Below are 144,179 nucleotides of genomic sequence, written 5' to 3'. Positions count from 1 at the left end.
ACTGGACGAAAACTGACTTTCTCCCATTCATTTCAATGGACGTCCAGGCAGCCGATGTCTGAGTGTATTGGAGTGGTATACGCACTGTGATTAGCTCATCACATTTGAGGGCGGGACTTAGCCATAGGTCAATTGCACCAGCCTCTTGTTGCTGCTTGCTTACGTCATGACTCTGCCACACTTGAAAGTGCTGCCCCTTGAAGCTGATGGTCCTGTCACTTTTTAACCGGGCCTGAATAGTTCAGACTGGAGCTTTGCAAGATGGATTCGCCAGTGAGAAACACAGAAACAGGCAAATCCATCTGCTTTGCAACGTTAAGAGGTCCCCAAAACATGCCTGTAAAGTTTTTTCTGAAAAAATACTTCAGTATTGGATTCTTGCGTGTCTAAAAAACACCCTGTTTCAGCCCTGCTCAGAACGAGCTGCTTCTGTGTTTGTGGCTTTAAATGGTAATGAGCTGTTTGACTCCGCCTCTGACCACGCCCCTATCAGGAAATGGATGTGGCTCAATGCATGTGGCTCTCCTGAACCTCGGAGAGGAAGATCAGGAGGGGAGGGCAGAACTTTCTTCCAAGCGGGGATGGCTAACCGAACCTTGGGGCGGAGCTAACTCCTCACATGACATCATGAGGGGAAAATCTGAGAACACCTAGTTTCATAGTTTTGCTAGAAAAGCCTGAAAAAGTGTGTTTTATATAATATGTGACATTTAACCTTAAGTTTAAGAAATGAGATGAAGATACTCCCATATAAAGATGTGGGTATCTCATGTGAGTTGCCCTTGCAGACACCCTAAGCACAACTTTTAACCATGATAAACAACGACACTGAAGTCCTGATTTCAGTGTGACACTCTGAAAAGACTTGGTCGGGTTCAAAGTTCAAGGTAGTTAAGGCAGTTTCTATAAGACTGATCTCTCTGATTTATGGGTCAGCGGACCAATCTGAGAGTCAACAAAGGGTCAACTGGGCAAAGCTTGAAGAGGTTATATCATCATCTGCAGAAATCTAAATAAACTATATCACTTCAGGCCATTACAGCACTGATATCATGTAGTGTAAATCATAGAATTAGCTTTGTAAGCCTCCAAACATTGCTGTATCTCTCAGCTTGTTAGGAGTTTTTCTGCCCTCTAGTGGTTGAATGTGTCTGAGTCCATCTTTAAAAATACAGTATTTAATGAATGTCAGCTCTTTCCATTGTTTTGTTTGGTGCAACAGAAGTTATTCTTAGCCCCTCACTCTGAGTGTGCTGCAGAACAGTGTTGTTTAACAAGCTTAACAGGATCAGGTGCTGAGTAATCTGCCGGTAATGAGGCTCACAGAGGTGTGTGTGTGTTTGTTTTCGGAGTGTGTACATGCATGGTTGCTTTCGAGTGTGTATCTTTCAGTTATGACCAACCGAGACACCCAGTGCTATATCTGCACCAGCTCTGCCAGAGGAACCACATCCTCCTTCTTCGTTTTCATCGTGCTGCTTCGACAGGCTGAGGATGTCTGTACAAACGTATATTTCTGTGATGTTGCGTGCAAACATGCTAGCATGATGTCTATCTGTGTTGGGCAGGGTTTAACTGAATTAAGATGACTGAGGCTGGTGCTTTTCCCAATCGCCCCAGATTGGGCTTTGGAGTGAAAATCCTCCAGGGAAGCACTAATCCCTGACTGTCGGGAGCAATTTTTATTCCGTAAGCAAAGCTTTCTCACTCTATCTCGCTCCTGCTTGCTCCCTCTCTTGGTCTATGGCTCTATTTATAGCCCTCTTAAGCTGTTCTGCGTGCCACTGTTTACATTCAGAGCCCCCGATCTTTAGATTTAGACCCCCCTCCTCCTCATGTTCTTGGTGGAAGAATTAAAAAGCAGGACGTCTCTACTGACTGGCATCCTCACATAGAGAAGGGGGGCGAGATGGACAGATAGAGAGATTATGAGGACGAGGGTGAGACGGATAGAGGAAGAGGAGGGAAGACGAGGGAGATGTAAAGTGACAAGCAGATCCGAATGTGTATTCCAGGCGTTCAGGCAAGCTGTCTGTGTTTGGAGAGGACAGATTGTGATGGAGACGAGGAAGTGGAGGAAGGAGATGCGGTTTGAAGGGAGAGAGTAGGAGGATTTGTGCTTTGTTTAGATGAGCGGAGGAATGGAGACACAGATGGAGCTGATTCTCGACATGACAAACTGTTAAATGTTCACTGTCATTTGGAGGTTTTGAAATAACAGTCCGTCTTTTCGGTGATGAGCACTTTTCACTTTCTGACAGGGGGGTTTGGTCTGAAAATGTAAACCCTTCCTCATGTCTGTACAGTAAATATTTATGATCGTGTTCTCCCTCTTGCATTGTGTGATGAATGAAACAAACTTTTATTTTTGGCATGCCTTTTATTCTGATAACAGAAGAAGTGTTAGCTCTCTCACAGCCTGTCTTCCACTAACAAGTTTAAAAATGCTAAAACATAGAAACATGCAAATTTAGAGAATACAAATTTTGCCACCAGGGGGCTCTCAATCAAAACGGTAACAAATACTGGTGAGTAGAGATTAGTTAGGGCGAGAGGCAGGGTAGACCCTGGACTGGTCTCCAATCAGTTGCATCAAAACCAGGCTTAAGGAAAATTTAAGAGTTACCAATGAACCTAATGAGCATTTTTCTGGTGGTGGGAAGAAGCCAGGGTACCAGGGGAGAGCATGCAAACACTCCAAGCAACTCAGAGAAAAGGTTATTGAAAACTGTAAGTCAGGGGATGGAGACATAAACATTTCCAAGGCACTGAACATCCCCCGGAGTTCAGTTAAATCCATCATCAAGAATTGTTAGGAATATTAACCTTGCACTGGCGAATCCATCTTGCAAAGCTCCCATCTGAACCTTTTGGGCCTGGTTAGAAAGTGACAGGACCAATCAGCTACGAGGAGCAGTACTTTCAGGCGCAGCAGAGTCGTGACGTAAAGAAGCAGCAGCAAGAGCTGGTGCAGTTATGGAGGAAGAGATTAGCGTGGATGCTACTAAAGCGCCAGTTTTATCAGAACTTGACAACATTTCTTTGTTTAAAGAAGAACAAAAAACAGCAGTGAGCTGTTTTCTTTTCAAAAACGACAAAACTCGAGTACTTACATATCTATAGCTGCCATGTTTCGCATTATTCCTCAGTAGCTGTGCACACGCAGCTCGATAGCTGCTACGTCACTTGTTTTGTTGCTCAGATTGGCCCCTAGAGATGTGACAGACAGAACATTCACCTAATCACACTCCGAGTTTTTTTCAAAGCCTCTGCCTTTTCTCTAACGTTTCCTATTGAAGCTTTCCCAGATGGATGTGTGAAACACATCCATCTGGCATATCAGGTTAAAGGAATATTGGACATGTGTAAATCTGCCTAGATCAGGCTGTCCTCACAAACTGAGAGATCAGGCAAGAAGGAGACTAGAGAGAGGTCACCAAGACACCTTTGACTACTCTGAAGGAGTTACAAGCTTCAGCAGCTGAGAAGGGAGAAGATTTGTTTTCCCGCAAGACAATGACGTGAGGCATACAGAGAAATCTACACGGAAGAGGTTTAAAGACAACAAGGAGAATGTTCTAGAGTGGCCAAGTCAAAGTCCAGACTTCAATCCAAAAAAAAATTTGTGGCTGGAATTTAAAAGGGCTGTTCATGCCTGATCCCTGTGCAACCTCTTTGCAGTTTTGTAAAGAAGAATGGAGTAAAACTGCAGTGTCCAGATGTTTGAGCCTGATTGAGACCTATCCACACAGACTCAGTGCTCTGTTTGCAGCCAAAGGTGACTACTAAATACTAACTTGAAGGGGGTGAATACTTATGCAGTCATTTATTTCACATTAAATATTTTTATTTAATTGACATGACTTTGTAGAAATCTGTTTCTCTTTGACATTAAAGAGTTTTCCTGTATTTTTTTGGCATTAAACCCCCATTATTCTGACCATGATTGATTTATAAAATAAATTAAAGGATAAAACATCCAAGGAGATGAACACCTTTATAAGCACTGTATACAAACTCACTGTGATATGACATGCAGGGGCATAGCACCAGGGGCAAAAGGTACTGATTACCCAGGCCCACGGTAGGGAGGGGCCCTTGAGGAGCCTGCAATGAAAAGTGTTTTTAACTATTTTTTTCGTAGTAATTAGTGTCATTATTGAATCAGGAGTGACTCAATGAATCAGTCAACAGACTGAAGTTTGTATCAAGTAGAGCAAATTAAATACTGGGGGGCCTCTGCTCCTCACTTAAAAAATTCCAAATGGTATAGTCCAGTGCTACGAAATAGCGCAAGTAAATTAAGTCAAACCATAGTAAAAATATTGCTCATAATGGGGAAATTCTGCTTCAAAAATACACTAAAATACATATATCTTTGTCAAAAATGATGCAACATTTAAGGTGTAATATTCTTTCTGGGGGCCCCAAATCCCTACCTACACCCCTGATCACATGTAGTATGACTAGAGTGAATCAAGGCGATCTCAGTCAACCAGAAACATCTGCACAGCTATCATTGTTTATCAGTTGAAGTCAGTGATGTCGACATTGGTTTTGCAACAAACCAGGCAGATAGATAAGTGACGTCTCGACACACAGACCTGATTTGACGCTCGCAGGAAGCCCATCGGTTTGCCCTGAGGAGCTGACCGCTGTCATTTTTAGCTCACGTTTCAAACACAGGAGAAATTTGAGCATTTGTCTTTGACTATTTTTGGCAGTGGATTATTTCTAGTTAGAATTTGGGGCAGGGATTTGTCATATGTGACGTGTGTTGATGCTCAAAAAACATGTCACCTGTCACCTCAGAGATGTTTTCTTTAGTAGATCTGTACTCCACAGAGGAATAAGAACCAGGATTTAAACACATAATTCTTCCTAGTAGGGTCAGCTCAATCTTTTCATTGGATTTTACAGAATATTAAAATAGAATATGAGTAGATTTAACCTTTTAAAATAGTGTTCTAAAAATAGAATGATTATTTGCCATTATAAACCTGACTGTGGTCCTACAGTCTTCCTGTTGGTTTCTGTGGAGGTCAGCTTGCCCCCTACAGCTGACGAGTAGCTGTTTAAGGCGGCAGCTAACATTTAGCTCATTATGTAAATGCTAATCATCAGTTGTAGCACAGACCCCAGGGCTTTAGAGACACTCAGACACAACGCAGGCTGGCAAAGCAGCACGCTGCATTAACTATTCTAGTACATAAACAAAGCCATTTATGGATAGCGAGGCCCGGCTGTGCTAATCTGTCCGTTTGGTTCCCAGCTCGCCGTAAAGCAGCTGTGATGTAAACTAGTTATGTCATTTAATGTGATGGAGCTGCCTCGTCCTCTGTGTATTTTACACTCAGACGAGGCACGCTTCCACTTGTGTTTCCTGCCCGGTGTCAATAACATAATCAGATGTTGAGCTCACAGCTGCTCTACCTGTGAGTGTGTCAGTGTGTGTGTTCAGGATAAACACACTGCTGCGTTATAGCTGTGTGAATGTTTTCAGGAAAAACAGACGGAGAAAAAAAAAGGTGTTTGGACACGTATTTGTTGTTGTGTCTGTTTTTCCAGCACAGTGGATTCAAAATGAAACACAGAAAGAGGTGAAGAGTCTTATCTTCAGGGTTTTCTATGTGAAACCAGATAAGGTTAACAGCTTTAGATCTGTCTTTCCTCCTGGATGATTCTGAAGGCTATGCATGCTCCTGCTGAATCTGAAAATACAACCCCAATTCCAAAAAAGTTGGGGCACTGAGTGAAATGTAAATAAAAACAGAATGCAATGATTGCCAAATTTCATGAACCCATATTTTATTTACAATACAACATAAACAACCTATCAGACATTAGCTGGGTTTCCATTACAGTTTTTCGCAAAATAAAACCGATATTTCTTAAATTTCAATCAAGTACAATTGTGCTTTGAATGCGTTTCCATTAAAAGGAGTTTGGGCATAGGCCTTGCAATTGTCGTGAAATCTCATTTCGCGTGAATCCGCTGCAAGGAAGCTTGACGCTCAAAACCTTTTGCGTGTTGGTACGGTTTTGGTTACATCTACGGTGGTTGCCTTGATAATTTTGAACAAAAGACAAAGGCAACGGATGATAGTTCAGAGGTAAAGTCTGCATGTATGGCAAAAGCCACGTATAAGGGTAGAAGTATGATGTTAAGGAAAGTCTCGTCTTTTCTTCTGTTTACACATACCACGCCATGTTGTCTTGGAGTGACTGGTCATGTGACACTGTACGTCATGTCCCGTGACTTGTTAATGTGGAAAAAGTGTTTCCATTGCACTTTTGCGATATATTTCTATATCAAAACGTCTGAAAAACCTCCTCATGAAAGTGTAAAAACTTTATAGTGATATTTTAGTTTTTTTTCCTCAAAATTCAGGTGTTTCCATCACCAGTTTTTTATTGCGCTATTTCGATTTTACACATTTCCAAGTGTAATGGAAACCCAGCTATCGAAGCTAAGACATTCTACCATTTCATGAAAAATATTAGTTGATTTTGAATTTGATGGCAGAAATGCATCTCAAAAAAGTTGGGACAGGTCAATGGAAGGCTTGAAAGTTAGTGGTACTAGGGCTGGATGCAGTGCAAATTTTGTCGACTAAAACTTGTCGTCGACAGCCTTTTTTTCCATGACAAAAACTAGACTAAAACTAACAAAAAAAGATCTTTGATGACTAAACCTGACAAAAACTAAACTTAGTTTTTGTCAAGATGACTAAAACTAGACGAAAATGTTATGTAGTTTTTGTCGGACATTCAAAATCTGTGACATTTCTCCACTGTGGGTAAATCTGTCAAAATGCAATGCATTTGTAGCTATCCTGTCTCTCAGCTGTACAAAGAAGGGACCCAAGGTCTGGCAGGAGCAGAGAACACACTACCATGATTTAGTACCAGATTTAGGCAAGAAAATAAATGCACAGATGAACAATTTATGGTGATTTATTGAAACAGTTGAAATAAAAACAAGTGTTTTTTTTTTTTTTTTTTGGGCCTTTTCATGCCTTTATTAGATAGTGGAGGACAGTGGATAGATTGGAAACAGGGAAGAGAGTGGGGAGAGAAATGCTGTAAAGGGCCACAGGCCAGGTTTGAACCAGGGCCACCCACGTACATAACCTGACACGCCATCTGGCACACCTTGAATACTTAATGTTTGGAAATGGGAATAGGATTTGAACAAAACACGGGGTGTGATTGGATGAACATTCTGTCTGTCACATCTTTACGGGCCAATCCGAGCAACAAAACACGTGACATAGCCACGACCGAGGTGCACGTGCACATCTACCGTGGAATAATGCGAACCATGGTGACTGTAGACATGTCAGTACATGACTTTCGTTGTTTTTGAAAAGAATACAACTCACTGCTGTTCTTTGTACTTCTTTTAATGAAGAAATTTCATCAATATCAATATATTTCCACAGTCAACTGACAGTAGTATTATAACAAAGTGGAAGTGATTGGGAATGACAGCAACTCAGCCACAAAGTGGTAGGCTATGTAAAATGATGGAGCGGGGTCAGCAGATGCTGAGGCACATAGTGTGCAGAGGTCGCCAGCTTTCCGCAGAGTCAATCGCTACAAGAACGGAACAGTGCATAGAAAGCTTCATGGAATGGGTTTCCATGGCCGAGCAGCTGCATCCAAGCCATACATCACCAAGTGCAATGCAAAGCGTTGGATGCAGTGGTGTAAAGCAGGCTGCTACTGTACTCTAGAGCAGTGGAGGAACTCTGAAAGCTTCAGCATACCAAGAGATTTTGGAAAATTTCATGCTCCCAACTTTATGGGAACAGTTTGGGGATGTCCCCTTCCTGTTCCAACATGACTGTGCCCCAGTGCACAAAGCAAGGTCCATAAAGACATGGATGAGAGAGTTTGGTGTGGGTGAACTTGACTGGCCTGCACAGAGTCCTGATCTCAACCCGACAGAACACCTTTGGGATGAATTAGAGCGGAGACTGAGAGCCAGACCTTCTCATCCAACATCAGTGTGTGACCTCACAAATGCTCTTCTGGAAGAATGGTCAAAAATTCCCACAAACACACTCTTAAACCTTGTCGAAAGCCCTCCCAGAAGAGTTGAAGCTGTCATAGCTGCAAAAGCTGGACCGACGTCATATTAAACCCCATGGGTTAAGAATGGGATGTCACTTAAGTTCATATGCGAGTCAAAGCAGGTGAGCGAATACTTTTGGCAATATAGTGTATCTTATACATTAGTGTGGGCGTTTGAAGTGGAGGGAAGCATAAATTGTAGAAATCTTCACAGGAGCTTCAAGGATTAATAAACAGTTGCAATCTTACAGATATTACAAGTAACAATGGTTGTTTCCTGTTTTGTGGGCCTTATTTCCCTGTGTTCTTTTATGCCAGTGGATACTTAAATCTGGTGCTTGTCTTCATGTAAAGTTTGAGCCGATCATAATGTGGTTAATCGTGTGTTTCATACTGCAGCACCTCCTTACAGCGGGAGTGTGTGTGGGTCTCTGCAGAGCAGCTCAGCTGTCCATTTAGCCGCCGTTCATTAGCTCCCCCTCTGCCAGCTGAGAGCTCTGATCTGCAAACATTGATTGGGATCAATAATTCACGCTGCAGCTTTAATATTTGATGTGTGGAGCTATAATCTGTTGGGAATAAGTGCCAATGTTAAGTGTGAATCACATACACACACACACACACACACACACACACACACCCACCCCCACACACTGAGCTCATGGCGGTGCGATGATGTCCCTGGCTTTCCCTCCTCTCTGTCTCCTGTCTGAGCGGTTTCAGAGAGTCACCGAGCCGCTGCTGAATATTTGATGTGTCAGGTTGATTGTGAAGTCGACCCCGGACCGCGGTCAGCGAGGGTTTCTCTGTCTCTGGGCTCGGCTCTTGCATTGATCAGACCGGCCACCTGCTACTCGCTCATGTGGAAATAATGAAACTATTGAACCACACTCACAGAGCAACGAGAACAAGCGAAAAAACTTTTAACTCATGTCAACATCAGCACGGTGAGGGCTGAAACCTCATTACTGTTGCCTCTGTTTTATTAATTTGTCTGAGAGTGTGTTTGGTTAAAGGAGGGGAAGGCTGTCGTCAGGATGCAGGAGGGGTGTTTAAGGCTGTCTGAGGCACTTTTATGCTCTTTTTAAGCTGCATTACTCTGGTGTTCAGATTTGACACCATTTAGCCCATCATGACTGATATTAATGTTTATCATTAGGCTTGAGATGGACATGCTTTGTCTTTGCATCCGAGCATACAACACCAGCTGCACCATTAATGTAACTGTTGATATACTTGGTTTTGCATTGAAAGGTGTTATTTTATTGCAGCATGACAAAATGCTCACTTGCTACAACCTTCCTTCTTCCCTTTAAACAAGACTGTGATGTGATACTCGGCTCACGTATGAGCACTCTGATACTTTTATCAGAGTACAGACTTCTCAGTACCTGCAGCTTGCATCTAAAGCTGTGGTTTAAGTTTAATTTCTATCCTGCTGAGCTGCGTTACGCTGCATCTGAAAACAGGAAATAACTGGATATGGTTCTTTCAAACTCAAAAGCACTCAAACAGCATATCAAAAGAGGGCCTTTATTGTGAGGGACTTAGAAATAAAGTGATCACCACTGGATTGACTCTAGTAATAGTCTACTAGCAATGGGTGTGCGGTGTCAGATTATTTGTTGCTGCTTCTTGACAGAGCCAGTCTCCTTTAATCATCCTGGACTTTGATAAAGCAAACATTGCATTGAAACAAAACAATAATGCTGGTTACAGACTAGAGTCTGTGATTGCTACATGCAGCTGCTGTGTGTGCCAGCTCTAGCTAGCACCATCATGGCTGTCATACCAGATGTGCATGCACTGTAACCTGGCACGTTCCTGGATTCTGAGCATGCAGACAAAAGTCAGAGTCTTCTGGTCCTTGGTCCTTCCAGTCTTACTATACTCTTGTGAGGCCTGGACTGATGGCCAGAGGTGCCGGCTGGACTCCTTTGTGACGACTTCTCTTCTGAGCATTTTTGGGTATTGTTCTTAGACCATGTACATCTAATGCTGATACAGGAATGGCAGCTGCACTTCTATAGGCACCTGGCACATTTTCTTGGGCCTGACCCAACTCACAACATACTGTCCTGCATACAGACTTGGTGGGCTGGTCCAGACCCCAGGGGTGGCTGTGTGCATTGTGGAAGGGGAAGCTGGAGAAATGGGGCATAGGCAATGGCCATCAGGAGGCCAGAGCAGTACAGGACCAAGGCTAAGGCAGTGAAGTGCCAAACCAACATATGCTCCTATTCTGACCTGTTTCAACTTGTGGCCTCAATCAGAGTTATCAAGAAACACATTACAAACGTGTTCAGCCTACAGGGGCATACAGTATATGTCTACATAAGCAAGGTAAATGTGGCTCTATATCTGTCATTTTCCTGCCTATTTTGGCAGAGAGATATGTGTGGCTCACAGAGAGAATGGGCGAGCCCTCTATTCTGTAGATTCTCCATGCATGAGACGTGCATATCAGGTGTGTGAAACATGGCGCTAACACAAGCCCAAACCAAGGTTATTATAGTTAACTAAAACTAACTAAATAACCAAAACTAAAATTCAAAAATCATTTTAGTTAACTGAAACTAAATAAAAACTAAACTATGCCAAAAAAACGAAATTTAACTAAACCTGTATAGGGCACTTACAAAACTAACTCAAATAAAATAGAGGCAAAATATCCTTAGTTTTAGTCTTTGACACAACCGTACTAGCTGGCACCGACACCCAAGTCTGGGGGGAGTAAAATTGCCTGATCTGATTGGTTAAGACTTCACACAGTGGTAGTTTTATGTCAGGAGTTGTATTCAAACATCAACTTTGAATAAATAAAGTAAGAAGTGAAGAGTAGCCTATATGAATATGTTTTTAAAAATGTATGTTATTTACCCCAAAAAACTAAAACTAACACAAAAACTAATAAAAACTAAACTAAAATGAAGCATTTTTGTGAAATAAAAACTTAACTAAACTAACAAACCAGCAGTCAAAACTTATAAAAACTAAACTTAGATTGAACGCAGAAAGTGAAAAAGACATAAACATAAAAACTAATGAAAAATCCAAAACTATTATAACCTTGGCCCAAACATACTCCACCTGCACCACAATCCTGCACTTTGCTCCCACCAATGGCGAGCGACCTTGCACACAGTGCTGTGCAGCCCTGTGAAGCCTAAGGACTCAAGTGGGGAAATACGAGTTCACATGGGAATAGTATAGATACAGTAGATTTACTGGTTGATTTTTCAATAGTTGTGACTTGATTCCATCATTTTTTTACTTCTGCCATGGATGGGAACATTATGGCGTTAAAAGCTTTATGTTTGCTAAATAGGATGCTTGGTTTTTGAAGTTGATTAGATGCTTTGCAGGTTTTTCCAGCTGTTTGGAATAATACGCTCTATGTGGATTTATGTGGAACTACAGTCATGGACGAAAGTATTGGCACCCCTGGAACAAACACCATTTCTCCCAGAAATTGTTGCAATTACAAATGTTTTTGGTATACACGTTTATTTCCTTTATGTGTATTGGAACAACACAAAAAACAGAAGAAAAAAGACAAAATTGACATAATTTTACACAAAACTCAAAAAAATGGGCCAGACAAAATTACTGGCACCCTCAACTTAATATTTGGTTGCACACCCTTGGAAAAAAATAACTGAAACCATCACTTCCTATATCCATCAACAAGCTTCTTACACCTCTCAACTGGAATTTTGGACCACTCTTCTTTTGCAAACTGCTCCAGGTCTCTCAGCAATTTGGAGATTTGTCAAAGGTGTTCAATGAGATTTATATCTGGACTCATTGCTGGCCACTTCAGAATTCTCCAGCTTTGTCTCCAACCATTTCTTGGTGCTTTTTGACGTATATTTGGGGTCATTGTCCTGCTGGAACACCCATGACCTCTGATGCAGACCCATACTTTCTGACACTAGGCCCTACATTGCAGCCCAAAATTTTTTGGTAGTAGCCAGATTTCATGATTCCTTGCACACAGCCAAGGCACCCAGTGCCAGAGGCAGCAAAACAACCCCAAAACATCTTTGACCCTCCACCATGTTTGACTGTAGGTACTGTGTTCTTTTCTCTGTAGCCCTCATTCCATTTTCTGGAAGCAGTAGAATGGCGTGCTTTTCCAAAACGTTCTACCTTAGTCTTATCTGTCCACAAAATGTTCTCCCAGAAGGATTGAGGCTTACTCAGGTACATTTTTGCAAACTTCAGTCTGGCTTTTTTACGTCTCTTTGTCAGCAGTGGGGTTCTCCTCGGTCTCCTGCCATAGCGCTTCATCTCATCCAGATGACCACGTATGGTCCGAGCTGACACTTTTGCACCCTGAGTCTGCAGGACAGCCTGAATTTGTGTGGAAGTTGACTGAGGATGTTTATCCACCATTCCAACTATCCTGCGTTGCATTCTTTTGTCATTTTTTTTTCTCTTCTGTCCACATCCAGGGAGATTAGCCACAGTTCCATGGGTTATAAACTTCTTGATTATATTACACACAGTGGACTAAGGAATTTCAAGATCTCTGGAGATGGTCTTAAAACCTTGAGATTCTTCATATTTTTCTACAATTTTGTTTCTTAAATCCTCAGACAATTCTGGGCTCTTCTTTCTCTTCTTCATGCTTGGTGTGACACACACAAGCACACAACACAAAGGTTGAGTCAATCTTTATACATTCTAACTGGCTTCAGGTGTGATTTCTAGACTGCCAGCACCTGTTACTGCCACAGGTGAGTTTAAATGAGCATCACGTGCTTGAAATAAAATGATTTACCCACAGTTTTAAAAGGGTGCCAACAATTTTGTCTGGCCCATTTTTTGAGTTTTGTGTAAAATTATGTCAATTTTGTCTTTTTCTTCTTTTTTTTGTGTTGTTCCAATGCACATAAACAAAATGAACATGTGGATACCAAAAACCTTTATAACTGCAACAATTTCCAGGAGAAATTGTGTATTTTCTGGAAAAATTCCAGGGGTGCCAATACTTTCGTCCATGACTGTACAAAGATTGACCAGAAAGAGAGCAATTTTTTCCCCATGGCACTCAACTTGTGGGATTCGGTGCTGGCAGAGTATGTGGAAATTGAAGGTAACTTGTTGGAATGCAGACTGAATAGAAAGATTCTGCAAAGATTTGGTTGCCGAGTGCCAAGTCTGAAGCAGGCTTTGGTTGTTTAGCTGTTGTAATGAAATGTATGTCATGAAATGCTGTGGTTAAGACAAACTGAAACATTTCATTCTAGCACTTAGCCTGCTAATGCCCCATTTATAACAGTCACTAAAAAAGACTTATGGGTCAATTTCTGTAAAAGTCATCCAAAAAATTTGCCATTCCTGATTTAAAAAAAAACAAGTCATAGTTTTTCCCGTGGGCTAGGGTTACTTTAACAGCTATAGGAAATCCAAAAAGATACCCGAAATACCACACCATACGTTTTCCTTCTCATCTTCTCTGAATTTCTTAATCTTCTAGGGGCTGAGTGAGAGCTGTGGGGGGCCTTATGTGGCCCTAGGGTGACCAGTTGATGATGTCTGACTTACTACCTCAGAATAAAATGATTGATTTTCAGGGTCAACAATTCCTGAAACCCAGCATCTGCTTGATCAGGCAATAATCACGCTTTTAACACCTAGTCTGACCTCTGCATAAAACCCAGCAGCGTTAAGTACATCTTTAGCTTTTGACTCACCGGCCCATGTGTTCAGATTCTTGATTTCTCCATGATTATTTTTAATCTTCTTGTGACTCACCTTCTGAGTCAATTCCAAACGTTTAACAGCCAGGACGCTAATAATAACGAGGCGCTGATGCATTATGAGAGGGCTTAAATCATCATTTCTATTTCCAGTTAAGATGTCGATGTAGATTTCATTGCTCAGATTTGCCATGTTTGTTTCTAAGCTGAGTGTACCACCTGTTGTGTGCTGTGTGAATAAGACGACTATATTTTCTCGAGTGCGAGATAAACCCATTTACCTTTTTACTTTAAAGAAATCCTGCAGGATGACCCTAATCCTTCTCCACAGTGACACTCCTAAAAGCAGTCACATATAAGAGTCATTAGGTGGATGACTGCTCTCCATGGGGGATTATAATTGTCATAATGTGCCATATGGTGAAGTGTTATTTAGTCGCTGTGTCTCAGAGGTGTTGGAAGAGTTAAAAGCCTCCTTTTTCTATGAAAAGAAAGCAGGATTTTGTTGGTAACACATCAAGTAGCGTTAAATCTTTCTCTTTTTGTGCCCTCCTTTAAGATTGTATCATTATTTCCGAGCTTTAGAGCCAGATTTTTTTATCATATATTTGGATTCATCTGGAGTTGTATCCATTGAGGATCACATTCATATTTTAATCGTGTTCATGTAAAATTCCCTCTCAAGCTTGCAGAGTGAATTTAAAAAAACATAGACAATCTGGCAGCAGGCTTTTTTTAAACTTTCAAAGACGCAAATGGTGCCAAATGATAGAGTTCTGACACTGTATGCATCCATATGGGTGTGTGCATGTATTTAAATGATATCTGGATTGGAAATGTTTTGCAGCTTCCCTTCGACATCTCTTGCAGAAGGAGATGAGAGGAGCTGACACACAGAATTAAAAATATCTCTCAATAGCACTCCCACGCACACACACTCTCTAACACACACCTCGCTGCTGAACGCTCTCTTTTTGCGTCTCTCTCATCTTCATTTCCCCCTCTTGTGCTTATGGATGCATATGCACAAGCTGGTGGCAGTTGAGCGCTTTAAAAAGATGTTAAAGTGACAGTATGGAGGTGTAAATAGATTTGATTTCTTCTGGATTTGCTTCTCACCTCTTCTTTTTGCTCTTGTGCTTGTGCTAGCATCATATAAAGATGTAAGAATAAATCAGTTTAACCCTGCAGAGCGATTATGCGGACAATGCGGCTCTTGAGGTCTATTAGCAGTAGTATGAATATCAGCGTTTATGTATGAGAGCTGGTTTCTGCCTCAGTCTATTCCTGTCTTCTAGAGGAGGAGCATGGAGCTAATTGTGTTTGTATGAATGGCAGCAAGCAGGTTTATTCATGAATGCAAACAACACTGCAGCAGCAGCAGCAGCAGAGGCAGCTTTTCAAACCCCCGATGGAGGGCTCCTATTCATGAAAATGCTGAAAAATCCCAATCTGCTTAAGGCCATGTCTACATGACAACAATTTCAGCTGAGAACAGTTACCTTTTGTTGTGTTGTGGCTGAGTGTTTACATGACAAAGGCGTTTTGGTGCCTGAAAGTGACAAGTTTGGAAAACTGGTTCCAGAGTGCTGTACAACTTCTGTCACAAGGCAGTCAACATGCACTTCCTCTGAAAACAGAGAATCTATGCACATGCATGTTACATTTCAGGTCAATTCAAAGCTGTCATGTCACATCAAACACTTGTGGAAATGCACACAGGCAAGAAATGCTTGCTACACTGCAGAGGAGTAGACGGTCTTGGTGTTTAAGCCTTTTTCTTGTACAATATATAGACTAAAGGATTCAGCCAGGAGACCATTACCTCATTATTGTTATCTTGGAAGGTTTTCCATTAGCTTCTGGAGAGTTCCTGTGGGAATTTGTGCCCATTCATTCTGTAGAGCAGTGTCACTCAACGCGTGGCTCTTTTGTGATGAATTGTGGCTCTTTAATGTCTTAGTTTGAAATATTATTCCCCAAAAGAACATAAAAAAGGGAAATTTTGACCTCAAAAATTACCCATTACACGTCACATTAACCAGTTTGTTTCCACAATTTAATTTAGGCTTTCACTGTCAACCTTAATTATTTGTCTGTAAATTTCCATTGCCCTTATTTTCTCTTTTTTCCTTTTTTCCTTTTTTTGCTACTTTTGATCACTTTTTCCTGCTGTAGGCTCTTGTTGGTGGTTGTTTTTGCCACTTTTTCACCATTTTTGTCACTCTTATCTCTTATTTGTCATTTTTCATAATTTTTTTTGCTACTTTTATCTGTCTTATTTGCCCTTTTTCACCATTTTTGTCACTTTTATCTCTTATTTGCCCTTTTTCACCATTTTTGTCACTTTTATCTCTCTTGTTTGCCTTTTTTCACCATTTTTTGCCACTTTTTTCTCTCTTATTTGCCCTTTTTCACCATTTTTTGCCACTTTTATCTCTCTTATTTGCCCTTTTCACCATTTCTATCACTTTTCTCTCTCTTATTTGCCCTTTTTCACAATTTTTTGCCACTTTTATCTCTCTTATTTGCCCTTTTTCACCATTTGTGTCACTTTTGTCTCTTATTTGCCCTTATTCACCATTTTTGCCACTTTTCTCTTTCTTATTTGCCCTTTTTTTTTTACCAATTTTTGCCACTTTTATTTCTCTTCTTTGCCCTTTTTCAATACTTTTTTTTTTGCCTCTTTTCACCTATTTAAACTGCATTTTGCTATAAAATACCACTTTTTACTAGTTTTGCCCACATTTTTGCCACTCTTTGCTGCTTCTTTTTGCCCCTTTTTGTCAATTTTCACTCATTTTTTGCAACATTTTTGCCACTTTTGGACCATTTGTTCCACCCATAACTCATTTTTTTTCCCTTTTCACCCATTTTTCAATTTACACCACTTTTCTACTTTTTCTCCCCATTTTTGCCACTTTTCACACAGTTTTTACCACTTTATGCCTATTTTGCTCCTTTTTGCCCATTTTTTTGCCACTTTTGCCACTTTTTGGCCATTGTAAGCATGTTTAACTCATTTTTAATCAATTAATCAATCAATAAATCAAACTTTACTTATATTGCACCTTTCAAACACTTTCAATTGCAATTCAAAGGACTTTCCAGGGTTGCACAAAAGTGACTGACAAAAAGGTATAATGGTAAAAAGGTTCAGAGACTAATGCACACAAAGCAGAAAAGGGAAGAATTTATGAAATAAGAAACATTAAAATTTGCATAAAAATAGTAAATGTGAAAATAAAACAATGAAAAAAAATGTACATTCACAATAATTCAAAGCCTATAAAACTGGACATTAAAACATAGATGATCATAACTAGAGTTGAATAAAAGCCTAAAAACCCTAAAATTAAGATTAGAAATTTTCTATAAAAATAAAATAAAATAGAACAATGATTGTGATAATCTGTATAGTCATAAAAATTAAAAAATACTACATAAAAGCCAGACTCAATAAGTGTGTTTTCAGCTTGCGTTTAAAAATCTCAATATTCTCAGATCCTCTCAGACACCTGGCAGACTGTTTCACCGTCTTGAAGCATAAAAATTGAAGGAAGATGCCACAATGCCACTTCAACCCATTTTTGCCAATTTTCACCACTTTTTGACCATTTTAGCCATGTTTAACTCATTTTAATGCCACTTTAACCCATTTTCCCCACTTTTCACCACTTAGACTGTGGCTCTTGCAATGATATTTTTCAACAATTTGGCTTTTTGGTTAAGCAGGGTTGAGTAACACTGCTGTAGAGCATTTATGAGGTCAGGCACTGATGTTGGACCAGGCGGCCTGGCTCTTAATCTCCATTCCAGTGCATCCCAAAGGAGCTTGATGGCGTTAAAATCATGGATCTATGCGGGCCAGTCATATTCTCCCACATCAAACTCATCAAACCACGTCTTTATAGTCCCTGCTTGTGCACTAGGGCACAGTTTTTGACACTTTTCCCGGCTCTTTCAGTTGTTGTTTGTTTTGGGGGTTTCTCCTTCAATCTCCTCTTTAGCATATAAAATGCACGTTCCATAGGGTTTAAGTCTGGATATTGACTTGGCCAGTCTAAAACCTCCCACTTCCTGCCCCTGATGAACTCCTTTGTTGTTTTGGCAGTATGTTTTGGGTCATTATCTTGCTGCATGATGAAGGATCTCCCAGTCAGTTTGGTTGCATCTTTCTTTAAATTGGCAGACAAAATGTTTCTGTAGACTTCTGAGTTCATTTTTGCTACCATCATGTATTACATCATCAATAAAGATTATTGAGCCCATCCCAGAAGAAGACATGCAAGCCTAAGCCATGACATTACCTCCACTGTGTTTCACAGATGAGCTTGTATGTTTGGGATCATGAGCAGATCCATTCTTTCTCCAAACTTTAGTCTTTCCATCACTTTGGTAAAGGTTCATCTTTGTCTCATCAGTCCATTAAACTGTCTAAGGTCCCAGGTAATTGCTTCAGCCTTGATTTAATTCCAGGCTGTTAATATGAATAAGTTGGTTATTTTTATATTGGACAAATGGGGATTGACTCACTTTGGAGCCAGCCTCAAGTGGCTACTAGAAGAATTGCAGTTTTTTTGACAGTAATACACTTGCTTCATTTTTAGCTCTGCTGTCTCCTTGTCTATTCTATCAACACACACAGACACACACACCATCCCCTCATACACATTCATGGCTGTGTCATCCCGGCTATAAACAGGAAATCACCTGGCTGTGATTACAGCAGACAAATCAAAGCTGAGATCTCGGGGTCACCTGGATTGTTGGAGTTGGACTCGCTTTGACATTTTCAAAGTTTATTATAAATTTATGAATATACTCTCTCACACACAGAAACACACACTCTCAGCTCACATTGCTTGGTTGGAGGGTTTGTGTGGCCGGGTCACCTCTGAAGCTTTCATCTGCACCACCCCGTCCTTCATGTCGGAGCCTCAATTTGGAGAAATGTCAGTGAGCACAATGAGGCGGCAGGGCAGGGCGTTGTGTCATCGCGGCGCAGACAGAAACAAACACATGGGCAGCACTCATCATCTCAAACCAGCTGAAACAAAGTCCAAAAGAAGAGAGAGAAAGAGAGAGAGAGAGAGAGAGATAAAAATATGAAGAGTGGAGCCAGTGTGTCAGATTGGGAAACACCTCAGCAGCATCTCAGTCACAACTGCTAGCCTTACTTGCCTCTGTTGCCATGGCAACCAGGGGGACTGTCAGGCATCCTGGAGGGAGGGATGATCCAAAAAATCTGCAGCTGTCACTTACTTCCAGGAGAGAGAGAAAAAGAGACTTTGCTGTGTAACCTCACCTCATTTCACTCTGCTTCCCGGGGAACGATGCTAAACAGGAAGGATGAGACACTCAGAACGAGTCAATGGGGATATGAGATGGAAAGGAACCCTGCATTTTATGTTCCAAAACAACTTAGAGCAGTTTAGGTGCTGCTTCCTAGGCAGGTTTATTTATACAGCGCCTTAAAACACCAGGGATGCAGCTCTGAGCGTGCACATTTAGAGGAAATTAATTCGAGAGAGAAAAGCAACAACTTGAACAGCAGTTTAAATAAATCAGATACACCTGTAAAGTTAAACAAAGAAAGTAAGCACATTAAAAAGTGATGAGGTAGACAGAGCAGCTGAAAGCCTCCATTAACTATTATTTTGTCAGATCCACAGGGTCCAAACCTGCAGAAATCATTTTCACATCAAGTATTTTGTTTGTTTTGTAGCTGTCAGGTCGAGTTGCCTTTAACAAATATCTGTCTTTTAATGAGAGCAGTATCTCTTGGATGGCTGCTGCTCAAATCTGATTTTTAACCTCTAAATGTGCTTGTGAATGTTTTTATTGTGTTGTACTAACTAATAATCTCCTCTTTGTTTTAGGGGGTTGTCATTGTCAGACTGCTGCAAGACTATAAAGCCAGTCATGGCCTGTTCTTTCAGGACTTTACTGAATGATGCAAAAATTCCTCCTCTATATGTTTGCTATATGAACAAGAGTACTTGGCCACACCTGGTACTTATTCAATCCAGGTTTTTCAGTCAGACCCGCTGCCATAGGTGTATAAAATCAAGCACCTAGCCATGCAGTTTCCATCTGCAAACATTTGAGATACAAATTGGGTTGTGGTACGGTGATGGATGCCAGCTTTGCATCACATCACCAATTCTAATGCCAAGCATCGAATGGAAGTGGTGTAAAGCTGTGGTTGCCAACTGGTGGGTTGGGACCCAAAAGTGGGTCACCGAGCTGATTTCAGTGGGTTGCAAAGGTGTTTGTGAAGCCTATGACCCATGGAGGGCCAAAGCCAAAATACATTATATATTTTATTTTACTGTTTTTTCATGGTAGAGAAAATATTTTAGTCCTTTTCTTGAGATCTAAACCTATATAACTCCTTTTCTGAGGAACACAAAACTGGCTTTCTTGCTGAAATGTTTTAGTATTTAAAATTTAAAGAAAATCCAAAATTTACATCTTATAACAGGAAATGGAATAAAATACAATCCGTGCATGCATATTAGGTGTGGGGGAAAAATTGATACAGCATAGTGTTACGATATTTTGTTTGGCGATATATCGTATCGTCTCGTCCACCAAGTATTGATTTTTTCAAATTAATTGCCAATGGAAAAATAAAATCAATTGTTTGGGCAATTTTTTGTCCAGTGAGGTTGGCAGAGATGACGATGATAGAGCAGGAGAAAGTACAACAAACATGGCAGCACCAGAGGAAAGACATTAGAAATGCAAGCAGGGCATGAATGAGATGGACATGACACATGAGGTTTGCAAGAAGTGCAACATGAAAATAAAATACTGTGGAAATATGACAAACATGAGGGCAAGACTAATGCTAAATCAGCTAAACAGTTGAAAAAATGGTAGAGATTGCAATACTCAATGTATAGCAAAATGTTTAAAACCACAATAATATTGAATTGTGACCCAAGTATCGTGATAATATCATATCGTGGGGCCACTAATGATTCCCACCCCTAATGCATATCAGATCAGAGTCTTTAAAATGGCGCTCTTGTCCTGTCTCATTCTATGGCCACATTATATTCTAAATGAGATACTAATTTCAGCATTTATTGAAAAATATATTTGATTGTTGAAAATTTTAGGAAATTTGAGTTGCGACTGCTCGATCAGGAGTTGGGGGTGGTTCCTGAGGCCGGATCAGTTCAGAACTGCTGTTCTGCAGACCAACAAATCACGCTTCTCTGTTTGGCAGTCAGATTGGCGAGCCTGGGTTTGGTAGATGCCGGGAGAACATTACCTGCCTGACTGATTTGTTCCTACTGTGAAGTTTGTTGGCGAAGGGATGGTTTAAGGTTTAAGGTTTAATTTATTTAACAGGACAGCCTGAAGCGGGATAATGGTATTGTGCTGTTTTTCAGGGTTTGGGTTAGACCCCTTATCTCCAATGACGGCCAATCTTAATGCTTCAACATACCAAGACATTTGGACGATGCTATGCTTCCAACTTCGAGGCAACAGTTGGAGGAAGGCCCTTTTCTATTTCTACATGACTGTTCCACAATGCACAGAGCAAGGACAATAGAGACATGGTGTGATGAGTTTAGTGTGGATGAACTTGACTAGCCCGCATAGAGCCCTGACCTCAACCCCATCAAGCACCTTTGGGATGAACTGAAATGAAGATTGAGAGTCAGGTTGTGTCATCCAACATCAGTGCCTGACCCCATAAATGCTCTACAGAATGATTGGGCACAAACTCCCCACAGAAACACTCAAAAATGTTGTGGAAAGTCTTTCAACAAGGGGGCTCTATATTAAAGTGCATTTATTTGAATGCAATATCATTGCAATCCCTGTCGGGGTCATGGTCAAGTGGCCAAATACTTATGTCCAAGTACTGAGCAACTTCAGATAAACATCAAGCAAGAATGGGTAGGAATTCCACTTTGAACAGTTTTTGTCTTCAGTCCCAGACACTCACAAAGTGGTGCACATGCTCCTGTGCAGACTATTTTGAAACATGTACAAAATGATTTTCAAATCCTTATATTCTGTTTTACTTCACATTACGCTTTACGTTTTACACAGAACTTTTTTGGTGTCTTTACAGCGTTATTATTGACAGATTATTTTTTATCCTGATTTTTCTGAGTTTATCTGAGCTGTTCTCACTTTATTATGTTTCATCTGAGCATAACTAAACTTAGCTCCCCTTTTTGGTTTGAATTTGCAGACAGAGAACTCTACCAGATCCCATATCTAAAGGCAAATAAGTTTATGAAAGCTTCACGGAAAAAAAATGAATATTTAGGGATTTTACACTCTAAATCTGTGTGAGCTCTTTTTACACCTCTACCAGGAACGAGCAGACAAAATCTGATTAGTCCTCCTCAGATGGGGGTCAGATTGTCTTCTTACTGTTGATCTGGACTCAGCGGTGTATTGATTAAAAACAAGCTGGGCGATAGTGGATATTGATCACATTGTAATTGACTGTGTGCATGTAGCGACTTTTTGTTAGGAGGGCCCAAAGTGCTTCACATTGACTTCTTCATTGATGAACCCATCTATTGACTTCCTCAGGGATCTTTGTGATCCGAGACACACAGGCAACAAAAAGCAAGGTCACCTGTCAGGGGGGCCTGCATTTATGTGCTGCAAGCAGAGGAGCTGTTTGAGGATCTGAAAGCTTGTTATTTGGGTGTCCTCTCTGATCAGACAATCAGGCTGTAAGATGGGATCGAGACACAGCTGAGAGGAAGGTGTATGAGTGCTGCCACTGAGGCACTGATGGAAAATGAGCTGGCTGACCATTGGATTTCTGATCATGAAGCTTCCCTGAATTATTTATTTTTCTAACTACAGAAGACAAAAAAGATGCAGACTTGCTGCTCTGACATTCACATCTCCAGTGGAGGCTGCCTGTCCTTTACCAGGACTTGCTTTGACCAGGAAGTCTAACCAAGAAAATGCTATGAAAAATAGAAGTCACATATTTGTCTGCCTCTGCTTGTTAGTTTATGTCTAGTTTTAGTGAAAGAATACTCAAAAAATTTTAGTCTAGTTTTTGTCCATAAAAAGTCTTCACATTTTAGTTTTTACTTTTAGACCAAGCATTTATTCTCTTGCCTGAATCTGGTACCAAATCATGGTAGTGTGTTCTCTGCACCTTGCCGGACCTGGGGTCCCTGCTTTCTACAGCTGAGAGACAGAATAGCTGCATTGTTTTTTGACAGATTTACCCACAGTGGAGAAATATCACAGATTTTGAATGTCCGACGAAAACTACATAAAATTTTAGTCTAGTTTTAGTCATCTTGACAAAAAAACTTCGTTTTTGTCAGTTTTAGTCATCATAGCTCTATTTTTGTTAGTCTGAGTCTAGTTTTTGTCATTTAGTCATAGTTTTAGCCGACGAAATTAACACTGGAGCAAAGAACATTACCACCTTTTTGTTGGAGAAGAGGTTTTTGTGCTTCACATACCAGCCTTCGCATTGGTTTCATCCATGAACAAGCTCTGCTGTCAGTAAACTATAACAGCATCATTCAAGTTCCTTGCAAGAGTTTTTGCGAAAGTTCTGTTCTCAAAACACTTTTTATGGGAGGTTTGCCAGATGATTATGAAATCTCTCCCATCATGGCATGGTCGGGTAAACCTTAAAGGGGACATATGCAAAAATCAATTTTTTAGGCTTTTCAAACAAAAATATGTGCCCCTGGCCTGTCCACAGTTCCTTCACATACCTTTCTTTCTCCAACTTTCAGAAAATGTGTGCTAAAACAAGCCGTTCTCAGATTTTCCCCTCATGATGTCATGTGGGGAGTTAGCCCCACCCCCTGGTTCAGTTGGCCTTCCCCGCTTGAAGGAAAGTTCCACCCTGCTCTCCTGATCCTCCTGTCAGCTGGAGGCACAGGAGCGCCAAATATGTTAAGCTACATCCATCTCCTCAGACATCTCAGTAACATTTAAAGCCACAGACACAGAAAGAGCTCATTCTTAGCAGGGCTGAAACAGAGGGGTTTTAGACATTCAAAAATCCAATACTGGAGTGTTTATTCAGTAACAGACTTCACAGGCATGTTTTGTGGACCTCTGAGACCAATATAAGCTTGTCTTAAAAGCAGAAAATATGTCCCCTTTAAGCCCCACCCCACATGTGCTATCTAACCATGATAAAGGCCTTTTAGATTACCCTTATAGCAGACAAAACACCATTTAGGATGCCCGTCCAGTAGCCAAAACCTAATCAAGCTCCGTAGAGAAAACCCCCTAAGAGGACAAAACGCTATACAGTGCTCTCTATAGTACCCTTCCAGTCAACAAAGCATGATAAAGTACCCTGCATAGCAACCTTCCAGTGGACACAATGTGGTTAGTTAACCTCCAGGCTGCCATCTTGTTGAGCAAACTTTGATTAAAAAAAAAAAAAAAAAAAAAACTTGATATGTCATTACACCAGTGACAACTGGTTCTAGCATGTTGGTCCCTTTCCTAAAGGAGCTGATCCAGTCCCATCTCTGGAACAGATGCAGAGAAGAAGATATAATCCTCTAATAAAACATCTAAATTTAATCAGGATTTCGAAGTTTTTCCAGCATTATTGCATCATCCTGAGTCTGCCGCTGATGCTGGATGATGTGGATATGCATCTGATACCCAGACACTGCTTACTGCTTTTTATTTGGAGCACCTCTTCAAGAAGCAAAATAGACTTAAGGGCAGATTTTCAGACCAAAACAAATGCTCTCTTTAGACACACCTTCATTCCTCAGCCCCTTGTTTCCTGTTTCACCAGGATGTTTCAGAGACGAGAGCATCAGACGAGTTCTGATAAACATCTAACAATTGCTGATGTCTGTTGGTATTTTAGGCAGAAGAAAGTCTTTGCTTGGTTTGGAAAGTTTTAGTTTCCCTTCAACTGTACTCTTTCAATGATAATACATCTTTATACACAGCATTCCTGGCTGGGCAGGGGTGTCTCTCCTTCCACTTATGATGGCAGGGCTAGCGGTCAGTGTAGCTTATTGTAACATGGTACTGTTAAATGTATTACATAACACCATTTCAACCTTAATATCAGTCTGCATTATGCCATTGTAGCTGCACCTATTCTACAGGTCACTGCTAATGTTCTCTATATTTGATTTCACTGTTGCTTTCTGACACTTTAACCTGTTGTCAATGTTGTATTAACCTCTCCTTACTTTTCTTTTTGCAGAATTTACAACATGTATCAACAGGAGCGCTTTAAACTCTAGTTAAGCTCACATCAAATGACCTTCAGATAACAGCAAGAAATGCAGGAGTGCATGCTCAAAATGTGCATATACACACAAATGCATACTCTCATCTGGAACTAACAATGGTGCATAACATTTTAAGATGCGCGTCATCATTCCTGCATTTTCACATTTAATTCAGGAGCAGAGTGCTATTTTTAGAATGGCTGCATTACCATCCCCTCCCTCTCCAAGTGGTCTTTCTCTGTTAAATCTCTGTGTGGAATGAGCACTTTACTGCGCTATAAAAATATATGAGGGGAAGAGATGCGGGAAAGACCAAATTGTTACTATATTGGACCATCCACCGGTGCAGCTGGTCTATTTTTAGCTGGGAACTACATCAGCTCTCACTGCAGACAGCGTGCGTGAGGGGAAATCACCAGTGCTGTTTGCTGCTGTCTTCTACCAGCCCCAGCACCAAAGCACTGACATTTCACTGCTGCAAATTACAGCAGGAGAAGGGCAAACAGCATAGGATCATGTTAACTGCATGTGTGTCTCACATGTGTGAGAGAGCTGAGTGGATTTTATCAGATGATTCTGGCTTTGTGTGACATGCGCTGTTTGTCGAGCCTTGTGGTGTTTTGACAATCATCAAACACCCTGATCCTTTCTGTTGGTGCAGTTAGAGCGCAGGATCACCACAAAGCCTTTCTGTGGCACCGCAGGTGGTCCTAGGGAGAGAGAGTGAGCAAGTGTGTGTGTGTGTGTGGGGGGGGGGGTTTAGAAAGCAATAAAAGATAGAAAGGGGCAAAGATGAGTTGCATATGCTAATTTTTTCCTGTATTATTGTTTTGCTTTTATATTTGATAGAATTTGAAAAAAAAATCAAATTATTGTTTTTATTTGTATCAGGTTATCTTCTATTTTTATTTTGTGTTTTGGATTTTTGTTATTATTATTATTATTATTATTTTTACTTTATCATTATTAATCAATGCTAGTCACAATTGTAAAGTTTTTCATTTTTAAGAAAAAGATCATGATTTTTTCTATAATTTTGTAAATATTTGTTTAAATTGTATTTTGAATATTTGTTTTTCTGTTCTTTTACTGTTTTCACATTTGAAATATATATTTTTTAAATTTTATATATTTTTTCAAATTTATTTTTTGTATTAAATATTTTAATGATATGTGATTTATTTTAAGTTATTATTTTCATTAATTACTTCTATGATCACTTTAAACACAAACGTGTTTTATTTTTAACTTTTACATTTTTTTTATGTTTGAATTAATCATTTAACCTTTATTTTGGTTATTGTCTTTTATTTTGTTCTTACAATCATGAAAAATATTAAAATTGTATTTATGAACTTCTATTTTATCTTTTAACTCATTTTTTTTTTGGAAATTCTGTATTTTTTTTTTTTATCTTTAGCACTGATTTAATTTTATACATTTTTCTTAAAATTTGATATTGTGAATCTTTAAACATATTTCTATTTTTCAATTTTAACTTGAAATTTTTACTTTGATTTGTTGCTTTTAATTCTGGTATTTGGATTTCTGAATTTTAATTTAGTAATTTTAAATTGTTTATATGTTAACTTTTCTTTTTCTCTTATCTTAAGAACACTAACTTTATTTTTTTTAGTGCATGGTAATATTTTAAAATAGATTTTTTACATTTATATTTATTTGTTAGAATTTTTGAAATCTTAATTTTTGATTGTATTTATTTTAATTTCTTTCAAATATATATGTATTTTTGAAACACTTTAAAAATTATATATATATATTTTTTTGTTTTATCTTTCTATCTATACATACATAAATACATATATATATATATATATATATATATATATATATATATATATATATATATACACACACATTTTTTCTACTTGGTTATTTTGTACACTCATATATGTATTTATCTGTCACTTCATATATATATATATATATATATATATATATATATATATAATTATTATTATTATTTTTTTTATGAAATGTTATCCCATTTGAAGAACATCGCTTATTGGTTCCCTCCAGTTAAGCACATCTGAGAGAGAGAGAGAGAGAGAGAGAGAGAGGGAGGCGTGCTGCTGCACATTGGTCGGGCTACTTTTCTGACGACACACCAACAATCGTCAACCTGTGGATAGGGCGCAGCGCGGGGCTCTGCTGTCTCCTCTGACACCCTCTCCCCTCTGACACCGAGCCAACATCCAGGACGCATGAACTGGGAGAGGGTGCCGGGTTCGATTCCCCAGCGAGGAAGGAGAGGAACCCAAAAGTTGAGTGGCTCGTCGTGCGCCATCCCCGCTTTATGAATGGCCGGAACATGGAGGAGCTGCCATTCGAAAGAGTCAAGACCCGGAGGAGGAAGGGTCACTGCCCGGCCGGTGCACCCCTGGGCGCCATCGCCTGCGAGGACGAGTTCAACAGCCACGAGCTGGAGGCTCTCTTCCAGAACTACAACCTGAAGCTGGAGCAGACCGCCACCCTCAAAGCGCTGGCGGTGCTCATCGTGGCTGCGTCGTCGCTGTCCCTGGTGGAGCTGCTGTCCAGCCCGCGTCTCACCTTGTCCAAGGGCTCGTACCCGGTGCACTGCGTGGTATTCCTGTCGCTCTTCATTGTCACCAACGTCAAGTACCTGCAGGTGACGCAGCTGCAGCAGATCGCGAAGCTGGCTCTGCTCTTCAGCTTCACCTTCGCGCTGCTCTGCTGTCCGTTCCCGCTGGCGCTCGGCACGTCGGAGCTGGTGAGCGCCGGAGCCCCGGAGCAAGGCGTGTGGCAGCTCATGCTGGTCACCCTCGTGGCTTACATGCTGCTGCCGGTGCGGACGCTGCTGGCGGTGCTGTTCGGGGTTATGCTGGCTGCATCCCACTTCATTGTCATAGCGACGTCGGTCACGGGGAGGAAACAGAGGCTGTGGAGACCGGTGAGTGCTGCACCAGCATCCTGGACCAATTCTACACACAGTTCACCCCCACTTCACTTAAACCCCCATTCATAACAAGCAGGTCATGGGTCAAGTCCCCAGTCCCTTCGAAAACTATGGTCTAAGGACTCCTGAGTGACAGCTCTGGGTTAGGGGTCTGCAGTTTAACCTGGACGCTCCCAGCTGGTCTCTCCAGTAGCCTTACTGTAGGCAGGTAGTGCAGTACTCTATTGATCCCTGTTTACTTGCAATAATAGCTCACTACTTTTAATGAGGGTTGAAAAATAAGCCCATAACAACAGTCATATCTGATGTGGTGCAAAAAGTTCTTGATGGTAAAGTAAAACAGTAGTAACTCATCACCAATATGTGCCTCATTAAACCAACAATACAGGCTGTGGCAGCAAGTCTGTGTTTGATATAGAGACTAGAGTTGCATAAACACATTTACATACATATGTATTAATGTCAGTGAGGACATATGTACTGAATATGCAGCATTACATAAGATTTATGGGGCATGGGAAAGCATAAAGAGGTAATAGATGCATTTACAATCATAACAGTAACAAGAGCAATGTATTAGGGAAATATGTGATTTACAAAAGGAATAAGGATAAGAGAAAATACATAATATTTCCCATAATACATCTGCGTTCATACACAAGATATATTCAAGTCTCATTCAGCTGCCGCCTGCAGTGCATGAGTGGATTTGTTATAAAGTATGAATGTAGCGGAGCAGAGAAACAGCACTCTTACTCATCGGGCTTTCCCTGAAGAGGTCAGAGTTAAAACGCCTTCAGTGATCGATTTTGGCTGCAGGATACTGGAGTTGTAGAACTGAAAACGAGCGCAAAGTTTCTGCTTCACAGTAATGAGGCAGACGAGGAGCTGTCCAGCAGCTGGTGCTGAAACGGGATCTGCTGAGACACATTCACAAGTCGGTGCTCATTCTAGGGATGTTGGGTTTTTGATGATTTCTGATATTCCGATCTCTCCAAATTCACTTCAGCCGATACCGACATCTTCAGATCTTTTTTGTCTTTTTTTTTTTTTTTTTACAGTGAAGAAAACCAAGTCTCTGCTGCTCTAGAATTTAGACAGGTTAGGTGTGCTGGATGGCAGGATTAGATTTGACAAGACTTCACAGAAACGCATTGCTCTAACATCAGTTCAGACTCATCATTTGCAGATGGGCTGATGTTTGACAACAGAGTTGATTTAGGCCAAAATGGATGCAGCCCCTAATCATATACAGTCATGGACGAAAGTTTTGGCACCCCTGGAATTTTTCCAGAAAATACACCATTTCTCTCGGAAATTGTTGCAATTACAAATGTTTTTGGTTTACATGTGTTTATTTCATTTATGTGCACTGGAACAACACAAAAAATCTAAAGAAAAAAGACAAAATTGACATAATTTTACACAAAACTCAAAAAATGGGCCAGACAAAATTGTTGGCACCCTTTTAAAACTGTGGGTAAATCATTTTATTTCAAGCATGTGATGCTCATTTAAACTCACCTGTGGCAGTAACAGGTGCTGGCAGTCTAGAAATCACACCTGAAGCCAGTTAGAATGTATAAAGATTGACTCAACCTTTGTGTTGTGTGCTTGTGTGTGTCACACCAAGCATGGAGAAGAGACAGAAGAGCCCAGAATTGTCTGAGGGCTTAGGAGGCAAAATTGTGGAAAACTACGAACAATCTCAAAGTTACAAGACCATCTCCAAAGATCTTGAAGTTCCTTTGCCCACTGCGTAATATAATCAGGAAGTTTATAACCCATGGAACTGTGGCTAATCTCCCTGGATGTGGACAGAAGAGAAAAATGGACAAAAGAATGCAATGCAGGATAGTTGGAATGGTGGATAAACATCCTCAATCAACTTCCACACAAATTCAGGCTGTCCTGCAGACTCAGGGTGCAAAAGTGTCAGCTCGGACCATACGTGGTCATCTGAGAGATGCAGCGCTATGGCAGGAGACCGAGGAGAACCCCACTGCTGACAAAGAGACATAAAAAAGCCAGACTGAAGTTTGCAAAAATGTACCTGAGTAAGCCTCAGTCCTTCTGGGAGAACATTTTGTGGACAGATGAGACTTAGGTAGAACTTTTTGGAAAAGCATGCCATTCTACTGCTTACAGAAAATGGAATGAGGGCTACATAGAAAAGAACACAGTACCTACAGTCAAACATGGTGGAGGGTCAAAGATGTTTTGGGGTTGTTTTGCTGCCTCTGGCACTGGGTGCCTTGACTGTGTGCAAGGAATCATGAAATCTGAGACTATCAAAAAATTTTGGGCCACAATGTAGGGCCTAGTGTCCTAGAAAGCTGGGTCTGTGTCAGAGGTCATGGGTGTTCCAGCAGGTCAATGACCCCAAATATACCTCAAAAAGCACCAAGAAATGGTTGAAGACAAAGCGCTGGAGAGTTCTGAAGTGGCCAGCAATGAGTCCTGATCTAAATCCCATTGAACACCTACGGAGAGATCTTAAAATTGCCGTTGCAAGAAGCACCCTTCAAATCTGAGAGACCTGGAGCAGTTTGCAAAAGATGAGTGGTCCAAAATTCCAGTTGAGAGGTGTAAGAAGCTTGTTGATGGTTATAGGAAGTAATTGTTTTCAGTTGTTTTTTCCAAGGGTGTGCAACCAAATATTAAGTTGAAGGTGCCAATAATTTTGTCTGGCCCATTTTTTGAGTTTTGTGTAAAATTCTGTCAATTTTGTCTTTTTTCTTCAGATTTTTTGTGTTGTTCCAATGCACATAAAGGAAATGAACATGTGTATACCAAAAACATTTGTAATTGCAACAATTTCTGGGAGAAATGGTGTATTTTCTGGAAAAATTCCAGGGGTGCCAACACTTTCATCCATGACTATAAGATATGAGATCTCATAAAGGTTAATAAATTGTGCTAACTTTGTACACAACTTAAAGTGCAGAGAATAATTCGTATGGTCAGTTCTGTTTGATTATTTTAGGAAAAAGAAACACTAAGAATACAGTATGTATAACATCTGTTAATCTGGGCAGAGCAGAAGACTGATAGGTTTCAGCAAAGAGCTTACATCATTGTCGATGAATGACTAAGATGCATGTTCATGGATTTTCGCTCATACTTTAAACTTATCTTAGCAACACTGATATACATGCACGTTTATTTTTTTTTTTATTGCAAACAACTCCAAGTCTGTCCTGTACTAGAATTGATTTATTCCACTTGTTGAAACTGCCTGTTTGCTTTATAAAAAACATTAAACAGGACTAATGTTTGATTCTAATTCTACCATGAAAAATAAATTATTTTTAAATGTAGACTCTCAATGATGAAAACCAAAGCAAGTCTTTGTATTACAGCCACATTCATGGAAAATGCACTCCTACTAGTACCATCAAACCAGGTTTCATCTGCCTTTTTAGAGCTTAAAACAACACTGTAAAAACCTGCTGACAAATACTGAGAGGCACTGACTGCTTGATAAAAATGGGGAACATTTTATCAAACATATGCTTGGCAATGAATGACTAATCCTCCTAATTTAACAGCAGTTGTACAGGGTGCTTCTCTGAGACAATTCTGACATAAAAACCCTCAGAACAAGCCCTAAAGTTTGAGTAATATGGAAGAAATATTAAAATACATTTCAGCTGAGTTGGCTCTGTTGGTTAAGAAAGCTAAACTGCTACCGGAAGCTGCCGTTCTGTTGCTGTACCTCTCTGATTCCCAGAGTTGGGCCCATGGCCTTTAGGGAGTATACATAGCAATGTTGGCTAGGCTAAGAAAACTAATTTGTATTATTTGCCACAGTTAATTTGAAAGAGGACCTCCAGGTAAATGTAGTTATGTAATCAAGGCAACTTAAACAAAGACAGGAAATTATGATGAGTCATAAATCGCCCTCGACTTCACCTGTGACTCTTAAAGAGAGATCCGAACATCTCCCACATCCCAGTATGAGAGAGGTTTTTCTGTGTGGATATTTTGTGTTGATTTGTATAGTTAAAGGTGGGAGAGCTTGACATTTTTTGATCTACCAAAGGAAGGCCTGGCAGAAATCCTCTCTACCAACCTTTGCAGCTTACTTCTTATTATGAATTGAGCACTCTGTTTATTAATACTGCACTCCATACAGTGTATTTACCAAACAGTAAACCACTGTTCTAATGTCCATGATGAATACAGCAGCTGCATTCTAGTCATAGTAGCATCGTCCTCCTCTCACAGTGATGTAAAATGAGGACCCCTACTGCTCCTGTGAAAATCTCATCTCACTTAAATAAACTCAGAGACATCTCACTGGACAAATCAAAGTCATCTTCACCCTCTGATATCAAATATTTTACTGTTCTCTTTGGCTGTTTTCATTATCCAGGCAATTTCTTTTTTCCATGGTTAAGCTGATGGCATTACCTGCCAGTTGTTCCAGCTTTTGCCCAGATAGGAAGTGAAGGACTGTTAGTTTTAGAAAGTATAAGTTATTTGCAGAAGGAGTTAAACAGCAGTGGAGAGCACCCATTTGGGGGTGATTTCTCCATAGAAAAACACTTCCAAAGAGGCCTTTGAGCTACTTATGACTATGCCAAGCGTTCAAAGTTTGAAAACAAAACCATACTTAATTCTTAAACTACTGTAGTGAAACAATGAGGCAAAAAAAGAAAAGAAAAGAAAAGAAAACAAACTCTATACGACTTAAAAAAAGCCACCGTTTAAATCCTGGATGAGCAATGTCACACAACGCTCATTTATGGTTCATTTCCACAAAGCGGTCTGGTTTTGCCATGGTTTAGCTCATCAAACTCTGAACTTAGCCATGTTTCCTCAGCTGATGTTCATCCAGCCTCGCTTGTCCTGACAGGAAATCTGACTGTTTTTTAAAATATCCATATCATTTGGATCAGCTCAGTAGAGCTGTGCTTTTTTGCTCTTCATTTGGTTCCATTTTGGCTTTTTAAATGTCGATTAAATAACGACAAAGGGTGGAGGGAAGGAAACCGGCACTCAATTGGAAGCTAGCTAGCTACAGTGGCTAACATTAAAGAGCCGTTCTGTAGCACAGGCTCGTTCTTGAATGGCTCATCATAACTCAGTCACTAACCCCACAAGGTTTATTTGGTTGATAGCATACCACTGTTTCAATTAAAAGTTTGTCTGTGACAAAATGAGGTCTTTTTATATGTTAAAGGGGCTCAGCTAGCCTCTTAACTCAGTGCAAGTCTCCTCTTTTCTCTTGTCTCCCTCATCTAGAAGGTCTGCAGGACAGAGTAGGTTGTGATATTGATCGCTTTGTGTACTCAATGTATGTTGACTTTTTTCTGATGATAATTGCAGCTTACAAGTCCATTTAGAGCTGTAAAGCACTAATTTTCCTCAGGTCCTATTCATTCTCCTACTTCCTGACCCCCAACAGAATCATATGACTGAGAGTACGGACTAAATGCATAACAAAGAACAGTTTGTTGAAAAACTCTCTTAGCTTAGTTTTTAACCTTTATTGGGTTACTCACTTAAAGAAACCAGCTGAACATAAACTCTTGAAAAGTGCGAATACTGTCATGTTAGATGTCAGCGAGTCATTTTGTACATGCACTTCTGTATATTCCTTCATCTTTAACAGTGTTAAACAGTAGTTAACAAAAGAATCACTCTGAAGATGTTTCCTAACTATGAGTTATCATTTCAGGGGACCCCCCACGTAACTAAAGGTGGCTGAACACAGCCATGCACATTGAAGAATAGTCATGTTCCGAAAAGGCCGCCCATAAGGGGGGATAAAAGAAAGAGATTTCTGGGATCCAGCCAAACTGGGGCCCATGGAGTCAGCAAATTCATAGTCTATTTTAAAATTAAACTTTGATATCCTTGTTTTCTGTTTAATCTGAAAAATAAACACTCTTATCAAAGGAACAAATATCTTTTTTGTGCTGCAGTATATAGTCATCTTAAAAATGTAAATGGGTTAAAAATGTCAAAAAAAGATGGTGAATTGGAGTGTAAAATTTGCAGAAATGGGTTAGGAGTGTTAGAAATTGATAAAAGTGGCACAAAAGTTAAAAATGGGCACATAAAATAGTAAAAAGGGATTAAGAAGTGGCAGAAATAGGTTACAAGTGGCAAAAATGTGTGGAAAAATTTGATGAAATAGGATTTAAAAGTGGGAAAAATGGTTTAAACTTGCAAAAACTGACAGAAAAGATAGTGAAATGTAGTGAAAATGGGCAAAAATGTGTGTAAAAAGTGGTAAAATAGAGTAAATCATGGCAATAATGGAACAGCAGAGGCAAGAATAGGTGGAAAGTGGCCAGACTTGTTTAGAATTGGCAAAAAAGGCAGAAAAATGGTGGAAAGGGTTTAAAATTGACAATATGGGTTTAAAGTGGCAAAAATGTGTTAAAATTGGTGGGAAAAAGTGATAAAAATGGTTTAAAATTTGACAAAAGTGGCAAAACTGGGTAAAAATTGATCAAATTGTGCAGAATTTGATGAAAATTGGCAAATAGTAACAAAATTGGGCGGAAAAAAAAATCTTGTAAAAATTATTTGTAGTTTTAAAGCATCTGGCTACCCCCTCTAACTGTCTCGTGACCCCGACGAGGTCCCAACCCCCATGTTGGGAACCACTGATCTGAATAATCAAATTCAAAGTAAACACCATAAAATACTTCCCTTTGACTTCATTCGATAACTAATCAACACACTGTTAACTGTTTTGGAATTGTTTTCAACTTAATAAAATAAATTTAAACAAGCAGTTAAAACTATGATTATCTCTGATAAAAATTTTTACAGCCCTAGAAATAATCAAGAATCAAGAGCTGAAATGTAGGGATTGAAGTAACATAGTAGATTACAGTGAGGTATAAAGTTTTATGTTTCCTAAAGTTATACTGAAGAAATGAAAGTTCAGCAGGTGAAACAATCAATCAAATCCACACTAAAGGCTAATTCTTCCACCTCCTATTGATTTTTAGGCAACTAAAGATATATGGGCAAAGAGAGCGGATTGGAAAAGCATCAGAAAAATAAATGGGATTTAGTGAAACAGGAAGATATTTCTCCCACTTTTCAGTTCAGTTTATCGGGCATTGGCTCTCAGATTTATCTGCCTCATCAGAATCAAACATTGCTGTGATTCAGACCAGTCTCACTGACTTCAGCTGTAAAGCATCAAATGCATTTACATAATGTGTTAAATCAGCGCTTCTTAACCTTCTTGGCTTTTAACTCTTTGAAATGAAGCGATGTCATCTTGCGGCTTCTCATCACAGGATGAAACCACTGAGTAATCATTTATATATTTTTATTTTTGAAGGCCTGAGGAGGAAAGTGTGTTAGTAATGTGCTAAAACATGCCAGAGATTTTAGGAACGTCTGGACTAATAAGCTCAACTTTGTGCAGCAGAGTGGTTTATTTGCAGCAGCCACATATCGGTGGATTGCTTCCTCCATTTAGTTTTTCTTTTCGTTACATAACAAAGTGGAGTGAAGTCTTATTTATGAGGTGGTGGCTGTACAGAGAAAGTGCCATCCATCTGTCTGTGCTGGATTAGAGTGTTTCTTTGACCTTTAGCCACCTCTTTCAGGAATCGACGCCACAAAGTGACCAGAGTTCATCTTATAAATGAAGTGTTGGGCAGGATCAATAGCTCTGATCATTAACCAATAATGCTTTCCAGTCTGTCCTGTTACTGTAAAGCTTCTGCGCTTTAAATCACAACTACAAATCATGTCACAATCAATGCACTGACCTTGATGTCTGCCATTCAATCCGTGCTGTGGATTAATCACGGATTGTGGGGTCTAATCTCAGGATGTATGACTGAACACAGAAGAGCACATATGGACACCGGCGCTCCTCCAGGCTCACTTTCACTGTGTGGTCTCTGCTGCTTTGTTTGACATGTCTGTTCTTGTTTGTGTACAGCTGGTGGCCAACGCCGTGCTCTTCACCAGCGTCAACTTGTCGGGGGTGTTTGTGAGGATTCTCACTGAGCGCACCCAGAGGAAAGTCTTCCTGCAGGCCCGGAATTGCATCGAGGAGAGGCTGAGGTTGGAGGACGAGAACGAGAAACAGGTGGGGTGGGAATTTATGCACGAGCACAAACAAATTAAAATGCACAGATAGGTGCTTAAAACAGAGATAATTACTTTATTCTTAGAGTGCAGTTCATACAAAGATGAGCCAAGAGGGCATGCTGTCAAATTAGACCCCACAATAAAGATTAGAAAAAAGAAAAAACAAAGTCAATATGCCAGAAAAATACATGTTACATATCAACCCTAATGAAAGCCAGGAAAAAATAAATAAGTCTTTCATTTGTTTTGTTTTTTTTTAAGAATGCAAAGGAAGGTTGGTATCCAAAGATTTGATGGTACGGTGTTGCAAAGTTAGAGGACGGCTTTTTGCTTACATGTCTAGAAGGCCCAGTTAGAAAAAGCAATGGGTCAAACATTTGTATGTCTTATGTCAGACCTGTAATGTTAAGAATTGCAAAACAATACCACAGGTTTTTGTTTATAATGTTGCACAAAAATCTGTATTACTCAGTTTGACTCTCCAAATATTCCCTGCTTAAAAAACATTCAAACAAATAAGGACCTTATGCTTATTTTTCATACATAACCAGTTCAGTCCAGCATTACTCAGTGTCCTGAGACCAAAAAGGAGCCACTGCCTCTTTTGTTTTGTTCTTGCTAGCTCTCATTTGAAAACAGTCACACTTTCAGAACAGCTCCAATCAGGTCAGTGGAACTTGTCCTTGCCTCGCCACTCAAAATCAAGAAGGGGCGGGACTTTTTTCAGCTTTATCAGCAGCAATGGCAGAGGAGAAACTAATCTGGCTGGTTTTTCCAAAGTTGAAATTTCCAGGTTGACATATCAGGATGGGATTGTTTAACGTCTCTTGGTGATATTTCTGTAAATAAAGGAAAATGTGAAGTGCACAGAGCTATTTAGAAATTTTATAAGTACCCCCACGGAAGCATAAGTGACCTGTTGTGAAACTAGCAGCAAAAAACTGGCAGCTTTTGACAGCATTCCTTGCAGTTTGAACTAGGAAGGCCACCATTAACAGCTTCCCTGTCTCATTATGAGAACTTCTTCAGTAAAACCAAAACGCTCCTTTTACTATTCAGCAGGGTTGTTACCCGCAATTTCCACATAGGACGACTGTGCCGCGCCAAAACACCACAGGTTTTCTCTGCCCAAAGGCGAGCGACCTCGCCCACTGGAAGCAAGTCTAGAGCACTGCACCACGGCTGAGCCCTGATCAGCTCATAGAGATCATACGAGAACTGCGAGTTCACGCAGTAATACTATGTCAACAACAGATGATTTTACTTTTTGGGGTTAATTTATCATCCTTTCGGATACAGGTCCATGATAATATTGCTTCTGCCATTGGGTGAGTACGTTAGGAAGTTAAAAGGTTAATGTTTACTTAAAGGATCTCTCCGTGACCCTTTGCTCTCGCTGCAGGATGAGACGTAATGTTGATAAAGTGATGATTTGCGACTGGGAGTCCACGCATTGTGTTGTTTTTTGAAAGAACCGGATATTCTACGCTTGTGGCTTCCTGTTTGGAGCTTTCTGATTGACGGAGATTGACATGGTTTGCCAGCAGCCAGTGCTGAAAAAGATTTAATTTTGGGCCTATTCATGCCTTTATTAGACAGAGGAGGACAGTGGATGGACTGGGAAACAGAGATGAGAGTGGGGAGAGACATGCAGCGAGGGGCCACAGACTGGATTCAAAACCAGGCCGCCTGCGTACATGGTACATGCCTTAAACCACTCGACCATCTGCGTGCCCCCACATTTGGATGATTTTTAAAAACAGTGCAGAGATGATATCCATTGCATGGTCTGGGACCCCCCTTGGGGGCACGCCAGAGACTTCAGGAAGGGCAAGAGGCTCTGTCTGTTTCAAGGTTGCCAAAATTAGATTCCCTTTTACTGAAATCATGATAAAATACACATGAATAGTTCATACAAAGGTCCCTTTATAAGAACACCTATGTGTGGGGCAATTTTATAAAGATTTGAACATTGAAAACATTTAACTTTGATGTTTATTTTTGACACCCATTTATCACCTTTTGTTTATGGGGGTCCTCAGCTTCTTTACGAGGCAAGTTTGGGGGGCTCATAGCCAAAAAGTTTGGAAACCACTGATCTAGGAAACCTCTCATACCAGGGTTTGGCATCCTTTCCTATTCAAAGAGCCATTTTTGCCCTTACTCCTTTGCAGAAAAGCTTAAAACTAAAATAGATACAACTGCATACATATTTGATCATTTTTATATATAAGTGCTTTTCTCAGCCAGCCATTGTTACTTATTTTTATCCTTAGTACATATATAATAATAATTATTATTTATTTATTCACCCACATACACTTGTTGCAGTTAATGTCAGACAGAGAGACAGATGAAAGAATTGCAGACTTCATCTCCTCTCTCTGTCATAGGTTCAATAAACAACAGCATCCATGATCACTGGGTCAACAAAACGATCCGTAGGACATACCACAGCAATCACGATAATAGCTTAAACTATCCATGAGAGTAGAAAGAGGTTTTTACAGCCTTTCTCCCTCCTTTACTCTATAAGCGACAGATGTCAGCACCATGGACAGCGACACATTAACACACATGCTAGCTTCAAGAGGAAAAACAAGTAAGAGGCAACAATTTATGGTTCAGTAGTTACTTAACTTACGATTAACTGTGTCACTTCTTGTCGTGTATGATAGCACTTGTCTGGAAGGCATTTTAGCGATCACATTCAGAAAAAACTGTCACACAGACACTTTTCTTTGCTGCTGCAGTAGGTCCTTTGGTTCTTCTTCACTGCTCTAAAAACGGTAGCCTTTGCATGCAGTGCCTTTCAGCAGTGAAGAAGAATTGATTTCCGGTTTATAGTGCTAACATTTAGCATGGCTAAATGAAGCAAAATATAAAACTAAACCAAACGGTATCGGATCGGTGCATGAACTTAAATACTCACCAATACCAATACCTGCATTTTAAGCAGTATCGGACGTATATCCGATACTGGTATTGGAATTGGAGCAACCCTGGGGGGGTTGCTCCAATTCCGAAGGGGGTTTGTAACACTTGAATTTGGATTTTAAATGCATGATCTCTGTTTAATTTGTAATACTGTGATATCAAACTGTTACCGTCAAAGGCAAAAATTACTGTGTCAAGATATTTAGGCTGTTATGCCTGGCCTAAAATATGCTATGTGGCAGAAGAGAAATGATACATGAAGCAGCAGTAGTGGACTTATCTCACATGCATCACAAGCATGTGTTTAATGCAATAAAGAATATGAAAGGCACTAACAATGGACCTTTATTGACAGCGGTTAATGATTTAAGCTGACAATCCTAATTTCAATCTTTCAGTGTTAAATTCTACTTGTTGGACCTCTAAATCATGAAGCATCGTTGGATATTAAAAATGGTAAAACTAAGATGAGAAACAGTAAAAACATACTGCATACTTCCTTTTTCTTCTCATCTTGAGCACATATGTAAGTAAAATGTCCACAGACTTCCATGAAGTTGTTTCTTTTAGAGGTTTCAGGTGCCAATGTATTCTAACAACCTGCCCACAGGCACACAGTAACTATGACAGCAGCTATTTAAGGAAAGAACAATTACTGTGGCACATGCACCGGCACCGCCACACATTCCTCCCCCTCCCTGCACACCTACATGTAAGCGTTTAACAAAGGAGCAATCAGGAAACTTTCACACACAGAAACACTTTGTTATGTGCCGCACCCTCCATGTGCATGAAACCCACCTACACCTGTGGTTAAATAAAGAATTAATTACCCCGTGTATGTAATATGACTCCGTACACGTCTCGGCTTGGTTCTGCTGCAGAGTTGCAAGCGCACACTTTTAGCACCTGTGCTTTGTAGATTAGATGATGATACGCTGTGTTTTCCCCAGCAGTAACAGGCTCCCTTCTGACAGGTAATTACACAAGCAGATTGCTTTCATGGCCTCCATACTCCTCTAAAGGTCACAGTTTATCTGGGTGAGTGAAATGCACATGGGCCTCTGATTGGGATCCATCAACAGGCAGCAAACCAGGACTCCACCAGTAAAAAAAAAACGTCTTAGATTTACATTTCAGACTTCAAGCAGGCCTCTGGTTATCGCCCGGATGTTTTCTCAGGTTTTTGCCTGACTTGGATCCATAGGCTCTATTGATTCCTGAACATGTGTGGGCTATGTGCTGGATGTCTGGGTGGTAAATTGACTTCTCAGCTCAATAGCAATCTAAGACACCAGCAGCAACAGGCAGTTTCCTTTAGACCCGTGTGAAGAGACAGCAAACGACATACCTGACAATGATTGATTTTTACATTAAATAAATCCTCATAGACTAACAGCAAAACATGCTGGTCAATTTAACTGCAGCAAAACAAAGTGTACAACCTCAGTGCATCTTCTGAACCCTAGGTTTTTATCCTTTAGCCTTTAGTTTCAGACACAATCTCCTTAATGTAGGAGATGTGCATAGATGCAGAAGCCCTAAATGCAAGAATTGATCCTGAACCTGGTTAGGGTGTGGGTTAGAACACTCTAAGAAGAGTGCTAAGAGAGGCTATAGGGGACAGTAGGGCTCATTCACCAACCATTCTAAAGGAGAAATTTGTTCTTTAAACCTCCATACAGAGTTTTTAATAGGATTCAGACATTCATTAAAGTTTTCTTAGCGGTGATTTGGTCTATAAGAAAAAAATTTAAGAGCACACCAGAGTGCTATTACGTACATTGCAATAGAAAAATGGGAAATGTTTAATTTTGCACTTACCAGCACTCAGATGTTTGAGATTAAGAATTACACAATGAAATATAATTTTAGTTCTCTTTCACACATTTCTAAAATCAGTTTAACACTTTATATCACAGGTGTCAAATTCGCTCACAGAAGGGGCCGGATTCTGAATTAAGGTCTAACCTGAGGGACTAACAGGGTCCACATTAAACCAAACCCTCAACTTCATTTTCACAGGTAATACACTAAAGGGAAAAAATAAGCACTGATGATGAATGATTTCAAGATTTAAAAAGTTAAAATGATAAGTTAAAAGGCTCAAAATCTGAGATAAAAAGTCAAAATTAATAGTGTAAAAGGTCAAAACACAAAATTAGATGTTAATATCATGCTTTTAAAAGGCAAATGTATAAAAAAGAAAGTCATAATCATGTTTTAAGGCCAAAATACAACTTGAAATTTAAAACCGTGAATGTAAAAACTCAGACTTAAACACTCAGGTGAGCAAAGATGGTGAAACCTGTAGGTGGAGGGGTGAGAGGAATGGCCTTTCTCTGAACCTGAGCGGTGTAGATTGGTGCAGCACCATTCTACATGCTGGGGATGTGCATGGTTAGTCGGTAAAACGGTTAAAATTGTTTATCAAATTAAGAGTCGGCTAAACTAATTACCTATCATTTTTTATAAACATGGGCTTGTAATTTCGGTCTATAATAGCGGCTGCTGTAGCTTCAGTTAATGACCACTGCCTTCTGTCTGGCACGTCTCCTGATGTAAAACATGGGAAGCTCAGCAGTGGCTTAGCGGTTAGTGTGTAGTAAGAACAGTGTGCTATGACAGTTTTTTTTTTTTTTTTTTTTAAAGTGAATGGAAATAAAGTGGTATGTAGGCAGTTGAGGGTTAAACTCACGTGTTACTCACCCTAAGTGAAAAGAGGCCACACATGAAAGCACAATATTCTTTTTTTTTTTTTTTTTTTAAGGTTTTTTTTGGGCATTTTTGTGCCTTTATTTGATAGAGGAAGACAGTGGATAGGATTGGAAACAGGGATGAGAGCAGGGAGAGACATGCGGTAAAGGGCCTCAGGCCAGATTTGAACCTGGGCCGTCCACGTACATGGAGCGTGCCTTAACCATTCAGCCACCTGCACCCCATCAAAGCACAATATTAACCTGCAAAGAGGAACCAAGGCTGGTGGAGCTAGCTTTTAATGTTAGCAACGCTGTAGAGAGTATACCAGGCTAACGTCACACCCCCGCTAACACTATTAACCCTGTGATGAGTTTGACTGTTCTCTAAGGATTTTTCTCTCCTAAGACTAGTCGGTTGAACAAAATTAAGCATTTAGCCGAGTAGGGATATAGACGCTTAGGAACATTCTTTCTAAATGCATGCATTTATGCACACATGCACTACAGCATTCATAAAATTTCTCTTTCTTTGTAGGGAAGTTTCTTTTAATATTCATAAAAGATTAAAAAATATACATTAAAAATAGATTAATGCTGCATCTTACCACATAAAAGATTGTGACCATTTTCTGTTCCTTAAAAGTAAAACACTCTTTTATATCACTTATTTTCAAGTTGAAAAGCTCAAATCCAAGTGAAGTTTCAAGTCACTGGTTTTAAAGTCAAGTTGAGTTTTTAGATCTTTATGAAAGTCATGTGACTCCTCCTGTATTTATTGAGGTTTCATTGGTTGTTTTTCTTTTTTATCCATCTGGGCTGTTTTTGTGAGCATGACAGCTCAAGAACACTTTGACAGATTGTCTTTAAATGTCACTTAAAATGTTAAGACCTAAAGATGAACTGAATCTGTTTTAGAGGAACAAGGTCAAAGACAAAAAGCCTCTCCAGCTCTTCTTCTCGACCCACCTCTGTCCTCTCATGGTCCTTTAACCCTCAGACCCTCCTAGATCTCTTTTAGGGCTTTTTGATTTTATTTTTTTTCCCTTACTTTGGCAGTTATCATGCTAAAATGATGATATCTGACAAAGATGTTCATTTTTTAATGAATTTTTGAAATATCATTATCCACAATGTGTTGACAGAATTTTCCACTGTGTAGACAAAAAACTCACACTCTCCCTCCTAAAGCCCTTTTAGGCCACATTGACTTCCATTAAAACCACTTACTTTCATTCTACTGCCACTGCAATACAGAAATAAGAAATCCTGTTAATTCTTCTGTAATTCTGTCATTCAAAGGAAGAAAAATTTGCACACCAAAAGAATGCCGCCAAATTTCGCCATTTTTCAATGTTTGCAGATAGGCATTATGGGAGATAGTGACCTTGTTTAAACTGATAGGATACATCAGTGACTATAGGCCAGTGGAATTAATTATTTCAACTTAAACTATTTTGGGTGTTTTCTATGGATGTCAGAGTCTAGTGAAAAATTAAACTTATGAAAATGAATTCACATGTGCTATACATGACGAGGACTGGAGTTAAGGACCAAAAAAAAAAAAGAAAAAATTCTTTCATGTTTATTATTTCTAAATATATTCAATGTCCTAAAAGGGTCCCTGCACAAAAAAATCTGCTTTCCATTTTTCAAATAGAATTTTTTTTTGTGTGTGTCAAAAAGTGTGGCATTATGTAAATAAACTGGCATTTATAGGGTTAAAATTTGAAAAATAATTTGCATTTGCTATACATCACAAGGACTGGAGTAGAGGACCAGAAAAAAATCATTCATTTTTAATACTTATAAATATATCCAATGTCCTAAAAGGGCTTTAAGAGGGAGAGTGTGATTTTTTTCCAAGGAGGGCTTGAGGGTTAATCGTATACTTGCAATTAACCGCCATGTGGTGGTTCTAGCTCCTTCATTTTCTCTCATTATTTTCAGCTAAATGTTACTGCTTCTTCAAGCGATATGTGATATTTTTTTCTTCATCCTCTAATTTTCATTTTCACTTAGTGTAAAGATGCTGGACTCCTTCAAAGTGGACTTCTTCTATTCAAAGATGCAGAGATTTTGTGGGATTTTCCCCTCCTCGTTATTCTGCAGGGCAGAATTATTAATGTTAACGTGAGGGAAAGTGAGCGAGCGGTTCATTAATAAACCTCTGTGAGGAGAGCCTTATTCAAACACAGCACAGAGTGAATTAAACCTGCGACACATCAGACGGATGAAAACCACTGATGTGCGATTAAAAACACGTTTAAGGAGGAGAAATGGAGGAGATTAATGAGGCTGCTCATTTAAATATTGAAATAAAGCACCTTCACACTTTAGCTGTGATTTGTCCTCCACCTGATTAACATGTGTATGAGAGAAAAAGCTGACACAGAAGCACATATGTACAAACAACCTGACTCACACCCTCTCATCACAGTGTGTGAAGGCTGTTTGTGGAAGCTGTGCTCCGGTTTGTGTTTGCAGGTAAAGAGCAGCCGTCTGAGTGGATGAAACAGAGTTAGAGGGAGACACAGGAGAGCCCTGGCTGCTTTTATACGCCGGCCTCTCTGCGTCCATTCAGCAGAGATGATTCACTGTGCTTTCACGAGCGTTTGACATCCTGTTACAGTCGTTCTTAATGCTGCTGTAACTGAGACCATTCACACAAACACACAAACAGGAAGGCTGATCTGAGTGGATGATACTGCTGCCGCTGAGGAGATGAGCTGATTAATCCATTCAACATCTATTAACCCTTTAGATCTTACACTCTGGCCTCTGGAATAGGAAGACTTAGCTTACTAATTTACAAGATATTTCTGTATGAGAGCAGATCTGTAGGTGCTGGGCTCTGGGTGTTTGAAGAAACCTGGTTTTCATGAATAGGACAGATAGACTTGTATCATGCTGTAAACTGGATTTCTTACCCATTTTTGCTTGATGTAGATCCAGTGTGATTTTTCTGTTGTATGTTGTACTATGGACATTATTTCCCAAAAATTTTTAAAAGTGGACTCATCAGACCCCAGCACCAACTTCAGGTCTGTCCTCTGATGAGCTTGGGCTCAGAGAAGTCTGCAGGGCCTCTGTTGTGGTTGATACATGGCTTTGGCTGTTCACAGATTCAGCAATAATCTGTTAACTATTGTCCATGAGGCAGACTTTAAAATGCCAGATTTTGGTACCACTCAAGGTGGCAACAACTCTGTAAGAATTTTTGAAAATGCCCATGTCTGTAAATGCTATTTTAGCATTACAGACTCTGCTTAGTGGAAGTTGGGTCATCAGGAAGGGGACTATCGCCTTCTGTAAAATGCACAACATGACTGCAGATGAGTCAGGCAGCCTAAAACTGGTCTAGGTCTTAAGACGTTAGCTTACATTTTTAGATGCAGCAACAAACTGTGTATCAAAATCTGATACTGACCAGTACCAACACATCCAGTACCTACCAGACTGAATTACATCACAGATATCGACACTTCATTTCCACCCCGTTAGACCCCAAATGAAAGGCAAGAAATATGTTGCAGAACTTTTGTGATTTATGTGCACGCTTTATTTCAGCTGAGTATGAATGCCTCTAAATTTTGCTGTCTGGAGTAATGTCTCTGCTCTGCTTGCATTTTCCTACCAACAAGATAATCACATCGATCGACACTCTATTGTTTGTCTCTGACGCAACACCAGAATATGAATTTTGCTCAAGACTCTTACATTAAAAACGTTACACTGACTTCGTTTGCTTATACTATGCTCTACTCGAATCTTCTAAGATATGTTTTTGGGCTTTTATGCTTTTATTTTTATAGTGGAGAACAGAATAGAGTGAAAAACAGGGATGAGAGACTGGGGGAGAGACATGGAAAGGAGCCGGCAGTCTGGACTTGATCCTGGGATGTTCCTGTAGATGGTTCGTGACCCATCCGCTGAGCCATCTGTGCCCCTCTACTGACATATTTTACAGATATTTCTTGTGAATCCTTTATGATACCCAGGCAGCATTTATTTTTCCCAACAACTTTCAACAAACTTTAATTCTCCCAAGACTATTGATTCAAGCACTGATTAGGCACCGGCACCATATGAAATGTATCAATTTAAGTCAACATGAGTCTGGTCTGATCAACGTTCCTGCCCTTTCACTGGGAAGCTTTCTGTTGCCACTGTAACGGGGTTAAATACTGCTACTGCTGTGCACATGGTGATTACTGTTAGCTACCCAAGATGGCAGCACGTATGTGAGTGTGGAAACGTCTGGTCCGATCCCGATTGAGTTTTCGTAGTTACGCTTATCTGTGACCAAGAGGCACTTTACGTTTTGTCCGCCGCCTTTTCAATATTGTAGCGTGGCTATTTATGCTCTACTTAGTTTACTTATTCAAGTCATATGGCTCATAAGACGTTGTGTCTTATCTGTGCTCTGTGCTACGGCGTTCATCCATACGGGGCTGAGCTGTCATTCGGTGAGCTTCCTCCCCTGCAACCACAAGTTGCTCTTCTTGAACTTTGCTGGGATCCGTTCTGGTTCGTGGGTCCTTCATTGAGTGTCCCTACACGGTGGATCGTCGTCAGTCAGCCAGCGACAGTATTAGCCGACCAAGTTGGTGGATAACCCGTGCAGCTTAGCCGGTGTGGGCTAGTTAGCCGGCTGGCAGTCCTGCTGAGACCGATCTATGTGGATGTGTGGCACGAAACGCTGTCAACTGCTGATCCTGCTCCGGTGAGTCTGCTTTCCTGGCCGCAGTTCACTGGGTAGAGGTTCCAACGAACATTCGTTACCTGCTGCGTGGATATAAGACACCTCACTGTAGGAGCTGGTGACTGCTACCTGTGAACGAGGAGCCTCTCTTTCCTGTCCTTGAATTCAGAGTGGTTCTTTTTATGGATATCCTGTTCCGTGCCTATTTGGATAACCCTCATTGAGTCTGCCGGAGCCCTCTTCAGTGGTGGATTATCGCTGGATACTTTCCATCATGCTCCCATTTACGGTATTGTACATCATTTGTTTACATTTTGTTGTGGTATCTCCTCCTGAACCTGGCAACCCTCAGCCCGCCGCTGGGTTGCCAGCATTGTCTCAGAATTCGCTAGATTGCGGTGGGTGTACACTTGTCCTGGGAAAATCAACTTTCCCGCTGGATCTCCGTGCAAGTGCTTCCCAGTGTAATAATGTATTGGCGTTTGATGTTTACAAATGGTTTCTCAGAAGCAAGGAGTCACCCTGCTTATACTATCTTTTTATTCTGGGAGAGCATTTTTTATTTCCTATTACCTCTTTTGACACCAAAATGTTCTCTCCCAGTTTGCAAACGAACTCAAAAGGAAACAAATTAAAGCACAAAATTTTAATTATGTTGTTGCTACTGGTCTCAGGGAATGTTGAATCCAACCCTGGTCCTAACACTCTGGATCAATGTCTTACGCCAGCTGATTTTAAATCCTGATCTGGTCTCGGAATTATACACATCAATGTAAGGAGCATGCTGTCTAAACTGGACATGATACACATCTGGATTAATTCTACCAATGCAGACATTGTTGTTCTTTCAGAGACTTGGCTTACTAAATCTGTGCCTGATAAGGATATTTGCAGAGATGGTTACAATATCTTTCACTCTGATCATCAAAGAAAAGGAGGTGGGGTGGCGATTTATATCAAGAGCAGCTTTGGAGTTAAACCAATGCTTGCTAAATCTGTGAGCAAAGAATTGGAGATGTTGGCCCTTGATGTGGAGATATCAAAAAACCATCATATAACACTTGTAGGATGTTATAGGCCCCCATCTGCACCTAGTAACTCACTGGCTGCTCTTGTGTCTCTCTTGAATGAGCTGCAATCTAATGAACTTGTGTTGATTGGTGACCTTAACTGGGACTGGCTTTCCTCAGCTTCTGATGCCCTAAAGGCACAGTGTGACTCATTAAACCTCACACAGTTGATTAATTCGCCAACAAGGCCAAACTTAAAATGTTTAGATAAATCATCACTCATTGATTTAGTTCTAACAAACATGCCTTGTAAATATGAGTCCTATGGTGTCTTCCCCAATGATATCAGTGATCATTGTGCTGTAGCTGTTGTGCGTGACACAAGGATGCCTAAAAGTATGCCTCGTGTTGTTCAAAAACGAGACATGAAAAAGTTTGTTGAGCAAGCTTTCTTGTACGACATGTGCCACTTTAACTGGGGAAGAATCACACTTACTGATGATGTCCAACTTGCCTGGAATTACTTCCATGATTCATTCATTGAAATTGTAAATAGACATGCCCCTTTCCATAAATGTAGAGTCACAGGACGTAATAATCCTTGGTTTACCAGTGAGATGTCTGATCTGATGCACGAGCGTAATCTGGTTTGGACCAGAGCACGCAAGACAGGAAAAGAGTCTGACTGGCTGCATTTCAGACAGCTCAGGAACAAATGTACTCCTTTAATTCGTAAATCAAAAGCTGAATTTTATCTGTATAAAACGACGGAAACCTAAAAAAATTCAAAGAAATTTTGGGAAACTATCAAGTCGTTATCAAATCATTGCACATCTATTAACCTTCCTTCCAGCTTTGTTGTTGACGGTCATAGTGTAACTGATAAAACAGAGATACTGAACTCTTTTAATCAGCATTTTATATCCTCTGTTTTTTTATTTAAGTCAGAAAAATCTAATTTGTTGCATTGCATCCAATTAGTGAACCGACCGGCCAATCGACTCAAGTTTTTAACTTTGAACATTTTACTATTTTAGATGTTTTATCAGCTCTAAAAAATCTCAACCCTCGCAAACCAGCTGGTCCAGATAGATTAGAGCCCTTCTTTTTAAAGCTTGCTGCAGATTTTATTGCTGAACCAATTTGTCATATTTTTAATCTTACTCTGTGTGTAAATAAAATCCCAGCTGATTGGAAATCAGCCTTTGTAACCCCCCTGTTTAAAGAAGTCGATCCACAGATCTTAAACAATTACAGGCCTATTTCAAAACTGTCTGTGTTGTCCAAAGTGCTTGAATCTCTGATCAGTGAGCAAGTAAAAGAATACTTGACTTCCAACTCACTACTGTCTAATTTCCAGTCAGGTTTCAGAAAAAAACACAGTATGACTACTACAGCCTTGAAAGTTGTAAATGATATTCTTGAAACCTTGGACAAAAAACAGTGTTGTTCCCAATTCCTCACTTCATTTTTATGCTGATGATACAGTAATCTACTGCTGTGCACCTACGCCTGCAGAAGCTTTTGCAAATCTTCAGCAATGCTTTTGATTTAGTCCAAGATCAGCTTAGCCAGCTGCAGCTTGTTTTAAATGCAGACAAAACTAAACTCATGTTTTTACATCCTCAAGAGGAGCTCAAAGAATATTGCCTGGGAAAATTGTTACAAAGGACAGTAAAGAAATTGAGTTGGTTTCTTCCTTTAAATATCTAGGGTTTTTGCTTGATGAAAACTTGTCTTTTAAGGAGCACATTCAGTATGTTGCTAAAAAGCTGAAGGTTTTACTTGGTTTTTATTACAGAAACAAGTCCCGTTTCTCTTTTAAGGTCAAAAAGAAACTTATTGAGTCTACCTTTTTACCTGTTCTTGACTATGGTGATGTATTGTACATGAATGCTTCTGCATGAGTCTGCAGATGTAGGATAGTGTTTATCATGGAGCTCTGAGATTTATAACTAACTGTGGATTTTTTACTCACCATTGTACCTGGACTTCTTTAAGCACACGTCGTCTTGGACATTGGTATGTCTTCATTTATAAAGCCATTCTAGGCACCATACCGGAATACCTTTCCTCTCTGTTGATCGTGAAGGATGGATTGCACAACTTGTGTTCGTTTGACTTTCTGCAGTTTGTTGTTCCCAAAGTCCGAACTGAGCTGGGAAAGAAAGATTTTAGGTTTTCTGCTCCTTTTGCATGGAACAATCTGCAGACTGAATTTAAACTGCAGAACCTGGTGTCTCTGAATGTTTTTAAATCTTTAGTGAAAACTCTTGAAATCAAACTGTCTGTATGCCAATGTTTTAGCTGATGTCTTATTATAAATATACCTGTTGTTTATTATGTGCTGTATGAGCTTGAGTGTGTTTGATTTTGAAATTGCATTGCTGCCATTTTTGGCCAGGTCCCCCTTGAAAAAGAGATCTTTGATCTCAATGGGGCTAGCCCGGTAAAATAAAGGTTAAATAAATAAATCACTCAAATGATACTCAACGTTAAGTGTTGTCTATGTTTCCCAACCAGTTTTCTTTGGAGCCCCCCCTACATGTCCCTTAGAAAAGGAGAGCCCACCCCAAGACCCAAGAGAGAAGAAAAAGTGACACATGCCGTCAAAAAATCAACATAGATTTTAACTATTTCACTGAAAAAAAAAAAAACTATAAAAGGCCTGTGCATGCTTTTCTTATCAAAAGACCTTGTCTAAACTACTTAATAACAGCTTTATCATAGTTTTAGTCAATATTTGCATATCAAATTTTGACAGCCTCAGAGCAGATATCCCCCCCCCCCCCCCCCCGAGATATTTGGGGGGTATCGGGGGTCCTGGACCCCAGGTTGGGAACCAGTGGTCTATCCAGATTCTCTTAATCTTTTGATGATATTATGGACTGTAGAAGGTGAAACCTCTAAGTTCCTTGAATTTCCTTCAGGATCAATAAAGTATCTATCTAAATGCTTGTTGAGGAATGTTCATAAACTGTTGAACTTTTTGGTCATGCAGTCTTTCACAAAGTGGAGAACCTGGAGCCGTTATTGATTATGAGCCTTTTTAGAACGCTGCTTCTATTATACCTAATCGTTGTACTATCCCCTGTTACCAACTAACCCATTTACCTGTGGAGTGTCCCAGGGATTTTTTGACCATTCAGCAACTTTCCCTGTTTTCTTTTTGGACTGTTCCCAACTATTTTAGAACATGTTGCAGGCATCAGAGCTAGAATATGCATTTATTTCCAAAACAATAATGGAGCTTATGAGTTTGAACATTAAATGTATTCTCTTTGTGCTGCATTCAACTGAATATAGGTTGAAAATGATTTTCATATCGCTGTATTCTCATTTTTTCACATTTAACTTTGTCCCGACTTTTTTTGGGAATAGGGTTTGCACATCAAAGCAAACAATAAGAGTCGATTCAGGATGTTGTTTGCATCTTTAATTGTGCAAAACAGAACAAATGTAACAACTAAATGCCAAAGTTGCCATACACTAATGATCTTAAAAACATAGCCCCTCCTCCTAACTTTAAAAATGTCAGTAACTTCACATCTATGTCATCCCTGTTTCTATCCAATGAGCAGACACAGTGTTGATTGAGCTGATGGACCATTGATGAATCTGCCTGCATTGAACATACTGGCTATAACTGTACAGCGGACATTTGTCACTGATGTCAGGCTTGGGGTGGGACGCTGAAAAGCCGCTTTAATGTCATACTGCCTTCTCCTTGGTTGACGTATCATATAGATATATGTGATGAAAGGCAAATTGTTGATCAATAAGTGGATTCCCTATAGGTTGGCAACTGAAAGGGGACATTCTTGGGAAAGCTGAAGGGACATTGGGCCAAATTTCAAGGGTTTAGATGTTGGTGTTAAAATTTTATTGGATTAACAAAAGTGTTTATTTTTAAACTAAGAGCGATCCAAACCTTCTTTCTTGATGAGAAACTGAACTGATAATGTCCCTTCTTAATTTAAACATTAGCTTTTAAACTTGTGGTTTCCCTTGACCAAACTCCATATTCACCTATGACTGTCTGTATGACTGTATGTGTTCATCTCTATCTCTGTTATCAAAGTCCTAACTCTGCCTCCCCCTCTGTTTTAACCCCTCCCTCCTCAGGAGCGTCTGCTAATGAGCCTTCTGCCCAGGAATGTTGCCATGGAGATGAAGGAGGACTTCCTGAAGCCTCCTGAGCGGATCTTTCACAAGATCTACATCCAGCGTCATGACAATGTCAGGTATGGGGGTGTCATGACAACAGTGGACGGTGGAGTTGTGCGGAGGGGCTGCGGTGTTTTGATCCAGGTGCCACCTGCTGTGACGTCAAGGTCAAGAATAGAAGGAGAGCAGTTAAGATTGGCCGTTAAGGTGGACGCAATCAAGCCAGAAAAGGTTAGAGAGAGACAAAAAGACCCAGGTGCTAACACTGGATTATAAACTGAGGATTCCTCTGCTGCCAGTTCTGTCTGTTGTTTAGAGACGGATGGTTGAATATGCATGAGAAATGTTCATTATTAATTATTAAATCCTTCCAGTTTGCACTTTAATTAGAGGCTAAACAGGATGGGTAAGGAGTTAGACTGGTAGACTTTTATTTCTTTGAAAAAAAAAGACCATTTCACTGAGAAGCTTATGAGCAACATTAAAAAACCTTTCCCCATTAAATTTCAAGTTTTCTAGTGGAACCAATATGCTCTATTAAATAAGCTTTAAGTAAAATCATGCATTCAGTTGAAGGGAGGTGCAGATTAAAGACATCCAGAGGGATTCAGAGCAAAATGGTCATTTTAAGTTGTCACATTTTTGTCCACCTGATGATGCATGGTGTGCATCAAAACTTCTGCACTTTTTCAGCACTTTCTATCCAAAATGGTACGGTGCCAGTTTGTCCTTGTGTTGGGTGCTATTTGTAGGTCAAATGTGGCTCTTGAAGACTGAAAAGTATAGTTTTGATCTCTACAAGGCAGCAGTATAAGTGATGTTGTTGCAGTGTAGACAGAAGTAGACTGCTCCATTCATCTATTTAGTTTACACGGCGCAAACCTCAGCCATGAGATAAAAGTATGCAACAATAGCGAGACAGCCACTGTATTTCTTCTGCTTTATGTAGAGCTCAGGCTGCATTTTGCTTATTTTGTCCATAGGTTTTTTTCATGGAAGTTTCTTTGGCATGCCGCTGTTTTAAATCATATGCTAACATGCTGTAACCAAGACGTTAGGGTGCCGAACATTATATGGTCATTAAGATGAAGTATTATCATCATGCAGAAATAGGAAAGAGACAGAGAGCCGGTCTGTCCTGTCATTGCTCCTCAATGGAGCTCTCATCATATCTCGAGTTCAGTTCACTCCTTAAATCAGGTTGTGGGTTGCCAGGTCACAGGGACAGAGGGGTTAGGACTTTATGTTGATCTGGATTGAGTTTATGTTATGCATTCAAGATCTGGCAACTTTGATGTCCTCAGAGACAAATACTAGTTTCCAGGAGAAATGAGAGGGTGGGCAGGAGGCGGGCCAAAAATACTGGAGAAACATGGGAAAAATGGCAGGTATGCCTGAAGCAGGGATAAGAGAGTAGGGGAGTGACATGCAGGAAAGGAGCATCAGGCACGACTTAAACCTGGGCTGTCCGTATACATGGGGTGTAATCCAACTATTTTAAACTTGTCCCATCCATCTGAACCAGGTCTTATCCAACATTTGCAGCATGTTTTTGGCTTCTTGTGTTGTATGAAGCAGCAGTGACCCCATTCAGGTCCATTCAGGCTTCTGTGTTCAGCAGCATTATGAGAGAGCAACTGTGTGTGCATGTGTCAAATGTCCACTTAGCAATGTTAGCACCACTTAGGTGTTTGCTGTTGCCACATAGAAGAAAGTGATAACACTGCACACCAGTGACATCAGACGGGAAAAAGTGGTGCACAGTCTGACATCACAAGCCCAGGTCTGTTTTACCCATCTACACATAAACGCTGTATAGAAGTTTCTAAAATCTTCAAAGCTGCAAGGAGTTTTAAAAGATGCATTTACAATGACCTAAAAGGCTGTCTGCATGCGTGCAAAGGAATGGTAAATAGTAAAATGCCTCAGTTTCAACATCTGTTATGTTAGTTATGTTTTATTTTGAACAAAATATGGGTTTATGGGATTTGCAAACATTGCAATCTATTTATTGACAATTTACGCAGTGTCCCATTTTTTTGGATATGAGGTTGTACATTTTTAGAATATTTATATATAAATGAGGCATGGATGGTTAATTTCAGCATGCCTTTATATCCTCTGTAGCTCAAACTCACAAAATTTTGACTCATGAAAATAGCCTAAAATTGCATCTCCAGATCTCTACTTCTAAAAAACCCAGACTTTACACCAGGGGTTCTTGACCCTCTCCGCCCGGAAACCCCAAATAAAAGTGCCAAAGACCGGGTACCCCCACTGTACCTGAAGGTGGTTGAACACAGCCATGCACAGTCAAGAACAGTCATGTGCAGACAAGGCCGCCCATAAGGGAGGATAAATAGGAGAGCTTTCTGAGGCCCTTGAAGGTCAGCAAAATCATGGTCAATTGTAAAGTTAAGCATTGATAGCCATATTTTATATTTAACTTGAAAAAATAACCACTCTTATCAAAGAAACAACTCTCTTTTTTAATCATGTGTGTAGCCTTCTGAAAAATGCAAATCCCTTTTGTTAAAAAAAAGAATTAAAATGGAAAAATGGGGTAATATTGGCAAAAATGGTGGGAAAAGTAGTGAAATTGGATTTTAAAAGTAGCAGGAATGGGTTAGAAGTGGCAAAAGTTAGATAAAAATGGCAAAAGTATAACCAAAGAAAAAGGAAAATGGGTTACAGTGGCAAAAATGGGCATAAATAGTGTTAAAAGTGAGTTAAAACTGGCCGAAAAGGCTCTAAATTGGCTAAAATTGGTGGAAATTTGGTGAAATGGGAAGAAACATTGATATAAACTAGCAAAAAGTGTTAGCTGAGAAATAAAAAAAGTCAGACATTAGCAGATTTTAGTTAAACTGACAAGAAATTGACACAAATGGTGAAATGTGCGTAAAATGGGATAATTTGTGTGTAAAAAGTGGTTTATAGTGGTGATAATGAGTCAACAGAGGCAACATTTGGCTAAAGTGGAAAGAATTGATTTAAAGGTGTCAAAAAGAGGCAGGAAAATAGTAGTGAAAATGGATTAAAATGGGAAAAAATAGGTTTTAAATGGCAAAAAATTGTTAAAATTGGTAGGAAAAATCATGAAAATGGGTTAAAATCTGGCAAAATTGATGGCAACAGTGTAATTTGAAAAAAAATCTTAGTTTTTAGGGACTCTGGAGACCCCCTCACAGTGTCTCACGACCCCCATGGGGGTCCTGACCCCAAGGTTGAGAACCACTGCTTTATACTACATATGGCAAAAAATAGTAAATACTGAAATTTAATTAGTTAGATGCCAAAAATGTTGGATATTTTAGGTTTCAAATCACTAGAATGATTCAGTGATTATTGAAATATTTGTCAGAACCCACTCATTGATTTTGTAGCAGTTCTGATAATATTTCTAAGTGACTAAGCCATCAGAAGAGTGCAGCTTGAAGACATTTCCTGCAGCTCTGGGAACTTGTGAGGTGCTTTTCTCTGCATCCATCACTCCTCACAGCCCTATCCCTGTGCATTTCTATCAGCCTTTTCAGCAGCCACCTCTATTGCCCTGGTAATGGAGAAAATATTACAGAGCGTGAGAACCTGGCCTGACTTTGAGCTGATTACATTCCAACGAGGCAGTAAAGAGAAGCTGAGAGCGGTATCAGTGCTGCCGAGTGTGGGAGTGGAGGGCTAGGTAGCATGTCAACAGCACTCCTGTCAAGAGACAATCCTCTCCACTCTCTGCCTCTCTCTTCCCTCCCTCCCTCTCTCTCTGTCTGTCTGTCTGCTCTGCTCCCACGCTCAGCCACGGCGCGGGAACATCACCGCCTGTTCTCCAGCCTTGCTGCCGCTCTGGCGCTGGGCCAAACATCAGGCTGATGCACACAGTGAGCCAGCACTGGCACGTCTCCTGGGAGCCGCTACAAACACTCACACCTTAACGCACGGGGGGTGAAAATAAAGAAACATCAGCTTTATTTTGCCGAGCAGGGGCGTGACATCTCCCTGATCGAGGCGTCCCTTTGATGTGGCCCCGAGAACGTTTGATCACGTACCTATTTAGCTCCGCCAGCGCTCTGCTATCCCTCTGCACCCCACTATATTACTCCCCCTCTGCCCTCCTCTACCCCCTCCCTCATCGCTCACTTCACTCAGCAGCACGATGTGCAGCACAGCTTCATTCAAAGCCAAGTCACTCATCGGAGCTCTTCTGTGGAGCAGCAGTCGTGATCCCAGCTTTACATACATCAGGATCCTGAGCTGCTCCTCTGCACTGTGCTGCCAAAAAGAAGTCAGTCACGATGCAGAGAATGTCTCTCCTCGTGCAAATAGAGCCTGGTGTCAAAAATCAGCACTGACTAGTTACCAACCACATAGACCTGCTTCCAGGGTAAGCTTAAACTGGTCAAGTGCTAAGGCACAAAGACTACTCCAGGTGCTCTGACAAGAATCTGTGACTTAAAGCAACTTTGTAACTGCTGTCTGTAATGAATGAGGCAATTTCACCCACTGCTGTTTACATAATGAAGCCAAATTACCTCATGACTGGACTGAGCTATACTGGAAACACTTATAGTTCAATACTTTCTCATTCTGCAGTATATGTTGTGCAGACAAATTTCAATAACCATTACTTCATATTCAAAGCTGCATTAGTCTACATCAGAGGTGGGCAACCTGTGTCCTGGGGACCACATGTGGCCCAACTTTTCACTCAATTTGCCCCCCAAGTCAGTTTCAGATATGATTGAATTACAAACATGATGAAAACATGAAAAAAATCTGCCATGAAAGCATTAAAAACAGAAAAATTATCTCCCTCATCCTTGATTACTGTAATATTTTTGGTTCTTTGCAATTAATTCTAAGATATAAAGTGCTTAACAAATTTATTAGATTACCACCCAAAGTAAGGTTTATGCCACAGCTGCCCTAAATTAACAGCATTGGTAATTACCAAAATCCTTTTTAATGTTTCTGCAATGGTTAATGCACCAATATGTAGAAGCTCTTTAACCCATATTATATTTTTAGTGCTTAAATATAATTATTATTGTTATCCATGAATTTTCAAATTTACTGATTTACAAAAAAACTGAGAAAATAGTAAAGCACATTTTTATTTCTTGATTAATGTGTCAAATTATAGTTATTTACTTGCATTCCTGAACAGAAAAATTAATTTTAGTGGTTGAATGTTATGCTTGATTAATTTCTGACTTCTCAGAGAAGCCCATTGAGCCGGCTCAAGTTTGGGTATAAAAAGGTGAATTCAGTTTGAAATTCCTCATTCCTGTTCAAAACGGTAAAACGTGGAGAGCTCACTGAAAATGAAAGAGTCCGCATTAAAGCAGTTCATGATGCTGGATGGTCTCTGAGACAAATATGACAGGTGGTCTAATAAATTTGTTAAGCACTGTATGTCCTGTAATAGCTTCTTTTAAAGGTAACATATTGTGCAAAATACACTTTTTCAGGCTTTTCTAGCAAAAATATGTACCCCTGACCTGTCCAAAATCCCCCAAAGAATTAAAAAAATCCATTCCCTCCCCTCCCCTCTTTCTTCTCCTCTCAGAAAATGTGTGCTGAAACAAGCTGATCTTAGATTTTTCCCCTCATGATGTCATGGGGGGAGTTAGCCCCGCCCCCCAGTTCGGTTGGCCCTGCCCACTTGGAAAAAAGTTCCCTGCGTAGATTAGATGTCCTTTTGTTTTAGTCACATTTTAGTTACTTCTACTCTTTTTAGTTTTAGTCAAGAAAAACTCAGAAACATTTTAGTCTAGTTTTAGTCCATAAAAAGTCCTTACATTTTAGTCTTTACTTTTAGTCCAAGCATTTATTTTCTTGACTAAATCTGGTACCTAATCATGGTAGTGTGTTCTCTGCACCCTGCCAAACCTGGGGTCCCTGCTTTCTACAGCTGAGAGGCAGAATAGATAAAGGTGCATTGCTTTTGACAGATTTACAATGAACAGAAAAATGTCTCACACTGCAGGGCTCCTGTTCTAGTCTACTTTTCCACAGATTTATCCACAGTGGAGAAAAATCATGGATTTTTGAATGTCCGATGAGAACTAATTTATATTTTAGTCTAGTTTTAGTCATCTTGACGAAAACTAAACTTACTTTTTGTCAGTTTTAGTCATCAAAGATCTATTTTTGGTTAGTGTTAGTCTAGTTTTTGCCATGGGAAAAAGGCTGTTGCCAAACATTTTTAGTCATAGTTTTAGTTGACAAATTAACAATGTTCTAGACATGCAAAAATCTAGTACCGGAGTGTTTTTTCAGCAGCAAACTTCCCAGCCATGTTTTGGGGACCTCTGAGACCAAAATAAACTTGTCTTAAAAGGGTAACATATGTGACCTTTAATATGCATCACATTATGCATCTTTGAAACATAGAAATGCAAGTCAAATTAATGAAGTTAATAACCCATAAGAATTCTGTTTAATGCATTGCAAAAGTAGCTTGAGCTTAATTGTATGAAAATTATTATGAAATCATGATTTTATTTGTTACAGTCCTAACCAGCCTCAGTCATGAAGTGAAACACAGTGTGAGCCGACTTCCCAAAGACTGTTGCAGAGTCAGCTTAAAATTGCACAGCATACACCCTGCTGTTGTGATGAGGTGATGCTGAAAGCAGGAAGATACTTAAGATCTGCCCTGCATTATTGAGCTTCTGCCTGGAGTGTCTGTGTATCTGATAGCAACAGTGTCACCTGCAGCATGTACATATATGCAGCCAAACTCAGTATGCACAGTGGTCAGCTCTGTGACAGCAGAGTGGATTTCAGACAGCCTTTTACTGCAGATTAGTTACAAAAATAAGAAAATTAAGTTTCCTTGTTTTCATGCAACAACTAAGCATGCAGCCTGACATGTGTCAGGACACTTGACTAACATTGCACATCCTGTAGTGTGATTCTTGTGCATGCACACATTACCATTGTGGTTGCAAAATGATATGTCATTCAGCTCTACCCTGTGACATTTTGATGGATTTTGGTGCCAGAGAATGCACACTAGGGACTGGTTCAAGAGGCTGAAACACTCATACACACTGGAGGATTCTAGACCAAATATTTGGCTCCATTAATAACATATGAAGTAACTTGCTATAAGGTCATACTTATGAGTGAATTCAAGTCCCCCTTCTCCCTCCAAACACATCATACACTGATTGCACCTCTGTTCTGCATAAGGCTGCTTGCCTCACCCCTGTTTCTGTGTGTGTCTCCGCCTCTTCATCTTTTTTCTCTCTCAATAATTATGCCTTTTCCATGCAAATCAGTTTTTATAACTCATCCTTTTCAAGGGATGTTTTAACAAAAAGCATCAGAACTTTGCAAGAGCTTTTGAAACAATGATATAGATTGATATTAAACAGAAAAAAAGAGATGGCTGCACCCTGATGGGCCCAGTGAGTGGTCCCCTAGGTAAGTGGTTAGCAGCATTGGGGTCGGGACCCCCGGGAGTCGCAAGACACTGAGAGGAAGTTGCCAGACGGCGTCTTAAAAGCAAAGAATATTTCAAAATAATTTCAAATTGTATGTATTTAACCATTTTTTTTTTTAAAAATACATGCATTAAACTCGTTAAATGCAATATAAAAACACAGTAATTTGTTAAGAAATGAAATAAATCTTGGAATGTAAGTCTTGACTGTGGATTGCTGCGTTCAACTATGCCTCAATTATCTTCAGGTACAGTGGGGGTCCCTGGTCTCTCACACCTTTATTTTGGGGTTGCAGGCTGAAAGGGTTAAGAACCCCTACCCTTGGTAGATGTGAATTGATCATTTTAGTGCAGATCAGCACTGTTGGTGCTTGCCTTTTTGGCTAATGTGTCTTTTTAGCTGGGCATGGATCAGATTTTGGAGCTGCGTGGAAAAAAAAGTTTGCTAACAGGCTGCTGTTGTGGTCAGTATGCACTGTGCATACTTTTCTTCTCCTTTCTTCTTGGCATCCTGATTTTTTTCCTAAGGTCCTGGCATTGCAAAACGAAGTTCAAAATTTCTGGCCTTAAAGTTTAGTTCAATGGACTGGCCGACCACGTTAACTACAAAACCAAAATCATTCCCATTTTACGACTGAGCAGAGATCGCTTTACTCCTAAATCAACATTGTAGATCAACACTTGTGATGGGTTTGACCTGAATCAGAAAGGATAGGAGTCTGTCTTTATGGGAGGGGGGATAAAGGCATGTTTCAAACTAAATAATGAGCTCACAGAACCGTCTGATTCATACGGAGCCCCTTAAGGGACATAGAAGAAAAAAAACTTTTAAGGGAGTTTTTTTTTTTTTTTTTTTTTAAGGGACATTAAAAAAAGGGAGAATTTTTTTTAAACAGTTTGACAGATCTCGCAATTTTTGCGAGATCTCGCAAAAGTATTGCGAGATCTTGCAAAAGTAGATTTAAATGATGTAGCAGTAACTTACTTCTGGGTCAAACCAACCAAAACAACGGAGGGCGAGCATCTGTGGGGGAGATTCATTGAATTTTACTTCAAAATTGGCCTAACATTAAAGAAATTCAATCCATGCTTGGTCGCAGGCATGCTTTTCTTCTCAGAGAAAGGCATTTGAAGGCGTTTTGGGTGAAAGGGGACTCTGTCGTCATAAAACATACTTGGATCTTGCGTACCTGGTGGAATTCATCAGTAGCCAGTTGCAATCCTCCAGACAGCTGCACGGTACAGATGGGTGTGTGCCAAATGTAGAGAGCTAATATTACGTCTAAGTAAATGTACAAATGGGTTTGAAAGAGATGGATCCAGGATGGCATTCATTGAGACAAGCGAGCCGTTTAAGTAGACGGAACTACTGTGCAAAAGGAGCTCACTTCATCTGGCACTTGGATTCATACGATAAACTGAAGCCATATAGAATATATATATATATCAATGCCCCCATTGATATATATATAGAATATATATATCAATGGGGGCATTGTTGGCTTTTTAAGGAAGGTCAAATGGCGTAATGCCTACACAACATTTGGCACATTCTCATCTGTACCTGTGCAGCTGTCTGGAGGATTACAACTGGTAACTGATGAATTTGACCAGGTCCACCAGATCCGAGTGTTACGACGAGAGCCCCCTTTCACCCAAAATGCCTTCGAATGCCTTTCTTTAAGATGAAAAGCATGGCTGAGACTAAGCATGGATTGAATTTCTTTAAATTTTAGGCCAATTTTGAACTTCCGTAAAGTTAAAAAGATATTCATAGATTTGGCCTTTCCGCCATAATAACACAGCAGAGGATCATCACATTTACAAAAACCGTCAATCACCGTACATATTATGGTATGATTTCAATCTGCTTTTGCGAGATGTCGCAAAACTTTTACAAGATCTCACAAACTGTTAAAAAAAAACAAAATCCCTTTTTTTTTTCTTGTCCCTTAATTTTTTTTTCCCCCTCTATCCCTTATGGGGCTCCGTAGATTCAGAAGGCCACTTGCTGAAAAAAATGCAAGAAAATTGTCACTTAGGGCAGAAAAATCCCAAACAAAGTAAACTATTTGGACTTGTTATGACTGTTTGTGTTGTTAAGGGGTGAAAATAACTCCTTTTTTGGGGGAAATTTATCAGAGGTATTTATCAAAAAGGCCTTGTTTTGGTGTCTCAGGTGAAACTAATACTGACAACAAGAACAAAACAGTGTTAAATGATACGCAGCCTGCAGCTCTCGCTCTGCTGCCTTTACTCCTCTGGGAGTCTGGATTTTCTTTTTCTTTTTGGACCGAGAGTCAATAAGATCCATAACACCTTGTTTGTTGCCATCTGGCCTGCCTCTGAGCAAATGAATGAGAGGCTAAGTAGCTTTCAACACCTTCCTCATCCCCGTGAAAGCATCTAGCCAACAGCGGGCCATTTAGCTGTGCAATTGATTCAGTGGTGGGGCTGAAAGACGCTTCCACTTATCACGGATTGGATTACGGCGCTCGCTTTTTATTGCCATTAGCCAATTTCTCTGCTGTGGTGTGGTGTGATCTGGGGGTATTTTGTGTCAAATGGTGATAAAAAATACTGTGAGGTTAACAATACTGTGCTGTTTAATGTATTTTTAGTGTGTTATAAACTGAGAGGGTTTATTTACCGGCTTTTACGACAGATATGATATCATGCTTTCTCTCTCTCTCTTTTTTCAGCATCCTGTTTGCAGACATCGTGGGTTTCACCAGCCTGGCCTCTCAGTGTACCGCTCAGGAACTGGTCAAACTGCTAAACGAACTCTTTGGGAAGTTTGATGAGCTGGCCACAGTAAGTGCTCTTGATCCCCCCGCCGCTACCTCCTCAGTTCAGAGAGAAAATGAATGAATGATCTGCACAGTGTGATTGATGTGGATCAGAATATCTACTGACATCCTTCAGCAGCACAGCAGAACACTTGATGGATCTCCTGCAAGCACAAGTTGATTTTTTTGTCACTGTTTTCAGGTGATTTTCAAATATCAAAAACCTGTCACATAGTAAGGCTCAGAGTACCATATATGCTGACTCAGTCCCATTTCTAACTTTACCCCATCTTCATTTTCCAGTGCCATGCTTTTAAAATAGAATGACCCTTTAAGTTTCTTTTATTCTGGCTGTCAAACTCAGAACATCATTTTGCATCTATTCATGCAACTTAGAATAAACACTTTTAAGTCTATTTCTTGATTCACTTAATACAGGACATCAAACCTTAAATTCATCAAAATATTCACAAACGTTGGCAATGTTCCAAAGTGAAAAAAGTTAATATCATAGTCAAAATCAGAACTATGACTTATCTCTCCTGTTAGGTTCAACTTGGGCAAATAATTTTCTGTCATTAACTGAAAGTATGTTTCTAGTTTTGAAATTGTTGGACAAAAATACAATTAGTTCAACTTGAGGACCTTGAAGTTTGATAAAGTTAAGTTTATGATATGATTGGACAGGATATGACACTATTTGATATAAAGAACAGAATATAAAGTGATACACTTGGACAGGATTAAATAAATTGGGATTCAATCCGAAGCGTTATGAAACAGTGTGATACATTACTGAACCATAACATACCATATGGAACTGTAAAGTAATGTCCCGTCACGTCGCATCATGTCCCATCACGTCCCATCACGTATTGTAACGTAACATAATGTCACGTACCATCAGATCGTGTCACATACTTTCAAGTCACGTCACTTCACGTAACGTTAGATAACCTAACATAACGTAACATAACGTCATGTAACGTAACGTCACATAACATCACGTACTGTAATGTAACGTAACTTCGAGTAACTTAATGTAATGTAAAACCCCTTCACGTTATGTCACATATTGTAACGTCACGGCACGTACGGTACCGTATTGTATGGTACCGTACATAATGACTAGTTGGGATGTGATAGTATATATAACAGAGCAGTGTTATTTGGATGCACTATAAGATGATTCAACTGAAATTGATTTGATACAAGACAGATTGTATATGGTTTTTATGTAATTCATTATGATGTAACAACATACATACAATTCGTACAGTAAGATACAGAACAGTACGGCTAGACAGGATATAATATGATTGGATTCTTTAAAGTACATTGTGATACAAGAAGATAGGATACAAAATCATAAGACACAGTCCAGGAGAAAATGATACAGTACAATAAGACATATATGGTACAGCACAATATCATTATGTATGATAAAATATGACATTATTCATTACAATTTATGATAGGTTATGGTATGATACTAGACATGAAACATGCAGTGTGTTACAACTGGTAACAATTCAACTGGAAACATCACAATACAAATAGACATGATACTGTACAACAGGACGTGAAAAATATGGCAACTCTTTATAATATAACAGGAAACATTGTTATACAATGAGACTTGATATAATACAATGTGATGTGATTCAACTATTAACAATTCAACAGGAAATATCAGTAAACAAGTGGACATGATACAGTATGATACAAAACTATGATATGATATGATGTGATACGACACAATACAACATGATACAACACTACGTGACATGATATGAATATACTTGATACCATGATATATGACACAGTTGAACTGAAGATGATACAATGCAGATTGATAAGATGGATATGATATGACTCTATACCACTGGTTCCCAACCTGGGGTCTGGGACCCCCAGGGGGGGCGCCAAAGATCTTGGTGGGGCCTAAGGCTTTGTCTGCTCTGTGGCTGCTAAAATTAAATTTACAAATATTGATTCAAACATGATAAAGCAGTTACTAAGTAGTTTATACAAAGGTCTTTTGATTACAAAAGCACTTTTTAGGGTTTTATCAGTGAAACAGTTCAAATCAATGTTGATTTTTGGTGGCAGTGTGTCACTTTATCTTCTCTTTTGGGTCCTGGAGGGGCTCCGCTCTTCTTAGGTACATGTAGGAGGGGTTCCAAGGAAAAAATAGTTTGTTAACACTGTTCTATACCATACTGAATGGTACACTAAAATTAGACAGGATACAATACGTTACAATATAGTACAGTAGGATACAACATCAACTAGCTCTACTCTAAAGGAATTGATGCCCTCTTTGACTGAAAAATGCTCCAATATTAGGTAAGCTGTGTTAGAAATGCAGTTAGAACAAAGCTAAAAAGTAAAGTTAAAGCACATAAAACTTAACAAATGACCTGGAAAATGTTCTTTGGAGCGCCCCAGTCTCCTACACAAAAAGCCCCCAAGAAAAGCAAATGTATTATTTAGTTGTGGAGCTCATTTAATATGCTGAGCCATGTATTGATCCAACAATGAAAGTTAAGCTGCAGAGGCTGACTGATGCGGAAAAGGAGGAGGAGGAGGAGGAGGAGGAGGAGGAGGAGGAGGAGGAGGAGGAGGAGATGGAGATGAAGGTCAAGAAGGAGAAGGAACTGGAGGGTGAGAGAGGAAGAGATGAGGGAGCTGATTTTTCGACAGAGGGGAGATAAGCGCTCAGGAGGTGGAGAGTGTGCTGGGACTAAACTGCACTTGATAAAGCTAGAGTGAGTAAAATAGCGTTGACTGTCTGTCAGTATAAGCCTGTGAAGCGTTGTTCTCAGGGAAAGGAGATTAGGTGAGTGACAGGTTATCTGCTGCTAGACTACTATAATCATAATAATACTGCATCAGATACACAGATACACGCAGATGTTTGCTCACATTTTTAATCTCTGTACTTATGTAAACTACACAGTACAGCAGCATGCTGCTACTTTAACACATGCTCATACACTAACATACAGACAGTTAAATAATCCAGGAGATGCAGCTGTAACTCATACTAGTTGATCAAATCTTCTTAACTAAGTATCCATTAACCACATCTGGAGATTTCTATCACATCATAGGTCTTCATCATCTCAAATAAGGGCCAAAGCACAAGGCTTGTTGTGTGCTGTACAGATGTAAAGCCTATGAGGCTAACTGGACATTTTTAAAGCATCTCAAAGCTGTAGATATACCTGTTTTTCAGTGGTTTAGTGCAGGATATATGCAGGTATATCCTCTTCTGCTTTTAGTCTCCACCCAGTTCTAAATCCGCTCTGTTAAACATCACCCAGTAGAATGCTGCATTAGTCTTCTTAGTTTAGGTAAGGCATGACTTACTTTGCCTCAAGGTGGCTAAAATGTCTTTATTTCCTTGACTTTTGGGTAAAAATAGAGGGTAGGGATGCAGATTACCTAGCATTTAGGCTGTACCCCATGTATGTGGACAGCCCGGGTTCAGGTCTGGCCTGCTTCTCCTTTCCAGCATCCCTCATCCCTGTTTACAGCCCACTGTCCTCCCCTCTGTATAAAGGCTCATAAGTCCACCTTAAAAAAGGGGTAAGCCAATGAGACGTGGAGTAGATGTGGATCATGCTTTTGACTTCTCTGGGATATCTCTAGGATATCTAGCAACACCAAATAACCACTTATGCAGGCATCACTACACCGCTGCTGCTCTATCACCTTGCTTTTGTATATGTACCCAGCTGTGTTGTGAGATTCATTTATCAATTGTATGGATGTATTTCACATGTCACGTCATGACATGTTGTGACGTGACATGTCACAACATGTCACGTCACATCAAGACATATCGTGTAACTTCACGACATGTCACGTCACATAACAACATAACACGTCACAATACGACATGTCACGTTGCATCAAGACATCTCACGCCACATCACATCATATAACGTCACAATACGACACAACACATCACCTGATGTCCCGTCAAATCACGACATGTCACGTCACATAACGACATGACATATCACAATACCGGAAGTCACGTCACATCAAGACATCTCACACCACATCATGACACATCTGGTCATGTCACATCACGACATGTCACGTCACATCACATCATGAAACATCACGACATGACACATCTGGTCACGTCACATCACAACACATCACGACATGTCACGTCACATCACGACACATCACAACACATGTCATGTCACATCTTAACTCAGTAAAGTTACATTTAAATAAGAATTGAATCAAGTAATGTATCTTCACATGTTGTCTTTTCACATTATGTTTAGATAAATTTTGTTGCACTGCATCACGTCACATCACATCACGTCACGTCACGTCACATCATGTCACATCACATCTAAACTCAATATGATAAAAAATGAAATAAGTTGTGTTACTTCACATCATGTCACATTATATTGTGTCAAGGTAAATTATATCGCACTGCATCACAACACGTCACATAATGTCACGTCATGCCACATCATGCCACGTCACATCTAACCTCTTGACTACCTTTGTCTTTTCTCTTCTGAGTTACTTCTGTTACGTGAAGCTAGCCATGCCACGCTTAATCACACTGAGTCATGCAAAAACATGCCACACCACGCCACATCTTGTCACATTTGTCACCATAAATTTTAACAGTACAATCATCTCTCCTCTGTCCTGTCTTCCTTTTTCTTTATCGCTTTGTCTCATCATATCATGACACAAAGGTGGCTGTCACACTAAGAGCCTGGTCTCGGGTCTGAGTGAACTTAAACTCAAAGTCTGGTTCTTTTTGGTCAGTATGAATGCAAACAAACCACGCTCGAGCACGGGGCCAGGGCCCACATGGGGAGGTATTCTCGGGTGCAAATCAAGTGGACTCTAGCTCGGTTCGGATTGAGATATGAATGCATCTGCTTCTGGATACGGACCAGAGCTATATGATGTCACAGTAAAAACTAAACCTTTTTCAATGACGCAGTAGTTTTTTCGGTCACATTTGTCCTCAATAAAAGGAGGAAATCATCTATGGTGGCAGGATGGACTTTTTGGGTTAAAACATAATCAATCTTCGCTCAGGTCATGACCCAGTCAGTTACCATGGTAGCTTCTTTTTCTTTCTATTCCTTGGTGGGTTTGTAAACCAGCTGAGTACATACTGCCCCCTCCTGTATCAGACTGAGTACAGACACAAGTGTGCCCAGGCACAGATCGTTGTTGCTAGTATGAAGGCAAGCCAGCGAGGGAAGGGGGAGAGGGAGGAATCGCGGTGCTGAGCGGTTAGAATCGATTGAGCCTAATGTGAAAGCACCCACCATCTCATCTCTCCTACAGTCTCATTTGTTAAGCCTTGTTTTGTTTTGTCTTAGCTCTTCTCATCTTATTTCTCCTTTTGTCACGTCATGCCACGTCATGTTACGACCCGACATAACACATCCCAGGGGTTAGCTCTTAGTCATTCCTCAGAAAAAGTAGATAATAACTGTCTACTGCACTGATTAGACCCTAGAGCCAATCACATTATGCTCCAAATAACAACAGACAACTGCAAGAAAAGCTTTCTAATCATCCTATTTATAAAAAAGATGCTGGTCTATTATAATAGGCCTCAACAGAGACTGCAGTCTAGACCTGCCCTTATATCTTGACATAACTTTGTTTATAAATCGGCGCTTTACAAAGAAGAGTAATTGAATAAGATCTGTCTCATGGTACTTTAAAAACACATCCTCATGTATGCACATGTGCACTCGGCACCACAGGCTCAAATCTCTCTTCATACAGTCGACTCCTCCTTTCTACACAGAAAACAAATAAACACATCCACATAAATGCATAGACCAAAGTCACATGATCAGCAGGATTATCTCTCTGAGTTCATTCGGCATTTCAGCAATCAGTCATGGCTTAGCAAGAGCAGAGAGAGACAGAGAGCAGGATACAAGGTGGTATGTAGCGTGCTATCAGTGCTCCTTCACTCACACGGCCATTATATGGAAATCTTGTGGCAGGGATGTAACGTGAGCATGTGTGGGAGTGTGTGTGTGAAGCTACAGCTGCATTCTAATTGAGATTTATACCCTGTCATGTTAGCAAAAAGGGAAATTCACTTTCAAGCCGGCTCTGTCACAGCTGCTGAGCCTGTGTGACTGCTGTGTGCTGCATAACACATTTATTCTACTAAGACTCGATCTAAACTTAACCAGAACAGACATGACTTCAATCTAGCCTGAACATGAACTAAGATCCCCTGGAAAACCAGATCAGCAAAAGCTGTCTTTAAATATACTATGGGATCATTGGTATGTAATAGAAGCATGTTGACTGTATATAATCTGAGCCTTGGTTTCTAAATTTTAATAAACTTTTCTGATATTTGGTTTGAATTTAGCATAATTATACTGTTGTGAGCTTGTGTATCAATAATGGCTTAGAGACAGCAAGCTTTGTTTAACAGGGAGCTTGCATGCAAACAGCAGCAGTATTTATTCACACAATCAAACAGACAGAATCATTTGCCAAAGTTTGGTAGCTGACAAAGCTCTCACATTTATGGAGTTGTACTTGCTAACTGGATTTCTTCTTTACACCGCACTAAAAGCGTGTTGGACATGTGCAGCTATCAATGATTACTAAATAAATAAGTGAGCAAAGATTTTAAAGCTCTTAGCTCATGTTTTAACTGGGTTTCAGGTCAGTGTCCTTTCAGGCAGTTGCTTTTTTCTGGAAACATGCCTACAAATTTTAAGAAACTTGATTTATACTGTTATTTTTTGTTTGTTTGTTTGTTTTTGAAAAAGAAGGACAACAAAATGTTTTTGTTTCAATCACCAAAATGGAAAAAAATAGACACACAAAAAAAATTGTATTTTTTTTTTTTTCCAGATTCTGTCTTTTGTTTCCTTGTTTTAAAGATTGACACGCAGAATAGGAAAACGTGACCTATGGAGAAAGATTAATATTTCAAAAAAAAAAAAAAGCCTGCATGTCAAAACACAAGCCAATATAGCTAACTACTATGTTTTACAGTTTAATAATAAGCCCATTTCCTTTATACAAGGACACGTTTTGGACCACGAGTTGAAACGTGTCCATTGTGGCCACTGCCTTGCCTGAGTAAAACTGCATAAAAGGACATTTTTAAGTGCTGACTTCTCTGTTTTGGGGAGCTTGGTACAGCTGCGCTATCACTGTTCAAGAAAGTTACAGACTACTTTAACATCCAAGATTGACAAACAAGCACTACTGTTGAAAAAAATGCAACAGTTGTGCAAAACGATAGCAGAGTCTATCCCTAACCCATTACCCATCTGCGTATATTAGGGTGACCATATTTTGATTACCGAAAACCAGGACACTCAGCCCGGCAATGAGATACTCAAATGACACTCGAAGTTTACTCAAAGATTTCTTATAATTTCAATACATTTAAAGTATGCCTCCTCTGTATGGATAGAAAATCTCTGCACTTTTGACAGTTTTTATTATCAGCAGTGCATTAAAGATCAAGTAAAACACCCACGTTTGGACAAGTTACACTAGATATTACGTTATCTCCACAAGTGATCCGTGTGTGTGTGGGTGACCGATGACTGACGACGCGTGATGATCATCATTAAATATAATTGTGGGAGAGCATGGGCAGGAAGCAACTGAAGAAACTTGTTAAAATGAGGGCAGAAGAAGCTTCAGTTTGAACACAAAACAGCACACCTCAATGAATGAGCTTAATGAGCTGAAGAGATGCAACACCAGCTGACTTCCTCTGCTCTCTCTTGCGCGTGTCCTCCGTTGTGCACCAGACAATAATAATACACGGATTTTAAAAGAAATAAAAGTTTAATTTAGACTTGGCACTAAAGAGCCACAGGCAACTGGAGAGCCATGGGTTGAGTATCGCTGCTCTATACATTAGGCAGGCAGTAACATAATGGTGTGGTGCATTCCTTAATTAATTTTGTCATGAAAACCAGGACATTTTCATCACTTTATAAAAACAACCAGGACAGCCAGGACAGGACATGAAAACAGGACATGTCCTGGGAAAACAGGATGTTTGGTCACCCTAGCATAAATGCTACATCACATACTTCGATAGGCAGCAGAAATCCACAGCACTATGTCAGACCATGCAACCAAAATCTTTTCCAGTCTTGGATCATGGTCTGAAGAGTGATTCCGACCACAGTGTTTTGCACTGAAAAGAAGAAAACAAGAAACAATCATGGACTCATCCTGATGCATCAAGAGGAGGACAAGATCTTTCCAATGTTCTGATGATTTCTGCTTCTTTACTGAAAAATGCTACTGCAGCGCAAAGTGATAACATTGTCAAGTCCTAACCCTTACCATATACCCATGCATGGAAACACAGAGTAGCACATTTCGATAAGGAGCAGAAGTCGGCAGAACAGCGGCTATCCTTCAGATAGAACTTGTGGTATGAATGTGATAACCTTGCTTAAACATGCAGCTTTGTACACATAAATCCATTGTTGGTACTTCTGATAAATGATGATAAATAGATGAGGTGAATACGCTCCAGTGTTGGTAGGCATCGGGATACAGGTCGATGATGTCAGGTCAGGGTGTCGAACTAGACAATGACGGTCGGGTTGCGGGGGTGACAGGCAAAGCAAGTCCACCCAGATGTCCCTTTTCCCAGCGACACTTTCCAACTCCTGCTGGGGCGTTCCCAAGGCGTTCCCAGACCAGTCAGGATACGTAATCCCTCCAGTGCCTTCTGGGTCTTTCTGGAGGTCTTCCTTCCAGCCAGACATGCCTGGAATACCTCCACGGGGAGGCGACCAGGAGGCATCCTCATCACCTCAACTCGCTCCTTTCGATGCAAGAGAGCAGCGGCTCTACCCCTAGCTCCCTCCAGATATCCAAACTCCTTACCTTATCTCTAAGGCTGAGCCCAGCCACCCTCCAGAGGAAACACATTTCAGCTGCTTGCATCCGCAATGTCATTCTTTCGGCCATAACCCAGAGTTCATGACCATAGTGAGGGTTGGGAGGTAGATTGACCGGTAAAAAGAGAGTTTCGCCTCTTGGCTCAGCTCCCTCCTCACCACAACGGTCCGGCCCAACGCCATTTGACCATTGTCATGACAATAGTGATCATTTTAAATACCTGGGAAACTGTATTACCATATTACCACCCATTCTTGGTAGTGACACCATAGAATAGATGGTTAAAATCCCAGATATGAGTGTAAAACCACATATGGATACCATGATCTTTTTAAGACTTGAGTGACTGTCAGCTGATAATTCCTTCCTCATTTCTTCTTTCCATACACAGACTCCTTTTTTTTCCCTAACACCAGGATAATCATCCATGTTCTGAATTGTCATATCCTCCCCCGCCAGAATCTTTCTGCTCCCGTGAGCAGGAAACCAGAGCACCCTGTCTCCTCTCTTCTCATCTCCACCTCTTACCTTGCAGTTGTCATGAATCCTCTGTATTTGTGTGCGTCTAAGTGTGCGCGTGCATGTTTGTCACTCAGAGGTTGCCTGCAGGCTAAGCTTTGTAGGGTCTACCATCACGATTTCCTGATGACTGTGAGTGATACAGTGCCAAACAGAAAAGTGGAGTGTGCAGCTACACTGAAGCGGCGGCTCAGAGTGTTTGCATGCAGCCAAACATGGTGCTGTTAGAGTTTTCCTGCAGGTACGTGAGTGTGTGTTTGCTGTAAAGAGCTGTGTGCTTAATGTGCTTGTGTATTTCATCATTGTGGAGTGTGTGCACTGTGACAAATAGCTGATCTGTCTGGGAATGTGTGGGCGGGATTCTACTTCAAGAGCATGTCGTAGCAATTAGAGTTGGCCTCAACTACAGATACACACATGGCTGCACAAATACACACATCTGATTTACATCAGCCCAGATCAGCAGCCCAGCTCAGGCTGTACAGTCACTTCTCATGTCAAATGTAACTGTAGAGGTTCAATTTATGCTCCGTTTGAGGAACGTTCGGCCTCTAAAAATAGACACTGTGCACAGATATTCTTCATGATGTAGCTCAGGTAGTGTTCTCCGGCTTGCCACCACCTTTAGCCTCTTATCAGGAGAAAAACTGATCCAAACCAATAATGGTCTTATCATAATTGGGAACTATTGATTAAGCATTGGAACTTCTCTTAGAACCAGATCTAGAGAACAGAATCCAAATATTTATGATGGACTATTTGGCTATAAATGATGACAAAATGTCAGAATTACTGCTTTTACACATTAGAATGCTAACACTGTTATGTTTAGCCTATGTTCCAAACCCCAAGACCAAAAAAGTTGGGACATTGTGCAAAGTGTGTTTCAAAAAACAGAAGATTTGGAAGAAAGGGTGATGTGCAGATCCATTTTAACTTACATTCAGGACAAAGAAAGTATTTATTGTTCAAACTAATAAACCCAATTTTAACATTATTCTTAGGTTGATGCCTATAGCATGTTCCAAGATCACTGGGACAGGAGCATGTTTGTGTTACATTACTTTTTCTTCAGACAACACTCTGCAAGAATCTAAGGACTGAGGACACTAGTGTTTAAGTATTAAGGTGGTATTTTTTCCTAACCTTGCAAAGCAGATGGATACTCCCATATCCTTGTTTTTCACTGGTGAATTCATCTTGTTAAGCTCCCATCTGGACCGTTTGGACCAGGTTAGAAAGTGACAGGACCAATCAGCGACGAGGGGCAGTACTTTCAGGCACGGCAGAGTCGTGATGTAAACAAGCAGGAGCAAGAGGCCAGCGTGAATGCTGCTAAAGCGCCAGTTTTATCAGAACTTGTCGACATTTCTTCATTAAAAGAAGAACAAAGAACAGCAGTGAGTTGTTTTGTTTTCAAAAACGACAACAGTCGAGTACTTACATGTCTATAGTCGCCATGTTTCCTGTTTTTCCTCCGTAGCTGCGCATGCACAGCTCGATAGTGGCTACATCATGTGTTTTGTTGCTCAGATTGGCCCGTAGAGATGTGACAGAATGTTCATTCAATTCACACTTTGAGTTTTTTTCAAATCCTCTGCCTTTTGTCAAACGTTTCCTATTGAAGCTTTCCCAGATGGATGTGTGAAACACATCCATCTGGCGTGTCAGGTTAATTTTTTCCCATTCTTGCTTGATTTTAATTTTAAGTTGCTCAACACTGCAGGTTTTCAATTGTCATAGTTTGTGCTTTATAATGTTGCATACAAGCCAGTCTAGGCCCCATCATCTTTTATTGTGAAGCCATGCTGTTGTAATCCTTGTATAATTTGACTTGGTATTGTCCTACTAAATCAAGCAGTGATAGCCCTTAGAAAGCTGATGTCTGGATGGAATTGGTATAACTGGTGCCCTCACAGATGCAAGTAACTAGGGCTGGGCAAGTAATCGCAAATTAGATTAAATCGCAAAATGACCTGCTGCAATTTTCAAATCGCAGAAAGTGCAATATTTCTTTTACCTGAATTTTGTGTCAAAATACTAGTTTAAAACTTTTTGCAGCAGAGACGTTATGCATTACATATCATGCAAACATTCTAGTGGCATATTTTTAGAATAGTGTACCAAAAAAATCAAATTTTCTTCATATTTTATGTTTTTTTTCTTGGTAGATATGAGAGTTAAATAAAAAGCTCATTCCCTTTAATACAACCGTTCATATCCACTTTGCTAAATGAGTTAGAATCATTACAATTACATATTTTTTCAAAACTGTTCAGCCCTAGTTCAATCTAATATTGTGTTGGTTGTAGTATAGAATGAATTATTGCTTGTTGAGATGAGGAATGTAACAATCACATTGCAATCACAATCGCAATATATGGTAAAAAAAATTGCAATTAGATGATTTTCCCAAATCGTTCAGCCTACAAGTAACCATTACTTATACACGCAAACGCCATCACAGATGCTGGCTTATGAACTTTATGTTGATAACAATCTGGATGGCTGTTTTCCTCTTTAGCCTGGAGGACTTGACTGCCATTATTTCCAAAAACAATTTGAAATGTGGACTCATCAGACCACATCACACTTTTCCACTTTATGTCAGTACATCTCAGATGAGCTGGGGCTCAGAGAAGTGAAGTGAGCCTTCTCATGGTGTTGATAGATGGCTTTGGCTGTCCATGAGTGTCAGCTGTAGATGTGATGACATACTGTGTTAACTGAGAGTTGTTTTCTGAAGAGTTCCTGAGCCTGCGTCGTCATCACAAAATGATGACGGTGCTGCCTAAAGAGGTCAAAGGTCACAATCATTTAATGTTGGCCTTGCCTTTTATGTGTGGAGATTTCTGTTTTCTGATTCTGGCTTTTTGTCCAGTCTTTTAAAACCACCACTGTTGGTTGTGAACAAGTAAGTCTTTCAGGAGAGCTCCTTTTCTGTGTAACTATGCAGGTAATTTTGTGGGTTCCACAACTTTACCAGTCAATTTTCCCTGTCTTGACTTTTTTGGAACATTTTGCTGGCATCAAATTTCTTTTTTTTTTTTTTCTTTTTGCCCAAAAAATCAATTACGTGTACAAGTTTGAACATCAAATTTCTCATTTGTTCTGCTGGTTTAATTGAATGTAGGTTGTAAACGGTAGGAAAATCTCTGTTTTCTGTTTTAATTCACATATTGCACTATGTCCCAGTGTTTTTTGAAGAGGAATTGTTTTCAGAGGTGTAGTATAAATCCTTTTCAACCAGTGTTTGTGTAGTCTGGTCTTTCGCCCCTGCTGCTTCTTCATATTCTTGTAGACTGATGTGCTAACCAATGAAACCCATCTTTAGTATCATTATCTTGATGTACCTCAGTCTTCTCCTCTGATCTCCTCTCTTTCTGTCTCTCTGTCCCCAGGAGAATCACTGTAGGAGGATTAAGATCCTGGGGGACTGTTACTACTGTGTGTCTGGACTGACCCAACCCAAAGCTGATCACGCCCACTGCTGTGTGGAGATGGGACTGGACATGATTGACACCATTGCGTGAGTAACACACATTCAAGTCACACACCTTTGACCCATGTTTGCCACTTTTAACCACTTTTCACTATTTACCTTTCCATATATGACATTTTTTGTCTGTCTTAACCCATTTTTGACACTTTTCACCCATTTTGCTGCTCTGTAAACAGTTCTCACCACTTTTTTTCTGCCAACTTTTACATCTTTTAAAGACTCTACCCTATTTACTACAGCTAAATTAAAAGAAATATCATTTTTTCCACACGGTGGCGCACGAGTTAGCACTGTTGCCTCACACCAACAAGGTCCCTGGTTCGCTTCCCACTCAGGGCCTTTGGAGTGGAGTTTGCATGTTCTCCCTGTGCATGTGTGAGTTTTCTCCAGGTACTCTAGCTTCCTCTCACCACCAAAAACATGCTAGTTAGGTTAATTGATCACTTTAAATTGCCTGGTTGTCTGTCTCTATATGTCAGCTCTGTGATTGACTGGTGACCAGTCCAGGGTGTACCCCACCTCTCAGCCAATGACAGCTGGGATAGGCTCCAGCCACCCCCACCCCCACAATCCCCAATGGGATAAGCAGTATAGAAAATGGATAGATGGGTGGATCATTTCTTCTTTGATAACTTTACATTGGAACATGATTTTCCTCACCTTCATGGGCCCCCTATATGACTGAACCCAGAAAGCTCTTCCCCTTACCCACCCTCCTCCCTAATAACTGGTTGTGCCACCCTTGTGGCAACAACAGCATTTGCAATTACTGGCAGAGTCTTTCACATCAATGTGGAAGAATCTTGGCCAAAGCTTCTTTGCAGAATTGTTTAAATTCAGTCACATTTGAGGGGTTTTAAGCATGAGCCGCCTGCTTAAGTCTAGACTTTGACAAGGCCACTCCAGAACCTTCTTTTTTTTTTAAAGCTATCTAGAGGAAGACTTGCTAATGTCTTTTGGATCATCGTCCCGTTGCATAAACCAAGCGTGACTGAGCTGAGGTCATGAACTGATGGCCAGATATTCTCCTTCAGGATTTTCTAGTAGAGAGCAGAATTCATTGTTCCATCAGTCACTGCAAGTCGCCCAGGTCCTGAAGCAGCCCCAGACCAACACACGACCACCGCCATGCTGGACTGCTGGTATGATGATACTCCGGATGTTACAGGACAATCTCTTTCCAAAAAGTTCAACCTTGACCTCATCTGTCTACAGAATATTTTATCAAAAATCTTGGGCATCATCAGGGGACGAGCCTTTGTGTTCTTTTTGGTCAGCAGTGGTTTTGGCCGTGGAACTCTCCCATGGATGCCCAATGTCTTTCTTATTTTTGGCTCATGAACATTGGCCTTAACCGAATCAAGCGAGGCCTGAAGGTCTTTGGATGTTGTTCTGGGTTCTTTTTTGACCTCCTGGATGAGTCGTCGTTGCACTCTTGGAGTAATTTTGGTAGGCCGCCCACTCCTGGGAAGGTTCACCACTGTTCTAAGTTTTTCTCATTTGTGGGTAAAGGCTCTGACTGTAGTTGTCAGGAGTCCAAAGCCTTGGAAACAGCTTTGTAACCCTTTCCAGACTGATAGATGCCAATGACTTTGTTACTCATCTGCACTTTATGATTATTTGGATAGCCATCTAGTTACCAGGGCACGCCAGTGATCCTTTGGGGTGGGGGTTGCAATTAGGCCCAAAATTTACAGGCCTAAAATCATCTAATTTAGTATGCAGGGTGTAGATTCTATTTATTTTCTAGATTTTAGAGAAAGATAGTACGTTAGCACTTGTCAACAATGTTGAAATAAAGTATAGCCTTATAACATTAATGTTTCTGATCCTTCTTAATTTGTTTACTTTATTTTCAGGGTAATTTGAGTGAGCTTAATCTGAATAGAGCAGTCATGAGTCAGAGATTGCCTCCTCACCTAACAGCTTCTCTCACACTGTCACAGAGCCTACTGCTTACTCAACACGACTGTAACACACATGAAGCAGAAACGCGTGCTGTAGGAGGAGTGAAGAAGCACAGACTGTTCTGTTTAAGCAATGTTTGATGTATTTATTGAGTTCTTTTTATTGATCACAGACAGATTTTGTAAACTCAAGCACACGGAGTAGTTCAATTTATGCCTGTCTTAGAAAAAGAAGACAAATGGTACTACATATGACCTCGAATCCTCCCCGACAGCATGCTCTGACACTCTCAGCCACCTCATTTCCTCATGTGAACACTCTCCTGTCATGTTCCCTTCCTTTACGCTCCGTCTGCGTGGATGGATGCTGCTGTACCAGTCCTTTATCTTAGAGGACAGGTGCTGCCATACGCACTCATCCCTCTTTCTTTATGTGTTTGTGTGTTAGAGCACATTTTCCTTCCCTCCTCCCTGTAAACACACACAAACGTTGTCTGAAGTGGCTGACCTTTAGCTGGTGACAACGAGCTTTGTGCTGTGATTTAAAGGAGAGGAAAGGCTTTGGAAAAGTCCTGCTGCATCTTTAGTGCACCAGCAAAACAGAGAAGTGAAGGTGGTCTGTGCACATTTGTCCTGTTTCAGGAATGCATACCAAAGTTCTTTGCAGCAAAATGAAAAGGAGAGGATGTGAACAGATGTTTGGTTTATTCATGTCATTAATAGGTCAGAATGAAGCAGACTGGCAAATAACATAATACAAAGACTGTAATTAAAGTAATTTTCAAAAGCACAATAAACTGCAAAAATTCAAATCTTAAAGATTGTCCCTCCATCCATCCATCTATCCATTTTCCTCTGGTTATCTGGGGCTGGGTCAAGGTGGCAGCAGGCTATGCAAATCACCCTAGACATCCGTCTCCCCAGTGACATTTTCCAGCTCATCCTGGAGGATTCTAAAGAATATCCAGACCAGACAGGATATATAATCCCTCCAGCTTGTTCTGTGTCTACCCTGTGGTCTCTGCTCCACCTGAATGCATCATGGAGGCATCCTGATCAGATGCCCAAACCACTCCAACCAGCTCCTTTCAATGCAAAGGAGCAGCATCTGTACTCCAAGCTCCCTCCAGATGTCAAAGCTCCTCACCCTACTGCTATCAAAATTATGCAACCCCCATTGCAAATCAGGCTTTTGGGAAAATTTACAGACTCTCTGCTTTTTGCAAAGAGCAGATCACACAAATGCAATTGAAATATTATTTATTTATTTATCTGTTTATTTATCAGGGACAATACATAAGCATTGTTGCATTTAATTACAGTGCAACCGATGCGATGTATAAAAGACATCTAGCCATGGCTAATTTGCAGTCCTTGTCCCTGGTTAAGCTTGAGAAATAACACATATGATACAAAAGAATAAAATGGACATAAAAGACTAACAATGGCAGTAGACATAAATGAACAACCACAAAAAATACATAAAAACAACGGCAGCAAGACAAACATAAACATACAGCCACATACATAAAAGCTAACAGTAAAGCAGACATAAACATGCAGACGAATGACGATGACTAAAATGACAGTTAAGAGAATAGGTGAAGTAGCTAAGAACGAAGATAAAAAGTAGTAAAATGAACTGAATGATATAAAATTTTTAAGACATGTAGCTTAGTGTTCACAGATTTGCCTTTGTTTGAGCCATTGTTTTACCGTCTTATTGAAGACTTTGAAGTCAGTCAGTGTTTTTACTTCTGATGGGAGAGTATTCCAGATCTGTGGGCCTTTAACTGAGAAAGAGGACTGGCCAAATGTTGTTTTACATTTTGCTAATTTACAATCTCCACTAACTGCTCCTCTTGTAATGGCTCCTTTACTGGAGTACTTTTGAACCAGTTCACTGACCAGCTGTGGAACAAGATCATTCACACACTTGAAAATCAGTTTGATGAATGAGAAATTTATGAAGTTTTCAAAGCTCAATGAATTATACTTTTGTTGCACTTTACAATGGTGCCATTTCATCAGTTTCTGATCTAGTATTTTTAAGCTCTGTTTATACATGGACAGCAGTGGTTTGATTGCTGATTGAGTGGCCTGACCCCAGACAGTAATACAGTATGAAAAATGTGATAAAATCATTGCATGTAAGTAAAGCTGGGCAGCCTTTATTGGTAAACAAGATCTTATGAGTCAAAAGCAATTCAAGCTGGTCCTGATGGTCTTGGATACTTTTCTGATATGTGCCTCAAATTTTAGATGTGAGTCCAGGACAACTCCTAGATATTTAAATTCATTTACTTTCTCTATTTCCGTCTGATCAATGTTTATTATGAAATCATTGAATTTCTTTTGTTCAATACAACTAATGCTTCAAGTGGTTTCCCCAAATCCAATGGAAAATGCAGCTTATGATGACTTCTCCAGTCTCAAAATTATTCAACCCCTTCATGGCGAGCATCTGTAGTTCTTAGTAGAGCACCACTTTGCTTCTATGACCTGCTGCAAACGAGATGCATAGCCAGACACCAGCTTCTGGTTCCTGAGGAATCTTAGCCCATTCCTCATGTGCAATAGCCTCCAGTTCAGTGATAGTCTTTGGTCTGCATGCTGCAACCACCTTCTTCAAATCCCACCAGAGATTTTCTCTGGGGTTCAAGTCAGGTGACTGTGATGATCATTATGGAATCTTCCAGCACTTCTTCTGCAACCAAGCCTTGGTGGAGTTTGAGGTATGCTTGGGATCATTGTCCAGTGGGAAGGTCCAATAACTCCCAAACTTCAGTTTCCTCACAAAAGGCGGGACAGTTCCTCCTAGGATGTCCTGATGCTTCAGTGATTTCATCACGCATTCCACATGCTGCAGGTTTCCAGTGCCAGTGGATGCAAAGCAGCCCCAGAGCATCACCAACCACCATGCTCAACTGTGGGCGCAATGTTCTTCTCAGCGCATGCTTCACTCTTCTTCCTCCAGACATACCGCTGATCCATCGTGCCAAAAAATTCTGGTTTTGTTTCATCGCTCCTCAGAATAACATCCCAAAAACTCTGTGGCTTATTTTATGATTTCGAGCATATTGCAGCCAACTTTTCTTGTTTTGACACCGTTGCTTCCAGCGGTGTCTCTAGGAACATTCAGTGCCTTTACTACGTTTAAGTATCCTGTTCTTTGTTTGTGAAGGGAAATGACCTCATCCTTTAACTTTTTGGACCATTCTTTTGACTTTGCCGTATTTCTAACATGCAGTGAAACGTAATACTCAACAAACCCCTCACAGTTCAGGTATTTCATGTGTTTCAGCTCAAGCAAACCTGGTGACACTAATGAAGCGCTTGATTAGCTGCATCAGGTGTGAAGCTTTCGTTGTATTTCAGTTCTTTTTGTTTGATTTGTTCATTTCAAACAGCTGAAAGTCTGTAGATTTTTACAATAAATATTTTTGCAATAGGGGTTGAATGATTTTGATTGCAACCCTACCTCTAGGGCCAAGCCCAGCCACACCTCAGAGGAAATGGGTCCTCTGGGCATGTCCAACTGGTAGAGGACCTCAGGGCAGACTCAGAAACTGCTGGAGGGATCGTATATGCCACCTGGCCAGGGAAAACCTTGGAAGCTCCTCCTTTTATCACGTTTTCTGCTTCTTTATTACCCAGTTGACTAATGTTCCCATCTTTCATGTCATGAGTACAAAAGTGAAGGCTGTTCTTTAATATATGTTTAAGGATTTTTCAAATAAATTTTAGGTAGTTTCCATGAAATTTGGGGGAATCTGTGTTGATATTAGACATTTTTGGTCAGAATAAATTCCTGTTCAAAGACAAGCCTGAGCTTTTAAATTCATCAGGTCCTAATTATCCCAGATAAGTGGAAGGAAATAAAAATGCTTTGCAAACAAAAGCTCAGGTCTCAGGAGGTTAAGGTCAAACCTGTGCAGATAGACAGCAGAGACACACTGCCGATGTAGGAAAGCCATGATGGTGCAAGTTAGAGCAGAGACGTGCTGCAAGCACCACATAGCAAACATGTACCCAGTCTAAAACAGACGTCAGTTTTACCATTTCTATTTATTACTTTTAAAAATTCAAAGTATTGGGTGTAAAAGTATTCTGTAGCATCTAAAGATTTGGGCAAACAAAAGGGTTCTTATGAATGTGAGGGTGTCACAATAGATAGAGAAATATATCCTCTAGGCATCATGCATGCAGGCCAATTTTTGCTTCATCTACAAATGGGTCTATGTGTTAAGATACAGAAGAAGATGCTGAAAGGAATCAATACCCCTCCATAGATTTGAGGTTTTGTTTAAATACTTTTCCAGACTAACCCTCTGCCCTCCTCTGCACCCTTCTCCCCCTACAGGTCGGTGGTGGAGGCGACGGAGGTGGATCTGAACATGCGTGTGGGTCTTCACACAGGACGGGTGCTGTGTGGCGTGCTGGGCCTCAGGAAATGGCAGTATGACGTCTGGTCAAACGATGTCACGCTGGCAAATGTGATGGAAGCCGGAGGGCTGCCTGGGTCAGTGCTGACTCTTACACCCACTGAAACTGCACCCTTAGCGCTCACTGTGCCAACACAACACATACTAACTCTGACACACAGTAACCCAGCAACAGAGACAGCACCTCATGAATGTGAGCATGCAGTCACATTAGGATCTCTGTAATGTATTCTGTGTGCATGTGTTCTACAGAGACACAGGGATGAGGAAAATATAAGTATTTAAAAAAAGGAACATATGTGAAATGCAAAATAAGAAGAAATGTAGCAAACTGACTATTATTTACCAAATATTTGTAAAAAAAAAAATGCATGAGCCAAAGGAATTAAAAGCTGGAGGTGTTTTCCTGTAATGCTAAACAGATTTTGATATGATGCCGTAAAACTCAAAACAAAGACATTTCCTGCAGATAATAGACATGCATTACAGAATTATGAGATAGTTTTTATTCTGAGATTGAATAATTACCTCTAAGGTTTGAGCTTCTTTTTGAAAACAGATCCTTTATTTCTTAGATATTAGATATTAAGCCAAAGGCTGCTTTGAATTGTTGGACCACTGCAGTGGTACCTCTGGTGTCTTGGTAAACCCACGAGGACTGGGCCCTTTTTGTGCATTCATATAAATAAAGTAAGGATGCATATGATTAGCTGGATAAACGGCTGAAGTCTGATCTTTCTGTAGCCTGTACCAGAGTTACAAGTCCACATTTCCAGTCCAATGCTGCCTCTTCACAGTAGCATGGCCACCCGCCACTGGTCATCCCTGAAGTTGTTCTTAATGTTGACTGCCTTGCTGGCACAATGCTCTTTACTCTGATAGAAAAAAAAACGCTAACTCAGCTGCTAACTTAAAGCTGCAATAACAGTGGGAACAGCATGGGCTTCAGCCTTCATTACTCACCGCTCTTGCATACGTCTTCTTGGGAAGAAAACTACACTATATGGACAAAAGTAATTGGTTTATTATTGAAATCAGGTGTTTCAATCAGATCCATTGCCAGAGGTGAATAAAAGTCTCCATTTGCAAACATTTGTGATATAAAATGGACCATTCTGAAGAGCTCAGTGCCTTTAAGCCTGGTACTGTGATGGATGCCACCTTTGCAATAAGATGGTTTGTTAAATTTTATCCCTGCTAGATGAACCACAATCAACTGTAAGTAATATTATTGGAAAGTAGAAGCATTTTTTCACACAAAAACTGTGCAGCGGGAACTCCATGGAATGTGTGTCCATCGCTGAGCAGCTGCATGCTAGCCTCACATCACCAAGTCTAATGCCAGGCATCAGATGAAGGGATGTAAAGCACACTGACCCTGGACTGTGGAAACATGTCCTGTGGAGTGATGAGTCAAGTTATGTGCCTTAGTGTGCCAACTGTGAAATTTGGTGGAGGAGGGAAAATGTTATGGGGCTGTTTTTCAGGGTTAGGTTTAGGCCCCTTATCTCTAGTGAAGGACAACATTAACAACCTTGCAAAGCAGATGGATTCGCCCGTTTCCGTGTTTCTTACTGGTGAATCCATCTTGCAAAACTCCCATCTAAATAGTTTGGCCCCAGTTAGAAAGTGACAGGACCAATCAGCGTAGAGGGGCACTACTTTTGGGTGCGGCGGAGTCTTGACGCAAGCAAGCAGCAACAAGAGATGGGTGCAATTATGGCGGAAGATATTAGCGTGGACGCTGCTAAAGCACCGTTTTTATCAGAACTTGATGACATTTCTTTGTTAAAAGAAGAACAAATAACAGCAGTGAGTTGTTTTCTTTTCAAAAATGACAAAAGTCGTGTACTGACATGTCTACAGTCACCATGGTTCGTTTTATGCAGTTCTCTATGGAGTTTACACCTTGGTAGCAGCTACGATGTTTTGCTGCTTTGATTGGCCCATAAAGATGTGATGGACAGAACATTCATCCAATCAACCTCCAACTTTTTTCCCCCAAACGCTGTCTATGGAAGATTTTCCAGATGGAGGTGTGAAACAAATCCATCTGGACATGTTGGACAATGCTTTGCTTCCAACTTTAAGGCAACAGTTCGGGGAAGGCACTTTTCTTCTCCAACAGGTTTTTGCTCCAGTGCAAGCAAGGACTATAAAGACATGGTTTGATGAGTTTGGTGTGGAGGATCTTGACGGGCTCACACAAAGGCCTGACCTCAACCCCATCAAAGCACCTTTGGAGATTATGCGCCATGCCTTCTTGTCCATCATCAGTGCCTGACCTCTTAAATACTCTACAGAATGAATGGACACAAAAACACTTCCAAATCCTGTGGAAAGCCTTCCAAGAAGAGTGGAGGCTGTTAACACTGCAAAGGAGGGTCAAACTCCATGTTACAGTATTACAGTTTCTGTTGGTGCCATGGTCTGGTGGCTGAATACTTTTGTCCATAAAATCAAGCATTATGATTGGGCACATTTGCCTTGAAGAGAACCATGTTGTCATTACAACTTAATGGGCAACAATCACTCCAAAACTGCATAGAAATCAGGACTCTTACCTTAGAAATGGCAACAGAGCATTTTCTGAGAGAAACAGCACACTTGAGTGAAGCTTAAATAGGTACACAGTTGAAAATCTAACAAATCTAACACAGTGAAATGGGTTTTTGTAATTCTAAATGGAAAATATGATCTTTATGAGCTCTTTATTTCACAAGCAGTCGGTAGGATAATGTGCTGTTAGTGTGGATCTATTGATGCTGTTCATTTAAAACAGCACAATGATGAAACTGTGTTGTCCTTAAAGAAGTCACCTTATCTCATATTGGGTCATAAAAGGCCATTTGGATTAAATTACTCAGCCTTGATGCAGTTTTCTTAATTTTCTTTAAAAAAGGGCAGTAACAGCAGTTGAGAAAAGGCGGACCTTCCACATTAAATTAATGTCACTTTATTATGGAAAACTCATGCAGCAGAAAGCTGATTTGCATTTAAAAAGCGGTGAAATGAGGTCACATCATTGGCCCAATTTGGACTTGTTTCAAGTGAAGTAATAAGATTTTAGGACTCGTTAACAGATTAAGTGAGTCGTTAGGATGAACGTTTCTGCACTGAATTTTGAGCAGGCACTGTAAGGACGATAAAAATAATGAGGAGAATGATGATTTAAGACCTTATAGTGCTAGTCTTTTATTGCCTTCTGTTTCTGCTTATGCTCACAGCAAGGTGCACATCACACGGACCACGCTGGAGTGTCTGAACGGAGACTACGAGGTGGAGCCGGGCTTCGGACACGAGAGGCACGCCTTCCTTCAGAAACATCACATAGAGACCTATTTCATCGTGCCATCACACAGACGTAAAGTACGCAGCAATCACTTCTTCTTCAGCTTTTCTCTCTCTTTCTCTAACTGGAGAGGTGACACGTCTATCTGTTACAATAGTTAATCCTCTGAAGCAGGGAGAGGGAGGCAGGCTGGGAGTTAAGCTGGCATATGAGCGGCGAGTATGGCTTTAGCTCTACATGTGAACCAGAGCGGAGACTCCTCATTTCACACCCACAGCTAAACACGGGTTCTCTGTATGTAAGGGTAAGAATTCATTTTATTTATGTTAATTAATTTTTTTTAACCAGGAAAACCTTATTGACCTCAAGACAGGCAGCAGCACAATTAACAGTTACAGAGACGAAATACAGCAGTGAAAAAAACAGATCAAACAAATCCTGAGTCACAGAGCTCAAAACCATTGGTCAAAACATCTACAACTTGAAGCATCATCTTCCAATGCCTTCAGTCTACTTTTAAAAAGATTTAAAGAGACCAGCTCCCCAAGACATAGAGTCTCCTGCAGATGATTCCAGGCTGCAGGAGCAGCGTACCTGAAACTCCCTTTACCCATTTCAAGACAGACTTTGGGAACAGCAAGCAAAAGTCTTGCGACTGAGTCACAGAGCGAAGACTATAACTTCCAGAACTTTTCACATGAAAAAGATCACACAAGTAAGATGGAAGCAGATTTAGTGCGGCCTTATAAATAAGGATAAGCCAATGATTTAGCCTATGCTTTGATAAAGAAGGCCAACCAACTTGATCATACAAAAAACAGTGATGAGTTCAGGATTAAAGGTTTGTTATGAACATCAGCGCAACCATGGTACACAGTATCCAAAGATTTAAGGCGTTGAGAAGATGCATGCATGTACAGAACGTCACCATAATCAATCAGAGACAGAAAAGTGGCAGAAACAAGTCTTTTCTTTGCAGTAAATGAAAAAACAAGACACATTTAAAATATCCTGGAGCACAGCAACAGTTTCCTGCAGAAATCCCACTCAGGCCGTCTATTTCCAGGAATGCCACAACTCTCAGCACAATAAAATGGATTTCCTCATCTTTTCAGGGATGCCCTCCTTTTATTCCCGGGATAATACAAACATTTCTAAGTTTTATTATTACATAAACTGGATTTGAGTCCCCAAAATAGTAAACCCAATTATTGTTGGTTAAAGAGGTTTTAAAATGATGGCTTTAATGTTTTGTTTTAAAAGCTTCAGAGTTCTTTATAAAAACGTGCATTTGGAGGTTTCAGAGGCTAAAAATTCACGTGAAACAGGCCAGTTTCAGATTCAGATCTTTCCATGAATTTTGGACAATAATCTTTCTAAAGAACCCTCTGTGGACAGTCTGGGGGCTGGCAGCAGGTTGGCTCAGAGAAAATGGGGAAGTGCAGGTTGTAGTCTAACAGATGTCTACAGACATCTGAGCCACTCTGCAGAGATTTGAAGGGTGCATGAGAGGGGATTTCTCCTCACTGTTTTTTAAGTGAGAACAGTGACACACTGATCCTTGAGCATGTCATATGCATTTACTATTGATGCACCGAGACTTTACAAATAAACGAAATCTTACTAAAGCTTTAATCTGTAGTTAAAAAAACTAACTGAAATAAGATAAAATTAGGGCCAAAATCTCCTTTGACACAATAATACTGACTCACATTTTAACCCAAGCCTGGGAGTTTCAAATGGTCTGTTTTTGTTGTTCAACATTTAATGGTGATTTTAGGTGTTAAGTTGCCCTCAAACATCAAATTTTTATAATCAAACAAGAATAAAGAGATACCTGTTTGAATATATTTTCAAAAATTGTATGATGTTTTTTCATAGCACTAAGAACTCAAACACTAAAACTACTAAAAACTGAAATAAATCAAAGCATTTTTGTAAAATTAAATACAACTAAATCAAATAACCAGAAGGAATAACTCATAAAAATTAAACTGAAATACAAAACAAAAGTGAAAGAATAATAATAATAAAAAAAAAATGACTGTGTTAACTTGTGACTTTCACCTAGCTGGGTTTGTAGATATCATTGGTTCAGCAGCTGATGAAAACAGAGGGAGTCATCTTAAATGCCTCTTTTTTATTATGTCAGAATAACCATTCCAGATATATATTTAATGAAAAACTAAGCTGATACAAACAGCCACAGACGGACTCAGCTGAAAGCCACCAGATTGAACAGTCACTTGTAAGACTATAACACCAGTGCCCTCAAAAGTTGGAAACAGGAGTGAGAGAGTGCAGAATGACCCCTACCCAGGCCACATGCCTACATGGGGCACAAACTTACTGATAGGACATCTAAGAATCTAGTTTTAAAACAGATTTTGTCTGCCCCAGCTGGTTTGATAGATATATTTGTCTCTGTGCTGTGGCAAAAACACGTTGTAAAGATGTAGAAGGTGGAGACTTTGTCAGATTGTCTGTAAAAGTTTCTGCTGTTACTGTTTCCCCCTGCTGTGCTGATTGTCACACCTCCTCCTCCTCCACACTGATCTAACAGTTATGTGTATACTGAATCTCAAGTTTGCATCGCCTCATTTATTTATCTAAATCTTAAAGATTATATTTTTTAGGCTTTTAGTAGATAGGACAGCTAAAGAGAGAGAGAGAGGAACTATGGGGACTAAGAAAGGGGAAATAAATGCACCAAACACATGCTAGGATCAGAACTTGATCCTGTAACCTGTGCGTCAAGGACTGTAGCCCCAGTGTATGGTACCTGCCCTGCTAACTGAGTTGAAACAGCCCATAGTGGTGACATTTGTGCATGTGCACAGGCAATGCACATGGACACAGGGAATGATGCATGTGCATACACATAATTAACAGCAAAGCCTAAAAGAGACTTGCTCTAGCATGAAGCTAATGCAGTATAGCATATAATCATGCTAAATAATGATAAAGGCCTGTTTTTTCCCATTTTTTTACATTTTCTTGCCACTTTTAATCAATTCTTGCATTAGCCCTTGTTTGCTGTTTTTTCCCCTGTTTTTCCACTTTTATCCTACTTTAAGCTATTTGCATTTTTTCCCCATTTTTGCAAATTTTTTGGCCACTTTTTGCCCTTTTATCCTGCCTTTGGCCATTGTCACTTTTTCCCCCCGTTTTCCTGAGTTGTTGCTGCTTTTTGCCCCCTTAAGTCACTTTTCACTTTTTTTCTCCCCATTTTTGGCACCCATTCTCTCCACTTTTTCTACTTTTGTTCCTTAGTTTTTGCCATTTTTTTCTGTATTTTTGCCACTTTTCTCCTTTTTCTTCTTATTTTTGCCACTTTTTTCTCCCCATTTTTCAACTTTTCTTCCCATTTTTTCTTCTTTTTCTCCCCATTTTTTCCCACTTTTTTTCACCATTTTTGCCATTTTTCTACCTTTTTTGCCACTTTTCTCCCTATTTTTTCCTCTTTTTCGCCCCATTTTTGTCACTTTTTCTCCATATTTCTGCCCACTTATTGTCCTTACTTTTGCCACTTTTTCTCCCCATTTTTCCTCTTTTTTTCGCCCATTTTTTCCACTCTTTCTCTCCATTTTTTTCATTTTTTCTTCCCGTTTTTTGCCACTTTTTGTCAATATATTTGCCACTTTTCTTCCCATTTTTGCCATGTTTTTGCCGCTTTTAGACCTTGTTTCCACCTGTAACTCATATTTTGTTACTTCTCACCTTTTTGCAACTTTCTGCCGTTTCTTCTACTTATTCTCCCCATTTTTTCCTCTTTTTCTCCCAATTTTTTGCACTTTTTCTCCCATTTTTGCCATTTTTTGACCATTTGGCTACCTTTTACCTATTTTTATTGCCTTTTCAACCCTTTTTTTGCCACTTTTCACCACTTACATTGTGGCTCTTGCAAAGGTATTTTTCAGCACTTTGGCTCTTTGGTTGAGCAGGGTTGAGTAACACTGTGCTTTGGTATAAAAGTACTTAAATAAGCTCAATAGAAAACACTGACTTTCAATATACAAAGTAATACTTGCAGTACATCAAATTTATGACACCCTGTAGCATCATCTAGACATGTTATACTAACTTTGATAAACTTGATTTGTGTTGGACTAACATGTTTACATGCATTTCCAGGTCCAGTTTTATTCAAACACATTAAAAAGACTTTTTCTAAGGGTGCACATACACAAGGCCAAGTTTGCCATACTGTTCTAAAGCATGCTTGTCCCCCTCTCCATTCCCCTGCCGTTTTCAAACAGAAGAAATAAAATCACAATTTTAGCCTAGTTGCACCTTATATTCATTTGTCTCAGCACATTTCCTGTATAAAATATCTTCATTCTGTCCTTCTAGATAGCCTCCTGTCCATTGTGTTTTGTATTCTCAGCTCATTACTCCTGTCCTTGTCTCCAGATCTTTCCAGGTCTCATTCTATCGGACATCAAACCAGCCAAGAGGATGAAGTTTAAGACCGTGTGCTACCTGCTGGTGCAGCTGATGCACTGTAGGAAGATGTTCAAGGCTGAGATCCCTTTCTCTAACGTCATGACCTGTGAGGATGACGACAAGGTAAATAACCTATCAGTGTGTGTTTGAATGAGTAAAATGAGTCGCTGTTTAATCATGTCGCTGTTTTTATCATGTTAGAGACTCCAGTGTACAGTAGAGAAAAGGTATGAAAATATCTAGGTCATGCAGTGGGGAAAATCCTTTTAATGGGTTTGTACGTGCATTTGTGATGGGGTGAAATCCTCGGATTCCTAATCTGACACACACACACACACACACACACACACTGTAAGGCTGTAATCTGGATTTCTAGATTTTGCAGCGTCATTAATACTACAGTACAGTGCATTACATCCGCATGTTGGCAAGTGAAGCCAGTGGAATAGATATTATGAGGGTCTCTTAATGGCTGCACTATTCATTCTTTTCCAATTTAGAGTTACACAGTTACATAGCACATGCAAGGGAGTATTGGCGACAAAATCAGCTTGATTTCACTGATTTCCTGCTGAAGGGTCTTTACATCTTTGGAATAATTCATCACGACATGATGCACTGTTTTTAGCCCATTACCCTGCCCCTATTTCCCTCTCATTTCTCATGTTTACATGGGCCAGGGAGAAGGAAAGAGGGAGATGACAAGGTACCAGGAGTATCCTGACATGCCAGATGTTGTACTGTTTCAAATATCTACTGCATGGATATATTTTATATTCATCTGGGAAAGCTCCCACAGAAAGCGTTTTCAAATAGATTCTCGAAAGGTGATTGGGGGAACATTCAGTCTGTCACATTCATGACGGGCCAATTAGAGACAAAACAAGGTTGTGCTAATGTGCTTCTCCTTAGCAGACAGACTACTGCTGCCATAGGTGTGAACGGAGGAGTTCTTCCTTGAATAGATTTATGTCAAGGCCGGTGGGAAGACTTACAAAAACATCTTTCGTTGTGACTTTTAGTTCTTGTTACAGGAAAATGTGGTCCAGTTCTGATTAAACTGCCGCTTTCCTATCGCTACATCCAAGCCAACAGCTGCAAAACTATGCTGAAGCAGACTGGGAGAAGAGTGAAAACATCTCTTCCATCATGAAAAGCTTTCAGTGTGGCTTTTTACTCTTGTTTAAATAAAGAAATGTCCAGTTCTGACAAACCTACCACTGTGGCTACATCTGAGCTAATCCCTCCACTAGCTGCCATTGTATAACCACAACCTGTATAACCGCATCCTGTAACTCTTACAAACTCATGCCGATGCAGGTCAATAGAAGAGTGAAACATCTTTTCCATCGTGAAAAGCTTTAAGTGGGGTTTTACTCTTATTTTATACAGAAATGTGGTCCAGTTCTGATCAAACAGATGTTATGTTGTGGCAGCCATTGCATTCAGCTGGTACAACTAAACCCTGCCCATAACTTTCATCTCGTTCTCCTCAAATGATGCTGATTGGTCCAAACAGTGTTCAGGTTGGCACAGATGTTGTGGATTGGAGCTTTTCAAGGTGCTTTTGCCTGATGACAGAGATGGAGTCTGACAAATTCATCTGCTTTGCAAGGTTACAACCGGGGTTCCTGACAGGATCATTTTATCTCACCTTCCTCACCTGAGCTTATTAACTTGTTTGACAAAAGTTGTGTTTTTGTGCTTGCTTTGGTCAAAATATGATATGGATCAGGGCCCAGAGGACGCTCCTGACCTTGTACAAACCAGCTTTATACTGCCGGTTTTGGTGTGCATCTCTTAAAAGCAAATGAGCTCTTTCTCTTGCTACTTTTCTTTATTGGTTGTACCAGTGGTGTCCCTTTAGACATCTAAAGCTGGAGATATGAGATGAGATGCTGAACAGATTGTCAGATTTCATGTTTCCAGAGGTCAGCAGACCATGGCAGGAGGATTGGGTTGGCTTATTTCACATTTTGTCAGTAGATATTCCAGATACAAAAGTATATGAGCAAAAGCAGTAAAATGTGGATTTCTATGATAGCTTCCCTTTAATATTATCCATATTTCATATTAGAAATGTTATACACTGACTTGTGCCAACACGTGGGCAAAATTACTCAACTCACTGCAGTCAAATGGTCATCAATGAAAAGGTGTTTAAGGTGTCATTCTTTTTCCTCCATGCAGCTTCCTAAAAAAACATCTTCCATCCCACATCCCCCACCCAGAGTTAAACCTAATAAATGAGTGAGGGGATACTTCATGCGGAGAATTGGGTGTGTTTGTACATATTGACACGTATTTGATCTTCTTTGTCTATCACTGTGGTGTTGCATTGAGTCATTCATAGAGATGGTCGGTCAGCGGGTCGGTCCTGCTGCTATTTTGCGGTTGATTGTAAGTGTCGTCATGGCATCACAGTGTCCGAGCTGTCACAAATAGCCATCTAGTCTAATCCTCCTGACTGTTTGAGCTCGTCCAGGCATTAGTACTTCATGATTCTGATGAGGTTGCATTATGACAGCTGGTAATCACCCACAGCCTGGTATCATCTCTGCTAATAGCATTAGCCACATTGTTGCATGATTATCCAAGTTGCCAAAACCAAAGCATTGTGACACATTTGGATGCAATTATGTCACACTAACGGCTGGCCAAAGGGATACTTTATCATACAGCTGATGCAGGAATAGATTGTATGTAGAGCTGGGGCAGCTTGTGTATCTGACTGGTTAAACCTGACCTTTCACTTACTTATGGATGTAGGATGTATTGTTATTGGATATTGTCTTTTGACATCTGCATGGTCTCTAAAACTAAAAAAGCAATACACATCCACATACAGCACATCAGGAAGATGATCAGAAGATGAAAAAGATGTCATCAGTGCAGTTATGTATTTTAAAACCTTTTATATTTCTCATCATTCAGATATTATTGCTCAGTAAATTTTAGTGTTATTGCACATTAAAATCTAATTGCACATACATCAATACTGGTTTTACTGTAAATGGTTGGACTCTTGAGACAACAACTCAGTCCCATTACAGTGTTTACCCCTACCCCTTGTTTTCCTGGTGCCTCCCTGGTGTAGTTGTATTTTAATACCATTTTTTCCTTCCCGATACCAAAGTGTTTGGTATCGGCCGATACCTGTGTGAACTTTCTGGACTGACTGTGCAGACTAGCAGATTATTTTAGACCTATATTTGACTCAGAACATGGCTCAACAAATAGAATCATAATGTACAACATTTCTGTCACCCTGAAGTTTCAGCATGACGTGATTACAGACAAGTCTGCTATTGGCTGACGGACCTTCACAAAGGGTAAATAATATGACGGTTAGCATTCAAGCTGGTGATAAGAAATGATCATAATTGGATTAAAATCGATTAAAAGACATTCAATATCAGGTTTACTGGTGTGGATTTAATCATTTAAGTCCCCTAAAGTCACACGAGTCCCCAGCTCGCTGAAAATGCTGCTGCAGGGTATTCAAAGGCATCTATAGCATGGGAAAGCACAACGGCTAGCTTTAAGAAGAAAAACATGTAAGAGGCAGCGATTCGTGGTTTAAAAGTCGTTTAACTTTTGATCAACTGTATCACTTCTTGCCATGTGTGGCAGTGCCGGTCTAAAAGGCATTTTAGCGATCACATTCAGAGAAAAACATCACAAAGCCACCATTCTTTACTGCTGCTGTGGGTCCTTTGGTTCTTCTTCGCTGCTCTAAAAACGGTAGCTCATGCATGCAGTGCTTTACAGCAGCGAAGAAGAATACATTTTAGGTTTTAATGCTAATATTTAGCATGAAGAAGCCAAATATAAAGATCAACAAAATGGTGTCGGATTGTGCATGAACAATTGCACTTGCCGATACCAATACCTGCATATCAGGCAGTATAGGACGTATTCCTGATACTGGTATCATAATTGGAACAACTCTTAATGGGACAAAATTTTAAGTTCCCGATACATCAATAGTAGTAAGCAAGGGCTAACAGATTAATTCACATATACGGGTAGCTGCCTTTCTTCTTGTTGGAATTGAGAGGTAGGGGGAAGTTCGACGGCTACATGGCCCTTCAAATAGACCCCTCAGTAACTTATCAAGATGGGTCTGCGAGCATCAAAGAAAGTGTTTGTAATGAAGGTTTGGAAACTAAAACAACCATGCAACATCTTAATGTCTTTATATTTTGAATGCACTATGGCCCTTTAAAATCAAAGAAGCACTTAAAAAAACAGTGGTAGAAATGTCAGGTAATGCTGGGTCTCTTTAAAACACAGATGTCAAACTCACAGCCAGCAGGTCTCATCAGATCCATGAGACGTTTTGGGATAAAGATGCAAAATTTTGAAGTAGCAGTAGCGTAGCACGGGATATAAGAAGATGACAAGACACAGTTTGAGATTAAGTGAAATGGGATGAGATGGCATGACATGAGATGACAATGATTTAAGAAAAACGACACAAGATTAAATAGAAAGACGGCACGAAATGACACAAGACATGCACTATACAACACGTCAGGAGGCAACACGACACCATTGAAATCGCATTGAAATCTGATTTACTGAGGAAAATTAAATGCTTCTAAAAAGGTCAAATACAAGATTAGTAAAATTATTTCCTGAAATTTGATGTTAGTTTCACTCCTTATTACAAGCCATCTCAACATCTCTCCAATACTGTTTAGCATCATCCCTTGCTGTCTCATAATTATAACTCCATTTCTCTTTGGCCAGTTCAGTGATCATCAACTGGCAGCCCAGGGCCAAATCAGGCCCCCTATATCTTCCCATCCGGCCCCCAGAAAGTTATCAAATTCAAAACACGTGCATGAGAAAATTCTAGAGAACAAATGTTGCAGTATTTTAGGAACTTTTTTTTCTATTTTGTTTAAAAAAAACAAAAAAAAAAAAACTCCCTATCACTATTAAAACTACTCCAAAAACAACTGAGATTAAAACAATTTAATAAGAGATGACTTATTTTTCATCCTGTTTTTAGAAATCCACCTGTAACTTATTATCAGCAATGAGCAACTTTTGGCTTCAGGTGTTTTTGGAGTTCAATTTTCCTGCTTCGTTTCTTCATTTATCACTTCATAGTATATTAGCATCAAACCAAGTGATAGACATCATATTTAGCTAAAACTTATCAGTCGCCCCCTTGTGGATGGCTGCGATATAGAGACTAATCTCACTGTTGGAGCCAAAAAAATTGTAACCTTGTAAAGTAGATGGATACGCCCATTTCCTTGTTTCTCACTGGCGAACCAGTCTCACAAAGCTCCCATCTGAACCATTTCAGGCCCGGTTAGAAAGTGACAGGACCAATCAGAGTCGACGGGCATTACTTTCAGGCGCGGCGGAATCGTGACGTAAACAAGCAGCAACAAGAGGCCGATACAACTATGGCGGAAGAGATTAATGTGGATGCTGGTAAAGCGCCAGTTTTATCAAAACTTGATGGCATTTCTTCATTAAAAGAAGAACAAGGAACAGCAGTGAGTTGTTTTCTTTTCAAAAAAAACAAAAGTTGTGTACTGACATGTCTACAGTCGCCATGGTTCACGTTATTCCTTGGTAGCTGTGCGCACGCACCTTGGTCGCGGCTACATCACGGGTTTTGATGCTCTGATTGGCCCGTAGAGATGTGAAAGACAGAGCATTCATCCAGTCACACTCCAAGTTTTTTTTAAATCCTCTGCCCTTTTCCAGATGGATGTGTGAAACAAATCCATCTGGCATGTCAGGTTAAAAACAATGTACATTTAAAAGAAAATAAAAATATAAATACAAAAATATGTTTATTAGACTGCCCCTTAAATACCTGTTAAGGAAAAAGCTGGCCCTTGTACAAATGTAGTTGATGAGATCTGGGCTAGTTAATCAGTGATCTATCACCCTAATTCATGCCATAGATTCCAACACAATGGCGGTTTCAGACTGGGTGCATGTAGGGATGAGTATCACAATACGGCACCGACATGGTACCTGCACCAACACGTCTACTGAAATACAACACAGATTGTGATGCTGCCATCCCGATGTGACCCTCTGCCACTCCAAATAAAAAATACAAAACATGTGACAGAGTTTGTGTGATTTATGTGCAGACATTAATTTCAGCAGAGCATCCTCTAATAGTTTTGCTGTCTTGATCAACAACTCTGATCTGCCGTTGTTGTCCTACCAGAGACACAGCCACGCTGACTTACACATTTACTTCATGTTTGTCTCTGAAGCAATGCCTGTAGATGAATTTAATGTGAGCCTCCTATAAAAGAGGTTATACCAGTCTCCTTTTCTTTTCCTTTGTTTTATTGCCATCTTTTTAAAGATATTTGTCCAAACAAAGGCATGCAGTGAGAAAAGAGCTCCCAGTCTCCGTTAAATCTGTGTGATATTTTAACAGAACTTTGGATAAATTCTAAGTACTTCTAACTGTTCCTCTGTAGACTTTAAAACAACATAATTATGATAATTTTCAACTCGGGCCTTATTTAACTAGTTTATGGCATCACGAAGTCTAAGTTTGAAGAAAAGCGTCTCCACAGGATGCATCCACAGGACCAGTGCAAACTCCATTACACCCCAAAAAGCAATTACTGTAAATCACACAATAACATCTCTACCACAGAGGAATCCTCCCACACATCTTATTTTCTGATTAACCTCAGCCTGAAGCTACTCCAGCTCGCTGTGTCATTAGTGTTAGATTAACTCGCTGCTGGCAAATATATGAAACTTCATCAGCAGATAGCAAATCACTGAATTTGAGAACAAAGACTGCCCACTCCAGGAACAACATATGAGGGGAAATGAGACATGATTTTGTGTTGATGATTTTCCAGTGAATCTATACACAAGTGCAGTTTTTTTTTTTTTGTTTGCTTGTTTTTTTTTTACAAATACATCTTGATTAAAAAAAAATATTTATTTAAACTTTAACATTCCAAAGCAGATCAACTTTTCCATGGGCCTACAAATTTAAAACAAATATGCAGACACAGACATTAATGCAGACTGTTTGGTGTCTTTTACACATGTTTCAGATTACACCCAAGAGTCCCAGCTAAGAAAATAAGTAAATAAATGTTTTGTACCTATGAGCTGATGAGCTCACAGAACATTGGTTAACATTCGTGTCTGGAGAGTTACAGTGCTTAACAAATTTATTAGACCGCCTGTCATAAAAATGAGAAAACATACATATTTTAGAAATCTTTCAAAAACTTGTTGAAAACTAAGAATTTTATTGCTATGAATTTGGCATATAACAAACTGAAACAATTAAATAGTCCCTTTTCACACATAATAACCAAAAACTCCATATTTTGTATGGCCTCCTTTGGCCTTATACTTTCTAGCTGTTCCCACAGACTTGCTTTAGATGAAACTTTTGTGCCATCAATCTTTGAATCTACTTAATCCCAAATTTGTTCAATAGGATTCAAATCCGGACTTTGACTTGGCTAGTCCATCAGTTCCAGTACTCCAGATTCCTTGTTCTTGGTCAAATAGTCTCTGCACAGCTTTGAAGTATGCTTGGGGTCATTGTCTTGTTGGTATATGAACCCACGACCAATCAGATTCAGTCCAGAAGGGATTCCATGATGCACTAAGATGTTGTGGTAGACGTTCTTGTTCATGATTCTGTCCATTTACTCTCATTTGCCGACGCCGTATCCACAAATGGAACCCCATACCATAATGGAATCTCCACCGGGTTTCACTGTGGGTGCAGTGCATCTGGCATCAAAACGTTCTCCAGCTTTTCTACGGACATAAACATGACGATGCTGAACCAAGAGTTCAAACTTGGACTCATCTGTCCAGAGTACCTTCTTCCAGTCATCAACAGTTCAGTGCTCCCTGGCAAATCTGAGGTGTTTCTGGATGTTTGCAGGCCTCAATAATGGCTTCTTAGCAGCTGTTCTTCCCTTTAAGCCTTGTTCTGTCAGTCATCTGCTTATTGTCATTCTGGAGACTTTCTCAGACTCTGATCTAGAAGCATTCATCTCTGCCTGAAGATCAGCAGTGCTCTTCCTTCTGTCTCTAGTATTTCAAATCTTGAGGTGTCTGACATCTGCTTCAGTTAACTTTCCTTTCCTGCCTCTTCCTTGGCGCATTTTGTAAGTACCAGTCTCGGCAGTTGACTTCAAAGCATACTTGACCACACTGTGAGAACACTTTATGTCTTCCTATTTGTCTCAGAGACCATCCAGTATCATGAAGTGCTTTAATGCGGACTCTTTCATTTTCAGTGAGCTCTCCACGTTTTACCATTTTGAACAGGAATGAGGAATTTCAAACTGAATTCACCTTTTTATACCCAAATTTGAGCCGGCTCACTGGGCTTCTCTGAGAAGTCAGAAATTAATCAAGCATAACATTCAACCACTAAAACTAATTTTTCTGTTCAGGAATGCAGGTAAATAACTAATATTTGACATTAATCAAGAAATAATAATGTGCTTTACTATTTTTTCAGTTTTTTTTGTAAATCAGTAAATTTGAAAATTCATGGAAAACAATAATAATTCTACTTTAGCATTAAAAAAATATCATTTGAGTTAAAGAGCTTCTACATATTGGTGTATTAACCATTGCAGAAACATAAAAAATGATTTTGGTAATTACCAATGCTGTTAATTTAGGGCAGCTGTGGCATAAACCTTGCTTTGGGTGATAATCTAATAAATTTGTTAAGCACTGTAACAAACCTTTATTGTTTATTTATAAACAATAAAGGTTTGTTCTCCAAGTAGAAATGTTCACAATGTTTTTAGGGCTACATTCAAACCGACGTGAATTTGAGTCCAATCGAGAATTTGTGGCTAGACTTAAAATGGCTGATTCCCGTGCAACCTGGGAGAGCTTGAAGAGTTTTGCAAAGAAGAATGAAATAAAATTGCAATGTTTATATGTGCAAGCCTGATTGAGACCTATCCACACTTACTCAGAGCTGTGATTGCAGACAAAGGTGACTCTACTAAATACTGGCTTGAAGGGTGGATTTATATAGTTACTTATTTTACCATACATTTTTTAAAAATGATTTTACTTCGTAGAAGTATGTTTTCACTTTGACATTTAAGAGTTTGTAGTCAAAAAAGCCAAATTATATTGACCATGATTGATTTACAATATCAGTACAAGTGTTAAACATCCAAGGGGCTGAATAATTTTGATATGCAGTGTGAATTGCTTGTTGTGTCTTTCTTGTTTTTAATAAACCATGTATTTTGGAGCTTTAATTAACTGTGTTTGCATTAGATAAAATACAGCAGCTAGAACTCATGCTGCCCCAATAAATGTTAAACATAAAATATCAGATTTGTCTCAGAAATGTGTGAGGGTAAAAGAAGAGAGAAGTTTAGATGTAGGTGGGTAAAAGTACCTTAAAATCACAGTTATATTTCACTGCTGCTGACCTTGCTTTTATCCCACGTCACTGAAGAACCTGTCAACTGTCCCACACCTGACAGGCCGGCCTCTGCACACTCTGATTGTGTCGTCTCTTTTTTTTTTGCCGCCTGACAGCGGAGAGCTCTGCGGACCGCCTCTGAGAAGCTGAGGAGTCGGACGTCCTTCTCAGCAACCGCCGTGCAGCACTCTCCGGGAACACGAGTCAATCGCTACATCGGGCGGCTCATCGAAGCGCGGCAGACCGAGTCGGAGACATCAGACCTCAACTACATCACCCTGTTCTACAGGAGCAGAGACAGGGAGCGCAGGGTGAGCACATATACAGGCTTTACATCTGCAGGAGAGTCAGAAACATGTTTTTACCAACAAACAGACATGAAATGTCACAAATGTGGACTTTTCCTCATTACACATAAAGCAACAAGCATCGTGACTGCAGCTACTCCCTCCCTCCTCCTGTCTTCTCTCTCTCTCTCACACAGTCTCTAATTCTCTTTCTCCCTCTCTCCCACGCCTGTTGTCTATGATGTCTGTGTGTGTATGAGGAATCCACCCACCCTCTCAGGGGGGGGGTGCAGATAATGATTTGGGAACGTCTGAGCCGCACACGTGATATCTTCTCCTATGTGTGCGTGGGTAGAGCCATAAAGGAGACACAGAACAGGGACTCATTTGTGTGTTAGTGTCAGTATCTGCTTCTACGTCTTCCTGTAATCTCAACATGCAACCTGAAAGAGGAATTAAAACTTTAAATTGTTGTTAACTTGTTAAGAAGTTAGTTTTAACATATTTTATAATTTTAATCCTTCAGGATGGCGCCACCCACAGAGAAAGATTTAAAAATTTCAATTAATCTTTGTTCACTCCCACACAAGTACAGTATAAAGATTTATTTTCATCCCAAGCTGGAAGTATTCAGGAAACATTTGTTATGTAACACACATAGACTGTAGGAAATGCAGGCCCAAGCCAGGGTAATACCACCCTTTTATTTACTAAAGGGGGCTTTAGAAGCCAAACTATGACAGCCTAACATGATTGAAAGCCAAACAGAGGGTGGTAAGGCTAATTTAAGAGTTAAACTGAGGGGCAGATGGCTTAGTGCAGTGGTTCTCAACTGGTCCACCCATAGGACCCACCAGCATGAACTGTGACCCAAATTTGTGTTTTTTTTTTTTTGTTTTTGTTTTTTTTGTAAATGATAGAATGAAAAATGTTGCAGAATAGATCTAAGATGGAAAAACATGCCAAAACTTTAGAGTGACATGCATTCAAACATTTCACTTCAGTATGTTGTGCTTTAAGAATTTAAATGTTGGTACTTTTTTAAATCCTCAATAAAATAATACATAATTATGGACAAAAACAACTTTCTTGAAGATATTTCCATCCAAGATAACAGGATACTTAAGTCCAGATTTCAACAAATCAACCAGAATTACCTCCTTTCCAGGAAAACTGAGTAAAATAAAATAGGGACATATGTCAGCCTAAGACTTCTAGATATTTTTACTTTTTTATTCCCAGGAACCAGTTCGCGACCCACTGAAAACATTCCCGTGACCCACTTTTGGGTCCCAACCCACCAGTTGAGAAACTCTGGCTCAGCTTTTAGGTTGTGCCCCATGTACATGTGTCTCTCACCTACTCTCTCACCTGTTTCCAGCTCTATACATTATCCTCCTCTCTAAATAAAGGCAGAAAAAAGAACTGAAGACCGTTTCAGCTGACTAGGTGCAGGAATATTATCAAATTTTGTGCAATTTTTGACTCTGCTTTGTATGACTGAGGACGGAAAGATACAATACAACAGAATATGATACCAAATGATATGTTATTTTATAATACGACGATACTGTATGAAATATGACACAACATACAATATGATACAATTACTATACCAAATACCATATAAAACAATAAAGTGATTACGCAACCTTTTTTCCTTAGGCCTTCCCCTCTTAACCTTGCAAAGCAGATGGATACACCCGTTTCCTTGTTTCTCACTGGCAAATCCATCTTGCAAAGCTCCCTTCTGAACCGTTTTGGCCCGGTTAGAAAGTGACAGGACCAATCAGCGTTGAGGGGCAGTACCTTCAGGCGCGGCAGAGTCGTGACGTAAACAAGCAGCAGCAAGAGGGCGGTGCAATTATGGAGGAAGACATTATCATGGATGCTGCTAAACCTTCCAAGTTATATCAGAACTTGATGACATTTCTTCGTTAAAAGAAGAACAGCAGTGAGTTGTTTACTTTAAAAAAACGACAAAAGTCGAGTACTAACATGTCTTTAGTCGCCATGTTTCACGGTTTTTCCTCAGTAGCTGCCCATGCGTAGCTCGATAGTGACTACATCACATGTTTTGTTGCTCTGATTGGCCCATAGAGATGTGACAGACAGAATGTTCATCCAATCACACCGAGTTTTTTTTCAAAGCCTCTGCCTTTTCTCAAACGTTTCCTATTGAGGCTTTCCCAGATGGATGTGTGAAACACATCCATCTGGCATGTCAGGTTATTCCCTACTGGTATCAAAGAGAAGCTAAGTCCCCCAAGACACACTTGGAAAAATTAAACATCAATTTTAATTGTTGTCATTTTTAAAATCTCAACATTATTGGCCTAGTTACTTAATATGTTCTTGCCAAAAGATCTATGTTGAAATTATTCATTATTACAATTGGTAATGTTAGGTAGTTGGTACTTTAAAAACCAAGAAATGATGCTAATCAAAACTTACAATTTTCTTTTATTATAAAGTCAAAAATAAATTAAAAATGCTGTAAAATAGAATAAAATTCTGTAAATTCAGGCTATCCAGCCACTCTTTCCAGTTTGGTTTCTTGTAAATTCCCAGAAATATAAAATTTATTTATGACTTAAAAACTTGATTTTTTTCTATTTATGATGTTAAAATCTATGACTTTTCAAACTCTGTAAGTTTGATTTTTCTTCCCCTCACAAATTTACGACTTTTTAAACTCTGAAATACTGTTGGATTTCTTGTAAATATACTTTATAGATTAATTTTTTTTTCTCAAAAATGTTGTTTTTTTTTTTTTTTTGTCCCCTAAGGAAATAATAGATGCTCTTTTTTATATAAATTTTATGGTGCCCTGGACCCCAGGTTGGGAACCACCATGATATGATATGATCCAATATAGTCAGTACCACATGATATGATACGACATGTTATATTCCATTTGTTGGCATCAATATTGGAAAATACGATACAATACACAATGATGACACAAGTGGTGAAGATAAATACCGACTTGACATGACACGATACAATAATATGCACTTAAAGGTCACATATTTACCCTTTTAAGACAAGTGTATATTGGTCTCAGAGGTCTCCAAAATATGCCTGTGAAGCGGGGAGGGCCAATCGAACCTGGGGGCTGGGCTAACTCCCAACATGACATCATGAGGGGAAATCTGAGAACGGCTTGTTTCAGCACACATTTTCTGAAAGGTGGAGAGAGAGAGGGAGGGAGGGAATGAACTTTCTGACTCTTGGGGGGGATTGTGGACAGGCCAGGGGCACATATTTTTGTTAGAAAAGCCTGAAAAAGTGTGTTTTGCATGATTTATTTTTTTTTTTTGCATATTTGACACTTCAATGTTTCATATCATCAAACAAGTTTTGATATTGGAAAAAGTTAACCTGAGTAAATACAAAGGGCAGTTTTTAAATGATTGTTATATTTATTAAGGGGAAAAAGCCATCCACACCTACCTGGCCCTATGTACAAAGGCAATTGTCCTCCCTTGTTAAATCATGAATTAACCACAATTAACCACATTTTTTGGAAAGCTGAGTCCAGTTCTGCATCCAGACCTGTTTACTTCCAGACCTGTAGAGTCCAGAAATCCCTTCATTAAAACCTGTCTGACAAAGTGAAATAGGCCAATGGATCTCTAACACATCATGGTGCCACATCCAAAGAAATTCAGAAACTGATGAGAAGCAAAGTCATTGACATCTATCAGTCTGGAAAAGGTTACAAAATCATTTCTAAGACTTTGAGACTCCTGCCAACCATGCTGAGAGCCATTATCCACAAACAGGGAAAACTATGAACAGTGGCCAACCTTCCCCGGAGTGGCCAGCCTACCAAAATTACTCTAAGACACATGGACGACTCATCCAGGAGGTCCCAAAAGAACCCAGAACATCTGAAGACCCACAGGCCTCACTTGACTCAGTGTTCATAATTCATCCATAAGAAAGACACCGGGCAAAAATTTCATTCATGGGAGAGTCCCACGGCCAAAACCACTGCTGACAAAAAGTAAAAAGCCCAGTCTCACATTTGCTAGAAAACATCTTGATGATCCCTAAGACTTTTGAGAAAATGTTCTGTGGACTGACGAGACAAGGTTGAACTTTTCAGAAGGCATGAATCTGACGTAATACTAACATTTTATCATAAGAACATCATGCCTACAGTCAAACATGGTGGTGGTAGTGTGATGGTCTGGGGCTGCTGCTTCAGGACCAGGACCACTTATTTATGGAACCATGAATTCTGCTCTTGACAAGATAATTCTGAAGGTGAATGTCCTTCCATGAGTTTGTGACCTCAACAGCAGGACAATGATCCTAACACACCAGCAATTACCAGTCATCACAAACGCTTGCTTGCTGTTGTTTCATCTAAAGGTGGAATAACCAGTTATTAGGTTTAGGGGGCAATTACTTTTTTTCATAGGGATGGCTTTTTTCCTGAAATAATCATTTAAACACTGTATTTTTTATTTACTTATGTTTTTAATGGCACTGTATGTATGGATGAATGTATGGATGGATGAATGGATGGATGGATAGTCCTCATGTGAACATTTTCTCTCACTTCCTTTTGTTCCTCCTCTGTATCCCATATAGCTGATAAGATGGATAGATGGATGGATAGATGGATGGGAAGATGGACAAATGCCTTTCATGTTGACATTTTCTCTCTTTTTGTTCCTCCCCAGTATCACCAGGTGTACGATGACCATTTCATCAGCGCTGTGGTTCTCTCTCTGATCCTGGCTGCTCTGTTTGGCCTTATCTATTTGCTAATGATCCCACAGTACGTGCACACTCTCACAAACACACTCACACATGCACTCTTCCACATTTGCAGTTCGCCTATTCGTGCAGCGTAATTGGATCGATGCGGCTGTGCTGTAGTGAGACAATTAAAGAGGAAGGTGTTTTCAGTGCAGTCAGTGGAAAACAGGGGAAGCCCTCCTCACTCTCTGCTCTCTCCTTGTGTCTCTCAGGGGGATGCTGGTGCTGCTGTTGCTTGTGCTGTGTGTCTGTTTCCACGTGGCCTGTGTCATGTACCTGCATCTCACCAGTGTTCAGGTAGGACTCCCACACCCCTGCCAGCAGGATTTTCACAAAGACACTTGACTCCTGCAGTAAAGATCACAATTTTTCCACATGATGCCACCAACTAACACATGTTTTTGGAAAAACAGTGGCATCAGGATCCAGGATTTGTACCATTTAGAAACAACTATACATGCATGTACATACATAAGCATTATTTTGCTACCTTTTGCAATTTGCAGAAAATGCTGGACAAAAATTGCAGACTACTACTTCTGGTACATGGAATCACTTTTCCAGGAAGTTAAGAATGAATTAAACTATTTTATTGGGTTATCCTTTGATTTACTGCCTTAGATTTTGTCTTTCTTAGTAAAATATAAAAAAGAAACAGTTTTTGCATCTATATTTAATTTTACTACCCTTCTAAATGACCCTTAAGGCAAATAAATAGCACAATATCCTACAACTGTAGCTGTTTGAACTTCTGGGCATTTGGTACTTTTGCTAATCAAAACTGTAGAGAAGTTAGGCAAGGCAAGCCATGTTGCAATACTGTTTCATAAAAGTTGAATGCAATAAACTTCTCCAGCCTTTTTGTGCCCTGTCCCTACTTTTTTGAGGTGTGTTGCTGCCATTAAGTTCAAAATAGGCTGATATATTTCATGAAGTGGTAAAATGTATCAGTTCAACATCATATTTTCATATTACACAGCACCACAATTTAAAGTCCCCATGAAGTGATTAAAAAAAAATCTTTATTTTAGGTTGGTTGTATGACAGGCAACTGTGTTATGAACCACCAGGCCAAATTTCGGACCTGAAAAACATCTGTAAGTTTCTAACATTAAGCTTCAAAATCATGAAAATGAGGCAGTAAAATGTTATCTAGGATGTCGTGGGCATGCCAGTTGAATGGGCTGAAGCCACGCCCACTCAAAGACATATGATCTTCTTAGATTTAAAAATAAAAAAAAAATGCTTTTGGTAAAAGCGCAGCTCTGACTGTGCCAGGGGAAAACCAAATTTGACAGTGTCTTTCTCATGGTTGAGTCATGAACTCTGACCTTAACTGAGGCCAGTGACACCTGCAGGTCTTTGGATGTGGTTCTGGGTTCTTTTGTGACCTCCTGGATGAGTAGTCGTTGCACTATTGGAGCCATTTTGGTTGGCCGACCACTCCTGGGAAGGTTCACTACTGTTCCCAGTTTTCTCCATTTGTGGATAATGGCTCTGACTGTGGTTGGCTGGAGTCCTAAATCCTTGGAAATGGCTTTGTAACCTTTTCCAGACTGATTTCCAACTGCATTTTTTATTTACTTGGGTTATCTTTCGAAACATTTAAGTGTGATAGATATGCAAAAAAAATCAGGAATCAGAAAGGGGGGGAAATACTTTTTCACAGCACTGTATAAAGCAAGATTAAAAAGATAGGACTTTTGTTTACTTTGAAAGTACTCTAAGCACAACTGCAGATGCTGTTTTATATTTGCACAGACTAAAGGTGACGTCTCAAGCACTCTTTGACATCTTGTTTTTCCCCTCTATATAGATACTGTATACAATTCCCATCATGCTATATTGAACTGTCAACATATCCTTTGAGTGTTTCCTCTAATAGGTCTGCACATAATGAGCCCACCACAAAATGCCCTCATTTCATTTCCACTCCTGCCTAATGATGTGTTCAAAATGCTATTGAGGTAGATAAACAGGTGCTTCATTTACTGACTTCCTCTTCCTTTTCCCTGTTGTAGTGCCAACCAGGCTGCCTCACCATCCAGATCCGAACGGTTTTATGTGTCTTCCTTGCTCTGCTCACTTACTCTGTAACCCAGACCTGTGTGGTAAGTATGTCTGCAAGCAGAAACTTAATAAGCATAATAAATGATTCCATCCATTCATTATCTACTCTGGTGGTTCCCAACTGGTCTAACCTCAGGACCCACCACTGCCTCCTCTCAAACCAAACTGGAGAAAATTTCCAACCGCTGAAAACCTTTAAAGAAGAATGTTGCAGTTCGGACCATAGATGGACTAAAACAAAGAAACAGGACAAAATAATCTGTTTATTTGAATGTTTTAACCTTCAAAACTGGCAATTTGCATGCAAAATTTTCTATACAGCATATGTATTGGTTAAGAGTCTAATTAATAGTGCTGTATTATAAGGACACTATCACCTAAAAGCCGGCATAAATATGATTGAAAACAAAGTAGTGTTAGAATAAAATGTAGTGAAAGCACTTGAGTTGGATGAGTAAGAAGTAGTGTCATCATTTCATTTCTCATCATGCAGACTCCGCTGTTGTTACTGAGTCTCTGCAGCACTCGACTTGGCAGATTAACACCATAACGGCTGAGCAGATGGTGCCGCGGGGCCTTTGCAGAATAAAACATTTATAGTTAGAGTGTAAAATACCCATTAAGATATTTTAAACCCAAATTGGTCGGTGTCAGCGAGCATCAGCCCCATGCATGAGTGCATGTGCCAAAGAGGCGACGATAAAGCAAAGGTGAGGCAGAGGTGCAGTGAAGGGTTGTTCCTGAGAGCTACGGCCTCTGAGAGTTTTAATTACTGGTTAATCAAACTTGTGTGAGTGTGTGTACGGGGAAGTTTGTGTGTGATTTTTAATTAAGTCTGCAAAATGTCCAAGATCAGCGAGTGGAACAAGAGCCGACAGAAACGTCTTGAATCAGCTTGTTTTTACGGAGCATGGAAAAAATTATTAATTCAGTAATAATCCACAACAGCAAGATTCAAACACTCCAGTCATGCAAACAGCTCCATAAAGCACTGAGGCGCTGGTGCTTTAGGCTGGGCGCTATAATTAGCATGCTATCTATTACAATAGAAATACAGATAAGTTTAGCATCGTGATGTTGGAAATCACCAATCCATTCCCTGTCAAATCAGTGACAGAACAGTATGGATTTCATATGAATTATCTTAATCTTATGAATGAATTTGGTCTTCCAGTGCTAATGTGTTATTCATAAAGGCATTAAGGTCCAAAATCAACCTATGAAGTTTATTAAATTCAAGTATCGAGTTCAGGTATATTTGGGTCTTGTTCCTGATTGAGGGTATGTGCAGTTCTGCGGGCATTGTGCTGGCCTATTGTGGTGAAGAGGGAGCTGAGCTGGAAGGATAAGCTTTAAGTTTACCGGTCAGTCTTCCTCCCAGCCCTCACCTATTGGGAACTCTGGGAAATCACAGAAAGAATGAGATCAATCGGCCCAAATTAGTGTCCTCTGGAGGGTATCTGTGCTCAGCCTTAGAGATAGAGTGTGGAGTTCAGATATAGAGTCGCCCCTCCTTTGCATCAAAAGGAGCCAGTTGAGGTGGTTTGGGCATCTCATCAGGATGCCTCCTGGATGCCTACCTTTGGAGGTTTTCCGGGCTGGGAGGAGACCAAGGAGTAGACCCAGAATGCACTGGAGGGATTGAATATCCTATCTGGTCTGGGAATACCTCGCGATCCCCGAGCAGGAGTTGGAAAGTCTTGCTTGGGAGAAGGATGTCTGTGTTGACTTGCTCAACCTGCTACTACCACAACTTGGCCTGGATAAGTGGAAGAAGATGAATGGAAGTTCAACAGATTGCATTAATTGCATGCTATTTTGTCATTTTTGGCATACGTTAGTTCAGCTAACATAGTGAGGTGGCACCTAAATACTACCTAGTGTCTCCCTGCAGCCACTGTGATGTAAAATAAGCCCACCACTGCTCCTCAATGTCTGATTTCACTTTAAAAACCCACAGACAGCTCAGTGGACAAGTCGAAGGAAATCTGAATCTTGTGATACCAAAAAAAATATTACTTTTTAATCATTCTCTAGCTGTTTCCATTCAATCTGTAACTAGCTAATGTTGTTATCTACCTTATTTCCTTTTAGGTCTAGTCCACACGTAGGCATATATTTTTAAAACTAGAGTTTTTTTTCTCCGTCGTGTATCTTCATGGGAATTTCATGCTAATAGAACTTTAAACAGTGCATTTGACAGAATGAACTCTTTGCAGCTGTCTCATACCTATACACAAGTCAACCAAACATCATAAGTAAAGCAACAGTAAAAAAAAAAACATTATAAATCACTGATCATCAACTGGCGGCCCGAGGGCCAAATCAGGCCACCCAAAGATCCCTGTCCAGCCCTCAGAAGATCATTAAATTCAGAAAAAGAAGATGTTCTGGTTTTAAGAGTATCCTTTGGCTTTAAATGTCTGCAGCTGTGAAATTCATCCCAAAAACAACTGATATTGAAATAGTTTTAGAAGGATCTGATTTTGATCTGTTTTTACAGAAATTCACTTGTCAACCATTATTAGTAGATATCTTTTTAAAAATGGGTTAAGACTGGCATAAATGATGCAAAAATGGCCAGAGTAAGTGATGAAAAGGGGTTAGAGAGTGACAAAATGGGTTGTGGAGTGGCACAAAGGGGCAAAAATGTGCAGGAAAAGAGGTTAAAAAAATTGGTAAAGAGGAAAAAATGGATACAAAGTCTAAAAAATGGGTTATTAGTGGCAAAAATGGTGCAAGAAGTAATGAAAAGGGGTTAAAAAATGGCAAAAATGGACACGAGAGTGGCTCAAAGGGAATAAAATGTGCAGGAAAAGTGATTTAAAGGGCTTAGATAATAAAAAAAGGCAACAAAGTATCAAAAATGGGTTAAAAGTGGCAAAAATATAGCAAAAATAGCCTTACAAAGTAGTTAAAAGGTGTTACAGGGTGGCACACAGAAACAGCAATAGGCAGGAAAGTTGCAAAAATGGGTTAAAGTGTGGCAAAATGGGGGAAAAGTAGCAAAGATTGTTTTAAAAGTGGCAAAAATGATCCAAAATATGTTAAGAGGGCCAGAAAATGTTGCAGAAATGGCCTCATGAAGTAACGAAAAGGGGTTAAAAGTGTCAAAAATTAGTTAATATTGGTGCTTAATCACAATTTGGCCCATTCTCCAGGATTTTCAGGGGCCCAGACAGTTCTTTAGGCAGGGCTGTCTCTTTGTGGCCTGCTGCATTATAGATAACAGGGATAGATCTGACTGCTAATACCTAAGAATTTCCTGCATTTTGAAAAGAAATACAAACACCAATGCAATAGCATGTTAATCAGACCAAAATATTTATTTCATTTGTGTTTATTTGAAAGTCCGGCCCCCAGAGTCTCTGTCAAGACTAAATCTGGCCCTTGTGCAAATGTACTTGATGACCCCTGACATAAATGTAAACCAGGAGGAGTAAAGACATAAAATCAAGTCTGCAATTAACAGGAATAGAAATAGTACAAAGACATGAAAGTGAACAGATCAGAAACAATTAATAAAATGATAAAGGCAATACAAAATCTGTTGTGAAATTAAAAAAAATAAAATCTTTCATCCTTCTCTCCAGGTCGGATGTGTTCCCTGGGGCAGATTTGGCACAAACTCCACCCGCTCCGTCGACGTCCCTGCAGGCGCCCCTCTGGGGGTTGGACCCCTCAACAGCACGGCGGCTGATAGAGCTTGTACCAACATGGCGTATGCACTGCTGTCCTGTGTGGCTGGCACCCTCACTGTCGTCCCCTACCTCCGAGTCTCCTCACTTCCTAAGATCCTCCTGCTCTTCCTCCTCTCCATCACCTACACGGTGGTGATGGAGACCAGCGGCTATCGACAAGCTGTGGGGTGAGACTGAGCTGCATGGGAGCTGTAGTTTGGTACTGTAAAGATCTGTGTTCCAGGTTCTTATAGATGGTGAAATTCAGACTTTTCCAGGCTTCGGCTCACATTTTTTCTAACAAAGCAAAGACAGCATTAATAACCAAAGTGTTTTTATTTCAGTGGAGGGTTTCTGCACACGCGTGGGTATGATCCTGTGTTGGCTGTGTTGCTGTTTTGTGGAGCTCTGGCGCTGCATTCCAGACAGCTGGACCTGAAGCTGCGGCTCGACTATCTCTGGGCTACTCAGGTATTTCTACGTGTTTGTAAATGTAGCACACGTTATACTTTTTAAGCTTCATCAGACTTTATTTGTTAAACATCAGGAACTTTTGGGCACTTCTAACCAAGTCATGTTTGTCAGATTATGGTCAGGGGAATGGTGGAGCTCTGGTAGAGAGTGTTGGCTTTTAATTGTGAGGCTGGGGGTTCGTTCCTTAGCTCTATGGGTAAATCTAATCGGGTTAAGCTGATGGACCAATTACATGATTTTGGTTTTACTAATGCAATTAAACTATTTTCATGTAGCTACTAAAGTAGAAAAGGTTTGGAGTGAACCAAGTCATGCATATGAGCATAATTGTGATTAATAAACTAAAGCATTTTGTAAGCGTGCAGCAGAGCAAGGCCAGACAACATAGCCTTTTTTTTTTTTTTTTTTTTTTTTTTTAAGATTTATTTTGGGGTTTCTGTGCATTTATTTTATAGAGGAGGACAGTGGATAGAGTAGGAAGCAGGGGGGAAATCTATTTAAGATGAAGCTCTATACACATGAGACATTAAAACTCAGCAATTTAAGAGCAAAAGCAGAAAGAGAGCAAACTGTAAAATGGACAGAAGCATTAAAAGGGTGAGGTGAAAAATGAAATGAGATAAAAGAAGTGTAAAAACAGGAATAAATCTGTTAAGAGGTTAGAACCAAATTAAACCATTAAAACCAATTGAGAGGAAAACATCATATAAAAGCAAGTCTGTAAAAATGTGTTTAAAGAAATGATATTAAAGAACTGGCTGATTCTGCCAGCCTTTTCTCCTCAGGTAGGTCGTTCCAAAGTCAAGGAGACCTGATGGAAAATGCTTGATCACCTTTAGTTTTAAGACTCGACTTTTGAACAACCAGGAGGTTCCCACCTGAGCTGTGTTTATTTTGTCTACTAAAACTATGACTAAAAATATTTGTCAACAGCCTTTTATTCCATGCCAAAAACTAGACGAAAACTAACAAAAATAGATCTGTGATGACTAAAATTGACTACAATGTAGTTTAGTTTTTGTCAGACATTCAAAATCCATGATATTTCTCTACTGTGGTTAAATCTGTGGAAACACAATGTAGCTGTAGCTATTCTGCCTCTCAGCTGTAGAAAGCAGGGACCCCAGGCTTAGCAGAGTGTATAGAACTCATTGCCATGATTTGGTACCAGATTCAGGCAAGAGAATAAATGCTTGGACTAAAAGTAAAGACTAAAGTGTGAGGACTTTTTATGGACTAAAACTAGACTAAAACTAAAAAGAGGTAGAAATGACTAAAATGTGACCAAAATGAAAAGACATTTTATATAAAGACTAAAATTAAAAATAGCTGCCAAAATTAACACTGCACCTGATGATCTAAGGCAGCAGGCTGGGACATAGGGGGTTAAAAGTTCTATTGTATAGTTTGGAGCCAGAACTCTTAGTGCCTTAAAAGTAACAACTAAAATCTTGAAATAAATTCTAAAAGTAACGGGAAGCCAGTGTAAAGAAGCTAGAAATGATGGTTCACTGTAGTAAATATACCTCATAGATTTTAGTATTTATGAAGAAAATATCTCATTTCAAGAAAGCAAATGGGCGAATGTGGTGGTCAGAGCTGAGCGGTTCATTTCTGCATAGCTTCGACAAATTCAGTGGGTTCGGCATTTATACAAGCCAAGATAAGATTTTATGACAACAAAATAAGCAAGTTTTTCAATGTTAATACTCAACAGTTTTGTTACTAAACTTTGGAGAAAAGTTAGCATGGTTTATTTATTCATTTATTTATTTTTCTTCCATAATTTCCTGCCTCATATTTGAAATAATGGTGCAGTAATGGCTTATTTCATGCCTGGCATATTTTTATAGACTCTGTAGTGTATAGATGTACTGTTTATCTATATACGCAATATGAAAAAGAATATGAAAGTCACAATGATCGTATGCAGATCTTTAGGTTGTTTGGGGTTGCTTCTCAATTATTTAATCCCTAAATAATTATTTAGAGCAGTGATACTCAACACGTGGCTCTTTTGTAATGATTTGTGTCTCTTTCATTTCTTAATTTTAAATATTATTCCCAGAACAACTTAAAAATGGAACTTTGACCTAAAAATTATCCAATGCAGGCCACATTAATCAGTTTGTTTCCTATGGTTATAGAGTAGGTTTAATGGTCAAACTTAATTGTCTACCTTTATTTTTTCTCTGTATATTTCCATTGGCCTTATTTGCAATTTTTGTCCCTTTTTTACATTTTTTGCTACTTATGATCCATTTCTGTTCCTCTTAGCCCATTTTACCACTTCTGTTAGCCACTTTTTACCCATCTTAGCCACTTTTGCCCTGTTTTTGCCCTTTTCATTAGTTTTAACCACTTTTATCCTTTTGTATTTGAAAAATTGTCCCCACTTCTTTGCCACTTTTTGCCCATTTAAGCTGCCTTTGTCATTAAATGCCACTTTTCCCCCGTTTTCTACCTTTTTACAGACTTTTTGCCCATTTTAGGCACTTATCACTCAAATTTAGCTGCTTTTTGACCACTGGTAACTCAACTTTTTGAGATTTTTTCCCCCATTTTTGCCACCTTTCATTACCACTTTAACTAATTTTTGCCACTTTTCACCACTTGGATTGTGGCTCTTGCAAAGGCATTTTTCAACAACTTGGCTCTTTGGTTGAGTAACACTGGTCTAGAGTAATAATTAAGATTTTTGTCCTTTAATTATCAAACACTGCTGATCTAAACATTTTCACAGGAGATAAATAAATATTTGAGTCTGAGAAATTCTTGAATGACTTCAGAAGAAATCAGGCTGAAATAATCTTACTTTTCTGAAAAAAGAGGATTTATTTTTGTGCTGACACGGTTTAATATCATGCAGATTTTCCTCCAGCGTGTGTTTGCATGCTCAGTCTTGTTCAGTCTCAGCGGATCATGACAGTGTTTATGTTGCTATTTTTAGAACCACTGCCAGCATTTGTCTTGTTTGCAAATCATTATCTCCCTCTAGTGATAAGAAGCTGTAATTACACCTTCCTCAGAGCCACAATAAAGCTTCATTGTGTTTCATGGAGCAGAGCATCAGTGTGACTCTGGATGTGCCTTTTCTGTCTCCTCATGTGATCACTGATGGCGTCTCCAGGCGGAGGAGGAAAGAGGAGACATGGAGAAGGTGAAGTTGGACAACAAGAGGATCTTGTTCAACCTGCTCCCGGCTCATGTGGCTCAGCATTTCCTCATGTCGAACCCCAGGAACATGGTGAGCACCCGCAGATGTGTTCAGGCTCGTCCAGGACACGTCATCGGAGTTAAAAAGAAAACGCCTGTAAAGACTTGAAGATTTGTAGCTCGAAAGACTCCCAGACATCTTTGTTAAAAGCGGGTCAGATCTGATTAGGAAGTTCTTTGGAGGACGTGAACATTTTGTTCACTCGTGAACGCTCTCAAAACAACATGTTTAATGGTGACATTTGACAAATTAATTGCTGATTTTATTCTTCAAATAGATTTTTACATTTGCAGGTAGAATTAAACAATGTTAAACAACTGGACTTATTAACAAGACTTTAATATCACACTTGGAGTCAGAAAAGGATTCAAAACGCTGTAGAAACCCTTGGATGCATGTTTATACAACCCCGATTTCAAAAAAGTTAGGATGCTGTGTAATATCTGAATAGAATTCTCATAAACCCTTATTTTATTCACAATAGAACAGAAATTTTTTTTTTATCATTTCATGAAAAAATATTACCTCACTTTGACTTTGATTGACACAACACATCTCAAAAAAATAGGGACGGGGCCGTGTTTACCATTGTGTAGCATCCTCTCTTCTTTTAACAACAGTCTGGGAAGTTAGGAAACCAGCTGTTGGAGTTTTGGGAGAGGAATGTTGTCTCATTCTTGTCTGGTGTAGGATTCTAGCTGCCTAACATTCCTGAGTCAGCTTTTCCGGATTTTTCATTCCATAGTGGTGAAAGGTCTGGACTGCAGACAGGCCAGTTCAGCATCGAGACTCTCCTATTGTGAAGCCATGATGTTGTGATGGATGCGGTATGTGGTTTAGCATTGTTTTGATGAAATGGTCAAGGCCCTTCTTGACAGAGATGTCTGGATGGGAGCATATGTTGCTCTAAATCTTCTCTGTACTGTTCAGCATTGATAGTTCCTTTCCAGACGTGGAAGCTGCCTACGCCATAGACACTAATGCAACCCCATACCATCAGAGATGCAGGCTTTCAAATTGTGTGCTGATTACATGCTGGATGGTCCATCTCCTCTCAACGGGCAGGACACAGTGTCCATGATTTCCAAAAATAATTCAAAATTTTGATTCATCTGACCACATAACAGTTTTACATTTTGCCTCAGTCCATTTTAAATGAGCTTTGGCCCTGAGAAGATGATGGCATTTCTGGATCGTGTTCACATATGTGACCGAAGCCAGATAAAGTTCCTGCAAGTTGGCATTCCGGTAGTTGAGAAAAATGGATACAAAGTCGTTTTCTTCAAAATAATCATTTTTTGTTTTTTCTCATTTTATGCAAGTCCGACATTTAAGCTACTCATTCGATGACAGTAATACAAATGTGATATTTAAAAGCGTTAATTTTGTGTTTTAAAATGCTCTGTTCTCGCAGTTGCTGCAAGGACATTGAGGGGAGGGGAAAGCGAAACTGTGGGGTGATAATTGGCCGATCAGGCTGCCATTGTTCCCAGTTTTGCCCATTGAGATGGACAATAACAAACACCGCATGGCTCAAACGCCACCCCCCTCAGCATGTAACTACAGCTGTTTCTAGTTATCACCTTTAACGACAAGCCTCAAGATGCACCCTGCAGCGAAGAAAAGTAGAAGAGACGATGAAGAAGCAGCAAGAATTATCAACAGACTTCGGACAACTTCAAGATCACTCAACAGGGCAACTTTGATGACGGCAGATTTCCTGTAGGAATATTTTGATGAGCGTCACCAGTCCGATTCAGAAGCTTGGTTTGGTTGGACTTTATGTAAATGTGGCCCTATTGTTCACGCCCATCTCCCGGCCTGCCTGAAGGTAGGAGAAGTCCTGAAACTTGGAGCCTGTTTTTCTCAGAACAAACAGGAACTAGAAGTTAACATTCATATGAGCTTATCTTTGTAAAATATGATCAGATTAAGGAGTATGATACACCATTTGAAAGCTTGGAACCTATGCTTTCATAATATGTAAAAAACTCAGAAATGACCTCGGATGACTTGCAGGAGTTTTTACCAGCTTTGGCCACATATGGCTTCTTCTCTGCATGAGACAGATTTGACTTGACTCTGTGGAAGGCACAGCAGACTGTGTTGACAGATGATGGTTTCTGGAAGTGATCCTGAGCCTATACAGGAATTTCAGGTACAGAATCATGCAGTCTGTTTTTAATGCCTGAGAGCCAGAAAATCACATACATTCAAAACTGACCTTCAACTTTGTCTCTTGTGCACAGAGATTTCTCCTCTGACTCTTGTGATGACATTATGGACTGTAGATGGTGAAATATTCAAATTTCTTGCTATTTTACATTGAGGGACAGTTTTCCAAAATTATTCCTCAGTTTTTAGATACAGGTTTTTTTTTTGGCAGATTCTTGAACCTCTGCCCATCTTTACTTCTGAGAGATCCTGCATCTCTAAAATGCTCCTTTTATACCCAGTCATGTTACTGACCTGTGGCCAACTAACCTAATTAGTTGCAAAATGCTCCTCCAGCTGTTTCTCATTAGTACAGTGGTTCTCAACCTTGGGGTCGGGACCCCCTTGGGGGTTGCTAGACACTGAGAGGGGGTCACCAGATGTCTTAAAAAAGCACTTGACACCAATTTTAACAAATGTTAACCCTTTTTCATCACTTTTTAACAACCAATTTTGCCAATATTAGCACATTTTTGCCACTTAAAACCCATTTTTGTCCCTTTTAAACCCTTTCCATGACTTTTTTTTCTGCCTGTTTTTGCCTCTTCTAGACCAGTTCTTGCCACTGTCTGCCTGTTGTTCCCCCTGTCGACCCATTATTGCCTTTATTAACCACCATTTACACCCCTTTTTGCCCATTTTACCACAGTTAACCCATGTTTGCCAGTTTATATCAATTTTTCATCCCATTCCAACTAATTTCCACCAATTTTTGCACTTTAAAGCCATTTCAGCCAAATTTTAATCCCCCTTTACCACTTTTTGTGCCTTTTCTTGCCACTTTAACTTTTTTTGGTTTTCTTTTGCCACTTTTATCTAATTCAGCACGGCTGTGTTCAACCACACTGGGTGTCCCCTGTCTCTGTCACCTTTATCTTGGGGGTCATGGGCTGAAAAGGCTGAGAACCACTGCATTAGTACCACTTACTTTTCCAATCTTTTGTAGTTCCGTCCCTACTTTTTTGAGATATATTGCTGCTATCAATTTCAACATTGAATTGTAAAATTTCTCAGTTTGAACATCTGATGTGTCGTTTATGTTCTATTGTGAGATTTATGAGTTTGACACAGCTCCCCAGCTTTTATTGAATTGGGGTTGTAGTTTAAGCTGCATTGATTGAGGAAGACATAAATAATTTCAATGAAAAGAAATACAGGGATGGACGAGTGTACCATAATTTCTCACTCTCAGCAGTTAAAGGTTTGTTTCTCAGTTTTCTTTTAGCAGTTTTAGCTGCAGTCCTGAAACTGTCCTTGATATTCATCCAGTCATTAATTCAGTGAAGTGAGCCCCAAACCTCTGAGGATGTCACGTCCAAAGTCAGGCCACTTAACCTAAAGCATAAATCAGACTTCTATCCCCTTTATCTTTAAATCCACCTGAGATGATTACCAGATTTTTATACAAAGAGGGGCAGGTGGGATATTTTGATAAAACACAGAGAAATACCCCGCATGCCCTGGTCGAAGTGTTAATGTGAGAAAATGTGTCAGCTGTTTGGGGACAATGGCTCTGCTTCCCTCACCGTGTGTTGTGGTGTCAAAGTGGAAGTGTGAGCTGACAGCCCTGCATGTTTCTGTATCCACTGATTGATGAACATCCCCTCCACTGATCCCAGTTCCTTCCTCATCCCCACCTCCTCTGCATTTCAGGAAGTGATGAAAACATACATCCTGTCAGGAAATTCATGAGCTCTAAAGAGGAGAGGCTCGGTTTGTAAACACTGAGGCTGTGTCCGCATTCTTTATGCCACATACGTGAGTCCATAACAACAGTTAGGATGCTGAGATGATGCTGGGATACTAGTAAGGAAAAATCATGAGTGTGCATGGACAGAAAAAAGAAGGAAGTGACAAACATTTCAAATTAAAATCTATTAGAAAGTATTAGAAACAATAACATCTGCATAATTTAAAATTAATCTTTTTAATTATATCTTTATTTAAAAACACATTTCATCACATTTACTTTATATATTTTATAATATCTTATATTTTTGCAAAAGAGATACTAGGTTTTGAATAATATGTTAGCCCTTAAGTGCAAACACAATGCAATTTAACACAAGGACAAATAAGAAACTCAACATTATCTTTAGATTGAAAAGGTTGTTACCTGCAAATGACTTGAATTGCTTCTGATTGGATGAACACGCTGTCTATCTTTCTACCTGTAAGGAAATGCTGCTTTCACAGGTTGAGTTGAGAGCATGAGCACCACCAAATCAGTGCAATCAGCTTTTTTTTTTTTTTTTTTCCCCAGCTCTGGCTTCCAGAAGTCTCCTATAAGAGTTGGTGTTTAAGTTTTGATGATTCCGGTATATTTCAAATGATTTGTCAATTTTAAAGAGAACTGCCAGGAGGATTTCACTTAAATTCAAACACAGTGGAACTAAATGCCTGAACTTGTAGTGCAATAAGGAACTCAGATGGAAACGTATCAGTAATCCTTGCATAAAATTCCACAGTTGTGGGCACCAGTGCAGCAGCTATAGTCCTCAACATACCAGTCGCAGGATCAAATCTCGATCCAGGCACTGTTTGATGCATGTTTTTTCCCACTATCGCCCCCTGTATTTTTTTGTTACTGTCTCTCATCATCTGTCCTATCAAAATAAGACAAGAAGGCCTGAAAGATCATGTCTAAAAAAATTATACTGTTACAGCACTGTAATCACAAGAAACTACGAGAAACACTCAACAGAAAAACACCTGGTCTCCTAAAAAAATAGAATCAACAAAAGATAACTGAGGAATTTGGAAGACACAGAAGACATCCAACTTAGGTTTGACAAGTTTTTTGCCCATGTGGCTAATAGATTTCTAAACTGCCTAGCATCTTTGAATTTTCACTTTCAACAGTTCAGTTGTTGGGAAATGAAGTTCTGTAAAATAAGGTTGACGTGGCATGCTGGGAGAGCTGCTTTGCACCAAGGTTTTTATAGTTAACTAACACTAAAATGTAAAAATCATGTTAGTTTACTGAAACTAAATAAAAACTAAGCTTTACAAATAAAATGAAAACTAACTAAAACTGTGTGTGCTTACAAAACTAACAAAAATGAAATAGAATTAGGGAAAAAAATCTTTTTAGTTTAACTCTTTGACACTAGCATAGTGACTGACATGAATACCTAAGTCCAGAGAAAGTAAAAAAAAAAAAACACGATTTGATTGAAGATAGCTTTACACAGTGGTAATTTTAGGTCTTCAGTGGTATACAGACGTTAAAATTAAATAATAACAGTGAAAAGTGAAGAGCCTTTTTGGGTTTTGCCCCTGGCAAGTATCCCACATTGCTGAAAAAAAACTAAAACTAAATTTGATAAAAACTAAACTAAAACGAAGCATTTTTGCAAAATTAAACTAACTAACCAAACCAGCAGTAAATACTAATTAAAACATAACTGACTTTAAAACAAAAAGTTAAAACTGAACAAAAATTAGAACTAATGGAAAATACAAAACTATTATAACCTTGCTTTGCACATCTGATTATTAGGACAGGTGCACAGAGAGGCAAGACATCCAGTGGACAGTTCAAAGGAAACTCCCACACACTGTCCAACCTGCAAAAAAGAGGGGGATTTATTTACAACATTTCAATTCTAGACCTCCATCAGGCAAACAGTGGCATGCTAAAATTAGCTGAAGTAGGTGTGCAATCTTTTGAAATGTATCTCTGTACTTTGAAATTTCAAGTCTTACCTCTCATCCAACCTGCAAGAAACACAACTGACTAACACTTGGGATGCATCTGTGTGCTGGCTGAGCAACTTTGCATTTATTCTGGGGAGCATTGTTCCCCTTTAGATGCAAAATGGCCCCCCTCTGATAAGCATTTAATTCACAAACACTGGCGCTAACAGCCACGCACAGTTACAGTGAAGCACAGGCTGTGACACTGTTATATTCAACCAACCACAGCAGATGATTGGAGTCACTCTAGTACCCTCCACACCTGAAATACACTGGCATTTGGCAGGTGTCAATGTTGCAACTAACAAAAATAATCTAAGTGTCAGAAAAAGGTTTCCTTTCAGCACCACAAGGATTCACAGTCAGATCAGCGATTTTACATTCACAAGACAGCAGAAGAATTGTTTTTTTGCAGAAGGTTAAGTTAGTGTACAGGTTAAGAGCTACTGGTTCAGAGCATTGACGATAGGCCTAAAGAGAAACTGCATTGTTTGCAATCAGACTGTAGCAAGTCAGTCAAAAAAGAAGACATTAACCCGGTTCTCTGTGCAGTTAAATACTGTAATATTAATGCCTGTCTAACATAGCAAAGAAACAACATGAGAAATAGTAAACCAGTACAATAAATAGTGTAAAATGAATCAGATAGATCAGTGAAAACCTGTAAAAGTCACCTCAAAAGTGCTCATGAGTGTACCTGTGCAGGTATGTACAGCAGTAAGAGCTGTTAGCTGCATTTGACAGATACTTATAAAGGAATGTTGCTTTAAAATACAAAGCAATGACCTAGCATAGTTTCTTGACAGGCTACATAACTCTAGCTGTGTGACCACATGTGTTAAGGTTTAATTTTAATGTTGGTTTTATCCTCCTGGCTGGATTTGTCAATAAAAACAAAAAGATAAAGCCACAGCCGGTCTAAAACCCTTGAAACAATTGTGGGGCTGTGCATCAGACGCTGCCGAGATCGTCTGAGGCTGAGACTAGTAAACACAGGGGGCAGGAAGTCAGGAAGGATGTTTCCGGCACATTGGTGACCCCCTCGGAGCGGCAGTGTATAGAAAGGCTTCCTCTCCTTCCTCTGGGCTAAAGTTCACTCATACACTGTATTCATAACACAGCACAGTGGGACTCTGCAGCTTCACTGCTGCAACACAATGGTTAGAAATGGATTTTATTAAAATGGAAATGAAAGAAGTCTCTGCAAATGTAGTACTATTTTTTAGCTTAACTAACAGATTTTTATCCTCACATTGGCATGCATATTTTAACCAAGAGGGTTGACTTGATACCTAAAACACTCTAGCATTGGATCCTTCTCTGCAATGGCAACAAATGCACCAAGAGGATTGTGAAGTATTGCACAGAGTATGGTTTCACTTTCTGTAAAAGTAGGAGCTCTGCAGATCAATTTAGTGCTAAAGGGTGCAGCCTTTATGTCTTTAGCTTACTGGGGTAGTTTTTTGCTAATAGACTCCAACGACAACACTGTAATATGCATGTGCTGGCATTAATTTCAGAGGGAAACACCATCCTTTAAAGCAGGGGAATGATGTTGTGGTGTTGCTTCCATCTGTAAAGGCAAATTAAATGTCATATGGAGATATTAGAGGGAAATAATGGTACATAAAAGTCAGTACAATACAGCTTTCCATGAACAAGCACTGACAAGTGTAGTGGTTCACAACCTTTTATCCTCTGAACAACCCCCCCCAAAACACACACACACACACTCTTGTATCCAAGAAAGATAATAGTATGAATCATTACTCTTATATCATGATTAAGTTCATATGTGCATATCTAATTTTAACAACCTTTTAACAAGCAGACAGAGCCTCGAATTCTCGGGGGGGGGGGCATCCTGGACCCCAGGTTGGGAACCTAGGTCTCAGTGGTTTGGTTGCATCCCACTGATGGAAGCTTTAGTCCTCCAAGCAGGCAGCCCAGGTTTCAGTCCAGCCTTTAGCTCCATTCCCTAGTCCCTACATCTCTTCATACCACCTCTATTCACTGTCCTATCAAAATAAAGGAAAAAGCCAAAAAATTAATTGAATAGACTATATTTCTCTTAAATTATATTTCAAACAGTTATACATCTTCGTTTTTGCATTTTGAAATTTCACTATTTCACAGTTAAAAATGTTATTTTCATTTATTCATTTTGGATTTTTTTACTGTCTTAAACATGGGGTTTATGCCCCCCCCCCCCCCCCCCCCAGTATTGTGATTGTGATTTAATATGCAATTATTTCTTAAGTTCCTCATCTTATGTATTTTCCAGCAAACACAAGCAATAAGACACTCTATACCAGTGGGTCTCAACCTTGTTTTATGGCTTCAGCTCTCAAACAAAAACACAAACCCCTTTTTCCTGATGCATGCAGAGTCATCGCTTTGACATTAAACATTTAGAACAGGGGAGTGCAGATGGTTGAGTGGTTTAAGGCGTTACCCATGTACGCGGGGTTCGAATCCGGCCTGTGGCCCTTTGCCCCATGTCTCTCCCCACTCTCCTCCCTGTTTCCAAGTCTATCCACTGTCCTTCCTCTATCAAATAAAGGCATGAAAAGGCCCAAAAATAAATCTTAAAAAAAAAAAAAAAAAAAAACATTTAGAACAGACATGGATGTCTATGTTGATCCATGCTGCATGTGCCCCATGCACACCCTTTGACCTTTTTTCGAACTTATAGGTGCAGTAATTTCAATAAAACTGCAGGAAATTCTTAAATTTCCAGTGCTTTTCTGTGGTGGTCTCTGATCTGGATGTTTGAGTGCATTTTAAAGCTGTGAGAAATCTGATTGACTCATTGGAAAAGAGGGCAGCGATCTTAGCAATAAGTCAGTCAGGCCTCATGTTACTTGTTAACATGCTATCTAAAGGATGCTTTGAGGGATTTTCTTCAATCTTTGCACAAATGTCCACTCTGACTTAAACTGAATACATTTTGGAGCTCCTAGGTCAAGGCCTCCCCATCCCTCCCAAATATACCATTCTAAGGCAGCACTTTTAACTTCTACTCATCTGTGATTAGGTCGTTGTGGCTGATCAATATAGTTCAGTTTTCCTTCGAAAGCAACTTTTTCCAGCCCCTCCATGAGAACCCTGATGCTTTCCAGATCACATGACATCATAATCAATAATAATAATCCTTCCAGCATCTTCTAGATCTACCCCGGGGTCTCCTACATACCCCAAAAACCTCCAAAGGGAGGCTCCCCATGCATCCTGATCAGAATCCAAAACCACTGTAGATGGCTTTCCTCCAAGCTCCCTCTGGTTAGACAAGCTTCTCACCCTAATGGTCTTCTTCAGCAGGTGGAGCTGAGCCTCAGTCATGTTATTACAGGATTAGGTCTACCAATAAACCACCCATTTCTTTCCATTAGACTAAATCTACACATTTATTTCACAACATGTGGTGACTCTGGGTTTGAAAGTGATCTTGTTTCCCACAGGGCCATTCTTTAAAGCCTTAGATTTGACAGATTTTTCCTTCTCTTTAGGACCTGTACTACCAGTCTTACGCTCAGGTTGGAGTTTTATTCGCTTCCATCGCCAACTTTAACGACTTCTACATCGAGCTGGACGGGAACAACATGGGCGTCGAGTGTCTCCGGCTGCTCAATGAGATCATCGCTGACTTTGATGAGGTCAGAAAACTCCTCGTCCCACCGTAAATCTTTGTTTTTGAAAGATTTCTCCTGCAGGTTCCGTGCCTGCCTTCGGGGAATTTTCAGGGGAACTCTGCTGCTGCTGCATGACCTCCATAACGTCATCTCCAAAGATGACGCTGTGGTCATGACATGTCTCATGGTTTTCAAAAATACTGTTTATTGATTCAACATGATAAGCAATGGTTGTGGTTGGGAAAGTTCTGCAAAATGAGGGATTACAAACAGATGAGTTTGGCCTGTGTGAATCTAAAATCAGCAGCATGAAGCATTAATTTACTCAGAGATGACACTGTGGCCACAAGTAGATGGACCGTGGAAAAAAAGTCATTTTTTAATTACACTTGGATTCATTTAAATGTGATAAAAGTTAACTAAAAGTGACAATTTGATTCTTCCGCACAGCAAACCCCTGCTGTTTATCTAATTTCTCATCAGAATCATCATATTTCACTTTTTTATACTTGTAACAGGACTTGTCTTGTTAACTTGTGAACTTCTACTGTAAGCTGACATTCTGTTGCTGTATCTCATGCCTGTTTTTGGTGCTTACTTGTGATGGAGCACGGTTGCAAGTTCAATCACCCAGGCTCACTCCTTTAAGTTAGATACCCATAACATTGCTGAACAGGGCTTCTGCTCAGTGCCATCCTCTGCTGCATTGTTCTCCATAAGGAATGTTTACTAAACAGTAAACAGATGTTTTGGTTACCTGGCAGAATTTTACATAAAGAGGGTGAAAAGCTGGTAAAAGTGCCCTATCTGGTTTGCACTGTGAGATGTTCCAAAATGCTTTGCAAGTAGTTTGCTGCATTTACCAGGATGAGCCCTATTAACAGCTTTTTCACCCTCATTGTGTGAAATTCATCAGTGGAACCATGACATTGGCTTTCTGTTTAGTACGCTGGTTCCCAACCTGGAGTCTGGGCTCCCTTATCGGGGTCACCAAAGATCTCAGGGACACGGTGAGGCTCCATGTGCTCTGAGGTAGGCACTGTTCTATTCGGAAATCTGCTTGGGCCACCCAAAAACCCTTTTACACCCATAAAATGTGACTCAAATATTTACCTTTTATCTGTAATATGTCTGTTTAATAAACAGGAAATTTAATGCAAATGCTTGGCTTGCAGACACATTACCAGTGTCAGTAATTGATGAACCATTACTCTTTATTTTGTTTTGATCAGGCATATGCAGAGTCACCTTTATATCCAATCCAATCCAATTTATTTATATAGCACATTTATTTTTTTAAATTTTTATTTATTTAAATGTGCGTTGTGGAATATTTTTGGTAATTTGGGTCTTGATTTGTCATCAAAGACATTGGTGGGTCCTGAGGCTAGAGCAGTTGAGAACCAATGATCTATAACTAAAAATAAGCCATGGAGGTGGGTGGAGCCAAGCAGGGTCTCTTTACTCTTCATCTTTTGTTATTGTTTTGATTCAGAGCCCCATAGCAACAGACTGTACTTACTCTATAAGCCACAAGTCTATAGAAACATCTGATTTTAAATGAAAAAAACCTTTATTACTTGCAGTATTTAAAATATCTGCTAATGCAGCAACTTTTTTTTTAACTTGTTAAGTGTCTTAAAGATACAGAAGTAGGATTTGCAATGAAATGTCTGAACTGATTAAAATTACTTAAACAATGATATATGTTTTTTTTAGTTAGACTATGAACTCACATTATCTGAAATCCTCCCAACAGTTTTTTAAAACTAAAGAAATCATTAATCATTTTAGTTTAGACAGGAAGTGTCATTGTGGCAGCGTCGAGTAATGTCATACTAATGCTGTCCAAACTCATAAAAATCCCACAGTGTGATGACATGTCGAGGTCAACATAAATAATGAAACAACCCATGATATCATGGGTGTCTGTATTTGAACACATCCTTCAGACTGAATGTGCAAGTTTCAGTCTTGCTGTCTTCATTTAAATACATGCACACAGTGTCAAAGTAATTTAGAGATCAAATTCTTGGTAATAAAATTTATTTAGACATTTAACATTCCCACAATGCAACAGGGGAGGGAAAATGATGCAATATATTTAGACTTAGGAAACATTCCCACTAAAACTTCTTATGAATTTTAACATGGGTGTATTTGGGACTTCTAGTGCTTCTGCAGCCAGCCTCTAGTGGACACTTGAGGAACTGCAGTTTTTCTTTACTGCATGCATTGGCTTCATTATTCAACACTGGAGGTTGCAGGTTGCTTGTACTGTAACATGATATTGTTCCGTTCATTGAAGCAAGGATCTTCTATGTGTCACATGATTTTTCTTTGCAGGGTTTGGGGAGAGGGGTAGCAGGGAATCACTCCCTTTTGATTGAGAGACTGCTGGTGGTGGATTTTACATATTCTGTGTTTAAATGGTGATGTTCTGCAACTTAAGTCATTTTTGCTTGCTTTATAGACATTTCTACAAACCGTACAGTCCTTATTTTTCACTTTAACATTCCAAAATTAGCTTTTTTCTAGACTTTTCATGTCAGCGTGGTTCAAAATAAATGCCATGAGATATCCTTGGCTAGAAGTTTGACAAAAATCCTTGCTACAACTTGAATTTTGTGGCATTAATACCTATTTGTTCTTCTTTTTCCCTCAGCTGATGGACAAGGAGTGCTACAGAGATATTGAAAAAATCAAGACCATTGGCAGCACATACATGGCTGCTGTAGGGCTGGTTCCTACAACTGCCTCCAAGGTACACAGGCAGCAGCTATATTTGGACGCTGCATTAGTTTTAATGTGTGTGTTCAGGGTATTAGCAGGTTTCGAAACTGTTCAGAATGCACTATTTCAAGGTATTTCTCTCTGGCTGTTGATATTTAGAACGCTGTCACGTTTCACTCCACAAATCCTCCGTGAGGGATTAGTGGCCTCTGTGGCGTCAGCATGTTCCACATTCATAAAGTTTCTTTGCTAAAATCCTGCAAAGCGGATAAACAAAAGAGGCCTTTCTGCAAAACTTTATGTAAACGTAACAGTCAGTTGCAGATTTAACTTTGGGGGGAAAAAATATTGGTGGTTTGAAGTTGAAAATGTGTTTGACACTGAACAAAAAGGACCTGTGCTTGGAGAGATCCAACTCTGTTTAAGTGTCTGCATCTGTGACAAAATGCTTAGTGCTGACAGAGAGTACACCAGGAGTTAGAGCTGCTGGATTAAAGCAGAAATCATAGTTAGGATTACTTTGATTGGTATATAACATTCTGTGCATCAATTTTAAATGATAAATACATTTGTTGGGTTGCTTTGAAGAGCAGCCACAATCCTGTAATAAATTCTGGTAGCTATTTTGCATCACTCTGAGTCAAACTCCTAAAAACCTGAGGCCTAATCCACCTGTGTTGATAAAAACCCTTTGCCAAACAGCTGATGATTCATGTCATTAAGAGGATGTTTTTTCTCTTTTATTGTCCTCCTGTTATGTGTCTAATGCATGCTCCAGCTTGCTTGCTCACTTTCCCCCTCACTCTCTTTTTCTCCCTCAGTATAGACCTATTTAGAGCTATTAAAGAAGTAATAAGCTAAAACACTCAATTCAAGAAAAGCTGTAACAGATATTTAAAAATAATTCCTGTTTTTATGTCAACAATAAGCTTCATGGCGAGCACCAAGGTCCACTAAGAGGAAGGCAATTAAAATGGCAGCCCTGCACAATAACTAATAATCTCATTAAAACTTACACTGCAGTCAGAAAGTATTCAAACTCCCTTCACTTTTCTCAATTTTGTTGTCATGCAGCCTGATGCTACAGCAGAAAAAAAATCTTTTCATTCTCATGAATCTACACTTAGTACCCCATCATGACAAAGTCTAGATTTTTTTTTTTTTTTTTTTGCATATTTATCAAAAATAAAAAACTGACGGCGCGCAGATAGCCTAGCGGTCAAATGCACGGCCCATGTATGCGGGCAGCATGGGCTCGAATCCGGCCTTTGGCCCTTTGCCGCATGTCTCTCCCCACTCTCGTCCTGTTTCTGACTCTATCCACTGTCAGCTACGTCGAATAAAGGCATAAATATATATATATATATATATATAGATAGATAGATATCTATATATATAGATATCTATCTATATATATATATATATCTATATCTATAGATATAGATATATCTATAGATATATATATGTATAATAAAAATGTGAAATATCATATTGACTTAAGTATTCAGACCCTTTGCAAAACACTTGAAATTTAGCCCAGGTTCCTCCCATTTTTGTTTGTCTTTGTGAGATGTTTCTACACTTGTGATTGGAGTTCACCTGTGGTAAATTCTGGAGAAAGCTACAAAACTAATTTTGGTTTCACTGAAGTTTCCCAGAAAACTTTCCAAGTTTCCCTCCATAATTCTCAAATGGAAGAAGTTTAGCACAACCAAGACTCTTCCAAGAGCTGGTCACCCTGCCAAACTGAGTAATCGGGGAAAAAGGGGGAGGTGTCCAAGAGCCTGATGGTCACTCTGACTGAGCTGCAGAGATTCTGTGTGGGGATGGGACAAAGCTCCAGAAGGACAAGCATCAATGCAGCCCTCCACCAGTCTAGGCTTTATGGCAGAGTGGCTGGACAGAAGCCTCTCCTCAGTGCAAAACACATGAAAGCATGTTTTTTTTATGTGGAGTTTGCTGCTCCAAGCAGGCCTCCATGTGTTTTGCACTGTAGAAGTAGAAGTAACCCAAAAAAACAACTACTCAATTACAGTAGGTTGAGTACATGTAAGTAATTGCTTTCCTCCCCTGGGTGCAGGCAGAGCATGTATCCCATGATATAGCCTAAAAAAATGCAAAAAGCAAAGGGTGGGGCCCCAGGGACTGCATACTTTACTACCCAATATGTTTTCTATTCAGGTGTCTCCACTCATCAGTATAGTGGGAGAGCAACTGAGCCTATGTTTGATATAATATATCATAACCCAAGGTAACTAGATGTTGTCTTTTAATTCCAGTGTTATCAATCCAAAGAAACATAGAGACAGACATACCACTTACTGGACATTACAGACTTGGTAAACATCATAGATGGACATAAAAGATGCACCCAAAATGTTAAAGCTCTGTAACAAGCTATGCAGTTACAATTTTAGGATCTCATATGTATGTGGATTACACATTTGGGGTTTTTAGGGGTTAAAGATTGCTTGTTTACAGAGCTCTAACGAAATGAATCCCTTCGAAATTAAGTACGACATCTCCTGGATATTGTTTGTAACTCTGATAAATGAAAACATGCCACGACCCTGGAAATGGAAGGTATAGTGTTAGTTCAGGCAGGCCATGGAGTCAAGCACTGCCACAATTGAGATCAGCCGATCTCACGCAAGTCCTCATCAGCTGATGGCCAGCTGATTTGCTCTAAGCAATCTATTGGCTAATTTCTCTCATGCTGCCAAATTTAACTGCTCTGGGTTTTTTGGTGCTTCTCTCCCTGCCTTTTGTTTTTCTTATCTGCATAGAAGGAGAAGGAAGGTTAATATTTCTAATAAAGAAATATTTATAGCCGTAAATGATGTGTTTCTTGACAAAGTGTACAAACTGGTGCCCACACCAGTGCAGAAAAATTTACTTTTTCAGGTTAAATTAACAAATTCTTTGAGTGCTGTCAATATAGGTCTGCACAAGCGTTTATTACACTGATTGATTTTTTTGTTCTATATGTGACAAATATATATATGCTGTATTTATTTAATTCATTTTATTTTATGATATATAACAAGAATTTAAGTTAATAGCATATCACACCCTTAATTTTTTGCTTTGTTAATTTTTTCTCTGTCCTCAGGCAAAGAAATCAATCACCTCACATTTATGCACAGTGTCCGACTTTGCCATTGAGATGTTTGATGTCCTGGATGCCATCAACTACCAATCATACAATGACTTTGTCCTGAGAGTAGGTGAGAGAAAACACACTTGCAGACACAAATACACACTCTGGTCTATATAAACATTTCTTTGGGAGCTTCTGACCTATTGCACTGGACAGCGTGGACGTTCAGTGCCGGTAAGTTGCGGAGGAAATGCATCAGAGAGAGAGCGCTCCCCTGCAGGAAGCTCGTCACAGCGAGACCTGAAGTTCTGGGCTCCATTGTGTTGGGTATCCTGTGGGGAGCCTGCAACAGGAGCCCGTGTTTAATCCCAGCACTGCCTGGTGTACACAATGCCATCCTGTCTGCAGACTGAGGGGCTCCGTGTGGAAGAACGCCGTATGTTTGTGTGTTTGGCTGAACCCTCTTTGCAGAAACGCCACGTTTGCGAATATATGTTTTTTCAACAGATTTCCAGTCAGGACAGAAAAAAAAGAAAAACAAAGGTTGGCTGGGTTTTCTTCTGCATGTGCCTTTTTTTGTCTTTAAACATCCAGAGTTGTTTCTGGAAAAGAGACGTCATCACAGCAGTTAACATTGTGTCAGTTTATCCATCCTCCAAACATGCATCACTTTGCACAAGCCACAGCAGGGGAACGGGTGGATCGAGTGTGTGCATCTTCCAATTCGTCAAGTTTCAGTTAGCATTCATGAGTGTTTCCAAAAGAATAAGATAAATTTACAAGAACAAGTCATATAAACTACACATTCTGAGCTATACAAGTAGCCCTATTGCTGCATGTTGGGGAAGTGGGATACCCTGTTGCCCCACAGCAAAAAGGTCCCCGTTTCTAATCCCTGTTGGACAGGGCCTTTCTGTACGGAGTTTGTAAGTTCTCTCCAGGCCTTCTCCCACAAAAGATATTCTTGTTAGGTTAATTGGTGACTCTCAATTGTCAGCGTGAGCCTGTTACTATCCTCCATTACCCCTTTTTCTCCAAGCCAGTTCCATGGCTGGTCCAGAGATAGTACTCAATCGAGAGTCAGTTCTTTGGTTTTCATTGGCCCTGGACCAGAAATTATGGTTCTTAAGTGGTCAAGGAAAAGAACCAAAACCAGTGTAAGTTAGGGTCTGTGTGCCTACACTGGGGTTGCATGCATCTGTGGCTAGGAGAGAGATTGGACTGGCATGACACTATTCATGACCAGTACAGCTCTAAATGAAATGGAAAGACAATGTTCATGTGTGGGTCTTGGATGAGGTCCAAAGAGAGCTGGAGTAAACTACGAGTGCTAGAGTAGCTGCAAGACACAAATCAACATATACAATCATGCAATGACCAGTGATATCCTCCCAGTTGATTCTGGGTTGAGGCCAAGGTTCATTTTAGCCCCTTTGCTCTCCAGTGCCTGCATGGACTGGGTAATAGGGGCAGCGAATTCTGAAGTTTGATATGGCAATGTGCAGAAAACCTGCAGAAATTGCAGACAGCATGTAAGCAAGTGGGACTGATGCCATGGCTGTGACCTCAACCTTTGAAAACTTAATTGAATCTGTTCATCTTGAGTCCAAGTGTATATGCATGCCAAATGTGGGGCTATTCCTCCAGGCTTTCAGCAGGAATGCTATCTAAATAAAGTGGATTGGATTGGATTGAAATATGGGAATATGGGCCAGAGAAGCATTTTACGTGGTCGGTGATGTCACAGAGGAGTTAACCTGTGATCTTTGGGGGTATAAACTGCGTCATCACTTCATTTTCTTGAAGACATTTGTGGGAATTTGTGTCATCTAATTATACATATTGGAAATGTGCCATGAAGGATTTCCTGGCGATGATAGGGAGAAGTGACATCATGAGTCAAAAAAATAAGTGTGTCATTTAGGCACTGGAAGATTGAATACAGATTAAGATCTGGGTGTTTTAGTTTACTTTCTGTTTATTTCAGGTATCAATGTGGGACCGGTGGTGGCCGGAGTGATCGGAGCCAGAAGACCTCAATATGACATCTGGGGAAACACGGTGAATGTGGCCAGCAGGATGGACAGCACAGGTGTACAGGGGAAGATTCAGGTACAGCGATACAGCTGATTCAAACTATTCTCTTATTTTTAATGAAAGACAAAACAGAAAAATGGTATGCATTGGGGGAGCTGTGCATTTTGTAAATTGTCTAGCACCCTCTGTCTTAAGGCCAAAGATCATCTTAAGGGGAAAAAAAGAAAAATGTATCATAAATATCCACAAAAAATGTAAGTGATTTGCAAATGCAGTTGATTTGTGCATAGCTGAGTCTGTAGAGTGTATTTTAGCTGGAACACTGCCAGTGCACCCACTATACATAGGTGAAATTTAAGGACATTTAAGGACAGCAATAAGGAAGAAAGGACTTCTACAACAAAGAGACAGATCTGTAATATTTATTTTTTCTGGTGACAAGGTTTGAGCCCTGTTACTTTAACCCCCAGCCGTTGCAGAGGCAGTGGTAAGTGCTAAGACAAGCATTACTAGAGCAGGTAATAGCCTAGAAGCCCAAGTGTCATGTTCACAGATCAATAGAACATCATTCACCACTTAAACTCAAGGAGAAGCCAGCAGCATCACCAGATCAAAAGCTAGCCTGCGTTCAAAACCCTCATCAAGGCCAGCAGCAAGTTATTATAAAACAAGAGAGACTTTTGCATTGATTGCTACAGAGCGCTGACTAACATAAAAAAAAATCAAAGATGCTGGGGTGCACAGATAGCCTAGTGGTTTAAGGTGCTACCCACGCATGCGGGCAGCCTGGGTTTGAATCTGGCCTGCGGCCCTTTGCCGCATGTCTCTCCCCACTCTCTCTCTCCCATTTCCAACTCTATCCACTGACCTCCTCTATAGAATGAAAAATAAATCTTAAAAAAACATCAAAGATGTGGTGAGAAGGCATGTGAGCCCGCTGTGCAAAAATTTAAAATGTAGAATTCATTTCACCTGTAATCATGAGTTAGTGCACACACTGTAGCAGTATATGCTGTTTAGAAGATAACTTGTAATTGTTCATGTGTGGAAATTGAGGAGTCGGGTGGTGCTTAATTGGAGAGCAGCCTCTGCACATGCTGGCCCTGTAGTGCATCAGTTTAAAGTTTTTAGTTACTGTACATACTTGTATTTCTTATATGCATCATCAGTATGTGTTGCCCAAGTATGCGTTTGCAACAAGGATTTTTACTCCAGTTAGTTTCTGAATAGGAATTAAACATCCATCCATCTTCCTCCAGACCAGATGGGATATATTATCCTTCCAGTGAGTTCTGCTCAGGGTCTCCTCCCAGTTGGATGCACTTTTAGTGAGATGACCAGGAGGCATTCTGATCAGATGCCCAAACCGCCTCAGATGGCTCCTCTCAATACGAAGGAGCAGCGGGACTACTGTGAGCTCCCTCCAGATGTCCAAGCTTCTCACCCTATCTTTAAAACTGAGCCCAGACACCCTCTTGAGGAATCTCATTTCAACTGCTTGTATCTGAGGTGTCATTCTTTTGGTCAGTACCCAGAGCACACTGCCATAGGTGAGGGTTGGAACACAGACAAGCTTTGCCCTCTGGGTCAGTTCCTGAACCTCAACATTAAATATAAAAATATAACAATCTGCAACGCTGGGACTCAGTACAACTTGGTTTCTGCTCTTCCCTGCCACCATGTATGCATTGCACTGAACCTCCATGCCTGTCCCTGCAGGTGGTGGGCCATGGGGAAATGGAGTAACGGTTTAGCTAAGCTGCGGGTTGCGTGGTCGATCCCTGATCTCAATATAGTTTGGTGCATGTCTTCCTCCACTCTATCTCCCCGTATTTCCTGTCTCTCTTCAACTGTCCTATCAGAATGAAGGCAAAAAGCCCCCAAAAAATCATCTTTAGAAGTATATGTCAGAAAGAATATGATTATAATAATATAAGGATTAGGCTTATGAATTTTGAATTTTATTATCTGAAAGCGCTTATAGTACAAATCCCTGTGCATTACTGGTGTGAATGCAAGGAGTGCAAGGGTACAAAGATGCTGAACAGACATAATCAAGAAATGTAAGATATGCAATGGAGTGGCAGATTTGCACCAAGTTGATTAGCTAATTTTTATTAAATTAGTGCAGATTTGCATTTCAAGTGAGGCATTTACCACAGTGACAGGACACAAAAACATAATAGCCTAAAAAATATGACAGAGCTCAGTACAGAGGCACCCATCTTGGTTGGAAAATATTTGCACATTCATCTACAAAACTCCTGTATGTTGACTTATGCAGAGGCAAATATTTTCAATATATTTTTGCTTGCATTGCAAAAGCCTGTTTGCATTTTGCTTTTGACATTCAGTCATTGATATGTTGTTTATTGTATGTTTCATTGCAATAGAGGGGTGGCATAAACGCTTTGCACAGCTTCTGACAGGTCTTATTTGAAAAGTAGATTTGCCACATTTCTTTCCGTAATTCCAGTAAAAAGAAGAAAAAAAAAAAGTCTCCCATTCCGGCCAAGTAAACCCACCAAGGATGACACAAATGCAAAATCAAACTAGGGCCCTGCATATTTTGTTCCCAGTTTGACTTTCTGAGCTTTTAGGAGGTTTGTTCATGTGCTGAAAGGGCTTCTGACGAGTTTTTGTCCAAGTTTGAATTAATCTTATCTCATTTGATCTCTTTAAATTTGTCCTTTAGGTGACAGAAGATGTTTATCGACTGATCACAGATTACTACAACTTTGTCTGCCGTGGCCAGGTCAGTGTTAAAGGCAAAGGTCAGATGCTCACATACTTCCTGGAGGGGCGTCGACCGGGAACCCGGCCAGTTCAGAGCCCGCAGCAGCAGCAGTCCAGCAGCTCTGAGCGCCGGTCCAGTGCTTTTAACCACGGCAATGTGTGCACCAGACTGAGCCCCGGCCCCACCGTCACCACCTACGCCTCCATCAGAACCCCGAGCCCCAGCAACACCAAACCCACCACCTCCACCAGCACCTCCAGGTACCTGCCCTCAGTCCCCACAGCCATGGTGTGATGGGCATCTCCAATGCGCCATAAAAGACGAGGAAATGACAGTAGACATGAGCAACAAGTATGGTTAGCTACAAGTTAGCTTTAGCTTATTTAAGCTTGTTGAAAAAGGAAGTAGAGCTGCTCTTCTTCTATGGTTTGTGGGATGCAAAGGGGCTGATCGTCCAATGGAAGGCCTGGATTTGGGTCTGGACTGTGTTCAGGACTGATTTTGGCAGTCTAAAGTGGATCAGACCCTCACGCACAAAACTGACTTTGATACAGGATGCTTTAGCCACGTTGCTCTGCAATCAACCACCGTCCTCTCCAGGATTTCAGAGCCGACTACTAAAACCTGCATCCACAACAGTAATAACCTGCATCAAAATAAAACTGATAGTGTAGCACGCATCCGTAAAATTCCTTTAATGACTTTAGCTGACCCTTTTCTCTCAGTGTAAAACCAAAACAGTGCTGTTGCCTTAGCGACCACTCCTCACATTGAGTTTCTTGCCATTTGTTCTGTTGCCTTTTAGATCTTTTATTGATTTACTGGACAGGAAAACTTACCTATATATTTAAAAGCCAAATGTATAATTGTAAATGGCAGTAAAGGGTACAAAGTTGCCAAAATACGACAGGGCATTGCCTTCAGTTATGTCCAGGTTGGCAATTACGTTTACTTTTTTCGCGTTTCACTTTAACCCTCACGGCACATGAGGTGGATTCTTCTTGATCCCCTGAGCCGAGCCGCTCAGCGTCTTTAAGTGCATGATGCCACTGCTGCATTTCAGTCATGTTTGCTGTCTGTTTCCCTGTGATGCTTGACTTCCAGATTCTTCCTTGTCTAAAAGTGTAGCAATAAGAAACGTTTTTGTCTCCTGCTCAGGCCACGTTTACACAAAACAATCAACTGAAAACTGAACCGATTCTCATTTATGTTCCCAAAAAAGTTCGTCAGTCAAACAGCATTATGCCATGTACACCAATGCACAAAAACATGGAAGATGTTGCAGTATGCATGCCAGATCAGGTCAGATCTTGGCAGAATGACTTAGTAATGAAAAAACACAAACATGTTCACTTAGACTTTGCATTGATAGCGCCCGGATTTTAATCGGTGTCAGACATCAAGTTCATGAGTCCATGAGGGCTAGAGATCGTATGAAAAACTCAATAATATGACATCCTATAAAATAATGAGAAAAAAGCACACATCTTGTCTGTATTTGGAATTTTCTTTACAGTATATATACACTATATTGCTAAAAGTATTCGCTCACCTGCCTTGACTTGCATATGAACTTAACTGACATCCCATTCTTAATCCATAGAGTTTAAGTCATTGAGTGCTGGCCCTTTTATAAAATGGGAAGTGGCTTGTGCCAGCGTTTTTGGCCATTTTGAGTCATCTCTCAAGACCCACAAAATATTTTGTACTATGACTCTGAACACACATAATAGCTCAATTGAAAGAAGAAACTCTCTGTTTTATCATGGAAAAAACCGTTTGCAGTTTGTTCCATTCTTGATTTATCTGAAGTTGAATAGAGGCTAGTTTCACCAAAAACACCACTTTTTTTCTAGAAAGCTGAAAAAAATGCATTTTTGTGAAAGACAGTCTGTCAAGCAAAACAGTGATTTGGATGTTATATTTTTGCCTTCAATGACATAAAAGACATCTGAAAATTGTATTACAAATGTGATTTTATTGTAAAATAAATAAAATAAATAAAAATAAATACAAAATACAGCACAATACAACTGGACGGCTGCCACGGGACCCCCTATACACCCACGTCCTCTCCTGCTTGCTGTCCCCTGGCACTGCCTGTAAATTATAGAAGTAATAAAATCTATAATATGTATATTATATACAATCTATAATATATATATATATTTTTGTTCTTACCTCTTTTTCTGCCAACAGATGGTTTTGCAGAATTGCATGGGGCTTACTCTTCTCTCAAGTCTGCTTCTGAAATCACAGAGCTGGAGAGCATGAGTGATGTTTTATTCGATAAATTTGGCTGAATAATCAGTGGGTTCCTAACGTTGACTTACCTCCATCGCTCTGGGACGGAGAACAAGATCCACTCCGCTCACTCGGCAGCCATTCCTCAGGGCCTGGGTCTGAAAAGTCTGTCTCTGAAGTGTCGTCGCTGTATGCATCAAACTGGCCAGTGGATGCCCACGCATAGGGGAGACCTGGAGGCATTCTTTAGCCTCTTGGCTGGCTAAGGCAGATGAATGAAAGCGCTGATGATGGACTCGCTGTCGGTTTCAGTGAGTTACCGATTTCTCACGCAAAAGTTTAAAGTTTCATCCAGTGTCTGCCGGCGAAACTGGCCACTTGATTCCTCAGTTTTTTGGGGGGCATTTTGTGCCAATACTGAATATTTTAAGGTTTTAGCTTACATTACCTCCATCCCTGCACTTCCTGCTCTGATCTCAGTTGTTTTTGATCTACCGTCTCCTGTGTTCCAACTACATATCCCAGAAGCCCCAAAATTACTCACAGGGAGCGTGAGAGCGCCCCCTTGTGCCAGCCGCCACTTTTACATATATATACGTCAATGGCACTCAAGCGTTGGTTTTTAAATGACGTATATATACGTCAATGACACTCAATGAGTTAATATGACGTCAGTCCACCCTTTGCAGCTATAGCAGCTTCAGCTCTTCTGGGAAGGCTTCCCATAAGGTTTAGGAGTGTGTTTATGGGATTTTTTGACCATTCTTCCAGAAGCCCATTTGTGAGGTCACACACTGATGTTGGACGAGAAGGCCTGGCTCTCAGTCTCCACTCTAATTCATTCCAAAGGTGTTCTATCGGGTTGAGGTCAGGACTCTGTGCAGGCCAGTCAACTTCATCCACACCAAACTCTCTCATCCATGTCTTTATGGACCTTGTTTTGTGCACTGGTGCACAGTCATGTTGGAACAGGAAGGGGCCATCCTCAAACTGTTCCCACAAAGTTGGGAGCATGGAATTGTCCAAAATCTCTTGGTATGCTGAAACATTCAGAGTTCCTTTCACTGGAACTAAGGGGCCAAGCCCAGCTCCTGAAAAACAAGCCCACACCATAATCCCCCCCTCCACCAAACTTTACACTTTGCACAATGCAGTCAGACAAGTACCATTCTCCTAACTACTGCCAAACCCAGACTCATCCATCAAATTGCCAGATGGAGGAGTGCAATTCATGACTCCAGAGAACGCGTCTCCACTGCTCTAGAGTCCAGTGGCGGTGTGCTTTACACCACTGCATCTGACGCTTTGCATTGCACTTAGTGATGTATTGCTTGGATGCAGCTGCTCGGCCATGGAAACCCATTCCATGAAGCTCTCTACCACTGTCCTTGAGCTAATCTGAAGGCCACCATGAAGTTTTGAGGTCTGTAGCCACTGACTCTGCAGAAAGTTGGCCACCTCTGCACACTATGCACTTCAGCATCCCCTGACCCCGCTCCATCATTTTACGTGGCCTACCACTTGGTGGCTGAGTTGCTGTCATTCCCAGTTGCTTCCAGTTTGTTATAATACCATTGACAGTTGACTGTGGAATATTTAGGAGTGAGGAAATTTCACCACTGGACTTGTTGCACAGGTGGCATCCTATCACAGTACCACACTGGAACAGACAGAAACAGTCTGCATGCCTAGGTGCTTGATTTTATACACCTGTGGCCATGGAAGTGATTGGAACACCTGATCTAAATTATTAAGATGGGTGAGTGAATACTTTTGGCAATATAGTGTAGTTTCCATCACATTTTCAAAAGTAAAGGTAGGCTTAATATGAATATCTTGTGAATGGCTTAAAAACACAACTCTTCAAACATAACTACAAAAATTATACTAGCAACTTTCATCTTAAAGTTTTCCCATCCCAACCTTGCCAGTGTTTTAACATTAGCGAGCACTGCTTTAATATGGCCTATTTTTGCTTACAAGTTTGCAATGAATTCTGGGTAGGTCTCACTGGAAAGTCCCTAGATATCTGAACTCATGGGACTAATTTGCCACTGAGGAATACTTCTTAGTCCTCACACACTTGATGGTTTCACATTAGGGAAGCACAAACGCACTTAGCCTCAAATTCCACAAACTCCGTCTGTGCAGCGATCTGCACACAAAGCATGCTCATATGTCAGTCTCACAATTTCAAAGCACACACTCTGATCAGTTTCTAGTGGATGCCAGAAGTGCAACTGCTGTACTCTCATCAAGATATGTATCAGTTCTACTTCTACCGTGCCATATATCCATTTAATTTTAATTTCATAAATTTTACAGCATCTGGTCAACAGCCCATACTCAGAGTGTGAGAAGGGCAGACTTAAAAAAATTCTCAAGTATGACCGGACGAATGTTCTATCCATCACATTCATTACAGGCTATGTAGGGCAACTCAAGAGAGCCTGGCTGAAGACATCAGACATCCATAAATGCATGCATATTGGATATTCAGTACCTGCCTTTTGTTCAATTGAGAAGTCTTTTCTATAAAAACTGCACTCCATTATGTGTATTTATCCATATGTAAAGGACTGTAGGAGAAAAGGCTGTTTTAAAAGTGCCAACACCTTCTGGCAGATGTGAACTACATGCAAAGAATTTTGGGAGCCTGAAGCAGTGCAAGGCCAGAAGTCATCAGCACGTTTAAACCTTATTGGTTTACTGTATGGAACCTTCACCTTATGGAGTTCAGTTTTCAATGAAAAGATGCCTCGATTAAAAAATGATAGTAGGCAACAGATGTGGGTGACACACACCATTCTCTTGGATCATCACTTGGACATGTTCATCAGGGACACCGATTACGGCAGTCTAAGGGCATATGACTTTATGGATGTCTGATATCTGCAGCCAGGTGCCTCTGAAGTAGGGATTTGTTCATCAAATTAGCCAGTGCGAGATTTATGAATCAGTTAAACTAATTACCTGTCTTTTTTGATAAACATGTGCTTGAAATTCATTTCTGTAATGCTCTATTAAACTGTAATGAACCTCCCACCACTAGAGGCCGCTGTAGCTTTAGTTAATGGCTGCTGCCTTCCTGTCTGAGCTTTCCCATGGAACTTCCCTGGGCATAAATATGAGAAGCTTAGGGGTAGCTAAGTGGCTAGCGTGTAGTATAAACAGCGAAATGACAGTTTTTTAAGTAGTAAATGGAAATAAAGGGGTGTGTAGGCTGTCGAGGGTTAAATGACTCAGCTGAAGTGAAAAGAGGCCACATATCAAAGCAGGATATCGATGTGCACAGAGGAACGATGGCTGGCTAGCTGCTAGTGTTAGTCACGCTTTAGAGAGTACTAGGCTCACATGACACAGTGACACAATGACCCTGTGGGGAAATTGACTGTTTTCTAAGGATTTTCTCCTCTTTAGACTAGTCAGCTAAACTAAATTTAAATGAGCATTTAGCCGATTGGGGAAATAGACGCTAAGGAACATTCTGACTCTGAAGATACTAGACATATGAGGCATCTACAGTCCAACACTAAGTATACTTTCCAACATGAGCTCGACAGGCAGGCACTGTCATTGTTTGCTAACGGTGGAGCCAGTTGGTGAATAAAACTCATTTCAAAGCCACTCAGGAGAAACCAACTTCCCACCAAGAAAATGTTTCGTGTTGGTTCTTTGCTCTGTTAAAAACTGCTTTGATAGCTGCATCTGAGCTTGTCACTTCTGCAGCTTGCAGTTCAACAGGAACCATAACTGTAACTACCATAACTCTTGCCAAGGCTGGTCAGTAGAAGAGTGAAAACATTTCACAACTTGAAAAGATTTCAGCGCAGTTCTCTACACTTCTTTCATGAAGAAATGTTGTTACCTGCTTTGTACTTACTTACTACTGAACTATACCTGCAGCTACTGCCTCGTTCCTCTCAAATGATGCTTTTTGATCCGGTACATTTTCAGACCGGGTCCAAATGTTTAATATTGCAGCTTTGTGAGATGCATCTGCCTGATTGCAGACATGAAATCTGGCCAATCCATCAGCTTTGCTGGGTTACATTTCTAAAGCGAAATGCTCTTGTCTGCATGTGCAAGAAGCACCACTCCACTCTGCTGGAGATACTTACAAAATATGTTTTAGATAAGATTGACCTGTTGTGTAAAAAGTACTTTGAATAGTTAGGCAACTAAAGAAGCTCTATATATACATACCAGCTCCCAGGTGTGATTTATTAAATTGCATATTCGCCTGTTTTGTCTTTACATTGAATATATTACACTAAATGTGCATGCAATTCATAAAGTTGGTGCAGAAAATATACAAAACAATGCATATGCAGGGGTGCAGATGGCCTAGTGTTTAGGTAACACCACATGTGCACAGGTTTTTTTTACTGCATGTCATTCCCCACACTCCCATCCCTCTTTCCAGCTCTATCAACTGTCCTATTGCCCTTATCGTGGTTAAAAAAAAACCTGCAAAATAGTTATTTTTAAAAAATGAACATGCAAATGAGTAAATTCCACTCATAAAGTTTGTGCGCATTATGAAAATATTCTCAAACAGCTGTACAAAATACATATAAAATGCAAATGCAGCTAATAAAATTGTTGCACAAAATCAAACAATAAAAGCTGCAGAGCTGTATTAGATTTTAGGTTTATTACACTTTGGGCCATTATGTTGGTGAGCATTAAAAACAGTAATACACATTTGAAAACTTTTCTGTTTGCAGAGAAGCTGTATCCTGTTCACATGTCATTGGGGACAGTCCCATTAAGAAAAAAAAAGTTAGCACTCTTGAACTTTTAATGTTCATGCAGCAAAAACACGACTGTTATTCAGTTAGGCCCATCATTATTTGGACAGCAGCACATGTATTTATCACTCTGCTTCTATTAAAGCTAAATAAATGTAAAATGTACAATCATTCATTTTAATTCCATTGTGGTGGTAGATAGAAGAAAATGTTAAAAATTGCACCGCTGTTCAAATATAAAGGGACCAAACTGTTAATGAACAGCCAACTAAAGGTTCCCGTTTGGGTCTGGTGTGGTTGTGGTGTAAACGTGGCCTCAGCCTCCTCACCTCCTGCATGCTGTAGCCGGCTGGATCCTCTCTTTGACCTGATAGTGTATGTAGCCAATAGAGTGTGCATAGCTAGACACACCGGTTTGTATCTCTGTGGTGCATGACTTAGAAACTTATTTTCTGTATCTTGCGAGTGATTCCTTCCCGATGGGGATATATTTAAGAAGAAAACCTTTTTCTGCGTGCTTGTTTATTAACAAAAACTATTTTCTATTGTTGAAATATTCTGTTGGACTATTTTTATGAACTAAAACGCTGCTTTGACAGGGAGAAGAAAAAAACGCTGTTTATGAGGAGACACCCAAACCTCGGTGTCTGGCTTCCTCATACAAACCCAGATGATTTATTTTATGGTAGAGCATGCTACTCACAGTACGGCTAACCACAGCCATTAACTCTCCTCTAATCTGTCCCAGCATGCACCGCCTGCAAGCCTGTGGCTCTCCCATGCATGCTTTGAAAGAGCGAACACAGGCCGAGCAGCAGCGGCGGATCAGTTTTAATGTAGTCTTCATGCATGCGCTCACGGTAGCGGTCCTCTCGAATGTAAGGTGCTTCTTTGAACCGTGTCTTCTTCTTTATGAGTTTTTGCGTGTATGAACATTCTGAGGACATTTTTCAGGACGGTGTTGACACCAGGCGCTGGGGGGAGGGTTCCTCCTCCTCCCCCCTCCTGCAGGTAGCTGGTTTTTTCAAATGTGCCAACCTATTTTCATAAACATATCAGACTTTTTCTTGTTGAGCTGTAGCACAACTGAATGTGTGGCTACGGTTGATGTACTTTTTCTTTGGTTGTTGTTGAATGCCTGTGTTTTTTGAGCTGTTCCTGAACAGTTTTGTAACTTAAAATAACGGCAAGTGTTGATTTTGGAGCGACTATAAGCAGACTGAAATGATCTTCTTCTTCTTATCATATTTAAGATAGATTTTAAAGTCTATACGGTAGCTTGAATGCTCACTTTCTGTTTCAAAGAGATTAAAAATGAGGATTTTTATACACTTGCTTTAAACAGTTTAAGGAGAGTTGCTGGAAAGGAGTAGTGTAAAATATTTTTCCTGTAAATTGGATATTTTCATACTGTATGATACGGGTTTCAATTGTTATATGTAGGTATCACTAGATATTATTGTACATTGTAGAGTCTTTTTCAAAGATATATTACAAATGATGAACTATTTGTCGAGTTTTTTGTTGCAGATGTATTTATTGAGATGTTTTATGTGAATGTAAATTTTGTTAAAGATGATATTTTATACTAAGTGTTTGCACTGCGATGATATTGACGTATTAAGGTTATCAAAATAAAGCAAAAGGGGACGTGTCCCCTGAAGTAAGAGGGCTCTTCCTGTGCTCCTTTTTAGTTCACACACTGTACACAAACATACGGAGAGGCCATCAAACTCGGTTATAAAGTTATGTAACAGTAGAAAAACAAAGCAGCTGATGTAAGAATCGGGGTCAACGTCAGCTCGATTGTGCTGTTTTTCAGGAGGAGCCTCATGCTGGTGTTATGAACATTTCTGCTACCTGAAAAACAGAAAACAGGGTGTGTTTACAGGCAGATAGTAGCCCCTGTACTTCAAATAAAGATAAAAACAATGAGTGTAGTTATTCATTGGTTACAGGAGAAGGAAGCAAAATGTACAACCCCAATTCCAACAAAGTTGGGATGTTAAAGCAGAATGCAGTGATTAGAAAATCCTTTTTAACCTATATTTTATAAACAGCACAACAACAAGACACTCAATGTTTACACTGACAAATTTTCTTTTCTTTAAGGAATACATACTCATTCTGAATTTAGGGTCTTCCACACGTTCAAAAAAGTTGGGACAGGAGCATATTTACCACCGTGTCACCTTTTCTTCTAACTACACTCTCATCCCGGGACTGAATAGTTGAAGTACTGCAAGAGTTCTTTCCCATTCTTGCTTGATGTGCATCTCAAATTGCTCAGCAGTGCAAGTTTTGCATGCAGGCAGAGGTGGAAAAAGTGCACAACTGTTACACTCAATAAAAATAAAGTTACTCTGATTAAAATTTTAGTAAAACTGAAATTACTGGCCTATAATCCACCCAAGTAAAAGTGGAAATGTCTTAATTTAAAGTTTACTTTTAAATGCTGATTACTGAAAAGCTACTGAGGATTTATACAGTAAAATATGATCTTTCCTTATTGGCGAGATCAACAGGAGAATAGATCTCCAGCCAGGTTTTTCAGATAAAGTCACACCTCTATAATAAAGTTAAATACACAACAAAATTGATCATTCTAATTAAACTCATATAGAGTTAAATTCATCACTTTAAGTCAGCTTTTATACTAAGGATAATTTATACCTGGATCCAAGTACACTAGGGCCCAAAGTCCGGTTCATTTGGGTCAGTGTGAATGCAAACGTTCGGCCACCCTGGGCGCAATTGTAAGATGGCCTCAGACGAGATTCAAGTGGACTCTGATATAGTTCGGATGAGATGTGAATGCACCCGTATACGGGACAGAGAGTCACATCAGCTATCTGGCATCATCATTAAAACAGATCGTCTTTTCCTGGTGTGGCAGTTCATTCACATTTTTCCTCAATAAAGGGTGGAAATCATCAGAATCAAGTCAACAAATGTTCTGTTCTGACTCACTCACTGAGATGAGATGCAAAGGCAAGAAAAGTCTCCTGTAACCTCAAAAACTGTTGTGCTCACACAACCTGAGCCCATTTAATCCTCTAAGCTGCACGTATATGTGTAGATATGAAGAGCGACCCTACTGGCATCTCAAAAATTGATTTTTAAAACATCCATGTTGGCAGGACTGACTTTTTTGCCAGGTTTAAACATAAACAGTGGTCCCTCAGGTTATGACCCGAGTGATTGCCATGGCAGCTTCTTCTTTCGCCTCCTTGGCGGCTTTGTAATCCATCTGCATGCATACCATCAGCTGCTGTATCAGACTGAGTACAGGCAAGTGGGCCTAGGCATGGATTGATATTGCTAGTGTGAAAGCAAGCCAGTGGGAGGAAGGGAGAGGAAATAGTTGCCTGATGTGAAAGCACCCTAAAATCTTTATTGGTCCTTACTACATATAGTTAATGTACACTTTTTAAGTATTAAATATTTTACAGTTTCACAGAGCTGCGGTAACTCTAGAAAATTTGTGGTAAGCTGGGTCTCCTCTGGTAAGAACAAAGCATAGACTTCGTAGCAAGAATATGTACTATGAGCCTTTAAGCGGCACCTGTAGTCACAGGCAGGAACTTTAACTCAGTGGGTAACTTCAGCCATGGTGCAAATGTGTCTCACATTAAAAACAACAAAAATCCAACAGAAACATGACCCAAAAGACCTAGCAGGGATCACTGTACAATGGGACATCTAAATAAAACTTATAAAAACACATCTAAACACTGTCCAAGGGCTTGAGGGGGAATTTTTGCAGTCAACAGAGGTGAAAGAAGCACAAGAGTATGAAACCCAATTAAAAGTACTTGGGTTCTCTGGTTAAAACTTAGTGAAGAAGTAAAAGTACAATTACCCAAAAAACTACTAAACTACAGTCATTTGAGTAAATGTTATTAATTACTTTCCAGCCCCTCATGCAGGCCAGGCTAGTCCCCGACCTCTTTTACTGTGAAGCCATGTTGTTGTATTTCTACCTACCTAATATTTAGGTGAATAAATAACTTAATGTAAGTGTAATTTTAATGTCGTTCCCTTAATTCCCCTTAAAGAAAGTCAGAGCTCTTGAAATTGGAGTATGAAAACTTTTCTGACCAAAAAACCCAAGCTTCTCAGATCAGCTTATGGAGCAATAAACAAAGTTTAAGACTTCTTGATTGATGCTGGCTGTGATTTCCACTAAAATTGAGTCAGTTTTCAGACAGTATTTGAATTTAGCTGAAACTTCTGCGTATAAAAA

General features: G+C 39.9%; 1 protein-coding gene across 1 annotated transcript; it reads left to right on the top strand.

The window, feature by feature from the left end:
* The first annotated feature begins 27,209 nt into the window (after window positions 1-27,209).
* Window positions 27,210-134,612, top strand: LOC121512420 (adenylate cyclase type 1-like). Its single transcript, XM_041791686.1, has 20 exons — window positions 27,210-27,956; window positions 35,890-36,039; window positions 51,515-51,633; window positions 61,706-61,817; window positions 74,644-74,771; window positions 81,015-81,173; window positions 84,324-84,465; window positions 88,802-88,957; window positions 98,396-98,590; window positions 103,264-103,361; window positions 103,555-103,639; window positions 105,364-105,453; window positions 109,006-109,280; window positions 109,437-109,563; window positions 112,697-112,813; window positions 122,206-122,352; window positions 124,994-125,092; window positions 128,174-128,288; window positions 130,149-130,273; window positions 132,894-134,612. Exons 1-20 carry the CDS (start codon window positions 27,342-27,344, stop codon window positions 133,227-133,229), a joined length of 3,390 nt encoding a protein of 1,129 aa, XP_041647620.1. The 5' UTR covers window positions 27,210-27,341; the 3' UTR covers window positions 133,230-134,612.
* The last annotated feature ends 9,567 nt before the right edge of the window (window positions 134,613-144,179 follow it).

The sequence above is a fragment of the Cheilinus undulatus genome, linkage group 7, assembly GCF_018320785.1.
Source record: "Cheilinus undulatus linkage group 7, ASM1832078v1, whole genome shotgun sequence".
Taxonomy (NCBI): domain Eukaryota; kingdom Metazoa; phylum Chordata; class Actinopteri; order Labriformes; family Labridae; genus Cheilinus; species Cheilinus undulatus.
Note: the sequence above shows the minus strand (reverse complement) of the source record. Positions and strands in the feature narration are given on the sequence as shown.

Coding starts and splice junctions, on each gene's coding strand:
- LOC121512420 (XM_041791686.1), top strand. CDS start 27,342: ATGAATGGCCGGAACATGGAGGAGCTGCCATTCGAAAGAGTCAAGACC. Junction 27,957..35,889: donor AACAGAGGCTGTGGAGACCG/GTGAGTGCTGCA, acceptor GTTTGTGTACAG/CTGGTGGCCAACGCCGTGCT. Junction 84,466..88,801: donor TGCCATCACACAGACGTAAA/GTACGCAGCAAT, acceptor CCTTGTCTCCAG/ATCTTTCCAGGTCTCATTCT.